At 34.7% G+C, this 113,258-nt stretch overlaps 1 protein-coding gene and 2 long non-coding RNA genes across 3 annotated transcripts; all 3 read left to right on the forward strand.

Moving 5' to 3' along the window:
• Positions 1–6,007: 6,007 nt before the first annotated feature.
• On the forward strand, positions 6,008–75,014 carry LOC131803009 (pinin-like). The gene is made up of 2 exons (XM_059123879.1): positions 6,008–6,135; positions 74,211–75,014. The coding sequence occupies exons 1-2, from the start codon at positions 6,008–6,010 to the stop codon at positions 74,902–74,904; spliced, it is 822 nt and encodes a 273-aa protein (XP_058979862.1). The 3' UTR covers positions 74,905–75,014.
• A 14,622-nt stretch (positions 75,015–89,636) lies between these two features.
• LOC131803010 (uncharacterized) lies at positions 89,637–91,826 on the forward strand. The gene is made up of 3 exons (XR_009342440.1): positions 89,637–89,823; positions 89,895–91,624; positions 91,688–91,826. It is a non-coding gene; the product is annotated as an uncharacterized LOC131803010 (long non-coding RNA).
• A 3,880-nt stretch (positions 91,827–95,706) lies between these two features.
• On the forward strand, positions 95,707–96,935 carry LOC131803011 (uncharacterized). The gene is made up of 3 exons (XR_009342441.1): positions 95,707–95,799; positions 95,863–96,006; positions 96,192–96,935. It is a non-coding gene; the product is annotated as an uncharacterized LOC131803011 (long non-coding RNA).
• Positions 96,936–113,258: the final 16,323 nt, after the last annotated feature.

Here is a 113,258-nt window from a genome sequence, read left to right on the forward strand (position 1 = left end):
TCCTAAAACTTCTCTGTACCTATACGAAGAGCCGTCGATGACTTAAGCCAACCAAATAAGCGCTTTAAGTATTCCTACCTTTAGTTCTGTTAAGCTGAACTAATCATGGTAGTAAGAAAGGTGGTCACTTGACACAGTTGCTGGGAACTGTCTGAATCATTTTGAAATTAAACATTTTTAATGATGCATTTTCAAATTTTTAAAATCTGTAGAAAAATAATATATATAATGGTTTTCGATTGGATTTTGGATGGGTTGGAGTTTGAAAATGAGATGTGTCAAGGAATAATTTAAAAAAAGAGTGTAAACATATGATTTCATGAAATTACCTTCATAATTCTGTCATACGTGTACAGCACACAGGAGCGTTCAAAATTGAACGAATTGTAATGCTACTGCTACTAGGCAGAGACTAACAGTCCCTTTACGAAGATTAATGATTTTATTACTATATAAAAATTAATTATTTGAAGGAAAATGTACTAATGAAGCCCGATGATGTGAAGTTTATCCTTAGTTTTCCTAGAGTAAGGATACAAAACTTGACTATAAAGAAAAGATATTAGAACGTCCATAAAGAAATTAGTTCTGTTAAGCTGTACTAGTCATGGTAGAAGGATAAGGTATCGCATCGGCACAGCTGCTGTATATGAACTGTCGAATCAATCTTGAAATAAAATTTTGAATGATGAATTATTCAAAGTAAAAACTGAAAAAATACACCAAACACCCTCCGATTGGTATCGTATAAAAAATTATATAAATCTACTAATATTGAAAAAAAAACATTTAAAAATGTTTGACATATCAGTGTTCCCAAGCGTTGATGCTTCTACCATGAACTATGTTCAATATAAATACTTGTGTTAACTTCAGTGATGAAAAACGTCAAAGGCATTCGTCAGTAGTACGTCGCCGCCACCATCAAAGCGACCCCTCAGTAGCTGGCGACGACCGCGTTGAACACAAACTTGGAACATATTAAAGTTGTGTTCCAGTATTTTTAGTAGTAAAACTAGCAGAAGAGATAACAGTTCGAATGTCATTCTCATTTAGTGTGCTCAAAAAATAGAAAATTAGCAGAAATGCGATAAATGTTAAAATTCCAAAAGTAGCAGTAATCGGACTGGTAAAACCTTACTGAAAAAGACGCCAAAATTAAAAACGAGTATTGAAGACGATAAGTTAAAATTATGACCATAATAATAATTAATACTCTGATTCCTCATTCAGCCAGTCCTCTTCACTCTCTTTCTCTTTTTGTTTTTTGTGCACGACAATATTAGGTTTCCCTTTAGTTTTTAAGTTGATCATTTTCTTTATTTTTGTTGTGACGCGCTAACATTGAAATGTATCAATACATTTTCCCGATATTCGGCATTTTGATGATTTCAGCGCCTTATTAACCGAATAGTTTAAAATTTGTATCTGAAGTTCGTAATGGATACTACAGCCTATGACAAAAATTGTCAGTGCAGGTCCACGTCTCGTATAGCCCCCATATAACGGTTACCTCCCAATATTCGGTATTTTGATGATTTTAGCAACATTATTCAACGGAATTGTTTCAAATTTGATATTTGAGGTTCCAAAAGGATAGTACAGCCCAAGACAGAAAAATTACTGTGCAGTCCACGTCTTCGTATAGCCCCCATATACGGTACCTACCTCCCGATATTCGGTATTTGATGATTTTAGCGACATTATTCACTGGACTTGTTTCAAATTTGGTAGTTGAAGTTCGTATTGGATACTACATCCTAAAACAAAAATTGTCTGTGCAGTCCCGTCTTTGTATAGCCCCCATATATCATACCCCCTATATTCGCTATTTTGATGATGACTTTAGCGACATTATTCACCGGAAATGATTTAAATTTGATATTTGAAGTTGCAAAGGGATAGTACAGCCTGAGACCGAAATATTACTGTGCAGGTCCACGTCCTCGTATTGCCCCCATATCAGTACCTCCCTAATTCTGTATTTCGATGTTTTAGCGACATTATTCACCGGAATTGTTTTCAATTTCGCATAAAAATTCGTGTGGATACTACAGCCTATGACAGAAAATTTATCTGTGCAGGTCCCGTCTTCGTATAGGCCTCATATATCAATTTTCTTATATTCGGTATTTGTGACGATTTAGGTACAATGCTCACCGAAATTGTTTGAGATGTTCGTATTTGAAGTTATAATTGAAGCTACACCTGTGACAGGTCCCGTCGTACAGCCCTACTTAAACCGGCTATATTCGGTATTTTTAAAATGTTAACAGATTTTTGGCGAAAATTTTTCAAATTCGTTCTAAAATGGTGGAGTATTCAAGTTCGGCCCGTCGAACATACTGCTTTTTTACTTGTTTTTAAAGTAAATTAAGAGGCATTGGTCAAAGAATGCGGCGACTACCAGTTGCTTTACGAAAAGCTTGCCATATATCTGTAAAAACATCATATATTTAACGGAAAGATGTAATAATGAAAACCCGATAATGTGAACTTTATCTTTATTTTTCCTAAAGTAAGGGATACAAAAGTGGACTGTAAAGGAATGATATAACGGGTAAATGTGTTTTAACATTAAGACTACTACAAGAAAAACTGTATTCAGGAGAATACGGAGTCTTATAGAGTCAACTAGACTTTTATAGACTTGTTATTCTTATATTGTGAAAACCCCGCGTAACTACTAGAATTTTGGGATTATTCTACAGGATTGAATGCAAAATAGTAGGACAAGACCGTTTTATAAAAATCCCAACATACAAGTTTTGCCCATTAACGTAGGAAATATACATTTATTTTGCAACCGAATTTGATAATCTCAATTATTGTATTTTTTTTCAAAACAATACACACACATACACAAAATGTTTCTATGTCTTGAAAGAATAAGGGCACCAAAAAAAACACCTTGTTTTTAAGGGGTAGCTTCGTTTCCACCTTCTGTAATTGTGCCATGATATGCCCTACCTTGGAAATTATTGTACTATGTTAGCATGGCTCAAAAAAAAGGTTGCTTAACCTCAAATAAACTAGAAAACATGCAACTCTGTACTGGAATCTTATTGTGTCAAATAGGCAATGAAATAACAAATCTCATTTCAAATAAGATTCCCAGCTCTGCATTTTCTGTAATTTACCTTGTCAAATTTCACTGCATAAAAAACACGACTGAAATATTAGGATTTTTAAAAAAAAATGGATCCAAGGTACGGGCACAATACTGTTTTACCCCAAAGACTTGAGTACATAAGCAGCTCCTCTTCATGGCTAGTTATATTAATGTCAGTTTATAAGAACGGCAGGCTCGAGTACGTCTCTGGCGTCCTCTTATAATATGTCACAAAACATGCCATTTGAAAACTTTAAGCTGTCTATGTACTCTCACCTTAAATTGTACATCTCTCACATGTTAAAGTAGAAATTATGCAATTAATTTTATAATTTAAAAATTCTTTCTAGTTTATTTAAAACAATACGCACACACATACACCAACAGTGTATGTTTTGACAGAATGGGGCACCAAAGGAAAAACTGTGGTTATGAGGTAACTTTGTTCTACCTTCAGTAATTGTGCATTGCCTGTCAGTATGTAGATTCCACACCGGGCTTAAAATAAATCCGGTCGTGGTATATCTGGTTGAATAAATATACTAGGTTTTTTATAATATACATTTTGACAATAAGATGTTGTCAAAGGAAATTTAAAGAAGAGTGTAAACATATGATTTCATGAAATTAACTTCTCATTTCGTTCGAAATTTCAAATTGGACGAATTCTGTAATGCTACTGTAAAAAAGCGCAGTGACTAACAGTTACATTTAGAAATTATTAATCTATTTATTAATTAATTAATCTATTTATTTATTACTATGTCTCCGAAAAAAAAAAATTATTTTAGGGGAAAGATGTAAAAATGAAAACTTGATGATTGTTATTTTATCCTTTAGTTTCCCTAAATTAATATCAGAACGTCCATAGAGAAATTAAGGTACAAGTACATAAAAAGCTTGAAGTCATGGCTAGGGATATTATGTCTAATTATAATGGAAGACGACGGCAGGATTTAGTGCGGCTCTGTAATCCCTTTATGAAATGTCACAAATTATGCCTAGCCATGATTTCAAGCTTCCTATGTATTTGCACCCTTAAGTTACAAGTACATAACAATTAAAAAACATAAGTTCGGCCGGGCCAAACTTTTAATACCCTCCACCTTAGGGTAAAAGAAACATTAGAAGAAATGTGGCAAAAACCATTAAAATGCCGATTATGGGAGGTACCGTTATATGGGGGCTATACCAAAACGTGGACCTATAATTACAATGTTTCGCCACCGGAGCTGGAACCCATTATGACCCACAAATACCAATTTTTAGACAAATCAGTGAAAAAATGTAAAAAAACTAAAATACTAAATATCGGGAGTTACCTTTATATGGGGCTATACCACAACGTGGACCTATACATGCAATGTTTTGCCACACGCTCAGGACCCGCTATGACTACAAATACCAATTTTAAGACAAATCCGTGAAAAAATGTGGCATAAATCAAAATACCGAATATCGGGAGGTACTGTTATGGGGACTATACCAAATTATGGACCCATACAGCAATGTTCCGCCACCGGAGCTGGAAACCATTATGACCCACAAATACCAATTTTTAGACAAATCGGTGAAAAAATGTGGTAAAAAAAACTAAACTATTAAATATCGGGAGGTACCTTTATATGGGGGCTATACCACAACGTGGACCTATACATGCAATGTTTTGCCACACGCTCAGGGACCCGCTATGACCTACAAATACCAATTTTAAGACAAATCCGTGAAAAAATGTGGCATAAATCATCAAAATACCGAATATCGGGAGGTACCGTTATATGGGGACTATACCAGAACGTGGACCGATATATCATTTTCAATACCAACCATCCTAGACACAATGCAAATAGCTCTGCTAAATTTTGGAGCTCTACGTCAAATAATGTGGGCTGTATCGTGGATTTCAACAGACAGGCAGACAGACGGACAGACAGACAGGCGGACATCGTTAAATCGACTTAGAATTTTTATGCTGATTATGAATATATATACTTTATTGGGGTCTAAAACGAATATTTAGGGAGTTACAAACCGGAATGACAAAGTTAATATACCCTCCGTTCCAAGGTAGAGGGTATAAAAAAGCTTGAAATAATGGCTGCGCATATTAATGTCAATTATAATGGAAAACGACGGCAGGATTTTAGTGCGGCTCTGTAATCCTTTTATGAAATGTCACAAAATATGCCTAGCCATGACTTTAAGCTTCTTATGTACTTACACACTTAAGGTGGGAATACATAAAGCGCTTATTCATCGGTCATCGGCTGGCTTCTTCGGAAATAAACAAAGGAGCCTAGACAAATATCGAAGTAAGTCAACCTAAAACTTCTTTGTTCCTATACGAAGAAGCCAGTCGATGACTTAAGCCAACCAAATAAGCGCTTTAAGTATTCCTACCTTTAGTTCTGTTAAGCTGAACTAGTCATGGTAGAAAAATAAAAAAAAATCAATTTTGAAATTGAAAATTTGAATGTTGCATTATTCAAATTTATAAAATCTGTAGAAAAATACATATCGTAAAAAGTGATTGGTGTCTTCTAAGAATACTTATAAAAATCTACTTATTTTGAAAGAAAAAAGGGAACATTTTAAAATTTTTGATATATCAATGTTCCCAAGCGTTGATGCATCTACCTGTATTCTTCTACTATGGAACTAGTGTTCAATATAAATACATGTGTTAACTTTAGTGGTGAAAACGTCAAAGGCATACGTCGGGTATTAGGTAGACCAGTCATCATCAAAGCGACCCCTTAGTAGCTGGCAACGACGGCGTTGAATGCCAACTTAATTTAACGCCCGACTCTAACTTTAGTATGATTGGAACGTATTAAATATTAGTTTTGTTGATTAAAAAAGGTTTTACAAAAATTCGCTTTTATGGTAAACAATATGGATACTAATTACAATCTCAGTTATGAATTACAACGAGATTTAGACGATGCAAGGAGTACGTTAGTTGTATTAAATGATAGCATAAAACGTATTGTGGGGCGATCCAAAAGTGGAAAGGATTTTAGGTAAGTCATTTGAACAGAATTCAATATAATTGTGAACAAAATTTTGAAAGTGTAAATAAGAAATTGTTGCGAATTTACTTTCAAGAAAATAAAAACTTAACAACTGTAGTTTAGTAAAAACTCTTTGATTTTCGATGTGATTCCTAAAATGCTAAATGTGGGGTATTCTCTTTCTGCAATTCAGAGATATGGGTCTTTGAGCCCTATTTTTTAATTTATGATTGAGCTGGAAGACATAATTAAACAGGTCTTTTTGGAAACGGATATCATAGAAAACTTACTTGACAAAAAACTGAAAAAGAATGTCCTGGATATAAAGCCGCGATGGTCGATTAACACTTCATTTAGCCGGAAACACAGAAGGGGGTTTAAAATTAAAACTTATTGATATAGCAATCCCAAAAGAAAAGGAAAATTATTCCTATTCCCAAAGCTAAAGAAATCACACAATTGAAAACATGAGACCTAAGTAGTTTCCTAACAGCGCTTTCTAAAGTTGCGAATACCTGATACGGCTGCATTTTCAATCATGTATAGATGATCATATATTTTTCTAAAATTATCAATACAGATTTGGATGTGGACTCAGCACTACTTTCCTTTTTGGTAAAAACTAACCGACCTGATTAGAGAACAATGAGGTGATAGTGGTGTTCTTGTAGCACTGGATTATTATACGGGTTAATAGTTTTTTATTTATTTGTTTTCAATTTGGAATTTTGATTTTTCTGTGGATATTGATGCGTTATACCCCAAAGTTATAAATATGCTCCGAGAATTGTAATCAACTGATCTTTACTTGCGTTTCTTTGTGAAAAGAAATATTGCCTTTTCTATGCTATTTTCGGTATTTGCTACTGCATTGAAGTGATTTCTGGTACAACACATAAGTATTTTATGAGAATAGTAAAACTTGAAATTTTGCACGAGGGTTATTCTTGGTGCGTAGACTCGATAAGGCCGAGTTTTTGGTATTTCGTACTAAAAGGGTACTAAAACGGATAGAGCTAAAAACTTGAAATTCGACAAGAGAATCAAGGTTGGAAAATAAGTTAAATATATTAGGGAAGTTTTGGAAATGTGTACTGGTACCGCTTGGTTTAGGGTGAACAGATTAGCTGGAATTTGAAAATTTTATATTGGGTGGTGTTTTGGAAATGTGTACTACAATTACACGAAAAGTACTAAATAGTACCATATTTGGTACAATTCGTTTTAAACATATAGTGCTTGAAATCTGCATTAGGGTCGCTGTTCATGTGGAGACTGGACATATGTAGGTGGTTAGGAAGGAGGTTTTAGACATTACTTTTTGTTGGGGAAATCTTATAAACGAGATTCAGAATTGGAGGTTTTCGGATGATCACTCTTTTTCGGATCGTCGGTATATAAGGTTTGAACTAACACGGCCGCCGCCGAACCCAATACGTTTCCGGAACAAATCCAAGATTGACTGAATGGAGACTTGTAAAAGAAAGGCTAGGGCAAGAAAACATTGAATGGCTAAGCATAGATGACAATGCGTGCCTAAAGTTCCGGTATACCCCTAACGCACAGAGTGGTAAAAACTAAAAACGCGGACATTAATTGAAAATATAAAACTTGTCTTTTGTAATAAATGTTTTTAAACTATTATAGTACACTAAATTCTACTTCAGTACCGAAAATTTCAAAGTCATACGTTGTTTAGTTTTCTAATTTTACAGTGGCAAAATTGAGGAATATTTCACTTTTTCGCAAGAAGAAGAAAAAAATTATCTTTGGTTTTTTGAAGTGCAATAATTTAGTTTTTTACTCATTAAAAGTGATAATTTGAAAATTGAAACATCGAATACAGGTAGTTATCAGTATTTTAGAATAAAAAAGTTTTAAAAATAATAATATAAAAATATTTTAAAAATTAATTCAAATATGACCATATTTTCGCCATATCCGAAAAGTGTATGGAGTTTTAAAAAAATAATATCGAGAAATTCTTAAAATTTTAATTTTGTATTTAGTATGGAATGTCATTCTTCATAATCAACAAAAATCTCGTGCATTTTTTGCCGTTTTTGTTTAATTTAAAAAATTGTGAATAGTCAACAGAATAATATTTTGGGTTGAATGTACTTGATCTAGATCAATGATTGTTTGTTTTTTTCTTTTTGTAGTTCTTCTTAAACCACTTTCTCTTGCGGTTTTATCCTATTCTTAAATATAAAAATAATCCAGTCTCTTTAAATATCAGCGGTGAGGTTACATTCCTCATCTTTAACTTTAACTGATGATCCAATTTAAGACAATGAGAGAGATTTAAAGGAGAAACACCATAGTCATGATTTTTTAAAAATCTGTTACATATTTTTTTAATGCATTGATAAGTTTTTGACCTACTTCAGATTATTGTTATTTCTTTTTTATAAGAATATGTAGTCTTTTTGTCTTCAGATTTAAGAAGAGTTTTAAGAGAATGAATTATTTTTCTAGGCTTAACTCAATTCGAGAGCACTTTCGATATAAAGATGTATACACTAGCAGTATGCATTGATATCAAAGGTGCTTTCAATAATCCCACCACGGTTACACTCATCCAATCCCTAGACAATTTTCTGGTTCATCGGGCTCTCAGGGACACACTGGATATTCAAAAGCTTGAATCTTCTAACATACGCATCAGTAGTCTGGTAGACAGCAATGGATAAAAAAGTAATACCAAAATATTACAGAAAGACACAGTAACTATTGCTTTAGAGACAATTCTATATGTACACCCAATATATATTCAGATACGGTACGAGGCGGCCGTCGCGGTCATAAGGCTCAGATTGAAAATATTGCCGTAATCAGGTTAAAAAGACCTACACATGATAAACTTAACTAAAGCCATATTAACTAATACTAATTTAAGTGTGGCTACATTAAACCAACCATATTTTGATATCTTCTTCCGATTTCTCTTCCCTGGTCTTTGGACTAATGCTCAAAAATAAATTTACGATACAGTGGAGAAGTTATGGGATTCACACCTATTATTAAAATAATTTCCCATACATTTGGTTCCCACTTCCCATTGTTGTTATTATGAATTTTGCTTTCCCCAAATGGCAATGTTCGAATGAAACGATATAGGAATGAAATTTCACATTTGGTAACATTTATTCTCTTTGAAATTGCATGGGATTTTTTGAAAATATGAAAAATGTCTGAAATGACATACGAAAACAATTTCACAGTTATCAGCAAATATAATTATTTGTTCGAAAATGTCAGCTGATTTTATTTGTTCCCATAATTTGGTAATAGTAATAATAGTAAGTAATAATTTCCACGAAATTTTATTTTGTGAATGGGAATTCGTATTCCCTTTGTGAATGGGAACTCCCATTTATTCTGTAATAGAAGTCATTGTAACCGACCATATTGAACTTTTAAGGATGACATGTACATACTTCAGAGACTTGGTAATATCTTTAGTTTTTGGATCTTGATTTAATTCTATTCCAAAATTCAAATTCAAGCGACCTAAGTTTTTCATATCATCTGCAATAAAATTTAAATAAATTTCAATCGAATATCCTATGACGCTTTGATATTTCTAGAATATAAAAAATATTTTTTATGTATTTATTATTTACTAGCTGGCCCGGTCCGCGTTGCCGGCCCGTAGTTTTTGTCTATTATGTATATTTGTCAAAGCATAGTTATTCACAGATATGACTGATATAAGTGATCACGTACTGGTCGATTAAAAGTGTTTTAAAATATCTGTACCCATATTTATGCCGTGGTCTTTATTATTTAAACCGTGGGCTTCAAATGTGTGCATGTGCTATACAAATCTATTAAAAAGTATATATCAATCTTATCCCCATGTAAGGGAACAAATTAATTTTTAGTATAGTAAAAATCGTAGCAAAATTTTCCAGTCAAATGAGCAGTAATTTGGAATTTACTGTATTTTGTACACTTCATAATTGAGTCCTCATAAGTTCCCCTAATCATGTCGGTCTGTTTTCCACACGGACAAATTCTAAAATTTGTAGATATGTTGAAATTTTTGTGTAAGATTTTAACCCCCAAATTTACATTTTTAGCCACATCCTTTGAAATATGGTAAAATCAGGAGGTACCTTTATATAGGCACTACTCCGAAACATCGACCTACATTGAAAACTTTCTTCTACCCTTATAATCCAAGATGACAAATCAAAAATATAGCAGAACAACATAGCATGGCAAACTGAAAAAAATTTCGCGTGATTTAAATAAGTAAAAATAGTTTTTTATTTTTTTTCAATTGATTTGGCTCAATTGATAAATGTGGTCCTACTCTGAAAATTTCAAATTTTATGCGAAGAGGTTCTCTACCCCCTTAGAAACAAAGATGCCAAAAAAGGGCCAAAAAATGAAAAAGTGGTCAAGACCCCAAAAATAGCTTAAATCATACGATGGTTATATAAATATGAAATCGGGTAGTACCCTTATCCGTGAGTTATGATCGATATCATGACCTGCAAAAGCGATTTACTAAAAGTCCCATTCGCTCTACTATTTTGCACCCTTTATATTTGGTATTTTACTGATTGTACTCTCAAAGAATTTTGCATTTTGAGCTCTCATTGGACGGATTATTGTCACATGAAAGAAGTAGGTCCACACTTTGAAATGAGCCCCATTAGGCATTTTCGATCATTTTTGTTTGTTTTAATGTGTTCGCATCTTCCGGCTGAACCACGATGTCGGCCCTGGAGTTGAAAGTGAAAAAATTTGGTGAAAATTTGTATATAGTGAAAAATTATTCTTTATTTTGTTTACAAAAAATCCACTGAATTAAATATGATAATACAAATGGAAAAAAATTGACAAAAGAAGAATAACAAATTGAAAAAAATCTCTACAGTAAATGTTTAAAGATACTTACAAAGTTTGTCAATAGAATGTACTATTATTTTAAAAATCGATTCCATTGACAATTTTTTTTCCAATTTTTTCCCGATTTGAGATTTTCTGCTATGAGATCTCTTTTTCGTGATTTTTTAGCGATTTTGAAGAAGGAAATATCTTTTAACTTTTGTTTGACCTCGTTAAATTATTTTGATATCACCTATTCCGTTTCGCCACCACATAATTCGGTACTACACTTCCATGTAACCCGACATCAATTTCAGTTCTCAAGAAATCAAGTCAATTAAATAAATTGGTATTAATATTCGAATTAAAAATTAAAAATGTAAAAAACACTACAAATATACATTAGAAAAAAGTAATTCAAAATGGAACAAAATCATGCAAAATAAACATTACTATTGTACATTTCAAAAGTCAAAATGAAAATGTTAATATATCACATTTTTACGCGATTTTTTTGGATATTATCTTTTTGGACAGGAGACAATTTTGTATGAATCGTTAAAATCAGTTCAGCGGTTCTTAAGTTATAGGCGTAGTAACTAACACAACTTTCTTTTATATATATAAATTATACCATCCACCATACTACGAAGGGTATATTAACTTTGTCATTCCGTTTGTAACTCCTCGAAATACTCCTGTCAGACCCAACAAAGTATGTATATTCTTGATCACCGTAAAATTCTAAGTCGATTAAGCGATGTCCGTCTGTGTGTCTGTCTGTTGTAATCACGCTATCTTTCGAACGAATTGAGATAGATGGCTACAATTTTCCACACATGTTTATTTTGATAGTAGGCAGGTTAAGTTCGTAAATGGGCTATGTAGGTCCACGTTTTCATATAGCCCCCATATAACGGTACCTCCCGATATTCGGTACTTTGTTGATTTTAGCGACATTATTCACCGGAATTGTTTCAGATTTGGTATTTGAAGTTCCAAATGGAGGCTACAGCCTAAGACAGAAAATTGTTTATGCAGGTCCACGTCTTCGTATAGCCCCCATATAACGGTACCTCCTTACAATGGGTATTTTGATGATTTTAACGACATTATTTCCCGGAATTGTTTCAAATTTGGCATTTGAAATTGGTAATGGATACTACAACCTATGTCAGAAAATTTTATGTGCAGGACCACGTCTTCGTATGGCCTACCTATAACGGTACCTCCCAATATTCGGTATTTTGATGACTTTAGGTACAATACTCACCGAAATTGTTTGAGATGTTGTATTTGAAGTTCGTAATGGATGCTATAGCCTGTGATAGAGAGTTGTCTGTGCAGGTCCAGGTCTTTGTATTGCTCCGATATAATGGCACCTCCCGATATAACGGCTACATTATTCACCGTTTATTTCACGTTTCGAATTTGAATATGGTAATGGCTTATGACAAACAAAGGTCCACGTCGTATAGACCCCAGTATAACGGCTATATTCGGTATGTTTAAGATTTTAACAGAAGTTTTAGCGGATGTTATTTTTTGAAAATTTCCAAATTCGTTCCAAATGGTAGGTGGAGGGTATTCTAAGTTCGGCCCGGCCAAACTTACTGCTTTATAACTTGTTTTTAGAGTATATATAATATATTTTTAGAGTATAAATATAAGTTTTTGGAACCGCCCATGGCCCCATGGCTAGGTTACTGTACAAATTGAAAATAAATAAATATAAATAAAATATAAACAGTTGCCTAGCCCATAGGGCAATGGACTCAAAGACCTAAAATGGTAAAGACTAGACAAAATGCATTCAGACCAAATGGTCAAGGGACAATGTTAACATAAAAAACACATTTATAGAAAAAAATGACAAACAAAAGTTTGAAAAATTCAAAAATCGGGTTTCAAAATTATATTCTATAGACTTTCCCAATTATTGCATATTGCCTAAGCGGTTTTAATCGCTTAACATTGCTAACTATGTTGTTACGATATCATAACAACAGAAGTATTTTTACAGGGTTGCCATATCTTGACTCTGGCTTGTCCCATCTTTATACTTCTATGTCATTGATGGACTGTTCTAAAAACTTCTATACATGACTACTCTAAAATTATTTATAACATTCTTAATCTAGGTTAGGTTAAAGGATGCGCACTTGCTACTCCACTTGGCGAAGGGAAAAGGAAGTATAGAAGTAAAGAGATAGTGATATAAAATAGATTGTGTTGTCATTTTAGTCGTCTGGATAACTGGAGAATTACTGTTGGGTCAATATGGGAAAGTAAAGATATTTCATACAGAATTTGCTTACCCTTGATCATCTGACTAAAAAAGAATTGGACAGTGGCAGAATAAGTGTTCCGCAATTTTTATCTCCTCCTCGTCTTGACAAATCTTGCTATAGACTCAGCTCTCTGAGATGACGTTATGGCGGTGCCGTCTAGTTCCTCATGGGAGAGAGGTGAGTCATTCCCAAAGCCAGATGGAACACTCCTGGCTGAGCCTTAGGGTTTTAATTTTCTCGAGAACAGCGGAGAACTGTTCGCTCTGTCTTTGGATACTTTCCCAAACTACGTATCTGATCCTAAGCTGAGGCTCGTCCCCACCCGCATTAAAAATCGAAGCTTGGAAAATGGACTGGGGGGTGCCGCTACTAAAGCCAGGCAAGAATGCCAGCAATGGCGAATCGTGCAGGCCGATTTCGCTTTTGTCGGCAGTATCTAAGACTCTCAAGGCTTTACTCCTCCAAAAAAAAAAAATAATAATAATATAGAGGAAGCTATCCAGTTGCCAACCATCAGCCGTCAACAACATAGTACCACAACAGCATTACACACCATTTCCACACATATTAGTAGAGGATTGAACCAAAACAAGCCGTGTGATAGAACAGTGTTGGTATACCTTTACATGTCAAAGGTATTTGATATGGTCAATCATTCCATACTGTTTGAGGACGTACAGAGAACTACCCTCCAGCCAAGTTTAAAACGTTGGACATTATATGTGTGGACGCCAGTCGTACGTAGAATTTCGGAACAAGAAGTCCCAAGCCCGTAGAGTGAAACAGGGAGTTCCCCAAGGTGGGATGATATCTTCGGAACTGTTTTACCTCTACCTTTCCGGAATTCCACCCCCTCCAGGCGTAATAGAGATCGTAACATATGTGGATGATTGTACACGATTGATCATGGCGTCGGGCCCAGTGGTCGATGACATATGTGAAAGGTTGAATCCCTATCTCGCGTAGCTTGTCGCATACTTCCACCCGAGGGATATGAAAATATCCGCCACGAAATCAATGGCCACCACATTGTTTGCGGAGATGAGAATACAGCTGAATGAGCAGGTCGATTGAAATTTAATACCGACCACGAACTACCCCAAGATTATAGGGGTCACATTCGACAGCATGTTCGAGTCTTCCGCGTGAGCCACAGCTATCTGCGACAAGATGAAAAGTAGGAACAAGGTCCTCCAGGCGCTAGCTGGCAGTACTTATGGTGCGGACAAGGAAACCTTGTTGACCTCTTATAGCGCGATAGGTCGGTCTATGGTCAGTTGTGCGGCTCCAGCGAATACTAATGCTACGCAGTGGAAGCAGATCCGACAGGGGCCTCCTCATGACACCAGTGGACCATCTACATGAGGAGGCTAAAGTCCTTCCCTTACGTCAGCATAAGCATATGCTTTCGTTGCAGTAGTTGCTTGGGTGTTCATGGGAGAATCATCCAAACCATCGATCTTGAGAGGGAGGTCCAACGCTAGAGAGAACCTCTGGATCAAGAAGCCTATCAGGCACGTCTGAGAGGCATTCATACCGATGCAGTCGTAGATGCTATCAGCAATTACAGGATGAATGCCGTCCTCAAAGATTACGATTCATAAAACAGTGAGAAAGAATTCTCTGACCTGTATGGTACAAAGCAATTCTTTGTATCGCTTGTTTGTCCTATATTAATATATGGTCAGTGGTATGGGACCATAATTATGCTATATATTCTCCTAATTGCATTACCGTCCCATACTAGCAGACTAAAATTATTTCGATTACCCCCATAACGTATTATGTTTAATACCATAATAAAATTTAAAATCTTAAAAGGTAATGTGCTTTTGGACTATTTTCTTCTTTTAGAATTTGTTGCCAGAATCCCAAACTTGCAAGAATCCACTAGTTTTGCAATTTTTTCCGATATCATAAAGGGAAAAAATTAAAAAAAAATTATCGTAGTAAAAACTTATCGTATCGTAGTAAAAACTTTTACATCCTTGCAGTTCTGGAACATAGCTTATATCACATATAGATTAAGCAGGTAATATCAGTTTTTAAACACTGAACTGAACTAGGGACGTTCGAACAAAACATTTCGGGTCAAATCAAACGTGTTATTATTATTAATGCCTCCCTTAATGGTGACCTCGGAATACCTTACCACTAGGTCATACATTTCATCTTCCATTGTATCACATTGAGGCTAATTAACAACACAAATTAAAAATCACAAAAAAAACAAAAACAGTTTATGTCCTCTGCTACACATAAAACACCACTAACCTCCTGTGCTATAGCTTCCGTAAGAAATGTAATCTTGTATTTGTATGGCTTAATTTGAAATTTCAGGTTTTAGACACGATTCTGTCACACCAAAAATATATTAAGATTTTCCCCTCTAAAATGTTTCCCAATTCATGGCTTTTAAATGAATATTGGAATATTTACATGTCCAACATTAAAATTTTCCCTAAAATTACATAGCTGATTCAACAAAAAATTATTATCATTAAAAATTTAATCAAAGTTCCACATTAAGTGCATTTATTTGTAAATTGCACACTTCTGAACATTTTTACAGAAATTCGTGAAAATGTCCACATCCCAAAATTTTGACTGTCCATAGAAAAAAATAGAACCAATGATTTTATAGCAGAATGGATGATGTAAAATCGCATACGCCATTGTCAGAACGACACTAAATGCATTTATTTGTTAATTGCGCACTTCTGAACATTTTTACAGAAATTCGTGAAAATGTCGATATCCCAATATTTTGACTGTCTATATCAAAAATTGAACCAATAAGTTTATAGCAGAATGGATGATGCAGAATCGCATACGCCATTGTCAGAACGACATTAAGTGCATTTATTCGTAAATTGCACACTTCTGAACATTTTTACAGAAATTCGTGAATATGTCCACATCCCAAAATTTTGACTGTCCATTGAAAAAATAGAACCAATGATTTTATAGCAGAATGGATGATGCAGAATCGCATACGCCATTGTCAGAACGACATTAGGTGCATTTATTCGTAAATTGCACACTTCTGAACATTTTTACAGAAATTCGTGAATATGTCCACATCCCAAAATTTTGACTGTCCATAGAAAAAATAGAACCAATGATTTTATAGCAGAATGGATAATGCAGAATCGCATACGCCATTGTCAGAACGACATTAAGTACATTTATTTGTTAATTGCACACTTCTGAAATTTTTTTTCAGAAATTCGTAAAAATGTCGATGTCCCAGAATTTTGACTGTCCATAGAAAAAATAGAACCAATGAGTTTATAGCAGAATGGATGATGCAGAATCGCATACTCCATTGTCAGATATTTAATGCATTTATTTGCTAATTGCACACTTCTGAACATTTTTACAGAAATTCGTGAAAATGTCGATATCCCAAAATTTTGACTGTAGATAGAAAAAATAGAAGCAAAAGAGATTATAGCAGAATGGATGATGCAGAATCGCATACGCCATTGTCAGAATCAGACTAAATGCATTTATTTGTTAATTGCACACTTCTGAACATTTTTACAGAAATTCTTAAAAATGTCGATATCCCAGAATTTTGACTGTCCATAGAAAAAATAGAACCAATGAGTTTATAGCAGAATGGATGATGCAGAATCGCATACGCCATTGTCAGAACGATATTTAATGCATTTATTTGCTAATTGCACACTTCTGAACATCTTTCGGAAATTCGTGAAAATGTCGATATCCCTAAATTTTGACTGTCCATAGAAAAAATAGATGCAAAGAGATTATAGCAGAATGGATGATGCAGAATGGCATACGCCATTGTCAGAACGACACTAAATGCATTTATTTGTTAATTGCACACTTCTGAACAGTTTTACAGAAATTCTTAAAAATGTCGATATCCCAAAATTTTGACTGTCCATAGAATAAATAGAACCAATGAGTTTATAGCAGAATGGATGATGCAGAATCGCATACGCCATTGTCAGAACGACATTAAGTGCATTTATTGGTAAATTGCACACTTCTGAACATTTTTACAAAAATTCGTGAAAATGTCCGCATCCCAAAATTAGGCTGTCCATAGCAAAAATAGAACCAATTAGTTTATAGCAGAATGGATGATGCAGAATCGCATACGCCATTGTCAGAACGACATTAAGTACATTTATTTGTTAATTGCACACTTCTGAAATTTTTTTTCAGAAATTCGTAAAAATGTCGATGTCCCAGAATTTTGACTGTCCATAGAAAAAATAGAACCAATGAGTTTATAGCAGAATGGATGATGCAGAATCGCATACTCCATTGTCAGATATTTAATGCATTTATTTGCTAATTGCACACTTCTGAACATTTTTACAGAAATTCGTGAAAATGTCGATATCCCAAAATTTTGACTGTAGATAGAAAAAATAGAAGCAAAAGAGATTATAGCAGAATGGATGATGCAGAATCGCATACGCCATTGTCAGAACGAGACTAAATGCATTTATTTGTTAATTGCACACTTCTGAACATTTTTACAGAAATTCTTAAAAATGTCGATATCCCAGAATTTTGACTGTCCATAGAAAAAATAGAACCAATGAGTTTATAGCAGAATGGATGATGCAGAATCGCATACGCCATTGTCAGAACGATATTTAATGCATTTATTTGCTAATTGCACACTTCTGAACATTTTTACAGAAATTCTTAAAAATGTCGTTATCGCTAAATTTGGACTGTCCATAGAAAAAATAGAACCAATGAGTTTATAGCAGAATGGATGATGCAGAATCGCATACGCCATTGTCAGAACGATATTTAATGCATTTATTTGCTAATTGCACACTTCTGAACATTTTTACAGAAATTCGTGAAAATGTCGATATCCCAAAATTTTGACTGTCCATAGAAAAAATAGAACCAATGATTTTTTAGCAGAATGGATGATGCAGAATCGCATACGCCATTGTCAGAACGACATTAAATGCATTTATTTGTTAATTGCACACTTCTGAACATTTTTACAGAAATTCGTGAAAATGTCGTTATCCCTAAATTTTGACTGCCCATAGAATAAATAGAACCAATGAGTTTATAGCAGAATGGATTATGCAGAATCGCATACGCCATTGTCAGAACGACATTAAGTGCATTTATTTGTTAATTGCACACTTCTGAATTTTTTTTTCAGAAATTCGTAAAAATGTCGATGTCCCAGAATTTTGACTGTCCATAGAAAAAATAGAAGCAAAAGAGATTATAGCAGAATGGATGATGCAGAATCGCATACGCCATTGTCAGAACGACATTAAGTGATTTATTTGTTAATAGTACACTTCTGAACATTTTTACAGAAATTCGTGAAAATGTCGATATCCCAAAATTTAGACTGTCCATAGCAAAAATAGAACCAATGAGTTTATAGCAGAATGGATGATGCAGAATCGCATACGCCATTGTCAGAACGACATTAAGTGCATTTATTGGTAAATTGCACACTTCTGAACATTTTTACAAAAATTCGTGAAAATGTCCACATCCCAAAATTTTGATTGTCCATAGAAAAAATAGAACCAATGATTTTATAGCAGAATGGATGATGCAGAATCGCATACGCCATTGTCAGAACGATATTTAATGCATTTATTTGTTAATTGCACACTTCTGAACATCTTTACAGAAATTCGTGTAAATGTCGATATCCCTAAATTTTGACTGTCCATAGAAAAAATAGAAGCAAAGAGATTATAGCAGAATGGATGATGCAGAATGGCATACGCCATTGTCAGAACGACACTAAATGCATTTATTTGTTAATTGCACACTTCTGAACAGTTTTACAGAAACTCTTAAAAATGTCGATATCCCAAAATTTTGACTGTCCATAGAATAAATAGAACCAATGAGTTTATAGCAGAATGGATGATGCAGAATCGCATACGCCATTGTCAGAACGACATTAAGTGCATTTATTGGTAAATTGCACACTTCTGAACATTTTTACAAAAATTCGTGAAAATGTCCACATCCCAAAATTTTGATTGTCCATAGAAAAAATAGAACCAATGATTTTATAGCAGAATGGATGATGCAGAATCGCATACGCCATTGTCAGAACGATATTTAATGCATTTATTTGTTAATTGCACACTTCTGAACATTTTTACAGAAATTCGTGAAAATGTCGATATCCCAAAATTTAGACTGTCCATAGCAAAAATAGAACCAATTAGTTTATAGCAGAATGGATGATGCAGAATCGCATACGCCATTGCCAGAACGACATTAAGTACATTTATTTGTTAATTGCACACTTCTGAAATTTTTTTTCAGAAATTCGTAAAAATGTCGATGTCTCAGAATTTTCACTGTCCATAGAAAAAATAGAACCAATGAGTTTATAGCAGAATGGATGATGCAGAATCGCATACTCCATTGTCAGATATTTAATGCATTTATTTGCTAATTGCACACTTCTGAACATTTTTACAGAAATTCGTGAAAATGTCGATATCCCAAAATTTTGACTGTCCATAGAAAAAATAGAAGCAAAAGAGATTATAACAGAATGGATGATGCAGAATCGCATACGCCATTGTCAGAACGAGACTAAACGCATTTATTTGTTAATTGCACACTTCTGAACATTTTTACAGAAATTCTTAAAAATGTCGATATCCCAGAATTTTGACTGTCCATAGAAAAAATAGAACCAATGAGTTTATAGCAGAATGGATGATGCAGAATCGCATACGCCATTGTCAGAACGGCCTTAAGTGCATTTATTTGCTAATTGCACACTTCTGAACATCTTTACAGAAATTCGTGAAAATGTCGATATCCCTAAATTTTGACTGTCCATAGAAAAAATAGAAGCAAAGAGATTATAGCAGAATGGATGATGCAGAATGGCATACGCCATTGTCAGAACGACACTAAATGCATTTATTTGTTAATTGCACACTTCTGAACAGTTTTACAGAAATTCTTAAAAATATCGATATCCCAAAATTTTGACTGTCCATAGAATAAATAGAACCAATGAGTTTATAGCAGAATGGATGATGCAGAATCGCATACGCCATTGTCAGAACGACACTAAATGCATTTATTTGTTAATTGCACACTTCTGAACATTTTTACAGAAATTCGTAAAAATGTCGATGTCCCAGAATTTTGACTGTTCATAGAAAAAATAGAACCAATTAGTTTATAGCAGAATGGATGATGCAGAATCGCATACGCCATTGTCAGAACGACATTAAGTACATTTATTTGTTAATCGCACACTTCTGAATTTTTGTTTCAGAAATTCGTAAAAATGTCGATGTCCCAGAATTTTGACTGTCCATAGAAAAAATAGAACCAATGAGTTTATAGCAGAATGGATGATGCAGAATCCCATACGCCATTGTCAGAACGATATTTAATGCATTTATTTGCTATTTGCACACTTCTGAACAGTTTTACAGAAATTCTTAAAAATGTCGATATCCCAAAATGTTGACTGTCCATAGAAAAAATAGAAGCAAAAGAGATTATAGCAGAATGGATGATGCAGAATCGCATACGCCATTGTCAGAGCGAGACTAAATGCATTTATTTGTTAATTGCACGCTTCTGAACATTTTTACAGAAATTCTTAAAAATGTCGATATCCCAGAATTTTGACTGTCCATAGAAAAAATAGAACCAATGAGTTTATAGCAGAATGGATGATGCAGAATCGCATACGCCATTGTCAGAACGATATTTAATGCATTTATTTGTTAATTGCACACTTCTGAACATTTTTACAGAAATTCTTAAAAATGTCGATATCCCAGAATTTTGATTGTCCATAGAAAAAATAGAACCAATGAGTTTATAGCAGAATGGATGATGCAGAATCGCATACGCCATTGTCAGAACGAGACTAAATGCATTTATTTGCTAATTGCACACTTCTGAACATCTTTACAGAAATTCGTGAAAATGTCGATATCCCTAAATTTTGACTGTCCATAGAAAAAATAGAAGCAAAAGAGATTATAGCAGAATGGATGATGCAGAATCGCATACTCCATTGTCAGATATATAATGCATTTATTTGCTAATTGCACACTTCTGAACATTTTTACAGAAATTCCATAGAAAAAATAGAAGCAAAAGAGATTATAGCAGAATGGATGATGCAGAATCGCATACGCCATCGTCAGAACGAGACTAAATGCATTTATTTGTTAATTGCACACTTCTGAACATTTTTACAGAAATTCTTAAAAATGTCGATATCCCAGAATTTTGACTGTCCATAGAAAAAATAGAACCAATGAGTTTATAGCAGAATGGATGATGCAGAATCGCATACGCCATTGTCAGAACGACATTAAGTGCATTTATTTGTTAATTGCACACTTCTGAACATTTTTACAGAAATTCTTAAAAATGTCGATATCCCAGAATTTTGACTGTCCATAGAAAAAATAGAAGCAAAAGAGATTATAGCAGAATGGATGATGCAGAATCGCATACTCCATTGTTAGATATTTAATGCATTTATTTGCTAATTGCACACTTCTGAACATCTTTACAGAAATTCGTGAAAATGTCGATATCCCAAAATTTTGACTTTCCATAGAATAAATAGAACCAATTTGTTTATAGCAGAACGGATGATGCAGAATGGCATACGCCATTGTCAGAACGACATTTAGTGTATTTATTCGTAAATTGCACACTTCTGAACATTTTTACAAACATTCGTGAAAATGTCCACATCCCAAAATTTTGACTGTCCATAGAAAAAAATAGAACCAATGATTTTATAGCAGAATGGATGATGCAGAATCGCATACACCATTGTCAGAACGACATTAACTGCATTTATTTGTTAATTGCACACTTCTGAACATTTTTACAGAAATTCGTGAAAATGTCGATATCCCAAAATGTAGACTGTCCATAGCAAAAATAGAACCAATTAGTTTATAGCAGAATGGATGATGCAGAATCGCATACGCTATTGTCAGAACGACATTAAGTACATTTATTTGTTAATTGCACACTTCTGATTTTTTTTTTTCAGAAATTCGTAAAAATGTCGATGTCCCTAAATTTTGACTGTAAATAGAAAAAATAGAACCAATTAGTTTATAGCAGAATGGATGATGCAGAATCGCATACGCAATTGTCAGAACGATATTTAATGCATTTATTTGCTAATTACACACTTCTGAACATTTTTACAGAAATTCTTAAAAATGTCGTTATCCCTAAATTTTGACTGTCCACAGAATAAATAGAACCAATGAGTTTATAGCAGAATGGATGATACAGAATCGCATACGCCATTGTCAGAACGACATTAAGTGATTTATTTGTTAATTGTACACTTCTGAACATTTTTACAGAAATTCGTGAAAATGTCGATATCCCAAAATTTAGACTGTCCATAGCAAAAATAGAACCAATGAGTTTATAGCAGAATGGATGATGCAGAATCGCATACGCCATTGTCAGAACGACGTTAAGTACATTTATTTGTTAATTGCACACTTCTGAAATTTTTTTCAGAAATTCGTAAAAATGTCGATGTCCCAGAATTTTGACTGTCCATAGAAAAAATAGAACCAATGAGTTTATAGCAGAATGGATGATGCAGAATCGCATACGCCATTGTCAGAACGACATTAAGTACATTTATTTGTTAATTGCACACTTCTGAAATTTTTTTCAGAAATTCGTAAAAATGTCCACATCCCAAAATTTTGACTGTCCATAGAAAAAATAGAACCAATGATTTTATAGCAGAATGGATGATGCAGAATCGCATACACCATTGTCAGAACGACATTAACTGCATTTATTTGTTAATTGCACACTTCTGAACATTTTTACAGAAATTCGTGAAAATGTCGATATCCCAAAATTTAGACTGTCCATAGCAAAAATAGAACCAATTAGTTTATAGCAGAATGGATGATGCAGAATCGCATACGCTATTGTCAGAACGATATTAAGTACATTTATTTGTTAATTGCACACTTCTGATTTTTTTTTTTTCAGAAATTCGTAAAAATGTCGATGTCCCAGAATTTTGACTGTCCATAGAAAAAATAGAACCAATGAGTTTATAGCAGAATGGATGATGCAGAATCGCATACGCCATTGTCAGAACGATATTTAATGCATTTATTTGCTAATTACACACTTCTGAACATTTTTACAGAAATTCTTAAAAATGTCGTTATCCCTAAATTTTGACTGTCCATAGAATAAATAGAACCAATGAGTTTATAGCAGAATGGATGATGCAGAATCGCATACGCCATTGTCAGAACGAGACTAAATCATTTATTTGTTAATTGCACACTTCTGAACATTTTTACAGAAATTCTTAAAAATGTCGACATCCCAGAATTTTGACTGTCCATAGAAAAAATAGAACCAATGAGTTTATAGCAGAATGGATGATGCAGAATCGCATACGCCATTGTCAGAACGATATTTAATGCATTTATTTGTTAATTGCACACTTCTGAACATTTTTACAGAAATTCTTAAAAATGTCGATATCCCAGAATTTTGACTGTCCATAGAAAAAATAGAACCAATGAGTTTATAGCAGAATGGATGATGCAGAATCGCATACGCCATTGTCAGAACGATATTTAATGCATTTATTTGCTAATTGCACACTTCTGAACAGTTTTACAGAAATTCTTAAAAATATCGATATCCCAAAATTTTGACTGTCCATAGAAAAAATAGAACCAATGAGTTTATAGCAGAATGGATGATGCAGAATCGCATACGCCATTGTCAGAACGATATTTAATGCATTTATTTGCTAATTGCACACTTCTGAACATCTTTACAGAAATTCGTGAAAATGTCGATATCCCTAAATTTTGACTGTCCATAGAAAAAATAGAAGCAAAGAGATTATAGCAGAATGGATGATGCAGAATGGCATACGCCATTGTCAGAACGACATTAAGTACATTTATTTGTTAATTGCACACTTCTGAACATCTTTACAGAAATTCGTGAAAATGTCGATATCCCTAAATTTTGACTGTCCATAGAAAAAATAGAACCAATGAGTTTATAGCAGAATGGATGATGCAGAATCGCATACGCCATTGTCAGAACGATGTTTAATGCATTTAATTGCTAATTGCACACATTTAAACAGTTTTACAGAAATTCGTGAAAATGTCAATATCCCAAAATTTAGACTGTCCATAGCAAAAATAGAACCAATTAGTTTATAGCAGAATGGATGATGCAGAATCGCATACGCCATTGCCAGAACGATATTTAATGCATTTATTTGCTAATTGCACACTTCTGAACAGTTTTACAGAAATTCGTGAAAATGTCAAAATCCCAAAATTTAGACTGTCCATAGCAAAAATAGAACCAATTAGTTTATAGCAGAATGGATGATGCAGAATCGCATACGCCATTGTCAGAACGACATTAAGTGATTTATTTGTTAATTGTACACTTCTGAACATTTTTACAGAAATTCGTGAAAATGTCGATATCCCAAAATTTAGACTGTCCATAGCAAAAATAGAACCAATGAGTTTATAGCAGAATGGATGATGCAGAATCGCATACGCCATTGTCAGAACGACATTAAGTGATTTATTTGTTAATTGTACACTTCTGAACATTTTTACAGAAATTCTTAAAAATGTCGTTATCCCTAAATTTTGACTGTCCATAGAATAAATAGAACCAATGAGTTTATAGCAGAATGGATGATGCAGAACCGCATACGCCATTGCGAATGACATCAAGTGATTTATTTGTTAATTGTACACTTCTGAACATTTTTACAGAAATTCGTGAAAATGTCGATATCCCAAAATTTAGACTGTCCATAGCAAAAATAGAACCAATGAGTTTATAGCAGAATGGATGATGCAGAATCGCATACGCCATTGTCAGAACGACATTAAGTACATTTATTTGTTAATTGCACACTTCTGAATTTTTTTTCAGAAATTCGTAAAAATGTCGATGTCCCAGAATTTTGACTGTCCATAGAAAAAATAGAACCAATGAGTTTATAGCAGAATGGATGATGCAGAATCGCATACGCCATTGTCAGAACGATATTTAATGCATTTATTTGCTAATTGCACACTTCTGAACATTTTTACAAAAATTCGTGAAAATGTCCACATCCCAAAATTTTGACTGTCCATAGAAAAAATAGAACCAATGATTTTATAGCAGAATGGATGATGCAGAATCGCATACGCCATTGTCAGAACGACATTAAATGCATTTATTTGTTAATTGCACACTTCTGAACATTTTTACAGAAATTCGTGAAAATGTCGATATCCCAAAATTTAGACTGTCCATAGCAAAAATAGAACCAATTAGTTTATAGCAGAATGGATGATGCAGAATCGCATACGCCATTGTCAGAACGACATTAAGTACATTTATTTGTTAATTGCACACTTCTGAAATTTCTTTTCAGAAATTCGTAAAAATGTCGATGTCCCAGAATTTTGACTGTCCATAGAAAAAATAGAACCAATGAGTTTATAGCAGAATGGATGATGCAGAATCGCATACTCCATTGTCAGAATCTCATACTCCATTGTCAAATATTTAATGCATTTATTTGCTAATTGCACACTTCTGAACATTTTTACAGAAATTCGTGAAAATGTCGATATCCCAAAATTTTGACTGTCCATAGAAAAAATAGAAGCAAAAGAGATTATAGCAGAATGGATGATGCAGAATCGCATACGCCATTGTCAGAACGAGACTAAATGCATTTATTTGTTAATTGCACACTTCTGAACATTTTTACAGAAATTCTTAAAAATGTCGATATCCCAGAATTTTGACTGTCCATAGAAAAAATAGAACCAATGAGTTTATAGCAGAATGGATGATGCAGAATCGCATACGCCATTGTCAGAACGATATTTAATGCATTTATTTGTTAATTGCACACTTCTGAACATTTTTACAGAAATTCTTAAAAATGTCGATATCCCAGAATTTTGACTGTCCATAGAAAAAATAGAACCAATGAGTTTATAGCAGAATGGATGATGCAGAATCGCATACGCCATTGTCAGAACGACATTAAGTACATTTATTTGTTAATTGCACACTTCTGAACATCTTTACAGAAATTCGTGAAAATGTCGATATCCCTAAATTTTGACTGTCCATAGAAAAAATAGAAGCAAAGAGATTATAGCAGAATGGATGATGCAGAATGGCATACGCCATTGTCAGAACGACATTAAGTACATTTATTTGTTAATTGCACACTTCTGAACATTTTTACAGAAATTCGTGAAAATGTCGATATCCCTAAATTTTGACTGTCCATAGAAAAAAATAGAACCAATGAGTTTATAGCAGAATGGATGATGCAGAATCGCATACGCCATTGTCAGAACGATATTTAATGCATTTATTTGCTAATTGCACACTTCTGAACAGTTTTACAGAAATTCGTGAAAATGTCAATATCCCAAAATTTAGACTGTCCACAGCAAAAATAGAACCAATTAGTTTATAGCAGAATGGATGATGCAGAATCGCATACGCCATTGTCAGAACGACATTAAATGTATTTATTTGTTAATTGCACACTTCTGAACATTTTTACAGAAATTCGTGAAAATGTCGATATCCCAAAAGTTAGACTGTCCATAGCAAAAATAGAACCAATTAGTTTATAGCAGAATGGATGATGCAGAATCGCATACGCCATTGTCAGAACGACATTAAGTACATTTATTTGTTAATTGCACACTTCTGAATTTTTTTTCAGAAATTCGTAAAAATGTCGATGTCCCAGAATTTTGACTGTCCATAGAAAAAATAGAACCAATGAGTTTATAGCAGAATGGATGATGCAGAATCAGAAATTCGTAAAAATGTCGATGTCCCAGAATTTTGACTGTCCATAGAAAAAATAGAACCAATGAGTTTATAGCAGAATGGATGATGCAGAATCGCATACGCCATTGTCAGAACGATATTTAATGCATTTATTTGCTAATTACACACTTCTGAACATTTTTACAGAAATTCTTAAAAATGTCGTTATCCCTAAATTTTGACTGTCCATAGAATAAATAGAACCAATGAGTTTATAGCAGAATGGATGATGCAGAATCGCATACGCCATTGTCAGAACGGGACTAAATGCATTTATTTGTTAATTGCACACTTCTGAACATTTTTACAAAAATTCTTAAAAATGTCGATATCCCAGAATTTTGACTGTCCATAGAAAAAATAGAACCAATGAGTTTATAGCAGAATGGATGATGCAGAATCGCATACGCCATTGTCAGAACGATATTTAATGCATTTATTTGTTAATTGCACACTTCTGAACATTTTTACAGAAATTCGTAAAAATGTCGATATCCCAGAATTTTGACTGTCCATAGAAAAAATAGAACCAATGAGTTTATAGCAGAATGGATGATGCAGAATGGCATACGCCATTGTCAGAACGACATTAAGTACATTTATTTGTTAATTGCACACTTCTGAACATCTTTACAGAAATTCGTGAAAATGTCGATATCCCTAAATTTTGACTGTCCATAGAAAAAATAGAACCAATGAGTTTATAGCAGAATGGATGATGCAGAATCGCATACGCCATTGTCAGAACGATATTTAATGCATTTAATTGCTAATTGCACACTTTTGAACAGTTTTACAGAAATTCGTGAAAATGTCAATATCCCAAAATTTAGACTGTCCATAGCAAAAATAGAACCAATTAGTTTATAGCAGAATGGATGATGCAGAATCGCATACGCCATTGTCAGAACGATATTTAATGCATTTATTTGCTAATTGCACACTTCTGAACAGTTTTACAGAAATTCGTGAAAATGTCAATATCCCAAAATTTAGACTGTCCATAGCAAAAATAGAACCAATTAGTTTATAGCAGAATGGATGATGCAGAATCGCATACGCCATTGTCAGAACGACATTAAGTGATTTATTTGTTAATTGTACACTTCTGAACATTTTTACAGAAATTCGTGAAAATGTCGATATCCCAAAATTTAGACTGTCCATAGCAAAAATAGAACCAATGAGTTTATAGCAGAATGGATGATGCAGAATCGCATACGCCATTGTCAGAACGACATTAAGTGATTTATTTGTTAATTGTACACTTCTGAACATTTTTACAGAAATTCTTAAAAATGTCGTTATCCCTAAATTTTGACTGTCCATAGAATAAATAGAACCAATGAGTTTATAGCAGAATGGATGATGCAGAATCGCATACGCCATTGTCAGAACGACATTAAGTGATTTATTTGTTAATTGTACACTTCTGAACATTTTTACAGAAATTCGTGAAAATGTCGATATCCCAAAATTTAGACTGTCCATAGCAAAAATAGAACCAATGAGTTTATAGCAGAATGGATGATGCAGAATCGCATACGCCATTGTCAGAACGACATTAAGTACATTTATTTGTTAATTGCACACTTCTGAATTTTTTTTCAGAAATTCGTAAAAATGTCGATGTCCCAGAATTTTGACTGTCCATAGAAAAAATAGAACCAATGAGTTTATAGCAGAATGGATGATGCAGAATCAGAAATTCGTAAAAATGTCGATGTCCCAGAATTTTGACTGTCCATAGAAAAAATAGAACCAATGAGTTTATAGCAGAATGGATGATGCAGAATCGCATACGCCATTGTCAGAACGATATTTAATGCATTTATTTGCTAATTGCACTCTTCTGAACATTTTTACAAAAATTCGTGAAAATGTCCACATCCCAAAATTTTGACTGTCCATAGAAAAAATAGAACCAATGATTTTATAGCAGAATGGATGATGCAGAATCGCATACGCCATTGTCAGAACGACATTAAATGCATTTATTTGTTAATTGCACACTTCTGAAAATTTTTACAGAAATTCGTGAAAATGTCGATATCCCAAAATTTTGACTGTCCATAGCAAAAATAGAACCAATTAGTTTATAGCAGAATGGATGATGCAGAATCGCATACGCCATTGTCAGAACGACATTAAGTACATTTATTTGTTAATTGCACACTTCTGAAATTTCTTTTCAGAAATTCGTAAAAATGTCGATGTCCCAGAATTTTGACTGTCCATAGAAAAAATAGAACCAATGAGTTTATAGCAGAATGGATGATGCAGAATCGCATACTCCATTGTCAGAATCGCATACTCCATTGTCAAATATTTAATGCATTTATTTGTTAATTGCACACTTCTGAACATTTTTACAGAAATTCGTGAAAATGTCGATATCCCAAAATTTTGACTGTCCATAGAAAAAATAGAAGCAAAAGAGATTATAGCAGAATGGATGATGCAGAATCGCATACACCATTGTCAGAACGAGACTAAATGCATTTATTTGTTAATTGCACACTTCTGAACATTTTTACAGAAATTCGTGAAAATGTCGATATCCCTAAATTTTGACTGTACATAGAAAAAATAGAATCAAAGAGATTATAGCAGAATGGATGATGCAGAATGGCATACGCCATTGTCAGAACGACATTAAGTACATTTATTTGTTAATTGCACACTTCTGAACATTTTTACAGAAATTCGTGAAAATGTCGATATCCCAAAATTTTGACTGTCCATAGAAAAAAATAGAACCAATGAGTTTATAGCAGAATGGATGATGCAGAATCGCATACGCCATTGTCAGAACGATATTTAATGCATTTATTTGCTAATTGCACACTTCTGAACAGTTTTACAGAAATTCGTGAAAATGTCAATATCCCAAAATAGAACCAATTAGTTTATAGCAGAATGGATGATGCAGAATCGCATACGCCATTGTCAGAACGACATTAAATGTATTTATTTGTTAATTGCACACTTCTGAACATTTTTACAGAAATTCGTGAAAATGTCGATATCCCAAAAGTTAGACTGTCCATAGCAAAAATAGAACCAATTAGTTTATAGCAGAATGGATGATGCAGAATCGCATACGCCATTGTCAGAACGACATTAAGTACATTTATTTGTTAATTGCACACTTCTGATTTTTTTTTCAGAAATTCGTAAAAATGTCGATGTCCCAGAATTTTGACTGTCCATAGAAAAAATAGAACCAATGAGTTTATAGCAGAATGGATGATGCAGAATCAGAAATTCGTAAAAATGTCGATGTCCCAGAATTTTGACTGTCCATAGAAAAAATAGAACCAATGAGTTTATAGCAGAATGGATGATGCAGAATCGCATACGCCATTGTCAGAACGATATTTAATGCATTTATTTGCTAATTACACACTTCTGAACATTTTTACAGAAATTCTTAAAAATGTCGTTATCCCTAAATTTTGACTGTCCATAGAATAAATAGAACCAATGAGTTTATAGCAGAATGGATGATGCAGAATCGCATACGCCATTGTCAGAACGAGACTAAATACATTTATTTGTTAATTGCACACTTCTGAACATTTTTACAAAAATTCTTAAAAATGTCGATATCCCAGAATTTTGACTGTCCATAGAAAAAATAGAACCAATGAGTTTATAGCAGAATGGATGATGCAGAATCGCATACGCCATTGTCAGAACGATATTTAATGCATTTATTAGTTAATTGCACACTTCTGAACATTTTTACAGAAATTCTTAAAAATGTCGATATCCCAGAATTTTGACTGTCCATAGAAAAAATAGAACCAATGAGTTTATAGCAGAATGGATGATGCAGAATGGCATACGCCATTGTCAGAACGACATTAAGTACATTTATTTGTTAATTGTACACTTCTGAACATTTTTACAGAAATTCGTGAAAATGTCGATATCCCAAAAGTTAGACTGTTCATAGCAAAAATAGAACCAATTAGTTTATAGCAGAATGGATGATGCAGAATCGCATACGCCATTGTCAGAACGACATTAAGTACATTTATTTGTTAATTGCACACTTCTGAATTTTTTTTCAGAAATTCGTAAAAATGTCGATGTCCCAGAATTTTGACTGTCCATAGAAAAAATAGAACCAATGAGTTTATAGCAGAATGGATGATGCAGAATCAGAAATTCGTAAAAATGTCGATGTCCCAGAATTTTGACTGTCCATAGAAAAAATAGAACCAATGAGTTTATAGCAGAATGGATGATGCAGAATCGCATACGCCATTGTCAGAACGATATTTAATGCATTTATTTGCTAATTGCACACTTCTGAACATTTTTACAAAAATTCGTGAAAATGTCCACATCCCAAAATTTTGACTGTCCATAGAAAAAATAGAACCAATGATTTTATAGCAGAATGGATGATGCAGAATCGCATACGCCATTGTCAGAACGACATTAAATGCATTTATTTGTTAATTGCACACTTCTGAAAATTTTTACAGAAATTCGTGAAAATGTCGATATCCCAAAATTTTGACTGTCCATAGCAAAAATAGAACCAATTAGTTTATAGCAGAATGGATGATGCAGAATCGCATACGCCATTGTCAGAACGACATTAAGTACATTTATTTGTTAATTGCACACTTCTGAAATTTCTTTTCAGAAATTCGTAAAAATGTCGATGTCCCAGAATTTTGACTGTCCATAGAAAAAATAGAACCAATGAGTTTATAGCAGAATGGATGATGCAGAATCGCATACTCCATTGTCAGAATCGCATACTCCATTGTCAAATATTTAATGCATTTATTTGCTAATTGCACACTTCTGAACATTTTTACAGAAATTCGTGAAAATGTCGATATCCCAAAATTTTGACTGTCCATAGAAAAAATAGAAGCAAAAGAGATTATAGCAGAATGGATGATGCAGAATCGCATACACCATTGTCAGAACGAGACTAAATGCATTTATTTGTTAATTGCACACTTCTGAACATTTTTACAGAAATTCGTGAAAATGTCGATATCCCTAAATTTTGACTGTACATAGAAAAAATAGAATCAAAGAGATTATAGCATTGTCAGAACGACATTAAGTACATTTATTTGTTAATTGCACACTTCTGAACATTTTTACAGAAATTCGTGAAAATGTCGATATCCCAAAATTTTGACTGTCCATAGAAAAAAATAGAACCAATGAGTTTATAGCAGAATGGATGATGCAGAATCGCATACGCCATTGTCAGAACGATATTTAATGCATTTATTTGCTAATTGCACACTTCTGAACAGTTTTACAGAAATTCGTGAAAATGTCAATATCCCAAAATTTAGACTGTCCACAGCAAAAATAGAACCAATTAGTTTATAGCAGAATGGATGATGCAGAATCGCATACGCCATTGTCAGAACGACATTAAATGTATTTATTTGTTAATTGCACACTTCTGAACATTTTTACAGAAATTCGTGAAAATGTCGATATCCCAAAAGTTAGACTGTCCATAGCAAAAATAGAACCAATTAGTTTATAGCAGAATGGATGATGCAGAATCGCATACGCCATTGTCAGAACGACATTAAGTACATTTATTTGTTAATTGCACACTTCTGATTTTTTTTTCAGAAATTCGTAAAAATGTCGATGTCCCAGAATTTTGACTGTCCATAGAAAAAATAGAACCAATGAGTTTATAGCAGAATGGATGATGCAGAATCAGAAATTCGTAAAAATGTCGATGTCCCAGAATTTTGACTGTCCATAGAAAAAATAGAACCAATGAGTTTATAGCAGAATGGATGATGCAGAATCGCATACGCCATTGTCAGAACGATATTTAATGCATTTATTTGCTAATTACACACTTCTGAACATTTTTACAGAAATTCTTAAAAATGTCGTTATCCCTAAATTTTGACTGTCCATAGAATAAATAGAACCAATGAGTTTATAGCAGAATGGATGATGCAGAATCGCATACGCCATTGTCAGAACGAGACTAAATACATTTATTTGTTAATTGCACACTTCTGAACATTTTTACAAAAATTCTTAAAAATGTCGATATCCCAGAATTTTGACTGTCCATAGAAAAAATAGAACCAATGAGTTTATAGCAGAATGGATGATGCAGAATCGCATACGCCATTGTCAGAACGATATTTAATGCATTTATTAGTTAATTGCACACTTCTGAACATTTTTACAGAAATTCTTAAAAATGTCGATATCCCAGAATTTTGACTGTCCATAGAAAAAATAGAACCAATGAGTTTATAGCAGAATGGATGATGCAGAATGGCATACGCCATTGTCAGAACGACATTAAGTACATTTATTTGTTAATTGTACACTTCTGAACATTTTTACAGAAATTCGTGAAAATGTCGATATCCCAAAAGTTAGACTGTTCATAGCAAAAATAGAACCAATTAGTTTATAGCAGAGTGGATGATGCAGAATCGCATACGCCATTGTCAGAACGACATTAAGTACATTTATTTGTTAATTGCACACTTCTGAATTTTTTTTTCAGAAATTCGTAAAAATGTCGATGTCCCAGAATTTTGACTGTCCATAGAAAAAATAGAACCAATGAGTTTATAGCAGAATGGATGATGCAGAATCAGAAATTCGTAAAAATGTCGATGTCCCAGAATTTTGACTGTCCATAGAAAAAATAGAACCAATGAGTTTATAGCAGAATGGATGATGCAGAATCGCATACGCCATTGTCAGAACGATATTTAATGCATTTATTTGCTAATTACACACTTCTGAACATTTTTACAGAAATTCTTAAAAATGTCGTTATCCCTAAATTTTGACTGTCCATAGAATAAATAGAACCAATGAGTTTATAGCAGAATGGATGATGCAGAATCGCATACGCCATTGTCAGAACGAGACTAAATACATTTATTTGTTAATTGCACACTTCTGAACATTTTTACAAAAATTCTTAAAAATGTCGATATCCCAGAATTTTGACTGTCCATAGAAAAAATAGAACCAATGAGTTTATAGCAGAATGGATGATGCAGAATCGCATACGCCATTGTCAGAACGATATTTAATGCATTTATTTGTTAATTGCACACTTCTGAACATTTTTACAGAAATTCGTGAAAATGTTGATATCCCAGAATTTTGACTGTCCATAGAAAAAATAGAACCAATGAGTTTATAGCAGAATGGATGATGCAGAATCAGAAATTCGTAAAAATGTCGATGTCCCAGAATTTTGACTGTCCATAGAAAAAATAGAACCAATGAGTTTATAGCAGAATGGATGATGCAGAATCGCATACGCCATTGTCAGAACGATATTTAATGCATTTATTTGCTAATTACACACTTCTGAACATTTTTACAGAAATTCTTAAAAATGTCGTTATCCCTAAATTTTGACTGTCCATAGAATAAATAGAACCAATGAGTTTATAGCAGAATGGATGATGCAGAATCGCATACGCCATTGTCAGAACGAGACTAAATGCATTTATTTGCTAATTGCACACTTCTGAACATTTTTACAAAAATTCTTAAAAATGTCGATATCCCAGAATTTTGACTGTCCATAGAAAAAATAGAACCAATGAGTTTATAGCAGAATGGATGATGCAGAATCGCATACGCCATTGTCAGAACGATATTTAATGCATTTATTTGTTAATTGCACACTTCTGAACATTTTTACAGAAATTCTTAAAAATGTCGATATCCCAGAATTTTGACTGTCCATAGAAAAAATAGAACCAATGAGTTTATAGCAGAATGGATGATGCAGAATGGCATACGCCATTGTCAGAACGACATTAAGTACATTTATTTGTTAATTGCACACTTCTGAACATCTTTACAGAAATTCGTGAAAATGTCGATATCCCTAAATTTTGACTGTCCATAGAAAAAATAGAACCAATGAGTTTATAGCAGAATGGATGATGCAGAATCGCATACGCCATTGTCAGAACGATATTTAATGCATTTAATTGCTAATTGCACACTTTTGAACAGTTTTACAGAAATTCGTGAAAATGTCAATATCCCAAAATTTAGACTGTCCATAGCAAAAATAGAACCAATTAGTTTATAGCAGAATGGATGATGCAGAATCGCATACGCCATTGTCAGAACGATATTTAATGCATTTATTTGCTAATTGCACACTTCTGAACAGTTTTACAGAAATTCGTGAAAATGTCAATATCCCAAAATTTAGACTGTCCATAGCAAAAATAGAACCAATTAGTTTATAGCAGAATGGATGATGCAGAATCGCATACGCCATTGTCAGAACGACATTAAGTGATTTATTTGTTAATTGTACACTTCTGAACATTTTTACAGAAATTCGTGAAAATGTCGATATCCCAAAATTTAGACTGTCCATAGCAAAAATAGAACCAATGAGTTTATAGCAGAATGGATGATGCAGAATCGCATACGCCATTGTCAGAACGACATTAAGTGATTTATTTGTTAATTGTACACTTCTGAACATTTTTACAGAAATTCTTAAAAATGTCGTTATCCCTAAATTTTGACTGTCCATAGAATAAATAGAACCAATGAGTTTATAGCAGAATGGATGATGCAGAATCGCATACGCCATTGTCAGAACGACATTAAGTGATTTATTTGTTAATTGTACACTTCTGAACATTTTTACAGAAATTCGTGAAAATGTCGATATCCCAAAATTTAGACTGTCCATAGCAAAAATAGAACCAATGAGTTTATAGCAGAATGGATGATGCAGAATCGCATACGCCATTGTCAGAACGACATTAAGTACATTTATTTGTTAATTGCACACTTCTGAATTTTTTTTTCAGAAATTCGTAAAAATGTCGATGTCCCAGAATTTTGACTGTCCATAGAAAAAATAGAACCAATGAGTTTATAGCAGAATGGATGATGCAGAATCGCATACGCCATTGTCAGAACGATATTTAATGCATTTATTTGCTAATTGCACACTTCTGAACATTTTTACAAAAATTCGTGAAAATGTCCACATCCCAAAATTTTGACTGTCCATAGAAAAAATAGAACCAATGATTTTATAGCAGAATGGATGATGCAGAATCGCATACGCCATTGTCAGAACGACATTAAATGCATTTATTTGTTAATTTCACACTTCTGAAAATTTTTACAGAAATTCGTGAAAATGTCGATATCCCAAAATTTAGACTGTCCATAGCAAAAATAGAACCAATTAGTTTATAGCAGAATGGATGATGCAGAATCGCATACGCCATTGTCAGAACGACATTAAGTACATTTATTTGTTAATTGCACACTTCTGGAATTTCTTTTCAGAAATTCGTAAAAATGTCGATGTCCCAGAATTTTGACTGTCCATAGAAAAAATAGAACCAATGAGTTTATAGCAGAATGGATGATGCAGAATCGCATACTCCATTGTCAGAATCGCATACTCCATTGTCAAATATTTAATGCATTTATTTGCTAATTGCACACTTCTGAACATTTTTACAGAAATTCGTGAAAATGTCGATATCCCAAAATTTTGACTGTCCATAGAAAAAATAGAAGCAAAAGAGATTATAGCAGAATGGATGATGCAGAATCGCATACACCATTGTCAGAACGAGACTAAATGCATTTATTTGTTAATTGCACACTTCTGAACATTTTTACAGAAATTCGTGAAAATGTCGATATCCCTAAATTTTGACTGTCCATAGAAAAAATAGAAGCAAAGAGATTATAGCAGAATGGATGATGCAGAATGGCATACGCCATTGTCAGAACGACATTAAGTACATTTATTTGTTAATTGCACACTTCTGAACATTTTTACAGAAATTCGTGAAAATGTCGATATCCCTAAATTTTGACTGTCCATAGAAAAAAATAGAACCAATGAGTTTATAGCAGAATGGATGATGCAGAATCGCATACGCCATTGTCAGAACGATATTTAATGCATTTATTTGCTAATTGCACACTTCTGAACAGTTTTACAGAAATTCGTGAAAATGTCAATATCCCAAAATTTAGACTGTCCACAGCAAAAATAGAACCAATTAGTTTATAGCAGAATGGATGATGCAGAATCGCATACGCCATTGTCAGAACGACATTAAATGTATTTATTTGTTAATTGCACACTTCTGAACATTTTTACAGAAATTCGTGAAAATGTCGATATCCCAAAAGTTAGACTGTCCATAGCAAAAATAGAACCAATTAGTTTATAGCAGAATGGATGATGCAGAATCGCATACGCCATTGTCAGAACGACATTAAGTACATTTATTTGTTAATTGCACACTTCTGAATTTTTTTTCAGAAATTCGTAAAAATGTCGATGTCCCAGAATTTTGACTGTCCATAGAAAAAATAGAACCAATGAGTTTATAGCAGAATGGATGATGCAGAATCAGAAATTCGTAAAAATGTCGATGTCCCAGAATTTTGACTGTCCATAGAAAAAATAGAACCAATGAGTTTATAGCAGAATGGATGATGCAGAATCGCATACGCCATTGTCAGAACGATATTTAATGCATTTATTTGCTAATTACACACTTCTGAACATTTTTACAGAAATTCTTAAAAATGTCGTTATCCCTAAATTTTTACTGTCCATAGAATAAATAGAACCAATGAGTTTATAGCAGAATGGATGATGCAGAATCGCATACGCCATTGTCAGAACGAGACTAAATACATTTATTTGTTAATTGCACACTTCTGAACATTTTTACAGAAATTCTTAAAAATGTCGATATCCCAGAATTTTGACTGTCCATAGAAAAAATAGAACCAATGAGTTTATAGCAGAATGGATGATGCAGAATGGCATACGCCATTGTCAGAACGACATTAAGTACATTTATTTGTTAATTGCACACTTCTGAACATCTTTACAGAAATTCGTGAAAATGTCGATATCCCTAAATTTTGACTGTCCATAGAAAAAATAGAACCAATGAGTTTATAGCAGAATGGATGATGCAGAATCGCATACGCCATTGTCAGAACGATATTTAATGCATTTAATTGCTAATTGCACACTTTTGAACAGTTTTACAGAAATTCGTGAAAATGTCAATATCCCAAAATTTAGACTGTCCATAGCAAAAATAGAACCAATTAGTTTATAGCAGAATGGATGATGCAGAATCGCATACGCCATTGTCAGAACGATATTTAATGCATTTATTTGCTAATTGCACACTTCTGAACAGTTTTACAGAAATTCGTGAAAATGTCAATATCCCAAAATTTAGACTGTCCATAGCAAAAATAGAACCAATTAGTTTATAGCAGAATGGATGATGCAGAATCGCATACGCCATTGTCAGAACGACATTAAGTGATTTATTTGTTAATTGTACACTTCTGAACATTTTTACAGAAATTCGTGAAAATGTCGATATCCCAAAATTTAGACTGTCCATAGCAAAAATAGAACCAATGAGTTTATAGCAGAATGGATGATGCAGAATCGCATACGCCATTGTCAGAACGACATTAAGTACATTTATTTGTTAATTGCACACTTCTGAATTTTTTTTTCAGAAATTCGTAAAAATGTCGATGTCCCAGAATTTTGACTGTCCATAGAAAAAATAGAACCAATGAGTTTATAGCAGAATGGATGATGCAGAATCGCATACGCCATTGTCAGAACGATATTTAATGCATTTATTTGCTAATTGCACACTTCTGAACATTTTTACAAAAATTCGTGAAAATGTCCACATCCCAAAATTTTGACTGTCCATAGAAAAAATAGAACCAATGATTTTATAGCAGAATGGATGATGCAGAATCGCATACGCCATTGTCAGAACGACATTAAATGCATTTATTTGTTAATTGCTCACTTCTGAAAATTTTTACAGAAATTCGTTAAAATGTCGATATCCCAAAATTTAGACTGTCCATAGCAAAAATAGAACCAATTAGTTTATAGCAGAATGGATGATGCAGAATCGCATACGCCATTGTCAGAACGACATTAAGTACATTTATTTGTTAATTGCACACTTCTGAAATTTCTTTTCAGAAATTCGTAAAAATGTCGATGTCCCAGAATTTTGACTGTCCATAGAAAAAATAGAACCAATGAGTTTATAGCAGAATGGATGATGCAGAATCGCATACTCCATTGTCAGAATCGCATACTCCATTGTCAAATATTTAATGCATTTATTTGCTAATTGCACACTTCTGAACATTTTTACAGAAATTCGTGAAAATGTCGATATCCCAAAATTTTGACTGTCCATAGAAAAAATAGAAGCAAAAGAGATTATAGCAGAATGGATGATGCAGAATCGCATACGCCATTGTCAGAACGAGACTAAATGCATTTATTTGTTAATTGCACACTTCTGAACAGTTTTACAGAAATTCGTGAAAATGTCAATATCCCAAAATTTAGACTGTCCATAGCAAAAATAGAACCAATTAGTTTATAGCAGAATGGATGATGCAGAATCGCATGCGCCATTGTCAGAACGACATTAAATGTATTTATTTGTTAATTGCACACTTCTGAACATTTTTACAGAAATTCGTGAAAATGTCGATATCCCAAAAGTTAGACTGTCCATAGCAAAAATAGAACCAATTAGTTTATAGCAGAATGGATGATGCAGAATCGCATACGCCATTGTCAGAACGACATTAAGTACATTTATTTGTTAATTGCACACTTCTGAAATTTTTTTTCAGAAATTCGTAAAAATGTCGATGTCCCAGAATTTTGATTGTCCATAGAAAAAATAGAACCAATGAGTTTATAGCAGAATGGATGATGCAGAATCGCATACGCCCTTGTCAGAACGATATTTAATGCATTTATTTGCTAATTGCACACTTCTGAACATCTTTCCAGAAATACGTGAAAATGTCGATATCCCTAAATTTTGACTGTCCATAGAAAAAATAGAAGCAAAGATATTATAGCGGAATGGATGATGCAGAATGGCATACGCCATTGTCAGAACGACATTAAGTACATTTATTTGTTAATTGCACACTTCTGAACATCTTTACAGAAATTCGTGAAAATGTCGATATCCCTAAATTTTGACTGTCCATAGAAAAAATAGAACCAATGAGTTTATAGCAGAATGGATGATGCAGAATCGCATACGCCATTGTCAGAACGATATTTAATGCATTTATTTGCTAATTGCACACTTCTGAACAGTTTTACAGAAATTCGTGAAAATGTCAATATCCCAAAATTTAGACTGTCCATAGCAAAAATAGAACCAATTAGTTTATAGCAGAATGGATGATGCAGAATCGCATACGCCATTGTCAGAACGACATTAAATGTATTTATTTGTTAATTGCACACTTCTGAACATTTTTACAGAAATTCGTGAAAATGTCGATATCCCAAAAGTTAGACTGTCCATAGCAAAAATAGAACCAATTAGTTTATAGCAGAATGGATGATGCAGAATCGCATACGCCATTGTCAGAACGACATTAAGTACATTTATTTGTTAATTGCACACTTCTGAAATTTTTTTTCAGAAATTCGTAAAAATGTCGATGTCCCAGAATTTTGACTGTCCATAGAAAAAATAGAACCAATGAGTTTATAGCAGAATGGATGATGCAGAATCGCATACGCCATTGTCAGAACGACATTAAGTACATTTATTTGTTAATTGCACACTTCTGAAATTTTTTTACAGAAATTCGTGAAAATGTCAATATCCCAAAATTTAGACTGTCCATAGCAAAAATAGAACCAATTAGTTTATAGCAGAATGGATGATGCAGAATCGCATACGCCATTGTCAGAACGACATTAAATGTATTTATTTGTTAATTGCACACTTCTGAACATTTTTACAGAAATTCGTGAAAATGTCGATATCCCAAAAGTTAGACTGTCCATAGCAAAAATAGAACCAATTAGTTTATAGCAGAATGGATGATGCAGAATCGCATACGCCATTGTCAGAACGATATTTAATGCATTTATTTGTTAATTGCACACTTCTGAACATTTTTACAGAAATTCTTAAAAATGTCGATATCCCAGAATTTTGACTGTCCATAGAAAAAATAGAAACAAAGAGTTTATAGAAGAATGGATGATGCAGAATCGCATACGCCATTGTCAGAACGATATTTAATGCATTTATTTGCTAATTACACACTTCTGAACAGTTTTACAGAAATTCTTAAAAATTTCGATATCCCAAAATTTTGACTGTCCATAGAATAAATAGAACCAATGAGTTTATAGCAGAATGGATGATGCAGAATCGCATACGCCATTGTCAGAACGGCATTAAGTGCATTTGTTGGTGAATTGCACACTTCTGAACATTTTTACAAAAATTCGTGAAAATGTCCACATCCCAAAATTTTGACTGTCCATAGAAAAAATAGAACCAATGATTTTATAGCAGAATGGATGATGCAGAATCGCATACGCCATTGTCAGAACGACATTAAATGCATTTATTTGTTAATTGCACACTTCTGAACATTTTTACAGAAATTCGTGAAAATGTCGATATCCCAAAATTTAGACTGTCCATAGCAAAAATAGAACCAATTAGTTTATAGCAGAATGGATGATGCAGAATCGCATACGCCATTGTCAGAACGACATTAAGTACATTTATTTGTTAATTGCACACTTCTGAAATTTCTTTTCAGAAATTCGTAAAAATGTCGATGTCCCAGAATTTTGACTGTCCATAGAAAAAATAGAACCAATGAGTTTAAAGCAGAATGGATGATGCAGAATCGCATACTCCATTGTCAGAATCGCATACTCCATTGTCAGATATTTAATGCATTTATTTGCTAATTGCACACTTCTGAACATTTTTACAGAAATTCGTGAAAATGTCGATATCCCAAAATTTTGACTGTCCATAGAAAAAATAGAAGCAAAAGAGATTATAGCAGAATGGATGATGCAGAATCGCATACGCCATTGTCAGAACGAGACTAAATGCATTTATTTGTTAATTGCACACTTCTGAACATTTTTACAGAAATTCTTAAAAATGTCAATATCCCAGAATTTTGACTGTCCATAGAAAAAATAGAACCAATGAGTTTATAGCAGAATGGATGATGCAGAATCGCATACGCCATTGTCAGAACGATATTTAATGCATTTATTTGCTAATTGCACACTTCTGAACATCTTTACAGAAATTCGTGAAAATGTCGATATCCCTAAATTTTGACTGTCCATAGAAAAAATAGAAGCAAAGAGATTATAGCAGAATGGATGATGCAGAATGGCATACGCCATTGTCAGAACGACACTAAATGCATTTATTTGTTAATTGCACACTTCTGAACAGTTTTACAGAAATTCTTAAAAATGTCGATATCCCAAAATTTTGACTGTCCATAGAATAAATAGAACCAATGAGTTTATAGCAGAATGGATGATGCAGAATCGCATACGCCATTGTCAGAACGACATTAAGTGCATTTATTCGTAAATTGCACACTTCTGAACATTTTTACAAAAATTCGTGAAAATGTCCACATCCCAAAATTTTGACTGTCCATAGAAAAAATAGAACCAATGATTTTATAGCAGAATGGATGATGCAGAATCGCATACGCCATTGTCAGAACGACATTAAATGAATTTATTTGTTAATTGCACACTTCTGAACATTTTTACAGAAATTCGTGAAAATGTCGATATCCCAAAATTTAGACTGTCCATAGCAAAAATAGAACCAATTAGTTTATAGCAGAATGGATGATGCAGAATCGCATACGCCATTGTCAGAACGACATTAAGTACATTTATTTGTTAATTGCACACTTCTCAATTTTTTTTTTTTCAGAAATTCGTAATAATGTCGATGTCCCAGAATTTTGACTGTCCATAGAAAAAATAGAACCAATGAGTTTATAGCAGAATGGATGATGCAGAATCGCATACGCCATTGTCAGAACGACACTAAATGCATTTATTTGTTAATTGCACACTTCTGAACATTTTTACAGAAATTCGTGAAAATGTCGATATCCCAAAATTTAGACTGTCCATAGAAAAAATAGAACCAATGAGTTTATAGCAGAATGGATGATGCAGAATGGCATACGCCATTGTCAGAACGATATTTAATGCATTTATTTGCTAATTGCACACTTCTGAACATTTTTACAGAAATTCTTAAAAATGTCGTTATCCCTAAATTTTGACTGTCCATAGAAAAAATAGAACCAATGAGTTTATAGCAGAATGGATGATGCAGAATCGCATACGCCATTGTCAGAACGATATTTAATGCATTTATTTGCTAATTGCACACTTCTGAACATTTTTACAGAAATTCCTAAATATGTCGTTATCCCTAAATTTTGACTGTCCATAGAAAAAATAGAACCAATGAGTTTATAGCAGAATGGATGATGCAGAATCGCATATGCCATTGTCAGAACGACATTAAATGCATTTATTTGTTAATTGCACACTTCTGAACATTTTTACAGAAATTCGTGAAAATGTCCACATCCCAAAATTTTGACTGTCCATAGAAAAAGTAGAACCAATGATTTTATAGCAGAATGGATGATGCAGAATCGCATACGCCATTGTCAGAACGACATTAAATGCATTTATTTGTTAATTGCACACTTCTGAACATTTTTACAGAAATTCGTGAAAATGTCGATATCCCAAAATTTAGACTGTCCATAGCAAAAATAGAACCAATTAGTTTATAGCAGAATGGATGATGCAGAATCGCATACGCCAGTGTCAGAACGACATTAAGTACATTTATTTGTTAATTGCACACTTTTGAAATTTTTTTTCCAGAAATTCGAAAAAATAAATTTTGACTGTCCATAGAAAAAATAGAACCAATGAGTTTATAGCAGAATGGATGATGCAGAATCGCATATGCCATTGTCAAAACGACATTAAATGCATTTATTTGTTAATTGCACACTTCTGAACAGTTTTACAGAAATTCGTGAAAATGTCGATATCCCAAAATTTAGACTGTCATAGCAAAAATAGAACCAATTAGTTTATAGCAGAATGGATGATGCAGAATCGCATACGCCACTGTCAGAACGGCTTAAGTACATTTATTTGTTTATTGCACACTTCTGAAATTTTTTTTCAGAAATTCGTAAAAATGTCGTTGTCCCAGAATTTTGACTGTCCATAGAAAAAATAGAACCAATGAGTTTATAGCAGAATGGATGATGCAGAATCGCATACGCCATTGTCAGAACGATATTTAATGCATTTATTTGCTAATTGCATACTTCTGAAAATTTTTACAGAAATTCTTAAAAATGTCGTTATCCCAAAATTTTGACTGTCCATATAAAAAAAATAGAACCAATGAGTTTATAGCAGAATGGATGATGCAGAATCGCATATGCCATTGTCAGAACGATATTTAATGCATTTATTTGCTAATTGCACACTTCTGAACATTTTTACAGAAATTCGTGAAAATGTCGATATCACAAAATTTTGACTGTCCATAGAATAAATAGAACCAATGAGTTTATAGCAGAATGGATGATGCAGTATCGCATACGCCATTGTCAGAACGACACTAAATGCATTTATTTGTTAATTGCACACTTCTGAACATTTTTACAGAAATTCTTAAAAATGTCGATATCCCAAAATTTTGACTGTTCATAGAAAAAATAGAACCAATTAGTTTATAGCAGAATGGATGATGCAGAATCGTATACGCCATTGTCAGAACGACATTAAGTACATTTATTTGTTAATTGCACACTTCTGAACATTTTTACAGAAATTCTTAAAAATGTCGATATCCCAAAATTTTGACTGTCCATAGAAAAAATAGAACCAATGAGTTTATAGCAGAATGGATGATGCAGAATCGCATACGCCATTGTCAGAACGATATTTAATGCATTTATTTGCTAATTGCACACTTCTGAACATTTTTACAGAAATTCGTGAAAATGTCGATATCCCAAAATTTGTGGGAATTAGCGGCTAAAATTTGCCAATCATTTTGAAAAAAAAAACTAACTAAACTATTTAAATAAAACTCATTTGTCTTGCAAGACATAATATATTTATTAAGTGTATGAAACATTAAATTAACTTAGGGAACACTGACGCTCCATAAATCAATCGATCGTTTTGTTTTTTAATACTTCTGCAAACAATTTACGGACAGGCGACTTGTTTGTTTTGATATTAGGGTCGTGCTCATTACGATCGCCGGTTACCAACTACCCGTATATAAGTTAACAGGAAATACTTTATTATTAATAATACCATACTACAAATAAATACTCATATTGTAAAAATATGGTTACGACACATTTGGTGATGGCTAGATATAGTTTTAGTTTTAAATTTAATTACATTTATACAGTTAGAGAGAGCACTTGGCTCGAGACAATAAATGAATTCAATTCAAAAAAGTAATACCGTGAAAGTTATTTACTCATTGAGCCAAAAGGCTAATGTAAAGGGAAACCCCGATAACTGACGATAGGATCCACTGGACCTGCAAGCTACAAGGAGTGTATCACCAATTAACAATCAATCAACCCAATCAACTTTTAAGTTAACATAGCAGCCGGACAATTTTCTACAAAAAATTAAGAATACCATGGAAGTGAATTTTTCAATAAAAAAAAACTTCGTATGTGTATGTAAGTAGTTAAAAGTTTTAAAGTATAGTTTGACAATTAACATTGAATTTGTACGTGAAGCTTTTTTATTACAAAGGTAGCTCTGCCGTTTATATAAAATTTTGGATTAAATAAGAAATACGGTTTAAAAACCATCAGAGAATTTAGAGAAATAAAACAAAAGTACGATAATAAAGACAATGTCACTTTAGGATATGGTCAAAGAAATTAATCTAAATTACAAGTCATGTACGCTACGCAATTACAAGCTTTGGTGCAAGGTGTTGCTAACAATGCCCTGCAAGGAGAATTTCAAATCGATCGAATTTGATGCGCTAAGTCAAGAACTTTCTAACCTGAGGGTAGATGTTCCAAATGTCAAGACGTATGAAAAAAATAAAATCAATCCAGCCATAAAATGTGATGTAGGTTTACATAAAATCTGTTCCAGAGTTCGATAGAACTCAGGACGAATATGTGTCGTGGAGGCAATCAGCTGTAGACGCATATGAAATTTGTAAGTCATATAATGGCAGCAAGGCTCACTATCAAGCGGTGTCAATTATTAGGAAAAAAATTAGGCGAAAGGCTAAAGCGTTACTCGTATCACATAACATGGTGCTCAACTTTCAAGCTATAAAAGCTAGGTTAGACTGCATATATGCCGATAAGACTTCTTTGCGAACACTAAGACAGAGACTGGAAATGATTAGACAAGGAAATTTAAGCTTGATGGAGTACTATGACGAGATCGAAATAAAACTTACACTTGTCACAAACAAGATCATTATGACCCATTAAACAGAAGGGGCCGTCTTACTCAACTCAGAAGTAAAAAATGACGCCTTACATGAATTTATTTCAGGTCTAAAAACCCACTGAGATCCGTTGTACTCCCTGCACAACCCAGGGATTTATCAACAGCATTAGCCCTAGCCCAAGAAGCCGAGGCAAGTATCGAAAGAAGCAAATTTGCTGCTTCATACGCCAAAGCTCTTGAAGATAAAAATCAGCCCTCCGAAAGTAACTGACGGCATACAAGACAGGGAAAAGAAGAAGAAAAAAATCCTCACTTTGTTAGAAAAACTCAACAATGTATGCCCTGTCAAAATTATCAGTTTGGAAAGGAATTTCAAAACCAAAACTTGGACCCCATGGATGTCGATCCATCTTCATCTAAATTTAGACAACCAACAAACTTCAGTAAACTTCAACTTTCTGGAATTTTTCCTCCCCATAAAAGACAGAATATCTCAGAACGTATGACAGGACAAAGACGGGTAAACAATATTAGTCTGGAAGTTAGTCAAACAACAAGAAACTTATGAAGATTTGGCTACATCAACGGTTGAAAATATTGATGATGTTAGGGAATGTTCCCAACTGCCGTTCATCAAGCGACAGTTGGCTGATAGAATACAAAAAATATTAATTAATACTGAGGCGGCAGAAAATTACATGAGACCCATAAATAGGCTTAAAAACGTAGCACCTGTCAATACCCCTTTTACTGTGAAATCAATACAGGGTTCAAATAAAATAAAAGAGAAATGTCTTATTAAGATGTTTGGAAAAATTGCTCCATTTTTTTTTTTTTTTGGATTCACTAAATACATTTGATGCTATCATATGCTTTGATCTGCTATCGCAGGCGGGTGCAACATTAAATTTAAGTGATAACAACATCACATACTCTGGAGTGTCTGAACCATTGCGATACCACCTCCGTAACAATGTAGGTTTCACACATATAGACGACATACATTCCCCGAAATAATACGGGATCAGTTTAAGAAGATGATACTGAAGAGACTTTAGGCGTTTTCGACCTCTGACGAGGCGCTACCTTTTAATACTTCAGTCACTGCTACAGTACGTACAACAAGCAATAACCCCATATATTCCATGGGGGGTAGCAGATTGAACAAATGCTGAAAAATAAAATAATAAGGCCTTCAAAATCCCCATACAATAGCCCGGCATGGGTCGTTGACAAAAAAGGCATCGATAAAGATGGCAATAAAAATAAGCGCCTGGTCATTGATTTTAGGAAACTAAATGAACATAAAAAACCCGATCGCTATCTAATGGTAAGCATTGGGATCCTTGCTAATTTAGGGAAGGCAAAATATTTCACAACTCTTGATTTATAGTCTGGAAATCACCGAAACAGGATCGTGAAAAACATCATTCTCTGTAAATGGTCGGAATACGAATTTTGTAGATTGCCTTTCGGCTTGAAAAATGCAAGAAGTATATTCCAAAGAGCAATGTATTGCGCGAAGAAATTGGGAAAATTGTCTACGTTGACGATGTAATAATATTCTCGGACAATGAAACAGACTATGTCCGACATATCGACACGGAACTTCGAAAATTGTTAGACGCTAATATGAGAGTCGCGCGGGAGAAAACCAAATTCTTTAAAAAGAGTATATATTTTTTAGGATTCATTGTAGCCAGAGGAGGAGCAAAACCAGACCCAGAAAAGGTAAAGTCAATACAAGAGTTTCTCGAACCAAATACATTGTATGCTCAAAGGTCCTTTCTTGGCCTGGCCAACTACAACAGAATATTTATGAAAGATTACGCTTCGATAGCAAAATCTTTGACAAATATATTAAAAATCAGTAAATATATTTCAAAGAAAATATTAATTCATTTCAATGATGAACAACGAAGTGTATTCGAACATTTAAGGAATATCTTGGCATCTGAAGATGTCATCCTTATGTATCCGGACTTCAAAAGACCGTTCCATTTAACCACAGACGCGTCCGATAGTGGAATAGGAGCGGTTTCAAAAAGGTAGACCAATAACTATGATCTCGCGGACATTGAAAGACAACGAGTTGCACTATGCCACCAATGAAAGGGAAATGTTAGCTATAGTTTGGGCCCTACGTAAACTTCAACGATACTTGTAAGGCAGTAAAGACTTTTTTTAATTGTTTAATTTTTCCGTCCGTCTGTGGAAATCACTCTAGCTTCCGAACGAAATGAAGTAGGTTGATAAAATTTTACTCAAATGTCTGCAGGACGTCTTTGTATAGCCCCGATATAACGGTACCTCCCGATATTCGGCTTTTGATTTGATTGGTATTGAAGTTTGTAATAGATACTACAGCATAAAACAGAAAATGAGCCACGTCTTAGTATAGCCCTGATTTAACAGTACCCCCCGATATTCGGTATTTTGATGATTTTAGCGACATTATTTACCCAAATTTTTTCAATTTCGCATTTGAAGTTCGTAACGGATACTACATCCCAAGACAGAAAATGAGTCATGTAGGTCCACGTCTTCCTATAGCCCCCATATAACGGTACCCCCCGATATTCGGTATTTTGACGATTTTAGCTACATTATTTACCGGAACTATTTCAAATTTGGAATTTGAAGTTCGTAATGAATACTATAGCGACATTATTTACCGGAACTATTTCAAATTTGGCATTTGAAGTTCGTAATGAATACTATAGCCTATGACATAAAATTGTCTGTGCAGGTCCACGTCTTCATATAGCCCCCATATAACAGTACCTCCCTATATTCGGTATTTTGATGATTTTAGCGACATTATTTTCCGGAATTGTTTCAAATTTTGTATTTGAAGTTCGTAATGGATGCTACATCCTATGACAGAAAATTGTCTGTGCAGGTCCACGCCTTCGTATAGCTCCCATATAACGGTATCGCCCGATATTCGGTATTTTGATGATTTTAGCGACATTGTTCGCCGGAATTGTATCAAATTTCGCATTTGAAGTTCGTAATGGATGCTACAGCTTATGACAGAAAATTGTTTGTGCAGGTCCACGCCTGTGCAGATCCACGTTTTATAACCACCGTGGTACCTCCCTACATTCGGTATTTTGATGATGTTAGATATACTATAAACAGATTTATTTTCAAATTTCGCATTTGATTATTGTAATAGCTTGTGACAAAAGTTGCCTATGCAGGTCCACGTCGTCGTATAGACTCTAATATACGGCTACATTGGGTATTTTCAAGATTTTTTTTTTTTTTTTTTTGAAAATTGTACCAAATGGTGGAGGGTATTCAGCTTTTACTTTTTACAGCTTTTTTATTTGTTTATAGGGAGGTTGTCAATACAATCACCCTATATTTTTTCATGCTTTAAATATTAATTATTGTTAATTTTATTTTTTGTTTTAAGATATAGATGCCTGATTTTTGTGGGCTTGTGGATACAGTTATATCCGTGAATTAATTGATTAGGTAATTCAGATTAGTTTAGATACAGTTATATCTAAGTGAATCGCAGACTACAGGAGTAGTCTTACGGATATAATGTTGCTTTGTTTAGATACAGTTATATCTAATCATCCCGCGGACTACAGTAATAGTCTTATCGATTTCTTCACTAATCATCCCGCGGACTACTGTAATAGTCTTATCGATTTATTCACAGAAGCAGCTTCTACTACCTGTAGAAGTATAACAGTGGGCGATGGAAAAAAAAAACGTTCAATTGGCCAGACAAGAGCTGAAAATAATGAGAGAGTAAGACGAAACATAAATTATCTGATACAAAGAGTGTCATGTCTACGCAGTCTATCGTGTCCTCCGAAAAATAGGATAGTTTGCTTAAGTACTTTCGGCATTTCTTCTTCAACGGTAAGTATATTTACGTCCTTGTGGATGTTTTTGTTCCTTATGTACCATGGTGCACCTGTAATAGATCGAAGAATATTCGATTGTCGTCTTTGTAGCTTATTTACGTTAGAGGCACTAGCTGTGCCCCAGAGCTGTATGCCATAAGTCCAAATTGGCTTATTACAGTCTTATATAATAGGACTAATTTAATAGAAGAACGTATACCAATTAACCACTCAAGATTGGCCTTTTTTAGTTTAATTTGCGTGATTTTTGCATCGATGTGTTGCTTCCATGTAAGTTTTCGGTCCATGTGCATTCCGAGATATTTTACGGTATCTTTCTGTGGAACTTGAGTATTAAAGATTTTTATCGTGGGTCAAAGTTCACGTCTTAGAGCAAAAGTAACGTGTATGCCCTTGCTTGCATTTATCGATATTCTCCATTTTGTCAGCCAATTTTCGAGAAGATCTACATGGTTTTGTAGTTTTTCCGACACTATCATAGGATCCTTGTGTATGCTAATTAAAGCAGTATCATCAGAAAACGTTGAGGTGAGAGTTTCATTGGTTGTGTGCATATCGGCAGCAAAGAACACATACAGAATTGGTCGTAAGATACTACCCTGTGAGATGCCAGCCAATATTTTTCTCGATTTTGAAAAATGTACGATTTGAAAAATAACTACAAAAAAGTTTATGAGTGTTTTTTGGTAGAGTTTCACAAATTTTGTATAGAATTCCAAGATGCCAGATTCTGTCAAACGCTTGGGAAATGTCTATAAATAACGCGGGACAGTATCCCTTTCTTTCGAATGCCATTCTAATGTTTGTGACCATGCGGTGCACTTGGTAATTTCTTGGTGTTGGTAATTTCTTGAGCATGTTTGGAGTAATTCTATCTTTACCCGGGGACTTTTTTTTAGTTTCGTCGAGGCTATAGAACTTTTGATTTCTTTTAGAGAAAATCGTATTGGATTCGGAACAATGTCGTCAATTAGAGCTTGAACAACTGTCGATTATCTGGGATTTAGGGTAATACAGATTTAAGGTGTTGCCCAAGTCCCATTTTCTAGGCGAATTGGAGTTTAGTGGGCGATATGTCTATTCAAATTTTTTGTGGCTTTCCATAAGGTTATTTAGGAATATTTTTAAGTTTCGCACTTCGTTTAATCTGAGTGCTTGTTTTAAGAGTTTTTCACATTCTTTTAGTTTTCCCGAAACCTAGGTGAGCGGTGCTTCTGCCATTCTCTTCTGGCCTTCCTTTTATCAGACACGAGTTTTCGAATGGTCGATGGATCGTAGGAATTATTTTCTGGTTTAGAAAATTTAGTGGGAGTGGCAACATTGATAGCGGTGTTGACTATCGAAGTAAATATTTTAACTGCATTGTCAATTTCTTCCCCGGACTTTAGGAAAGTGTTAGAATTCACATGTGTACTGACATATTTTTTGTATCATAGATTGATTTCTCACCATTTCTTGCATCATACTTTGCGTACTTGTCATTAAAGAATTCATGGTGACGATTAATTTTTCGATAGATTCTATATTTGAATTTTTATGGTTGGGTGAGTCAGTTTGTACATTGAGGTTGGCCTTTTATTTTTTGAGGTTCTTCTATTTTCACACCGCGATTACAAAGAAGCCTAAGGCTATAAATTGGATGAAATTGTCCCTTTTTCTTTAGTTGCGAATATTCGTATGTTAGTTCTACTTAAAACATAGGTTGCGGAACTTCATCTTTTTTGAAAATGTTGATGATATACTTTGTTTCGAATCCTTCTGCTGCGAGAGCATCTTTTATGTCCTCTATGGGGTGTAGAACTATGAAGCCCATTAATCACGGCGACTAGTCCTTTTGAGCTCTTGATATGATAGGTGTAATAATTTTTCTTTTCAGAATCTAGAGCACGAACTAGGTCCTTATAATGCGACTCAGTATAAGTTTGTATTTTCGTCTATTGTTTGATTCTCTCTTAAGAGATACCATGTGAAAATTAGGTTTACCCAACATTTGGGAGATTGTTTGTAGTTTCTTCGAAAAGATATTTTGGGGGGGGGGGGGGGGGTTTTGGTATCTAACCGGTTGTATTATTTCATCAGTCTCGTTATTCAAGCCGAGAATTGAGAATCTGTTATTGCGGTCATTCTCATTAATATTTAAAATGAATTGAAAGCTTTTCAGAAACGAAGATCTGGTATTGTAAAAGTTTTGTTACAGACATATTAGACAAATCTGAACAGGTGGAAATAGTCAATACTGAGCACAAACTTGCACATAGAACGGCACAAGTGAGTGTAAAGCAAATAAGCACCCTAAGAAACAGGAATTGAGTGAAACGTCAATGCCAGGTTACTCGGGTGATATTTAACATATTGACATCTTTTCTACGGATAAAAAACAGTTCCTCAAATTGTCACCCTTACATTCTGAAGAAATTATACAGGCTGACCTCGGTACTTCAGTACTTATTAAAGGGAGGGTGGTCCACAAAGACAATTTGAAATGACGGATATTTGTCTAAATTTTTAATTTAACAGATCTGATTATAAATCGAGATACAATGCTTTAACATTATCTTATTCATTATTTTCCTTCTACATATATTCATCATCTTAATCATAGCAAATGCTCGCGTCGCTGACTATTTACACTCAAGGTACATTCCTGTGTTAGGTGGTAGAGTTATAGTATGGGAACAATAAAGTTAGATTTTCTAGGAACAGCATTAAAAGTTGTGGCAAGAACTCCGGACGCAGCAGAATTTGAAAGACTTAAGATGTCGGAGTCATAACTTATAAAATCAAACAATAGGCAATTCTTGATTAATACAGAAACTCAAAAACAAATAAATCGGCTTACAGACGCGGTTAACAAAATCATAAAAGAAACTAATATAACACGCCGTACACGTCTCATCTATACGATGTACTCTTGGCTAGAAATAGAATTGTTATAACAGAAATTCAGAATTTAATGTTAACCTGTAACATTGGCTAAAACTAGTATTAAAAATCCGTCAATTTTTGATAATAATGATTTGAAGTCTATTTTTGTTGAAAAGCTCACAGAAGTATCTATTGTTAACATAATGCAAATTTCTAATGTAAAGGTTTTACAGTCAAATAGAAAAGATTTAACAGATCATAGAATATCCTAGAGTAGAGACCAGTTGCCAAGAGGTAATAATATTTCCTGTAAGTTACAACAACACTATATTGCAGTTGGAAGATAACACCATTGCCGATTGTGACGATAGGGTCATAGCTGTCAACAATTGTGCAAAGGCCATCCAAACAACATTTTGTAGAGTAATGAAGCATAATACTTGTGCGCGTGCGATTCATTCAGGAGGTTCTGCCGAATGTCACACCCGACATATTCTTTTGAAACCTTTAACATTTGTGGACGAGGGTGATTATAATCAATGAACAATCAATCTGTGCGGGTTAAAACACATAACAGTCCTGAAATAAGTATAAGGGGTACTTATCTCATCACCTTTGAAAATACAGCTACCATAAATGACAACAACAACAACCAGAAGGTAATGCTTATGAAAACACGAGGAATATCATCTTCACCTTTACTGGATATCAAATATCAAAACCTGCGAATCATTAAAGAGCTTAGAGATGACGTAACATCAAATGGTTCTCCAAAGATGTTTTTTTGCCATTGAAATGACCGCCGGTCTATCGTTCAGCGGCGCTATCATCCTTTAAAGATATGTGCTTCTAAAAAATGAAACGAGTTGTTGAAAGCTACGACGTGGCTGGGACACCCACTTCTTAAAGGGAGATTAGTTAACAGATAAATACAAATAAAGATTAATAGTTGCAATAAGGTGTTGACACTGATGTCAATGCCCTAATTGTAACAACAAGAATATTTAATACGGCAATAATCTGCTGACTTAGATGTCAATACTCATATTGTAAAAATATGCTTACGATACAATTGGTGATGACTAGCCATAGTCATCATGGCTCATGACAGTAAATGATTTCAATTCAAAAAAAAGTAATACCGTGAAAGTTATTTACTCATTGAGCCAAAGGCCAATGTAAAGGGATAACACGATATCTGATGATATTAAATGATTTATACTGAAAGCAATAGTTCGAGTTAGTGAAGACGTAACGATACGTACAAAACGAAACGTAATATAAACGTAGCTGATCGTAACAGCACGTAGTTAGTAGCGTATTACATTTCATAAAATTCCATTTCATTAAAACAAATACAATTATAAAGAAATATGAAAAATTGAAATTGTGTCAACACTGTGGGAACAATCCATTGAATCCCACTGTGATTTACCGGAATTGTCGAAAATGGAAGATTTCTTAATTAATGGACATCAAGTACTGGAAAGAATTGATTGTACTGGAAAGATTGAAGCATCGTACTAAGTTTCATTTAACAAACAACTCCCAACAACAATCGAATGATAATGCGGTAGACCGTAGAAGTGCGGGCATTCTCATCCACGACCTAGTCGACGTACAGAAACACACGTAGCAATTGATGAGAAGCAAAATGAACTGTCATGCTCCTCCAGTTCGATTTTAGGAACAAATACCTAGACAGTCATTACTTTGAGTAATGATGATGTTATGTTGCCAACAGCGGTAGTACATATCAAACAATTTTAACTGTAAGAGCTCTTTAGACTCTGGTTCAAAACGATCATTTGTAACGAGTAATACAGTTAATAGCCTCAACATAAAAACAAAAAAAGGCTGAGTTCCAAATAAGTGGTTTATGTGGTACAGTAGTTGCAAACGCTTACGAAACATGTAAGGTAACTCTATGTGCCGACAAACAAGACTTTGAAATCAATGCAAATGTTCTAGTAGTTCAAAATCTGACAAGTATGACACCAACAAGATCGCTTACAAATTCAGATTTATATGATGTGAACGATATAAACCTTGCTTATCCAGGATTCGTGGTATCAGCGCAAGTAGGCATGCTGATTGGAAGTGACATACTCCCATCTATTGTACAACGGTACAAGAAAATAATTATGATAGCACAAAATTCAATTTATGATTGGTATATTTACGGACCAATAACAAACGACAGTACCGACTTGGCTCCAGTTAATATGTGTTCTAAAACAAAACACGATAGTAAAAGTATTGTTGTGGAAATGTGGCGAGCGGGCTTCTGTACGACCAGAATTTCAAGAAATCAGTAAACAGTTTTCAAATGAGACATCGTACCATCGAACGGATGGACGGCAAAGAATTAAATTTTCCTTTTCTATCGAATATTATGGAAATTTAATAAGTGGTGTTGGCTGTGAGTCTTTCCTGGCAATAAAAACATAATTGCAGGTGACCACAGGATGGCAAATTGATCGGCCGCTAGCAGCAAATATAAATGGGAAAGGAATATATGTTAATGACATGCTAGCGGACAGTCAAACAATACGTCTATTACTTAAAGAGCAAACATTTATAATATACACGAGGAAATCAAACGGATTTCCGTTCAAGAGAAAAATGTATAAATTTCCTGTACTCCTTGCAAAAGAAACTGGCTTATAAGGTATTTACAGGGAAATCGTTCGGATTTCCGTTGAAGAAATATATGATCAATTTCGTATTTACGGGAAAATCGTACGGATTTCCGTTGAAGAAATATATGGTCAACTTCGTCAACATATATCTTTAATTTTACAATCTTAAAGTAGTATTTACGAGCCCGGTTGGGTCAGTGACTTCCAAACAATAAGAGAATTTTTCGGACAAGAAGATGGTCTGGTTGCCATACATATGGGCACAAAAAACTTTAACCTGTGGTTAAATGTAATAATGACTATTTGGTCAAGTTGGATTATACTCAAAAAACATGCCTGGTCTATAACAAAATGGGTTAGATGGTATTTATATGAGTTGGTAATAACCAAGAAACTTTTAACACTTTATGTAAATATGCTTTTTTGCTTTGTAGTTGTTTTTTATGTAGCTATTTTTACAGAAATATAAATGGTCCTAACCCGCAGTTTTCAGTTCGGAAAAAATAACACTCTACAATGTTTCAATAAAATGGGTCAAATTAACGGCAATATTCGAGAATATAATCATCGATCAATTAAGCTTAGAATGGTTATCATAGGCAAGATAACAACATACTTAAATCGGCAACAACAATTAAATCAGTATGCCGGACCCACATGACCTTTTAAGACAAGCCGAACTGTTACAACACCAGCAGAAGTTGCAATAACAAAACCACCCAACAATTTATGAAGATTGCACTCGTGCAAGGGGGGAGCATGTCGATTGTGGGAATCTGTACAGTGGGAAACGGTTTAGTCGCGTTGAAGTGACAGATTTGCCGTTTTATTTCAACTGCAATTTATAGAGCACACTTGGAGTGACAGGGCTAAGAGAGGGATCCTACGCCATATATGATCTCTCACAGACGAGGAGGTACCACCACAATTTTTGATACAGCCAATCATGTCATACGGTTTGAGGAAATTGAGCGCACCACTCTCTGCCAAGTTTGAAACTTTGGATAGTTAACTATACGTGTGGACACCAGTCGTACGTGGAAATCAGAAACAAGGAGTCGAAGTCCGTAGAGTAAAACAGGGAGTTCCCCAAGGTGGGGTGATATCTCCGGATCTGTCTAACCTGTACCTTTTCGAAATTCCACGTCCTCCAGGCGGCATAAATATAATAACGTACGCAGATGATTGTACGCGTGGCATCCGGACCCATCATTGGTGATATTTGCGATCGGTTAAAATCTTACATAGTTGATCTAGCCGCCTTCTTCACTGCGAGGAATATGAAAATATCCATCACAAAATCGACGGAAACATTTTTCAACACATGGACTGCGGAGATCATGCTATATTTGAATGTGCAGGTCGATGTTTTACTTTAAACTTCGTATACCACTAAGACCGTTTGGATAATGGAGTTAAACTTGTCAAAAAACCATAAAGTGAATGAGGCCGTAATATGGGGCTATACCAATATGGGAACCTCTATGGACAAAATTTTATGTGCGTAAAAGTGACTAGGATTATTAAAATACCGAATATGTGCGCTATACAAAACGTGGAACTAAATATTCAATGTTCTGCCACCGGTCTAGAATCCATTATGAACTACAAATACAATTTTTTTAGACAAATCCGTGAAAAAAAATTACAAAAATTATCAACATATCGAATATCGGCAGGTACCGTTATATGAGGGCTATACCAAAACTTGAACCTATACATTCTTTGAAGTACGAAACGAAATAAAACCGATATTAAGATAACGGGACTCGTTTCTTATTTTGTACTGATTTTGTAGATGATTGGAAACAAAAACATAACTGAAATATACTCTTAATGTACCAGTCATCATTTCGCACTGCAAACGTTTACCGGCGATTCTTTCGTAAACGATGCAGCTCGGCAACTCGCAGCCGAAGTACATTAAGGCAATCATATTGTTTGTGTACTTCTGACATTGAAATGTTTGTGGTTTGTTTTATTTGGAGTGCAAAATGATTGAAAAAATTTAATAGTATGTGTCTTCGTAAGATGGGTGCGTTAATCGTTTCGTTTGTTTTTGTCCGCTGCTATACATACAATTTTTCGCCACCGGGGCTAGAACCCATTATGACCAACAAAATTTTGCAAAAATCATAAAAATACCGAACGTGGACCTATACATACAATATTTTGTCACATGAGCTAGAAATCAGTATGACCTACAAATACCACTTTTTAGACAAATCCGTGAAAAAAGTTGGCAAAAATCATCAAAATACCGAATATCGCGAGGTACCGTTATATGGTGGGCTATAGCAAAACGTTGACCTATACATATAATGTATCGTCACACGAGCTAGAATAGAAACCATTATGACCTACAAATACCAATTTTTAGAAAAATATGTGAAAGAAATTGGCAAAAATTATCAAAATACCGAATATCGCGAGGTACCGTTATATGGGGGCTATACCAAAACGTTGACCTATGTTTCGTCACACGAGCTAGAAACCATTATGACCCACAAACACTATGGGGACTATACCAAAACGTGGACCGATATATCTTATTTTCAATGCCAACCATCTTAGACACAATGCAAATTTTGACGCTCTACGTCAATTAATGTGGGCTGTATCGTGATTTCAACAGACACACTGACAGACAGACGGACATCATTAAATCGAATTAGGTCAACGGGAATATTTAGGGATGTTACAAACGGAATGACAAAGTTAATATACCCTCCTTTCCAAAGTGAAGGGTATAATAAAAAATGGTGAGACTTAATCCCATTATTGTTGTTTTTATAAAAACTGTTGGGGCAACCCACATTAACAGTATGGCATCTCATGTTGCAACATCCTATACGGCAACGCTCATATAATAGGACGCCGTGCTACCGCCATTTCAGCTTGCGCAGTCTTGTTCTGTCTGTCACTCGAGTCTGACTCAATACATTGTAACTTCTTCATTCCTTTTAAATTAGTAGCTGTGAACGCTCATCATCCAATAAATCTTTACACCTTTAGTATTAACAAACATTGGCTTTTATTTCAAACCATAAAAGCACAACAAAAGTGGCGACGAGGATAGTGGAAATTGATCAATAATTGCACACACAACAATCCGCAAAAATGTCTCAAGACATAATTCTACAATTGTTAACAGAGCAACAAAAAGCAATGTCGCAACAAACGCAACTGCTAAAGCATATGGCTGATCTTCTTCAATCACAAGGAGCACCAAATTCACCACAAACATCAAATTCATCCAAAGCAGCCCCAATGGAATCACTAGCACAGTCAATGACAGCATTCGTGTACGAGCCAGAGAGCGGTCTGATATTTCAAGCGTGGTACAACAGGTTTGTGCATGTTTTCGAAAAAGAAGCAAGCTCACTCGAAGAACATGACAAAGTGGCCTTGTTATGGAGAAAAATGTCGAACCAAGTACATGAAAGGTTTGCCAACTACGTATTACCAGCAAAACCTGAAGATATGACTCTAAAGGATACAGTAGAGAAACTCAAGAAACTCTTTGGTAAAACAGAAACACAAGTCTCACAAAGATACAAATGCCTTCAGCTAGCAAAAGGCGACAGCGAAGATTTCAGAGAGTACGCAAGCAGAGTAAACCTACAATGCGAACTATTCAAAATGAAAGAACTGAAAATCGACCAATTCAAACGTCTCATTTTCGTCAAGGACTCAAGTCAGCAAAAGACCACGACATAAGACTTCGCTTACTAAAGGTACTGGATGATGAAAACACTACAATGAACCTAGATCAACTAGTAGACGAAACACAACGAATTCTAGATCTCAAATCGGACAACATTCTCATTGAACATCAATCAAAAATCTTCTGTTCACTCAACAAGCACGCAAAAGACTTTAAGAAGCACAAAACACCCAATTCACCCTGTTGGTATTGCGGAGACCTTCACTACGTCAAATTTTGTCCTTTCCAGAAACATAAATACACAACATGCAATCAAGTGGGTCATAAAAATAACTTTTGCAACATCGCTAAGACTGGTAAGAATTTCAAATCATCATCTGAAAACAACCAGAACGAATTCAAGAAATACAGCAATTCAAGGAAATCATTCAAAACTAAGGCAGTTTTCAAAACACAACATTAATTTCCGCGACTTAAGGAAATACACAACTGTCCTATTTAACAACAATCCTGTAAAACTTCAAATTGATACTGCGTCAGACATATCAATTGTATCTATCAACACATGGAAAGCTATAGGTAAGCCTGAAGCCTACGAAACTTTTGACAACGCTAGCGACGCAAACTCAATCAAGTTTCTAGGAGAATTTCAATGTGACGTCACAATCGACAAAACATCAAAAACATTAAAATGTTATATAACAGATATAGAAAAACTCAATATCATGGGAATCGATTGGATTCAATCATTCAATCTATGGCAGAAACCAATAACCTCATGGTGTCATAAAATAACCTATGTTGATGAAATAGCAGAATCGAAAACGAATTATCAAACAGTTTTTGATAACAGTACCCCAGGTCTGTGCAAAACAAAAGTCAACAATCACGAAAAACCCCCAGATGACTTTATAGTGGCTTCAATATCATTCGAAGAAGACATACGTAACGAGGTAAATGAAACTATGTCAGTTCTCCCAGTATCATTTAAAATGATCGTCGATGCAACAACAAAAGACACGGATTTACAAATGGTCCTCAAATACATTCAAACAGAATTTTACAATTATTCAATTTTTCAACCGCAAGGAAAATCTTTCGACGTTCGATGGTTGCATTCTTTTCAATAATCGTATAGTAATTCCTAAATCATATCAGAGACAAATCTTACAACAACTTCACAGAGGACACTTATCAACAGAACGCAGCAAAGCCATCGCCAGAAGTTATGTTTATTTGCCAAACATCGACAAACAAATTGAAGACTTTGTTCGGAAATGCAAAAATTGTCAACATGCGGCAAAAAGTCCAGTGAAAACAAATCTTTGCCCATGGCCATTAACTTCACACCCTCTTGAAAGGATACATATAGACTATGCTGGTCCAGAAAAAGGTAAATATTATCTTCTTATCATCGACTCGTATTCAAAATACCCTGTTATCTACGAGACAACAACGACAACCACATATGCAACATTAAAAATGTTAAACGGATACTGTGCACTCTTCGGAAATCCTGAACAATTAGTCTCGGACAACGGAACACAGTTCTGTTCAGAACAATTTGAGAAGTGGTGCAGCAAAAAAGGCATTAAACACACAAGGACTGTTCGTTTTCATCCAAGTTCAAATGGACAAGCCGAGCGTTTCGTTGATACACTTAAACGGGCATTAAAAAAAACTCGAAGGGGAAGAAACGCCTACGGAATCTCTCCAAACCTTCCTAGAAGTCTACAGATCCACACCAAATCCCAACGCACCAGAAGGTAAGTCTCCAGCAGAATCCTTCATCGGAAGAAAAATGAGAACGGTCTTCGACGTTCTAAGGAAACAACAATCGCCTGAGTATAACGTCAATCACAAAATGGAACAGCAGTACAATACCAAACACGGTACCAAAACAGAGAGTTTAGCAACGGAGAATTGGTCTATGCAAGAAACTTCAAAGGAAACAAAAGTTACTGGACAACAGGCGAAATAGTCGAGCGTAAAGGAAAAGTCATTTATAACACTCTAATCGAGGTTGGGGACAGAAAAATTCTAGTACGAGCTCATACTGATCAACTTCGACATAGAGAATCGGTAGAGTCAAGCAGTCAAGATCGACAAAAACTACCATTGGACGTACTACTTGAAGAATTCGAAATCGCTTTGCCTAAACATCAAGAACATTTTGCAACTCAAACAGGTTCACCAAACTGGACCTCAAAGAATAACAAGTCGCAGACAACCAGTCAAACCTATTTCAAGATCACCTTCTCATCTTAAGGAGGGAGATGTTGGGGCAACCCACATTAACAGTATGGCATCTCATGTTGCAACATCCTATACGGCAACGCTCATATAATAGGACGCCGTGCTACCGCCATTTCAGCTTGTGCAGTCTTGTTCTGTCTGTCACTCGAGTCTGACTCACTACATTGTAACTTCTTCATTACTTTTAAATTAGTAGCTGTGAACGCTCATCATCCAATAAATCTTTACACCTTTAGTATTAACAAACATTGGCTTTTATTTCAAACCATAAAAGCACAACAAAAACAGCGTTTGTTGTTTATAGTGGAGAATGATGGTAATTTTACCAGGGAGTAAGGCAAGGAATACCTAAATTTCGGAAAGAGCCACCAATCCTCATCAGTTCTTTGTATGGGATATTCTCCCCAGGAGTTATTTTAAAAGTAACTCCTATTACAAAAAATCTTTTTTACCCAAATGACGAGATTGTGAGCTCAATAGAAGAGGAACCAAACAATTACCTAAATCTAAAATTCTATTGGAAAAACTTCTAAATCTTACAATCGCACTTATAAAGATTTTCATCTCTCTCCACTTGTTATGCTTTCGTTTTACATGAACGTTACAAAAAAAAAATAACAATAATGTTTTGTTTTTATAAAAACAATAATAATAGGATTAAGCCTGACCATTTTCCAACAATAAAATACCAACAGTTCTGATCGGTGCGATGTAATGGATGCTGAGAATGAGTTCGGTGCACATCATAAATTGTTCTGGATTAAGTCGGTTGCGAGACTACAACGAATGAGGGTATATTGCGTCGTGCTGCAGCAACGAAGTTCCCAGCGAGTCCACATGCCCGTCGTCCTCACCTGAGTCTTCGTCGGAGTACGAACTCCACCGTGGGTGAATGTAACTTAAAGTACTTTACGGGAACGCTTTACCAAATGTGATGGGCCATACTAATTTATAAAAGGCTTATATCACATTACATAACATAAACTAATTAAATTTCTTAAACTACATATCTTAAGTTTTTGTAAAGGCTTTGTGAGTGTATTTGCTATCATGTTGGACAATGTTCAAATATAACAGCTTCCGATTGACATTAGTCTCGTAGAAAATAATATTTCACGTCGATATGTTTATTTCTTGGATTTACTTTCAGATCTTGCATTAATTTCAGTCAGTTTTAATTATCTTCAAAAATCGCAGGCGTAGTCATACTTAATTTGAATTCCTTCATAAGTTGAATGGACCACAAAAGTTCTTGAGATGCTTCAGCAAGAGCGACATACTCAGGCTCCGTTCAAGAAAACGTAACATTTGGTTGCTTTCTGCATCGCGAAGCTTAATAAAATATTCGATTTACGACCGTTGATGTCTCCGGCCCAATCGGCATCCGTATTACACACACTTTTTATATTTTTAGTGCCCTTTAAGTATCGTAGAACCCTATAATTCTATATAGTGCACATCCGTAGGACTACTTACATTCCTGGATAGCCAAGAAAATATCAGGACCAGTATTATTTGAAATATACAGCAATGATCCAATAGCTTTTCAATATACGTTATTATTTTCAAATAAAACTCAAAACATAAGTTATTGAATCTGCATCACCTTTAACTACATACAAACAGGGCTGTTTTTTTCTTTGTTGAAACGAAGATTCCAATAACGTGCCGACTTAGTTGGTCCATATGGGCTACGTATTAATTTACATACTAGATGTTCATTTCCAGGTAAAATAAATCCTTCAGGTTAATCTACATAAATCTCGGCACTCAACCCACCATATAAAAATTCCGTCTTGATATGTATATGATATATTCATGATGACCTGCAGTAATCAATAAGCTCCTAATTGGTGATTGTTTCACGAATAGTACTAAGATCTCGCCATACTTCTGTGAAAACCTCCTTGCAACAAACCTCGTTTTATAATTTTTCTCACCATCAGCTGCCTCTTTAACCTTAAAGATCCACTTACTGACAACTGTTTTCATGTCTGTTGGTAGTTTCACCAAATGTCATGTTTTATTTTTATTCAGCGCTTTCATTTCCGATTTCATGGCTTTGAACACTGCTCTTTATCTGGTCTAGACACAGCCTCCAGATTATACTTTCCGCAACATCATCTAATATTTTACGTTTTTGTTTACTTACGTGCACATACGCCGCACATGCATACATCCGGATATGACTCAAATTGGGAGAGATTCAAAAGGTGTAACGTCTACAGATGCTGACAGCATGCGGTTCTGAATATAATTGGCGCTATTCACAGCCTCTGCACAATATTTCAATAAAAAATGTAAGTCAAATAACGTACATCTGCCCATTTCTACCAGGCTTCCGGTTTTCCGTCACTTTATGCATTGTATCTTTTCTTTTGAAATATTTTTTCATTTTCTTATTACAAACTCTCCACCTTGATCAGTTCGTAGAACCTGCAAACGTTTGATTCTCACACATTTCAACTAATTCCTTTATTTTCTCAAATGCTTGATCCTTCGATGATAAAAAATAAAAAGTGCAATGCCGGCTAAAATCGTCGGTCAGTGCCATAAAATATTTATTTCCCGAGTGTGTTACATTTTGCATAGGGGCACATAAATTGCAATGCACTAAATCCAATAATATACTCTGCGATTTTGTTTCTGACTTCTTTGTAAACACTTGTCTTGTTTGCTTTGCCGATACAGAATTGCATTTGTTGGACTTAATTCCTTCTACTTTATTTTAGTTCACTACAGTTTTAATTATTTGCAAATTTCTATGACCATGCCGTCTATGCCACGTATGCAAATACTACTATTAGAAACTGCTACTAGAAACTTTCATGACAATCCCTTTATGCTCCAACACATACAAATTTCATTTCAGTGTTGCCTTTGTTTACACACGATCATTCTGAGTTATCGAGCAACCACCGGACTTGAATATCACATCAAAACCTTGACTAGTTAAATTGCAAACTGACAACAAACATCTATCTAATTTAGGAACCAACGAAATGTTCCTTATTGTTATGGTTCTGCCTTAAATCAATTTCATCGGACATATATATAACGTTTCTAATATTCTTGTTGATTTTTATAAAATATTCATCTTGCGGCTCACATGACATGTTGCGGCAGAATCAACATACTATTTACGTTATTAATACTATTCATTGACCTTGGGGGCTTTAGTATAATGGTATAGAATGAATAAATAATATTTCCAATCACCGTTCAGTCTGATATCATATATGTCAAAACAAAAATGCTCATCACTATTACTAGCAACATAAACTCTGTCGTCGTTCTGTCTCAAACTTGGACAATTTCTCTTCACCACCGCACTTTCGCTTTTATCCCTGCAACAATTTCTCCTTCACTAAATCCAGTGTAAGACCTGCTTCTGGTCTCATTTTTAATGATGATATTAAATTGGTATATTCCTGATCCTGAAAAGTTTCGCCCAAGTCTCGCAAACGATCCTCAATCGATAAATATTCACTTATGTGATCTTCTATTGCACGACTTCAAGTAAACATCATCGATGACATTTGCGGATTAGGCTAACTTTGTTGGTTATACTCGCCTTGTCGTGATGTTTTTTCAAAGCGTCCCAGAATTCTTTGAAGTCTTATGTTGTTTGATTATTACCTTCTGTGACCCTTCCACAGCCAAACCAATAGCAGCTCTCGCTTTACCATCACGCAACATCCCTCTCAAGCAGCAATAGCTCCATATAGATAATTGCTCTTTCCCAGGTGTGGAAATTGTGCGTAGTTCATGGCCATCGATGTATAATTCTCTTTACTTTTCACCATAAGTGATTTAATATTGGCCCGTAACCTCTCAAGCAGCAGCTGTTCCACATTAAACTTCTATATATTATTGCTGTTTCCAGTTTTGGAAATAGTGCGTAGTTCATCTCTATCGATGTAGAATTTTCATTACTTTTCACTATAATCGATTTAAAATTGCGCGTATCTGGGCCCGTAACCTGTTTGTTGTGATGGACTATACTAATTCATACGAGGCTTACATCACATTATTTTTGTATCCTCCATATAACGGTACCTCCCTTTATTCGGTATTTTGATGATTTAGATACATTATCCACCGGATTTAATTTAAATTTCGTATTTGAAGTTTTCTTAATGGGTTATACAATCTATGAAGAAAATTGTCTATGCAGGTCCAGATCTTCGTATAGACCCTAAGTATCGGTATCACCATATATTCGGTATATTTTAGATTTTAACAGATTTTTTAAGGGATTCTATTTTCATTTTTATTTTTAATTGTGGGAAATAATATCATAATATCATCAGTATCACCATATATTCGGTATATTTTAGATTTTAACAGAATTTTTAAGGGATTCTATTTTCATTTTTATTTTTTAATTGTGGGAAATAATACCTATAAAAACTTGAAAATTCTGACAACCCTGTCGTGAGATAGTTGATATTTTTTGGTAATTTTTATTGAAAACTAATAAAAGTCTATTTTTCAAGACTTTTAACTAACGTGTGCGACAAAATTAGTACAAAATCATAGATAAGTATATTTCTTACAAGCATACTTGTTAGTGATTTAGAGTAGTGTGTTTTATGCATATTAGTGTAATTGGAATTATTCTTGTTTCAATTGTTCAAGTTAGAATTGTCTTCATCTTTTTCTAACCTCTCTAATTGTTGTTATAATAAATTTTTGTTATTCCTTTTTCCTACATTCTGTCTTGTCATAAAGGAGAGTTGCCATATATTTATTTATTAATCTATTTCTGTCCTTCTTAAAAGTTTCTCGGTTCAATTCCCGCTACAGTAAATTTTGTCATCTGAGTAATTGTAAGAATCCTACTGTATCTGTTGGAACAATTGAGTGTTAGCTTTGCTTCAACCGGTCACATGCTCATTGTGCTGGAATTGAGGTAAATGTTGCTGATGCCCTCAATTTAGATTTTAATGGATTAAGGTGGGGGTTGTATTAAATACCGAAATATTATCGTAGAGTTTTATAACTTTTCGAAAGAAATATCTGCGGAAATTCGAGAAATTAATAAGAATATTGGAATATTTACCTCCGAATGTTGTGATTTAATGCAATTTTCGTGGCGTGGCTAATTTAGATGAATTAGTTTCCTTACTAGTCGTATTTGGCCTGAAGCGTAAAAGGACTGCTAAGAAGTATTTAACTAATGTTGATGCTTCTGGCGTACAAGACGCTTCAGATTGTATGTTAGCTCCTCAGCCGGCTCCTGGTGCTTCTTCCAACTCAGTTTCAAAATCTCAACAAGTTAAAGATAAACCATTATCTATGGCTCCTGCCATGAAAATGGTTTTTGTATCGAGATTCGCACCAGATATATCTGCTGAGGATATAAGTTCTTATATGAAGTCGAAAATCGAAGGAGATTACTTCCTGAGATGTTACAAACTACATTCGTCATTCTCAGAAAGTAGATCTTCTTTTAAATTTGTTTTACCCTAAAATCATTTCGATGCGGTAATTACGAATGAATTTTGGCCTGCTAGGGCATGTGTAAAAGAATTTGTAGAAAAATCAGAAAATTTAGCTCACATACCTCACTTACCAGTTTCTGCTTCAAAAAACTAAAAAATGATTTATCAATTTGCTATCAGAATGTAAGGGGTTAAAATCTAAATTATCTCGATAATACACTGATTGTTTTGCCTTTGAATACAACATTTTATAATTTTCCGAAACTTGGTTAAATCCGTCTATATTGAATACTGAAATTTTATGACAAAATATCAAATATATCGCAAATATTTTTGATTGATGTACGCTGATGATGTAAAATTATTCATGACTCATAAATCTCAAATAAATGCTGACTTACTGCAGAGGCTATTTAAGTCTTTTTAATTGGTGTCATCTCAATGGCATGGAGTTGAATTTAAAAAATTTAAGCATATGTTTTTTTTAGATCTAAAGCTATATCAAATCATTATAGTATAAATGGATATGTGTTATCAACTGTAGATTCCTTCACTGATCTGGAGTATCGATGGACCCCAAATTAAATTTTAATAACCATATTACTTAAGTGTAGGCAATCTAATTAATTTTAGCCTGCTAGCATAAGAAGGCAAAACAAAATCACTATTCCAATGTAAACCTCGTAAGGCAAATAGCAGAAATTGTTTTTGCACGGATTCTATTTTATCTGAATATATTGCATATTGAGGATCCCATACAACAGAACCATATTCCAATATAGGTCTAACAAGAGACGTAAATAACTGTTTTGTTATATATGGATCAGAAAATTCTTTTATATTGTAATATCAGAGAAGAAGATCTGGAGAAGCACATATGCTTACATTTGCTTAAATTTAACTCCATACAATTTAACCTGCACCATTTAAAAAGGCTATCTAAATCGTTTTGAAGTAAACTAGCTCGTTTATCACAATTATGAGAAATGAATAATTTAACATCATCTGCGTACATTAGCAATTTCGAGTAATTTATGGAATTAGGTAAATCGTTGATAAATAAAAGAAAGAGGACCGGTTAATTATATATTAGGAGTTCATGGTTAACCCTATCAAAAGCTTTACTAAAATCAGTATAAATTGTATCAGTTTGTTTACGCTGAACAAATCCTTTTATTACTGTTGACGTAAATTGTATAAGATTTGTTGTAGTTGAAAGACCACTACGAAAACCATGCTGGACAAACCATATGGACTCAATATAGATTGAATTTTCTGTGAAATTACTGTAGTAATTACTTTTTCAAACAATTTTGGTATGGCACTTAATTTTGCAATTCCTCTATAATTTGACACATTAGTAAGACTACCAGACTTATGTAAAGGTATAATATAAGATTTTTTCCAGAAAGTAGGAAAGTGACCAAATTTAAGTGAATAATTAAACAATATAGTTAACGGAAGTGCTAATGTTTCTGAACAATATTTAAGAATTATATTAGGTATGCCATCCGGTCCTGGACATTTAATCGATTTTAAACTACGCAGACTATTGGACACATCCTGGCGTTGTAGAAAAGGCATACAAATTTGATCAGCCTGTGACAACTTATAAGGATACAAATCTTTAATTTGGCAAGATGTACTGGAATAGGTTGTGGCAAAAAAATCTGCGAAAGATTCAGCAATATCTGTGCCTGTGACAAATTCTTCATTGTTGTATTTCAATACTGAGGGCTTTGAGGAAACTTTTCGTTTTAGATTAACAAAATCATAAAAAGATTTAGGATTGGATTTAAAATTATTTTTAATCTTGTCTAGGTAAAGATTATACAATCTACGAGACTCTAAAGTATATTTAGATCTACCAACAGAGTAATTAGTGTAGTCTATTGTTAAGCCTGATTTTTTATATTTACGAAAAAGCTTATTTTTAGAGTTTTTTAAACTTGATAACTCAGAGGTTATCCACGGATATTTATTTGAATTTTTAACTCTAGTGGTTGGAACACATTCCATTTTAAATCTATTTAAAATATCATAAAATTTATCTATTATATATTCTAAATCTTTATGGCTGTTACACAGGCACACAGAAGCCCAATTTACGGAGGAAATGAGGGTATTAAATTTTCGAAAATTAGTTTTTTGTAATTAAGGACAGTTTTAAATAAGTCGGACTGACTTTCTTCAATTACATAACTGTGAGTCATGGAGATATATAAAGTTGGATGGTATATATCTTCAGGAGTGCATATTGGAAGAATTCTGAATATATCAAAATGCTGTGTTACAAACGCCAAATCAAGAGGGAATTTTCACACTGTTTATTTGATAAAGATTTAAGTCACACAAACTGTTCATTTCGGATGGCAAAGGAATCAAAGCTTCAGAATCTGGCATTGGAAGCCACCTAATGGAGGGCATATTAAAATCACCAAGGATAAGAATGTGATCGGAATCTTTCCTTTTTTCAGTGATTAAATTTATTGCTGATAAATGCTGATTATAAATGTCAAATGAAGATGAAGGGGGAATATAAGAGCAAGTTACAAACAATTTAGATATGCCCAATTCAATGGAAACACCAACAAATTCTATATCAAGAAAATCATTTAGATCAATTAAATTAGTGGTATATTTGGTATCAACTGCAATAAGGACGCCACCACCTTTTTTACAAACACGATCTTTTCTAAATATTTGATATTTTGAACATAAAATTTCACTATTTAATATAGATGTTTTTAACCAAGTTTCGGAGAAAACCAATACATTATAATTGAAACCAATGCTATCAGTATATAAACTGGTTAATTTTGTATTAAGCCCCCTTACATTATGATAGCAAATAGAAAATGAGTCATTTAGTTTTTTGGCACCGAATCTGGTCTAAGAGGCAAATGAGCTAAATTATCGGATCTCTCCACAAATTCTTTAATAAATGCCCTAGCAGGCCAAAATTCTTTTAAAATCAACTGTACAAAAATATTTTCAGGCACAACGATTTTGAAAGAAGATCTACTTTCAGAAAATGCAGATCGGAGCTTATAACATCTCAAAAGGTAATCTCCTTCAATTTTTGATTTTATATAATAGATTATGTCATCGGCCGTTGTTTCTGGCGCAAACCTTGTTGCAAATATCATTTTCATGGCGGGAGCCATAGATAATGATCTTTGGACAGGTTGAGTTTTGCCAGTAGCAGTCTCGGGACGATCACTAGTGATAAGTGAAGGAAGTGATAATTCCTGTATGTTACGAGTAGATTGTGAGGTTTTCTTAGAAACCTCACTATCAATACTCATAACTTCAGGATTATTTACCCCTTTACCTATACCGCTGTTATCTACCGGAACTGGGTGTGTAACAACACTGGCATACGACTGTTCACGTCCAGTCTCAGTTGTTTCAGTGATATTAACTGAAACCGGTTGTGGATCAGTGTTCTCCACAGAAACTATTGCTTTGCGACTAGGCATTCCCTTAGTTGGTGCCTTTTTCGCAGCCCATTTGCGTTTCTGGCCAGAAACTGACGGTGACGACACAAACTCATCTAATTCTTGGTATTTCTCAAACAATGTAGAGAAATTCTCGAATCGGAGTGATAGGGAGGAAAAATGTTTTTTCATCGATGTCAATTCCGACTGCAAATCCTTTACAAAATTATAAAAGTCTGCAGATAGTTTCCTACATTGCACACAACACCAACATTATTTCTAATTGTGTCTACAACTTTGCATTAATCCTAGCACATTTTGCATGCCATTGATTAAGACAAAACCAACAGGTAACACACAATTCATCCTCTGCAACAATATTACACAATTCAAAAGGGCACGACATTTTTTTATTTAATTATTATTATTTTAATTATAATTATTTCTTTTTTAATACACAAGTTACAACTATATTTTCAAGATTAGATCTGTAGCTGGAATTTTTTATTTGTTTATTTTATTCTTTTTTAAATGTTGGCAACTCTTATGAGATGACAAACAAAACAAGACGATATGTTACAACAACTAATTAGCTAATGTAACAAAAGAAAGAGGATAAAAGGAGAATGTACAACTACAAAATTTGAAAATTGATATTACTTTAAAAGACAAAACAAGATTTTAAAACACTACACCAATTATCACTTTGAGTTACAAAATCACTATTGAACACTTTAATACACTTTTTTACCAGATTAATTAATTTAATAAAACATATAACTAATAATTTTTTCAAAAGCACGGAGCACCACAATTTTTTGACACAACAGGATTGCCTTTTATTTTGATAAAATCGAGTCCGTACAGAAGCAATTCTTGCTTTTTGCTTTAAGAGGTTTAAATTTGTTTTGTTATGCCCTCTTATACTAGCAGGTTAAAATTAATTCGATTACCTTCATTAAAAAGTAGACGCATTATGTTTAATTGTATAATGATGTTAAAAATTTTAAGCGGTACTGTACCATCTGATTTTCTTATTTCGTCTATTTGAATAAATGTTCCTTTTAGAACTAGTAGATATCAATTTTTATATACTGACTTACATCGCTCAAACTATGCGATGGTGACCCTGTCAGTGTTGATTTTAATTATTTACTGGTAACCCATCATGGTGCGGATCATAATGTGTACGCGATCCCTACGTATGGGGATGGTCTCCCCCTCGGTCGGTAGGGGTGGGAAATTTGTGGCATATTTATCGATTGTGGATCATTTGCGAGACTTGGGCGAAGCATTTATGTAAATATTTCGCTCTTTTAAAGATGTCAAACTTTTGCCAATCTAAGGCCGATCAGGACCTCAATCCTATATTTGCCACATCTGCAAATATAGTTTTAAGAACTCCAAAATAATCGGCCCTATTATGGTTGTCGTCGGCGTCGCAAAATGAAGTCGAGGCAATAATAATGATAATAGGGTTGTCGCTTTTGTCAATAGCGACAAATGATTGACGTGAAGTCGATTTTAAGAAAATCTGTCACCGTAAAATATTGTGACGACATTGTATTTTTTAGTCGACGTTGATATTGTAACTTTTTTGTATTTGATATTTGACCATGAAAATAAGAACAGCAAAACAATTCGAAATGTTGGTTTCCGAATTGAAAAAAAAAAAAAAAACATTTTTGGCAAAAGGGTAAGTAAAGGTCATTTTCCAGCTAATTTTAAATCAGGTTGGAATCCATTGCCTCAAAATTAAATGTAAATGGGTCACCGATTAGAGACTGGCAAAAAGTATGTTAAAATTAAAATTATTTTTGTATGTTTTTATTAGTTAGTTTTCTAAAGTTCTTCTAGGTTTGGAAAGATTTAAAATTTAAAACTAAAAAACAATTGTGCACAATAAGTGTGAAGCCAGCAGCACTGGAGGTGGTATTTTTAAGCAAATGACTTTGTCGCTTTGGGAAGTGTCCTTCACGAATGTAATGCAGTTTCAAAAGTAACTGAATCTACCAGGTCGTGCACTTGGAGTAAAAAGTACGGAAAACATAATTTTAACAGACGATATTGATCTGGAAAATGAGCCAGTGGACAATGCTGATGACGAGTCTGATGTAACTTCTATCCAAGCTTCTCGATGATAAAAAGTCATCAAGGAAAGAAAAAACTATTGAACTCTTGAAAGAGCAGTATAAACTTTTGGAACAACACAATCAAGAGTCAGGCAATGCAAATATGTTTGTTTGCTGCACTCGCCGCTGCACTACTAATACATTTTCCACTTAATCCTCACTTGAACTTAAGATATGTAACGCATTTATAATATCCATTTTTCACTATATTTTTTATTTTTCCGAAAGAGACGAAATTAGAATTCAAAATACAAACAAATTTTTATCTTATTTTGTCAATTACAAAGGAGTGTTGCCAACGCTTTTTTAATTGTTGCCAACTTTTATTTTAAACTGTCGATGTCGCTTCAATGCCTTACCGTAATACCATTTTGAATCGAAGCGATGGTGAGAGCGACTTGCACATAAAGTCGACGACGACTATAGAAACGACAACCGTAATTGGGCCGTTAAAAAATATACATCCGAAAATTCAAGTCATTCACCGGTACAAGTGTCGATACGGTGTATCTTCCATCTTTTTGACATTAAAATGCACCTCTTGGTATATGATGTCAATGGGTTTTTAGGTGTAATGAAAAATGCCCAGTCTAGCTTCAATTTTTATTCAGTGTCATATTTTTATGAAAATTGCAGCATCTTCATTAAAAGTAAAACCTGAAATGGAATTAAATCTATATTGTTATTTTTATTGCAATACCTTTTTTGTTAACTTTTTTCACCAAGATATTACAAAATTAGTTTTAGTTTTTACTATATACCTGCCCGTCATTGTTTATCTTTTGCGTCTGCACTCGCGTGTACTAACTTAGTCGATTACTGATGCGATCGATTATTCATTACAAGGTAACGATTAGAAATCATGCTGCAAGCTGTATAGTTCTTTCCCCATCACGATTGAGCGCATAAAAGGACAGCCCAACTTAAGTTTTCTTTTATGACCACAACCTTTTGTTGTGGGTAAATTATTTTCTATTAGTTTATCATGCCACAAAATATTTTTTGGGCACACCCGTAAGGTATAGCTCTCATATAGTTCTACCACCTCTGACTCGTCACACACACAATTTGAGACCAAATGAGATCTAATATCCAATTTTATGATATCTTTTTCGGCAATAATTTTTATAGGTTCACCAACGTAGCCAGAGATGCCCTTCGCGGGTTGGCTTAAAGACAAAGAATTTTATTTCAATCACAAAATAAATGTGACACTCTCTGCCTTGATCTGCATTACAATATTTATTCATAACTGTTTGTTAATTACTCCTTTTTATTTGTCTTTTTCAGGCCCGAAAACAATAGAAATGGCGTAGGCATTCTCAAAAAGTGTGTATTAAGCATGAGTAAACGATCCAATGACTCCAAGTCAGTGTTTAATAGATTATCTTCGCCTCCGTTAATGCAAACAAGAAAAATTAGGCCACATTTAAACTCAAGAGTTATTCGAGAACTACCTACACGTCAAGAAATTCTTAAAGCGCAATGTTCTGATTCTGAGTCAATAGCCCGAAATCGCAGAATGTTTGGAGCATTGCTAGGAACATTAAATAAATTTTGTCAAGAGGAATCACGTTTAAAACAAAAGGAAGAAAGGAAAGCACAAATAGAAAAGAAACTTGAAGAGCAAGAAGTACACGAACGTGAGTCTCTTAAGAAGGAAAGGCAGTCACTGTTCCACTACAGAAAGTGCAAACAGATTGAAATAAAAAGTTTGGAGGAAAGGATTTGTCGTGTTAAAGATTACGAAATGTGGGAAACATCAACCTTATATTTGAAATCATACATAAAAACTAAGACCATTCCTAGCATATATTTCAGACCAAAACATTTAAATTCGGAAACAGAAAAACTACTTGAGAACTGTAATACTGCCTTATCGACCGTAATGTGCGACAGAAGAAGTGCTCTTGATGATGAATTAAATGTCATGAAAGACAGTCATCACACGGAGTTAGTTATGGACGATTATAATAGTTTATAAAAACGTTAAATTTACTATTTCTCATTAATTCGCTTCCTGCAGCTAATTAAGGTTGTCGAAATTAAAATGTAAATACATATTGTAAAATGACTAAATGGCATATATTTGGATTCACCTTTCGTTTTTTTTTTCTAACGTTCTTTAGAAGTAAGGAGAATTGGCACATAAGGTTTGTATACTGGTTATTAACTGAGATCAAATGATTAACTTAAATATAAATTTATTAATATAAATTACAAATCATGCTTACTAGCGAAACTCAACAAAGCGTGAGTATTAGGTTACGTACTGAAGATATAACCACTAAATAATGATACATACAAAATATATGACAATGTGTGCCTAAGCAAGAATATAATGTTATATACTGTGGGAGTGATAACTAAATAATGGAAGGTATTTTGTCTTACGCTAGTTAAACACAATACATCTTTCCTTTTAAAGAAGAAAAGTCATTGACATTGGTTATTGTTAGTTTTATTTTTATTTAATTTTATTAAACTAAACATTATTAATTAATTTAAATAGTTCTATTAATTGTAATTTTTACACACACTTATGATATTAATTTCATTATATATTTTTAGTTACAAACAATCATTTCTATATATTTTATATTTGATTCCCTAAAGCATCATAATCATCAAACATAATTATTCCAAATAGTAGTAAACTATTGCTCTGTTTCAAACACTGCAGGAATCTACTAGTTTTGCCATTTTGTCCGATATCGTAAAGGAAGAATCGGTTATTGTGGTAAAAACTAGCAGCTCTGGAACAGAGACTATATCGGATAATTGTGTATAAATATTTGCAAATATATTTATACCCTCCAAAAAGTTTTGGTGAGTGGAGGGTATATTAAGTTTGTCATTCCTTTTGTAACATCTCGAAATATACATTTTATTAGACCCCACAAAGTATATATATATTCTTGATCAGCATAAAATTATATGTCGATTTAGCGATGTCCTTTCGTATGTCTGTCTGTGGAAATCACTCTAGCTTCCGAACGAATCGAAGTAGATTGATAAAGTTTTACTCAAATGTATATTATGTCTGCAGGACTTTTGGTATTGAAAATGGGCCATGTAGGTCTACGTTTTGGTATATACGGTACCTCCCGATATTTGGTATTCTGATGATTTTAGCGACAATATTCATCGGGATTGTTTCAAATTTGGTTGAAGTTCAAAATGGATACTACAGCCTAAGACAGACAATTGTCTGTGCATTTTAATGATTTTAGCGACATTATTCATCGGAAATTATTTAAATTTGGTATTTGAAGTTTGTAATGGATACTACAGCCTATGACAGCCTGTGCTGGTTCATGTCTTCGTATATCCCAAACATAACGGTACCTTCTTATATTCGGTACTTTGTGATTTTAGCTATATTATTCCCCGATTTTTTTTTCAAGTTTAGCATTTGAATATTGTAATGGCTTATGACAAAAGTTACCTATGCAGGTGCATGTCGTCGTATAGACCCTAATATAACGGCTACACTCGGTAGTTGTAAGATTTGAAAAGAATTTTTAACGGATCTTATGTTTTTGAAAATTGCCAAACTCGTTCCATATTCTAGAGGGTATTCAAAGTTCGGCATGGCCGAATTTACAGCTTTTATACTTGTTTATACTAACATTGTATTAAAAATTGTACAAAAACCTATTTAGAAATTTTAGTCAATTTGCAACAATAAACAATAAATGCTAAATATGCATTTCTGTTCGGCGCCTATTCACCTTAAAGGGGTTTCTATTTCCGTCTTAAATTACTGTTATTGTCAATACAAACAACTTTATATGGTCCTTTATAAAACGGATCAAATTTGTGCCTACTTTAAATTGTGACTAATACAAAATCATTTATTGTAATTTTTGCTGAATCGGATTTCCCACGGAGATTTTTAGTGTCTCATAATGGTGTGGAGTATAATTTAATTTTTCAATTTTCGTTAGTTGGCATAGATCTATGGATGTCTGGTTCATATATTCAGTACATATCCGCCTTTACAGTATTCATTGGGCCTATATATCAAAATAAAATATTTCATGTTGGTTTTCGCTATGTTCATAGCAGACTTTCTTGACATTAGTACCATCACTAAATATTTCGTTAAATCGCACATGATTATTACAGAATATTAATTCTGTGAATTAGACTTTGTCCCATTGTGTCGATCATAGCACTTTCAAAAAATTCTTTGGTGGAGTTGGTGTTATTATTTAACGACTCCTTGTTTCTAATATTACTCTAATAATACTCTTGCACACTCTAAAAATTCATATTTTTATATTTGTTTCTTAAGTTTTAACAATTTAATGTATGAAAATGTTTGATTTTTGACATTTTTTAATTCTAGATATTGTTAGCTAAAATATAATGCGACAGAGTTTTCAAATTTATATAAGTTAGACTCAAAATTACAATAAAAATAAAACTATTGCCTTAGATAAGAAAATAAAACTCTGGTGTGGAGCTTATGCTTAAAGCATAAAAAATAAATAGGAAAAATCCGGGAAAACATAAGAAAAGAGGGAAAATCAGCTTTGGTTTTGTCCCTATAAAAGGTGAGATTAGTCCTGATTTTGTTGTGTGTAACAGGCATTCTTCCGTAAAAAGTGTAACTGATTTCTTTCAAGATAATGCCAAAAGCATTGTTTTGTTTTATTGTGTTTGGTGTGGCTCGTTTTATTTATTTTATTGTGCAACAAAAACAGAAGTCTCGTCAAAGACAGCCACCAAACAAAAAAACTCTGGCCAAACAACTGTGAAACTAGAGCCGAAACATCTTTATGGCGCTATAAACTGAAATTGTGAAGAAAAAATAAATTTTGATTAATATACCATTTTGTCAATTTGTCATTTAAGACAAATAAAAAACACAATATTAGGATTTTTAACGCCAGGGAACCATTGAAATAGGTTAGGTTAAGGGTTGCCCGGTTGGTCCAATGTGTTCATCCTAATTTAAGAAGATAGGAAAATAGAATAAAGGGAATATGGTGAAGAAGCGAGAATCTGTATAAAGAGTAGAGAAGTTAGAGGTTTGCATCCACGGTGTATCAGCGTGTCGTCCTTAGCCTCTGTCTCACTCCTATAAGATTTGGGCAGTGGTAGAGTAAATGCTTCACCGTCTCAGTTTCCTCCTCCTGTCAAAGCCTGCAGTATTCAGTGTCGTCACCCCCCCCCCCCCCCCCCCCCATTTGGATGTCAAGGCCTTTATGTTGCAATGTCCAGTAATTAAACCCACTACAAGCTCCAAGTCCAGCTTCGTCATGTATATGAATGACCTTGATCTCCTTTCGGAGTCCATCGACCAAATCTTTTTGTAGAAGTTTCCCAAGATAATGCTTATGCAGTACTTGGAAGAAGTGAAATAAAGGTGGCTTCACTGAGCTCTCAATCTCTAGATCCACTGACTCAGATCCGCGTCTGGCTAATTTAGAGCCTTCAGGGCCTCTTGACTATCGACATATATAGTCACCGGTCCGCCATTATTCCAGTTCATTGAGTCGCAGGGCACACCTAGCAGCTTGTTCCTCTACAAATAAACCTAACGGTTTTAAATTGAGTAGGGTGTCTAGTGCGGATTGGGGTGTGCTCCTAAACGCGCATGTAATTTGTAGCGATGCAACTCTTTAGACTTTATCATTGCTTTTACTGAAGGTGGTTTTTCCTAAGGAGTACCACCAAACAAGCCCCCATAGGTTAGAATTGGTCGGACGACTGACTCATATAATCATTTGATTATGTAAGGCTTGAGTCCCCAGCTTTTTCCTATGGAGTTTTTGTTGGAATAAAGTGCAATTAAGCCCTTCTTCGCTCGCTCCTCGATGCTCCTCTTCCAGCTTAGTTTCTGGTCTAGGATGGTACCGAGATATTTGGCTTCCAACGAAAGGCTTAGCATAACACCAGCAATCATTGGTAGCGAAAAGTCTGGGATTTTCCGCTTCCTTGTGAAGAGTGCGAGCTCAGTTTTTAATGGGTTCACGCCAAGCTCCCTGCATAAGATCTGACATAGTTTGCGGGAATTTCCTAGCAATCAGCATGACCACATCGGCGTAAGCCACGACCTTTCCAGTTCCAGTTCGATTAGAATGTCATTTATCACCAAAAGCCAGAGTAGTGGCGACAGAACCACTCCTTGCGGGGTGCCCCTAGTGACTTGAAAGGTTTAAACGAGTTTATAGCCCTCAAAATCATGGGAGCGCTTACAATCCTCTCAGTCAGACTTACATCCTCCGCCCATGATGTTGACTAAACCGATCTAACAATCGGTCATTTACCTCATCGAAGAAGTCCAAAAAGTGAGTACTGGCTAACAGATTGAGTGTCTCTAGACCAGAGTGAGTCCAGCTTCCGTCATTCCGCTTTATGCATCCAATGGATTTGGGGTCTACGGAATCTGGAGGCTGCGTTGACATCTTCTATGGACTCAGTAAATCAAACCCAAGACCGTCGTTTGACCTTTTTGATCTCACTGTTGTACCTGTTGAAGGCAAACTTATAAGCCTCCCAGTCCGTACCCAGCCCTATTATAAAAGCGCCTGCTTGTCTTTCTGAGCTGGGCTAGGTCTTTCGACCACCAGACAGGTTGGCACCTTTTGCCGGGGAAGGTAAGCGGAGTTTACTGGGAGTTTACCAGTAGATCTCAGCTTCCATACAGTGTGCTCCGCAAATTTGTCCTATCTAGCCTTTCTCGAGTTCCTATGCGGTTTTTGATGCAATCTCTCTAATGATAACTGGAATGTTGTCTTCCGGTGATCCGAATCGGTGGATACTTTCCAACTATGAGTATGAGTGTGAGTGACTCATCCATGCTAGTAAGGGTGAGATCAATGACCTCCCCATTCTTAATTTGGAAAGTAGCCTCATTTCCCCTATTACATATTTTGAGATTATGTGTTAAAATAAGAAATAAAATGGACTCACCTCTTGCGTTCGTATCCTTACTGCCCCATTGAAATTTGTGAACGTTAGCATCACATCCAACGGCGAGATTGCCTCTGCTTCCCAGCTCAATGAACAGCTTCTCTACTGTTTAGCCAGGGCTATGTTTACTTCAAACTTGTGAGGGACAGGAGAAGCTCAGCCGCGGCTGCCTTGTAATGGTGCAGATTAATCTGCACGACGTTGAGCAACTGCGGCTTCCTTCTTCCTACTGCGACGGCGGCGTTAGACGGAACCGAATCTATCCTGTGCCTTCATTGACCCGGAGGTTGGTAGCATCGATATGCTCCGATGAAACTCCTTCATCGAGGTTTGGCCCTACCTGAGCGCCAGTTTGAGCATCCTCTTCAGCTTTCTGGACTGATTTATCTCTCTTAGATGAGGGTATGACGGTGACGTCGAGCTCCTCATCAGAAAGAGGTGAACCATTCCCAAAACCAGATGGTACACTCTACTGGCTAAGCCTTAGGGTTTTGGTCTTCTCGAGAAGGGCGGACAGCTGTTCACTCCGTCTCTGTATGCTTTCGCTTACTACGTCTCGGTACGTCTGCAGCGTCTCGTCCCCACCCGCAATTAAAATCTTGTCCGTGTTCTGTGTCTGTGCATCCGAAGAGTCGGTTGAGGTGTTGTCGGCATTTGTTTTTGTTAAATTCTTCTCCATACGAATTTTGGGCATTGGAGGTGACGAGGTCCACCATGACATAGCCTCCATATCATGGTAAGGACTTGGCACCTAAGCCTATTACTCGTCGAGGCGACGGTCGGTACCCTGACTGCAAACCATAGAACACTGTTGGGCACCGTTTACGTAACACCCCAGCGTTAGGGTAGGCCAATCCGTTAACTGGATTGTTGCCGTAGACCAGTCCGTTAACTGGATTGTTGCGGTAGACCAGTCCGTTGACTGGATAGTTGCGCGTAGACCAGTCCGTTGACACTCGGCACTCGGGTATTTAGTCTGAGACTCTCCTCCTAGAAACCCCTGAGCTGCCTGCGACTGCTTATTTAATTCGCAGCTGCTCGAAATATCTATCGGGCGTCCCACTATCCGCGAACTGTGGACGCGTCCGGTAGCACTCAGCCATGCTATTGCGAACGGCGGAAACCATAACAATGGAACTGAGTAAAAATAAAATGTTTATATTCGTCTTAATCCTAACAACAACTAACTTTTGATTTAAGTCGCACGTCGATTTCCTCGCCATTGCCAAAAGTCAACAAAAAGACAGCTATGTCAAACAACAATGATAATGCTAATCCATAATTTGGTAATCTATTTGGGACCATAAATAATGCCAATCCCAGTACTAGTGTCGGGGCCATATTGAGACAAAACTATCTAGAACCAAATATTTAGCCGAATCCACCAACTCATCCAGTAGAGGTGAATAATTTAGTAAGAAAATTGGTTCGACATCTTAAACGAGTTCCATATTTTATTGTCAGGACCTGCTAACAAGTGATTCTGGTTACAACAGAGAAGCAATTATATTTTACATTCTACAAGAGAGAAGCAATAATGTTTTAAAACATGACCTTCTATAACTTTGCAAAATCAGACGTACATTATTCAAAGAAATTAGAAACAATTGCCTTATGAAAGCGTTTGTGAAATTTTCCACGATATTAATTCAAAACGGTCAATGTTGGAAAGACCTGTCTCAGAATTAGAGATGATACTTTTGTTCAAGAAGAATTTAAGAAAAAAACTCTCAAGTATAGTGTACTCGATGCCTGTTTCATCCCTTGAACAGCTTAGAGTGAAATGCTTAGAGTTTGCAATAAAATAATCTCCAAATTTCAATAAACCCCTACGGGTAAATGGTTCCCAAGAAAAGAAATAGGAATAGATTTGATGAATGTGAAGAAACAATCGAGGTTTCTGCCATTACTACCCATTTGGTAGTTCATAAAAATAGATATTGCCAGATCCCAAGAGGTGAGTACTGCCTCAGGACAAAGGCACAGGATTTTACGAAAATAATAATAAAACTAGAATATGACATAAGTATAAAGAAAATCACTTTGTTTCTGTGTCCTGTTGTGAAACAAGAATTTAAACTTGGACCAGCTTTTTGGCGACTGTACGAAATAGAGCCACAAATGTTTCCAATAGAAGAAATCAGTATGTAATTTCGTAGGAAAAAATATGGTGATTCTGATAATGCAAATCGCACTACGCACGTTCTGTCAGAGGATCACCAAAATATGTTGGACAATGTTTTAAAACTGTTTCTCGCTGTTGTACAAATTTGTGGAAGCACGCGATAAAATTGGTACAAGGAGCTAATCCAGTTAAGGATATTTATTTTCCACTGTCGTCTGCAGTGCAAGAAATAGTGTGCAAGGAAATTGATGTGCGTGAAGATAAAACGATTTCAACTAGCGAAGACAACGCTCAGTCTGGACACACTTTCTGTTATATAACAGATGTTATAACATGTATAACATATATGCGGAAAATAAAAACGATTTTGTAGATGCGAAATAAAAACAATTCTTGAAAATGCGAAACAAAAATAATTTTTTTTTTTAAATTTGTATTTATTTTTGTTTGTACCCGATAAGGAACATAATTATAAGCATAAAAAAATAAAATAAGTACTTTAAAGGTGCTTCAAAAAAAAAAAAAAAAAAAAACTCCTTCATCGAGGTTTGGCCCTACCTGAGCGCCAGTTTGAGCATCCTCTTCAGCTTTCTGGACTGATTTATCTCTCTTAGATGAGGGTATGACGGTGACGTCGAGCTCCTCATCAGAAAGAGGTGAACCATTCCCAAAACCAGATGGTACACTCTACTGGCTAAGCCTTAGGGTTTTGGTCTTCTCGAGAAGGGCGGACAGCTGTTCACTCTGTCTCTGTATGCTTTCGCTTACTACGTCTCGGTACGTCTGCAGCGTCTCGTCCCCACCCGCAATTAAAATCTTGTCCGTGTTCTGTGTCTGTGCATCCGAAGAGTCGGTTGAGGTGTTGTCGGCATTTGTTTTTGTTAAATTCTTCTCCATACGAATTTTGGGCATTGGAGGTGACGAGGTCCACCATGACATAGCCTCCATATCATGGTAAGGACTTGGCACCTAAGCCTATTACTCGTCGAGGCGACGGTCGGTACCCTGACTGCAAACCATAGAACACTGTTGGGCACCGTTTACGTAACACCCCAGCGTTAGGGTAGGCCAATCCGTTAACTGGATTGTTGCCGTAGACCAGTCCGTTAACTGGATTGTTGCGGTAGACCAGTCCGTTGACTGGATAGTTGCGCGTAGACCAGTCCGTTGACACTCGGCACTCGGGTATTTAGTCTGAGACTCTCCTCCTAGAAACCCCTGAGCTGCCTGCGACTGCTTATTTAATTCGCAGCTGCTCGAAATATCTATCGGGCGTCCCACTATCCGCGAACTGTGGACGCGTCCGGTAGCACTCAGCCATGCTATTGCGAGCGGCGGAAACCATAACAATGGAACTGAGTAAAAATAAAATGTTTATATTCGTCTTAATCCTAACAACAACTAACTTTTGATTTAAGTCGCACGTCAATTTCCTCGCCATTGCCAAAAGTCAACAAAAAGACAGCTATGTCAAACAACAATGATAATGCTAATCCATAATTTGGTAATCTATTTGGGACCATAAATAATGCCAATCCCAGTACTAGTGTCGGGGCCATATTGAGACAAAACTATCTAGAACCAAATATTTAGCCGAATCCACCAACTCATCCAGTAGAGGTGAATAATTTAGTAAGAAAATTGGTTCGACATCTTAAACGAGTTCCATATTTTATTGTCAGGACCTGCTAACAAGTGATTCTGGTTACAACAGAGAAGCAATTATATTTTACATTCTACAAGAGAGAAGCAATAATGTTTTAAAACATGACCTTCTATAACTTTGCAAAATCAGACGTACATTATTCAAAGAAATTAGAAACAATTGCCTTATGAAAGCGTTTGTGAAATTTTCCACGATATTAATTCAAAACGGTCAATGTTGGAAAGACCTGTCTCAGAATTAGAGATGATACTTTTGTTCAAGAAGAATTTAAGAAACAATCTCTCAAGTATAGTGTACTCGATGCCTGTTTCATCCCTTGAACAGCTTAGAGTGAAATGCTTAGAGTTTGCAATAAAATAATCTCCAAATTTCAATAAACCCCTACGGGTAAATGGTTCCCAAGAAAAGAAATAGGAATAGATTTGATGAATGTGAAGAAACAATCGAGGTTTCTGCCATTACTACCCATTTGGTAGTTCATAAAAATAGATATTGCCAGATCCCAAGAGGTGAGTACTGCCTCAGGACAAAGGCACAGGATTTTACGAAAAATAATAATAAAACTAGAATATGACATAAGTATAAAGAAAATCACTTTGTTTCTGTGTCCTGTTGTGAAACAAGAATTTAAACTTGGACCAGCTTTTTGGCGACTGTACGAAATAGAGCCACAAATGTTTCCAATAGAAGAAATCAGTATGTAATTTCGTAGGAAAAAATATGGTGATTCTGATAATGCAAATCGCACTACGCACGTTCTGTCAGAGGATCACCAAAATATGTTGGACAATGTTTTAAAACTGTTTCTCGCTGTTGTACAAATTTGTGGAAGCACGCGATAAAATTGGTACAAGGAGCTAATCCAGTTAAGGATATTTATTTTCCACTGTCGTCTGCAGTGCAAGAAATAGTGTGCAAGGAAATTGATGTGCGTGAAGATAAAACGATTTCAACTAGCGAAGACAACGCTCAGTCTGGACACACTTTCTGTTATATAACAGATGTTATAACATGTATAACATATATGCGGAAAATAAAAACGATTTTTGTAGATGCGAAATAAAAACAATTCTTGAAAATGCGAAACAAAAATGATTTTTTTTTTAAATTTGTATTTATTTTTGTTTGTACCCGATAAGGAACATAATTATAAGCATAAAAAAATAAAATAAGTACTTTAAAGGTGCTTCAAAAAAAAAAAAAAAACTTTCGTCATCATATCGATTATTTTTTAATGGACGAAAATTACATAGCCCACTGTTCCAAGAGATTTCCGAAACGATATTACTTTGTCAAATCGATCGTGGAAAATTAGTGAAAAATTGACTTTTCCGATTTCGGAATTTCGGATTTCATCGAGCCCCACTGTGCAAAAACTAAAAATAGTGCAAGCGTTATGTTCCTTATGGGGTACAAACAAAAGTAACTACAAATTTAAAAAAGATGACATTTTTGTTTCGCATCTTCAAAAATCGTTATTTCGGAACTACAAAATCGTTTTTATTTCCCGCATATCTGTTATACACTGTTATACAACAGAAAGTGTGTCCAGACTGAGCGTTATCTTTGCTAGTAAAAACCCCTGCTGCGAGCAAAGAATCGAGTGTACCTTATGTTACAACTTTATTTCTATAGACAATTGTACTAGTTCAGATATCAACAATTTGCGAGTAGAGTTTGGTTAGGGACATTGATTCAGTGTATTTCTAATGACAGTGTCGACAGTTTTTTCATTGTCAATGAAATCTATTGAAAATAAAAATATAAAAGTATTGAAATATAAAAATGCGTACATAACATTTTTAAGTAATTTGTTTTGTAGATCCCATCAAAATCGGCAAATAATTCGTTTTTGTGTTTTATTGTTAAACAGGTGATTATGCTTTAAATATATAAACAAAATGAGTAGAAGAAATAAAAAAAGACTAATTAAAAAACAAAAGTTATTGTATAGAAACAGAAGTTTGCAATACGATGCAATGCAGACGGTGGATATTTTGTGAATGATTTCGTGAAAATAGAATGGACGATTTTAGAGTTTCGAAATTAACATTGCGGGATAAACTAAAAAAGTGGTGCATGGAAACCAATCTTTCAAAGAAATGTTTGGAAAATCTTTTATCAATTTTAAAGGAAGAAGGTCTGGACATCCCGCTCACTAGAGGTGGGCAGAGCATATGTTAACGAGAAATGTCGCTCCTGAAATGTATTGTCATATTGGCATAGAAACACAACTACGAAAAGTTGGTCTCATTTTGGACAAGTATGAAGAAGTCGAACTTGGTATAAATATCGATGGAATGTCACTGTTCAAAAGCAAGCTCGGGTGCAATTGTGGCCAATTCTTTGCAGAATCGTCAACATTCAGGAGAAAACAAAACTGTTTGTAGATGGATTAAATTTAATTAAATATAGTTTGTAGATAACTGTGCTTTATTTCATTTTTGTGAATTATAAATACATTAAAAATGTAACGTTTTTAAATGCTTATTCTATCACAAGAATTTTCCTATGATCTCAAAAGAACTCATCGTCTTCTAGTATTTATTTGTCTACAATGTCTACATATAGCTCAGGAAACCCAATATAGTGATTATATAGTTCAAACGTCACCATATTTGACTATTTGGTTCAAACGTCGCCATATTGTCCCAAAAGAACTACTTAGTCAATATAACCATAATCTACTGGTATTTTTCCTATGACATGCCTATGTTAAATATCTATAGGAAATTACATTGGTTTAGGTATACTTATGCACTTGTACTGGTGACAATGTCACTAGTAAAATACTACAATTTTACTAAAGATGTTCGCTGCAGGGTCGTTTTTATCTTCACGCACATATATACAAATATAACTTTTATATTACACTTATACTATGAATTTATTAATACTATACTAAATTGTTATACAAATTGTGTGAAGCGCCTTAAAGTATGTTATGCAAATGCTTTACATAAATGTTGAACAAGTAGCTTTAAATGCTACTCTAACATAAAGTTTATTCTAGCTTTACATTTGTTTTTTAATATTTGGGATCTTTGGGATGTTTATTAGGATCAAAGGGTCAAGTATTTATTGTTTTTTTAGCTAGTACATTTAATATATGTAGTAGATAGAATATTAATCAAATTTTAAATTAACAATGAAAAAAATTTAAAGTCTGATTAACAAAAACACAGGAAATAAAACTTAAGAAAATCTGGGAAAGAAGAACAAAAAAAATGCGATATTTAACTTTTGATTTAAGTCGCACGTCAATTTCCTCGCCATTGTCAAAAGTCAACAAAAAGACAGCTATGTCAAACATCAATGATAATGCTAATCCATAATTTGGGAATCTATTTGGGACCATAAATAATCCAATCCCAGTACTAGTGTCGGGGCCATATTGAGACAAAACTATCTAGAACCAAATATTTAGCCGAATCCACCAACTCATCCAGTAGAGGTGGATAATTTAGTAAGAAAATTGGTTCGACATCTTAAACGAGTTCCATATTTTATTGTGATTCTGGTTACAACAGAGAAGCAATAATATTTTACATCCTACAACAGAGAAGCAATAATGTTTTAAAACATAACCTTCTATAACTTTGCAAAATCGGACGTACATTATTCAAAGAAATGAGGAACAATTGCCTTATGAAAGCGGTTGTGAAATTTTCCACGATATTAATTCAAAACGGTCAATGTTGGAAAGACTTGTCTCAGAATTGGAGATGATACTTTTGTTCAAGATGAATTTAAGAAACAATCTCTCAAGTATAGTGTACTCGATGCCTGTTTCATCCCTTGAACAGCTTAGAGTGAAATGCTTAGAGTTTGCAATAAAATAATCTCCAAATTTCAATAAACCCCTACGGGTAAATGGTTCCCAAGAAAAGAAATAGGAATAGATTTGATGAATGTGAAGAAACAATCGAGGTTTCTGCCATTACTACCCATTTGGTAGTTCATGAAAATAGATATTGCCAGATCCCAAAAGGTGAGTACTGCATTAGGACAAAGGCACAGGATTTTACGAAAAATAATAATAAAACTGGAATATGACATAAGTATAAAGAAAATCAGTTTCTTTCTGTGTCCTGTTATGAAACAAGAATTTAAACTTGGACCAGCTTTTAGGCGACTGTACGAAAAGGATATTTATTTTCCACTGTCGTCTGCAGTGCAAGAAATAGTGTGGAAGGAAATTGATGTGCGTGAAGATAAAACGATTTCAACTAGCGAAGACAACGCTCAGTCTGGACACACTTTCTGTTATATAACAGATGTTATAACATGTATAACATATATGCGGAAAATAAAAACGATTTTTGTAGATGCGAAATAAAAACCATTCTTGAAAATGCGAAACAAAAATGATTTTTTTTTAAATTTGTAGTTATTTTTGTTTGTACCCGATAAGAAACATAATTATAAGCATAAAAAAATAAAATAAGTACTTTAGAGGTGTTTCAAAAAAAAAAAAAAACTTTCGTCATCATATCGATTATTTTTAATGGACGAAAATTACATAGCCCACTGTTCCAAGAGATTTCCGAAACGATATTACTTGGTCAAATCGATCGTGGAAAATTAGTGAAACATTGACTTTTCCGATTTTTCAAAAGTTATCATCGAGCCCCACTGTGCAAAAACTAAAAATAGTGCAAGTATTATGTTCCTTATCGGGTACAAACAAAAGTAACTACAAATTTAAAAAAGATGGCATTTTTGTTTCGCATCTTCAAAAATCGTTTTTATTTCGGAACTATGTTTTTATTTTCCGCATATCTGTTATACACTGTTATACAACAGAAAGTGTGTCCAGACTGAGCGTTATCTTCGCTAGTAAAAACCCCTGCTGCGAGCAAAGAACCATGTGTACCTTATGTTACCACTTAATTTCTATAGACAATTGTACTAGTTCAGATATCAACAATTTGCGAGTAGAGTTTGGTTAGGGACATTGATTCAGTGTATTTTTAATGACAGTGTCGACAGTTTTTTCATTGTCATTGAAATCTATTGAAAATAAAAATATAAAAGTATTGAAATATAAAAATGCTTATATAACATTTTTAAGTCATTTGTTTTGTAGATCGCATCCAAACAACGCGTGTTTTAAAGGAAGAAGGAAGAAGTCGAACTTGGTATAAATATCGATGGAATGTCACTGTTCAAAAGCAAGCTCGGGTGCAATTGTGGCCAATTCTTTGCAGAATCATCAACATTCAGGAGAAAACAAAACTGTTTGTAGATGGATTAAATTTAATTAAATATAGTTTGTAGATAACTGTGCTTTATTTCATTTTTGTGAATTATAAATACATTAAAAATGTAACGTTTTTAAATGCTTATTCTATCACAAGAATTTTCCTATGATCTCAAAAGAACTCATCGTCTTCTAGTATTTATTTGTCTACAATGTCTACATATAGCTCTGGAAACCCAATATAGTGATTGTATGGTTCAAACGGCACCATATAAATTCCAAAGATCTAATCTTTTTCTAGTGACTATTTGGTTCAAATGTCGCCATATTGTCCCAAAAGAGCTACTTAGTCAATATAACCATAATCTACTGGTATTTTTCCTATGACATGCCTATGTTAAATATCTATAGGAAATTACATTGGTTTAGGTATACTTTTGCACTTGTACTGGCGACAATGTCACTAGTAAAATACTACAATTTTACATATATATACAAATATAACTTTATATTACACTTATACTATGAATTTATTAATACTATACCAAATTGTTATACAAATTGTGTGAAGCGCCTTAAAGTATGTAATGCAAATGCTTAATATAAATGTTGTAGCTTTAAATGTTACTCTAACATTAAGTTTATTCTAGCTTTACATTTGTTTTTAAATATTTGACTAGAAAAGTAACATTTACAGCCAGTTCCACGATATCGAAAAAAACACGTTCGCACAACTTTTACACGACAAACAGCTGATTTCTGTTCCACTGAAATCCATCAGAACGAAAATTTGCACGAAAATCAAAGCGAACGAAAACGTAAGCATTTCTGTGTAATTTTGCGTTCCACTATCTTTTTTCTTTCGTACGCATGCGAACACAAATGTCAAAATCAGTCACTTGTGTGTTTGCTATCGTATAATAACAATTAAGGAAAATTGTTTTAACATAAACATTGCTTGATTGAAAATGGAAACAAAAATGTAAGTAAAAATAATAAATGCAATTTAATATGTGAGCAACAAATATATATTTTTTATTTTCTCAATTCCAGCACGAAAAAATCATCAACTACACAGCTGCGGGCACTAGTATATGGAGGAGAATCCTGTGTTCGCCAGAGGAGTGCCATTTTTGGAAGCAGCAGAAGAAGTTTTAAATCGGGGCGGATTTGGGTAGTTCTGCAACCGGGCACCCACTTCTCTTCCATCATATCCAAAAGAGCCCGAAAACTTCCTTCGACACACGAAAATTGGCCACAAACCTTGAAAAAATTATTATTATTTTTTATTATTTCAAAAATGTAAAAATACAATCATACTTACTGGTTGTTAGGTACTTCAAATAAATTCGAATCATCTCTTAAATGCCTCCGTGGCACATTTTGAACCTCCTCCACATCATCCATAAAAAATAGGGCTACGGAAATATTCTTTTTTTTATTTTCTAAGAGCACAAATAGTTTGAACACAATCACTAGAGTTTTTATTTTGTTTGTTTATTTACAATTTGTTTGTTTACAACTGAAATGTCAGTTGAGACAGAGCCACTGCTGCTTTTTCGCGTTTAAATTAGACATTTGGCGCTTTTTTGCCTTATTTCGCGATTAATTTTTCCAAAAAAATATTTAGCAACACTGAATCACGTAAGGCTATGCGAAAGAAAGAACGAATATTAGTGGAACGCATTCTTATACGAAAGTGAGTGAGTAGCCTTCGTTCGCACAAATTTTCTTTCGAGATCGTGGAACAGGCTGTTATTCATAACTGGGCTACACACTTAAATTATTGAGACAATTAAAATTTTATTTTGGTACCAAACAGTTTATATAGAATTATCATAGGTGGTAGATTCAGATGGACGGAAATGTACTAAATGTTCAGACCTTCAAGCTTTTATATATTATTTTTTTCCTTTTTCGAAAAAATAATGGAAAAATGTTTACCTTTCACACCAAAAAGTCTTTAAAATCTTTAATTTTAATTTTTTTATTTTGTCACAAGGACTTTATTGTTCATTAATACATTATATAATTATATTATTTTACGAAGCCAGTAAAATGGTTGTCGTTAACAATTTTATTTGTGTATATGTATGTACAGATTTGATCTTACCCATTGCTATAGAAATTATTTAATACCACATTATTTAATTACTTTGCAAAAAATTTAAACCGCAAACGCTGATTTTCTTGCTTTTCCGTAATGCAATACATGCCAACACAGGGAAACCGCTAATTACGTCGAATTAAAAAGAAATTTATCATCTTCCAATATTTTCAGGGCTGTCAGAAGAATGTCCAACATTTTCCGAGTACTTTTGCAGCACCACAAATGAGTTTATGTACAGCAACCTGCAGAATATTATGACGTTAAGAGACGCTTTAAAAGGCAAAGCCCGAGAGACAGTTGAACTTTTATTGGGAAGCTCTGCCAAGCAGCTCATTACCTAATGACGATTTGAATGTCCTAATAAATTTCGCCATGAAATATAGCATAATTTTTAAAACAAAAACGCAGGAGGAGAACTTACTTAACACAACCTATCTTCACTGAGTGAACTCATGGCAAAATTACCAATAAACCGACAAATGGGATGGTTTCACCCCATGTCTTTATTTAAATGAATCGCCTTCTATTTTAGATTTCAGGGCATGGTTGCAAACATTACGACGAGTTGCTAACACTAATCGCCGCCAACCAACACAGCCCAGCCACAATAATGCTTGTGTCGCCATCAATAATTGTGTTATGTGCGACGGGGTCTGTAGGTCAATTACAAAATGTAAACAGTTTTAACATTAGATGTACACTAAAGGTAAAATAATTACCACATATGCCTTCATAGATGACGGTGCAAATGTAACAATGCTAGACAGGGGAATTGCCAAAGACCTGAAACTCAACGGGAACAAGACACAATTATCCCTACAGTGGTTAAATAAGCATTCAATGACGGAAGATTCTGAAGTAGTGGATCTAATAATAAGTGATATGAGAAGAGAAGACTGAAGATATGTGATGAAAAATGTATATATCACTCCGAAATTTGTCATTACCCATTCAATCATGTAATTTGGAAAAATGGGTAACAAATAATGTTGATGTGTCGAAAAAAATTTGTAACTGCACGAATGTGAAACCAATCATTAGTTTACCCCATTTCTTTTTTAACAGATCCACTGCTAAATGTGCCCGCTGCCTTTTTGGCGCTGGATCAATTTTAACCACAACAAGATTGGGCGTTGTTGTTTATGTCCCAACATCCGGAAAAAAGTAAAATGGGGCACACATTTTTATATGAGAAGCGCGGTCTTTGGTTGCAACTTTCTTCGGGTCATAAACAACAATTCCAGCAGATAGAACCGAAAATTGATTGCAACGAATGAACTGGATGATGCAGTGTGGAAAATAAAATGGACCGGTATAGGGATTATGGCAGGGCATATTGTGAGAAAATAAATGACTACATATCAAAGTGCTCTTGCAGAAAAGTTGATGTGAACGAATTACCTTTAAGTCCACAACGCGTTTTTTATCCGCCCCATTTGTTAATAATGCGAACCTAGAAGGAATTAGGATTGTTTGTTTGATGCTGCAGCCGAAGTGATGAATGTGTTGTTGAATATGTGCCTTTCAAGTGGACCAGACATAAACAATTCCTTAATTTCAACTATTTTTAAATTTCGTGGAGTTCCAATAGCCGTCTGTGGGGATATAAAAGGAATGCTCCATCAAGTCTAAATCGTCAAAGAAGATCAAGATTGCCAACGATTTCTTTTGAGAAGGAGATAAAAATAAAAGAGTGGACACTTATACTTTACAATGTAAGATATTTGGCAACTTGTTCGCCAACTATAGCCCAATATGTGAAAAATATGAATGCCAATATGTTTGTGATAGAGTCACCGCATGCTAGTGTTGGAGGTTTTGTGTTGAGAAATATTATTTCAAAATCCAATAGAGTAACTCAATATTGTGGAAAACCGTGGTGAGTTTTTTTAATAAAAATTGTGCTTAAAGGATTTTAGCATACTCTGGTTGCCAAATCCAGATGTTTTCTGCTTCCGCTTGAGTTTACATAAAGTTGATAAATCCATTTTAGGCTTTTCAAAGATTCCTACAAAACGTAAGATGCTCTCTTTGAACATTTCAATCTATGACCCATTCGGATTTGTTTGTGAATTTGTGGTTTCTTCGAAAATATTTATGCAAAAATTATTGAATTCGGCTATGGAGTGATTGAAGTTATAGTTAGCTGAATTAAACATGTTGGATGAATTTCCACGGTGTTATCTTAAGGAATTTTTAAACAGAAAAGTTGATTTACATATATTAGCAAGCGGACATTATGGCTATCCGCAATCCAGTCGATGAGACGGATGGTGGAAAAACAGGCCAGTCTTCCTGAATCTCAATGGTTTTAGAAAGTAATATTGAAAACGTTCTGGATACCAACGACTCTGAGCTGAGATCAAAACATGTCGTCCTCGTGGGTCGTCAATGTGATTCGGTGGTTCCAGATACCATGGGTACCAATAAAATTTTTGTCGCAAACGCCAAAAGGTTGATCTATTAAAGGGTAAACTTTCAGCAGAAGAAGATGTATTGGTCAAACAATATATATGCCCAAATGTACATAAATAAGTATATGCTGATGAAATTGCCGATATTGGTCTACATGGTCATGTGAGCAAGGACAGCAAATAGAAGAATTCTACATGTCTGCCGAGCTATTCCAAAAATTCGATCATCCTGCCGAATCAACCCTTTCACACGTCTACTTGTTGAATCGTATCATAGCAAATTTTGGTACATAAGTCGACAGTCAATGCTGAAGCACATGTGCAATTTTGGGTACTCAACGTACGTTTACTCCACAGCATACAGTCAAGATGTGAGTTTTGCCGAATTCGAAGAGCGAAGCCATGTCAGCCTCAGATGGGTCTTTTCCCAATATGTTGTGTATCGCCATATGTCCGTCCATCCAATTACACTGGCCTAGACTACTTCGGATCAGTGACTGTTACTATACGTCGGCTGTGAAAAAAGAAATCCTTGTTCACCTGGAGATAACCGCCGATCTTTCCAGTGATAGCTGTTTATTATGCATATGGAATTTTATCAATCGTAGAGGTGTGCCTTTGGTAATGCGAAGCGACAACGGCACTAATTTCGTTGAGATTGAGAAGGAGCAACAAATATATATTTTTTTATTTTCTCAATTCCAGCACGAAAAAATCATCAACTACACAGCTGCGGGCACTAGTATATGGAGGAGAATCCTGTGTTCGCCAGAGGAGTGCCAATTTTTGGAAGCAGCAGAAGAAGTTTTAAATCGGGGCGGATTTGGGTAGTTCTGCAACCGGGCACCCACTTCTCTTCCATCATATCCAAAAGAGCCCGAAAACTTCCTTCGACACACGAAAATTGGCCACAAACCTTGAAAAAATTATTATTATTTTTTATTATTTCAAAAATGTAAAAATACAATCATACTTACTGGTTGTTAGGTACTTCAAATAAATTCGAATCATCTCTTAAATGCCTCCGTGGCACATTTTGAACCTCCTCCACATCATCCATAAAAAATAGGGCTACGGAAATATTCTTTTTTTATTTTCTAAGAGCACAAATAGTTTGAACACAATCACTAGAGTTTTTATTTTGTTTGTTTATTTACAATTTGTTTGTTTACAACTGAAATGTCAGTTGAGACAGAGCCACTGCTGCTTTTTCGCGTTTAAATTAGACATTTGGCGCTTTTTTGCCTTATTTCGCGATTAATTTTTCCAAAAAAATATTTAGCAACACTGAATCACGTAAGGCTATGCGAAAGAAAGAACGAATATTAGTGGAACGCATTCTTATACGAAAGTGAGTGAGTAGCCTTCGTTCGCACAAATTTTCTTTCGAGATCGTGGAACAGGCTGTTATTCATAACTGGGCTACACACTTAAATTATTGAGACAATTAAAATTTTATTTTGGTACCAAACAGTTTATATAGAATTATCATAGGTGGTAGATTCAGATGGACGGAAATGTACTAAATGTTCAGACCTTCAAGCTTTTATATATTATTTTTTTCCTTTTTCGAAAAAATAATGGAAAAATGTTTACCTTTCACACCAAAAAGTCTTTAAAATCTTTAATTTTAATTTTTTTATTTTGTCACAAGGACTTTATTGTTCATTAATACATTATATAATTATATTATTTACGAAGCCAGTAAAATGGTTGTCGTTAACAATTTTATTTGTGTATATGTATGTACAGATTTGATCTTACCCATTGCTATAGAAATTATTTAATACCACATTATTTAATTACTTTGCAAAAAATTTAAACCGCAAACGCTGATTTTCTTGCTTTTCCGTAATGCAATACATGCCAACACAGGGAAACCGCTAATTACGTCGAATTAAAAAGAAATTTATCATCTTCCAATATTTTCAGGGCTGTCAGAAGAATGTCCAACATTTTCCGAGTACTTTTGCAGCACCACAAATGAGTTTATGTACAGCAACCTGCAGAATATTATGACGTTAAGAGACGCTTTAAAAGGCAAAGCCCGAGAGACAGTTGAACTTTTATTGGGAAGCTCTGCCAAGCAGCTCATTACCTAATGACGATTTGAATGTCCTAATAAATTTCGCCATGAAATATAGCATAATTTTTAAAACAAAAACGCAGGAGGAGAACTTACTTAACACAACCTATCTTCACTGAGTGAACTCATGGCAAAATTACCAATAAACCGACAAATGGGATGGTTTCACCCCATGTCTTTATTTAAATGAATCGCCTTCTATTTTAGATTTCAGGGCATGGTTGCAAACATTACGACGAGTTGCTAACACTAATCGCCGCCAACCAACACAGCCCAGCCACAATAATGCTTGTGTCGCCATCAATAATTGTGTTATGTGCGACGGGGTCTGTAGGTCAATTACAAAATGTAAACAGTTTTAACATTAGATGTACACTAAAGGTAAAATAATTACCACATATGCCTTCATAGATGACGGTGCAAATGTAACAATGCTAGACAGGGGAATTGCCAAAGACCTGAAACTCAACGGGAACAAGACACAATTATCCCTACAGTGGTTAAATAAGCATTCAATGACGGAAGATTCTGAAGTAGTGGATCTAATAATAAGTGGTATGAGAAGAGAAGACTGAAGATATGTGATGAAAAATGTATATATCACTCCGAAATTTGTCATTACCCATTCAATCATGTAATTTGGAAAAATGGGTAACAAATAATGTTGATGTGTCGAAAAAAATTTGTAACTGCACGAATGTGAAACCAATCATTAGTTTACCCCATTTCTTTTTTAACAGATCCACTGCTAAATGTGCCCGCTGCCTTTTTGGCGCTGGATCAATTTTAACCACAACAAGATTGGGCGTTGTTGTTTATGTCCCAACATCCGGAAAAAAGTAAAATGGGGCACACATTTTTATATGAGAAGCGCGGTCTTTGGTTGCAACTTTCTTCGGGTCATAAACAACAATTCCAGCAGATAGAACCGAAAATTGATTGCAACGAATGAACTGGATGATGCAGTGTGGAAAATAAAATGGACCGGTATAGGGATTATGGCAGGGCATATTGTGAGAAAATAAATGACTACATATCAAAGTGCTCTTGCAGAAAAGTTGATGTGAACGAATTACCTTTAAGTCCACAACGCGTTTTTTATCCGCCCCATTTGTTAATAATGCGAACCTAGAAGGAATTAGGATTGTTTGTTTGATGCTGCAGCCGAAGTGATGAATGTGTTGTTGAATATGTGCCTTTCAAGTGGACCAGACATAAACAATTCCTTAATTTCAACTATTTTTAAATTTCGTGGAGTTCCAATAGCCGTCTGTGGGGATATAAAAGGAATGCTCCATCAAGTCTAAATCGTCAAAGAAGATCAAGATTGCCAACGATTTCTTTTGAGAAGGAGATAAAAATAAAAGAGTGGACACTTATACTTTACAATGTAAGATATTTGGCAACTTGTTCGCCAACTATAGCCCAATATGTGAAAAATATGAATGCCAATATGTTTGTGATAGAGTCACCGCATGCTAGTGTTGGAGGTTTGTGTTGAGAAATATTATTTCAAAATCCAATAGAGTAACTCAATATTGTGGAAAACCGTGGTGAGTTTTTTTAATAAAAATTGTGCTTAAAGGATTTTAGCATACTCTGGTTGCCAAATCCAGATGTTTTCTGCTTCCGCTTGAGTTTACATAAAGTTGATAAATCCATTTTAGGCTTTTCAAAGATTCCTACAAAACGTAAGATGCTCTCTTTGAACATTTTAATCTATGACCCATTCGGATTTGTTTGTGAATTTGTGGTTTCTTCGAAAATATTTATGCAAAAATTATTGAATTCGGCTATGGAGTGATTGAAGTTATAGTTAGCTGAATTAAACATGTTGGATGAATTTCCACGGTGTTATCTTAAGGAATTTTTAAACAGAAAAGTTGATTTACATATATTAGCAAGCGGACATTATGGCTATCCGCAATCCAGTCGATGAGACGGATGGTGGAAAAACAGGCCAGTCTTCCTGAATCTCAATGGTTTTAGAAAGTAATATTGAAAACGTTCTGGATACCAACGACTCTGAGCTGAGATCAAAACATGTCGTCCTCGTGGGTCGTCAATGTGATTCGGTGGTTCCAGATACCATGGGTACCAAATAAAATTTTTGTCGCAAACGCCAAAAGGTTGATCTATTAAAGGGTAAACTTTCAGCAGAAGAAGATGTATTGGTCAAACATATATATGCCCAAATGTACATAAATAAGTATATGCTGATGAAATTGCCGATATTGGTCTACATGGTCATGTGAGCAAGGACAGCAAATAGAAGAATTCTACATGTCTGCCGAGCTATTCCAAAAATTCGATCATCCTGCCGAATCAACCCTTTCACACGTCTACTTGTTGAATCGTATCATAGCAAATTTTGGTACATAAGTCGACAGTCAATGCTGAAGCACATGTGCAATTTTGGGTACTCAACGTACGTTTACTCCACAGCATACAGTCAAGATGTGAGTTTTGCCGAATTCGAAGAGCGAAGCCATGTCAGCCTCAGATGGGTCTTTCCCAATATGTTGTGTATCGCCATATGTCCGTCCATCCAATTACACTGGCCTAGACTACTTCGGATCAGTGACTGTTACTATACGTCGGCTGTGAAAAAAGAAATCCTTGTTCACCTGGAGATAACCGCCGATCTTTCCAGTGATAGCTGTTTATTATGCATATGGAATTTTATCAATCGTAGAGGTGTGCCTTTGGTAATGCGAAGCGACAACGGCACTAATTTCGTTGAGATTGAGAAGGAGTTAAACCTTGTCCCTTTCAACATTGGAAATGCAATGGAAGTTTAATACTCCGGGAAATTCCAGTGATGGTCGTGCATGGGAAAGTCTGGTCCAATCGGTCAGGGAGCACCGAATGTGATGTTACGAGAACATTCGCCGCAGACTCATTTGGCTTTTAGCCCTGAAGATCCTGATCTGTTTACGCCAAACCACTTTTTACCTGGCTGTTCCAATTCTACGCAAACACCAGCACACTTTTAACTCCATTTGATGTATATTCGTAATCAATGGCGAATTGTAAAAAATATGAAAAATGAATAGGTCCGAGAATATTTGCCTGATTTAACTCGTGCAACGAAGCAATCTCAACCGACTCATCCTCTCAATATTGGATGCCCAGTTTTATCTGTGATGCTGACCTCCCCGATTTCAATAGAAACGTGGTAGAAATATTCCATGGGAAGATGGTGTTGCATGATATTTCAAGTTAATACTAGCTCTGGGTTTTATAGAAGGCCTATTTCCAAACATGACTTTTTGGACGTTGGTAAAGCCTCCCCATCTGGGTCAGTTCACGGGGTCGGGTATGCCGTTTGGTATTAGATGGTTTGCTCTGGTTATGAGCCTACAGCAAAAGGGTAGCATTTAGTGTCAAAGTCGACAGATATCATCTCTAATCTAAATATCAAATTTCATAATTTTATCTCTATCCTTTCACTACATATCAAATGTAGTATCATTCAGTACTTTTTGTACAATTATAGCACACATTAACGAAATCATCTCCATATACCCAGGCTACACATAATCAGCAACTCCAATACCAAAATTCAGATTTCAAGCACAATCAGTTGACCCAATACACAATTATGACCCATATACTACTATTAAGTACTTTTAGGGCACTTGTACTTAAGTACTTTTAACGCCACATCTTAATCGCCGTTTAGTACAGTTCGCACACTTATTTTTTTTACATAACAAACATACCATACAACTATGATTCTCATGGAAAAAAAAAAAACGAAATTTCGAAAACTCATTGGTACATCTATCTATCTATCTATCTATCTATCTATCTATCTATTTTATTTTTTTTATTTTATTTTTATTATTATTATTATTATTATTTTGTCCCGTGGGACTTCCTTTATTTATAATAATTTCATTACATTGTCCTACGAAGCCAAAAAATAGGCTTGTCTGTAGGATATAAATATAATTTCATTAATACTAAAACACAGCTGTAGTCTTCATTATCATTGAGATCCATTACTTATTTCTAATAATTTTTTTTACATTTTTCATTCTAACATTTTTATTTCTTAGTTTAATAACATCAGATGGTAGTTCATTAAGGACCTTCGGGAGAGTCACGGCTAGTGAGAATTTTCCATATTCATTTGAAAATTTTGGTACTTTGTAACATCCATCCGCTCTTCTTCTTGTGTTTTGTTGATGGTCTAGTTTCTTGGCTACGCTAGGATCATCTGCAAATTCATTGGCGACAGATATTGAGTACAGTTCATTTATGTTAAATATGTTTTGGGTTTTGTAAATTTGTTTTATTGCGTTTGTATGAGTGAGAGAGTGTCTTTGAGTCTGTGTTGGATTTATTTTGTTTATCGATTTGACGATTCTATCTTGGCTGTCCTGTAGTGCTTTACAGCATCGCGCGTTTCCCCATGCTGTTATACCATGTCTTAGGTGAGATTCAACTAAGAGTAATAAGCTACCTTCAGAACATGGTATGGTGCGCAATTACCAAGGTGATATAGTGCGAACGCTGATTTACGAAGTTTCTTTTGTAGTTTTCTACATGTATCTTCCATTTAAAGTTATGATCCAAATGTACTCCTAAGTATTTATATTCATCAACAAGTTTTAATTGCGTTGTGCATTTTTCCAAGTTTTCGTGGATTCTTTCGCAGCATTTGTATGTAGGCAATTATTGTCATGAAATGTAATTCGAATATCGCATTTTGGCATGCTTCTTGACCTTATATGCATGATTTCGTTTTGTTGGGGTTGATAATTAATCCACTATCGTGGCACCATTTTGTTATTGTATTAAATTCCCTTTGCAAAGTGTGTGTTGCTTGTTGTATATCTTTATTTGATACAATGATGGCTGTGTCATCTGCATAGGCGAATGATATGCTGTTCTTTAAGATATGTGTCATTCATTTGTGTATATGACATAAAGAAGTGGCCCTAATTTCGAACCTTGCGGTACTCCATAATGTAAAGGTAATTTATCGCTAGTTTTGTTATCGATTCGGACTTTAAATGATCTGCAGGTAAGATAGTCCTTAAGCCATTTCAGACAGATCCCTCTTATTCCACACTTTTCTAAAACTTGTATTATCTTTTATGGGGTAGGGTGTCAAACGCTTTGCTGAAATCAATAAAAAGCGCAATACAACTACTTTGTTGATCAAGTTGGTTGTTTATGTAGTTGGAAAAATGTCCAAGCAGTTGGTTTATGTTTTTGTTTTTTGGAAACCATACTGGCTTTTGCTTATTATTTTGTACTTGGTTAAAAAACCATTAAGTCTTCTGACGATAATCTCTTCCATGACTTTTCTAGCATTGGCAGTATTGATATTGGTCTGTAGTTTGTGTAATCAGATTTATCACCAGCTTTATAGATCGGTCTAATTATGGACTCTTTTAATATTTGAGGTATAGAACTTTCATTGATTGTTGAATTAACGAATTGTGTGATAATTGGTGTCATAATATTTGCGTTGTTTTTAATGTCAATTGATCTAATATTGTCTATTCCAGTGCATTTTCGCACATTTAATGTTTTGAGTATGGAGTTTATTTCGATTTCTGTTGCATATTCCAAATACATAGAATTGGGAATAATTCTTTCAATACTTGTTTCTGTAGTTGTTATATCACAGAATGTATGATATACATCACATTTGGTTAAAGTTTATAGCAAATTTATCAGCAATTTCCTTTATATTTTCCCAGAAAAATTTAGTTTTATTTGATCGTCTACATTATTTGTTTTTTACCAGTTACTTGATTTATTAATTTCCATGTTCCCCTTATATTATTTTTATTTTGTACAAACTGATTGTATATGAAATCATTTTTGGCTTTGGATATTTGCTTATTTAGTTTATTATTAAAATGTTTGTATATAAGTTCGTTTGTCTTGCTATTTTATTTTTATGCCATTTCTTATACAATTTGTCTCTTATGTCACACGATTGCAGTAACTGTTCAGAAAGCCATGGGTATGGTCTCCGTTTCTTGATTTTATTTTCTGCGCCATTCGAGTTTTTGTATATTTTGTTAAAAATATTACATATGTTGTCATAAAGTTCTGATGAGTTGTTAGACGTTGTAATAATATCATGCCAATTTATATTTTTTATTTGGGTATTCACTTTTTTGTTTATGATTTTATATTTCGGGGTATCCTGTATGTGTTTTGCTCTTTCGGAGTTATTTTCGTCTATACATCCATAAATTGCATGATGATCGTAAATTACAGTAGTAATTATGTTTGAACGAGCCTCCCTTCTTCATTGTGTTTATATTTATATCGCCTAGCAATATTATTTGTTTTTGCAGCTTATTTTCATTTAGCATTTGATCCATTTCGTTGATAAATATAGAGATGTTCTGGTTAGGGGGACGATACATTGGTACAACTGTACAACATTGTCGTTGTGGAATTGTATCTCAAGTTTCATAATTTCCGCCGATTTCATGTTTACGTTTATGTTTTTAAACCGTAGGTTTTCTCTCACATACAAAGCTATACCACCCCCTTTACCATTTCTATTTAGAAATATTGAATTAAAGCCTTCTATAGCGTATAACGAATTTTCATCGTCGGTTATGTTGGTTTCGCATAATATAATTAAGTGTATTTTATTAATTATTTTCGATATATTGGTTAGAAATGTAAGGAAATTTTTCCTGATTGATCTGATATTCAATAGTATTAAAGATATGGAATAGTTTAAGTAGTTCGCGTTGATTTCATTGAAATTATTCTTTATTTCCTTTATGTATTTCATTTTTTTTGTTTGATAATTGTGGTTTTAATATTTATTATTGTTTTGTTTAATATACCAATTATTATACAATTTATTTATGTAGAAAATGAATTCTTAAGATAAAAAAAAAACAACAACTTTTCTTTTAGTATAGGTGCTGTAGGAGAGCCGCTTTCAATTACACCAAGGTAGAAAGTAAAGAATAAATCACCAAGCCATCGATTCCAGTAGGAGGATGGTTGCTGGCTCCATTTGAGAGAATCGTGTGGTTTATTATATTTCTATTGTTCTTTGCGGCCAATGTTATGCTCTTTTTGGTGGCCCGCATGAAAATGAAAAGTAATGCCCCTTTTTGCTCTCGGTTGGATATTTTTCCTGGATCACGATTTTTGTCATATGTTGGACTTTTGGTTTCCTCATTATAGTCCGCTCACACAAAACGTTAAAAACTTACATTAGACGTTTTTTCAGGCTATTTGATCAGGGCACTTCATATTCCACCATCACAAATTATCTACACCAATTTCCGGAAAATCATAGCCAGTTTCTATGGCAGCTTCTGGCTATACTGACAATTCATAATTTCTAAAAGTTCATCAGTTACATGATCAGTTCGAAATAATACGCCATATCGTCGTCCTGAACCCACTCAGCGCCTGCATGAGACCAAGTTCCATAATAATCGAGCCGTTTAAATCGAATTTTGTATGTTTTGTATCTACCCGAAGATATCAGATATTAATTTTGAAAAATGGAATGAGGCGACGATAATCAAAACTAGAACCCGAAACACTTTGTGTGACAAAAATGCAGATTATATTCTATGGGCTGTTGGTTGGTTTAACTTCGTTGTTGATATTTTTGATAGAAATTATTTATAATAAATAATTGTTGTATCAACGACAACAAAGTACTATGGTATCCCGAACAAACAAGCCTACACCGTTCAAATAAATAATTTTAATCTTAGCTGGCTCGAGACAGAACATTTGTTCCATAAGCCGAGTTTAGAAGAGATTTCCAGGCGCGTCGGTCCATTTGAAAGACCATGTTCCGATATATTGTCTTCTACTTCGTCTTTCCATCTAATTCTTGGCCTTCCCCTTCTGCGTGGACCATCAGTAGGCTCGCTCTTATATACCTTAGCTGGGGCATCCTCATCCATTCGCACTACATGACCTAGCCACCGTAGTCGCTGCAGCTCGATACGTCTGACTATGTCGATGTCCGAGTATAGATGGTATAGTTCGTGGTTCATTCGACGTCGATATTCAACGTCGATGCAGATCGGTCCGTAGATCTTTCGGAGAATTTTTCTCTCAAACACTCCAAGCGCTGCCCCATATGCTTGCGCAAGTACCCATGCTTCAGATCCATACAACAGCACGGGTAGTATCAGTGTCTTGTAGAGTGTGAGTTTGGTCTGGCGAGATGTGGCCTTGCTTCTGAACTGCTTACATAGACCATAGTAGCAACACTATCCTTCTCCGAATCTCAAAACTGGTGTCATTTGTTTTGTTTGTGGCGGTACCGAGGTAGATAAAGTCACTGACTTCCTCAAAGCTGTAGTTTTCGAGTTCCACAGTTGGTCCGAGTCTACTGGACGTCTTGCGCGTTGATACCATCAGCTTGGTCTTCTCGCCATTTACTGCCAGGCCCACTTTGGCAGACTCCTTCTCAATTTGTTCAAAGGTGGCTGTTACCGCTCTCAATGTTCGACCCATTATGTCGATGTCATCGGCGTAGGCGAGCAACATGTGTTGTTTGGTGAACAGAGTGCCATTTCTGTTCACCTTTGCATCTCGTATGACCTTTTCCAGCAGGATGTTAAATAGGTCACACGAGAGGCTGTCACCTTGTCTGAACCCTCGTTCAATATTGAAGGGCTCCGAGAGATCCTTTCCGACTCTAACTGCTGACCTTGTGCCAGTTAAAGTTATCCTGCATAGCCTTATTAATTTTGCAGGAATGCCGTACGCAGACATGGCTTTAAGCACCTCTGAGCGGATAGGGCTGTCAAATGCAGCTTTATAGTCGACGAAGAGGTGGAATATGTCGATATGTTTTTCTTGGGTCTTTTTTAGGATTTGGCGCAGAGTGAAAATCTGGTCTATGGTGGATTTGCCAGATCTGAAGCCGCATTGGTATGGTCCAATAATGTCATTGACCATTGGCTTCAGTCGTTCACACAACACGCTGGAAAGCACTTTATACGCGATGGGAAGGAGACTGATTCCTCTATAGTTGCCGCATATCGTCTTGTCTCCTTTTTGTGAACAGGATGCCGAGGTTCCAATCGTTGGGCATACATTCCTCTAGCCAAATTGTTCTAATCAGCTGATGCATGCTCCTAATCAGCTTTTGACCACCGCACTGTGGGTTTTTTTACGTTTATTTTGGCATAAACTCTAATTTCAAAGCTATTGAATTGAATTTGGTTTGTATGCATTTTTTATGCTTCCAAGATGACCTACCATTTTCATATGATTTGGGGCACTATTTCATATAGCTGCTATATAGCCGATCTGGCCGATTTGACCCAACTTTTTGTTTATGAAGCTATTGAAGTGAAATTTGGTTTGTATTAATTTTTACACCCCAAAGATGACTTACGAATTTCATATGATTTGGGGTACTATTTCATATAGCTGCTATATAGCCGATTTGGCCGATTTGACCCAACTTTTTTGTTTATGAAGCTATTGAGTGAAATTTAGTTTGTATTCATTTTTTATGCCCCCAAGATGACCTACGAATTTTCATATGATTTGGGGAACTATTTCATATAGCTGTTATATAGCCGATTTGACCCAACTTTTTTGTTTATGAAGCTATTGAAAGTGAAATTTGGTTTGTATTCATTTTTTAAGCCCCCCCAAGATGACTTACGAATTTTCATATGATTTGGGGCACTATTTCTTATGTAGCTGCTATATAGCCGATCTGGCCGATCGGCTATGATGATTTGGAGAAACATACTGCTCATACATTACAATAATTATACTTTTGCTAAGCCATTTTGAATGTTTAGTTTTAAATCGCTCTAGTTTACGGATGCACTTTGGCAAATGCTTTTTATATAATTACAAAATCTTTCACTTGTTTGATATCAACGGATTTGGGGTCTTCATTTAAACTGATATTATTGATATTCTGTAACTCATATTTCACAAGTGCATCTTCTGAGCGATTGTTGCTTCTCCAAATTTCAATAAGCGCTGCATGGACAACACATGTTTATCTGCAAAACACGTGTTGGCACAAAATAGAACAAAAAAGGCTAGTTACTCATTAATTACCACACTTTTGTTAATAACTTGGCATTTATACCTTTTTGCAATGCTTTGCCATTCACAAGTTACACTCCGCGGAACACAACTACAATTTATAGATTTTATATAAGCTATACATAAACGAAACAATTCACAGTATTACAACAACAGACAATTATGACAAAAAGGGCACCTCGTCTTAATTTTACATACCTGCACTAACGTTTTCCATAATTACACATTTTATTTTTTCAATTTTGTCAAATCAGAAGCACTTGAACTTAGCTGATCTTTACCGCCAGTTGTACCAAAACAAAGTGACTTTCAAACAGCTGACTTTAAAAGCTCGCCAGCAAAAAAAGGTTTGCCACCCGTATTGATATTAAACATTTTTTTTCTAATATGGGTATCTACATTTAGGAAATCAGTTAAATTTCAAAATATGAAACCAAAAAAAAATGACTTTATGCCAAAAAATCATGCTTTTTACCCATAGTGCACCGGTCTTGAATAGTTCGGCTGGCAAACCATCGGCACCTGCTGCTTTGATAGTCTTCAGCCCATTGATTGCTATACTGACCTCATCTTGGCTAGGTGTATACACTCTATAACCGTCATCTCTTATTGGTTCTGGGTATCTTCTTCACCGCCATTATTTGATTACCAGAAGCTTTGCAAAATGCTCCTTACAGATTCTCAGCACGCTATCTGTATCTGTCACCAGATTTCCTTCTTCATCTCTACAGGAGGATGTGCCTGCACCAAAGCCTTCGGTTTGGTGTTTTACTCTTTGTAAAATTTCCGGACTTCATTCTGACTCCTTTAGGGTTGCCCTATACGCTGTGTTTTTCCTCCTCAGTAGCATTACGACACTCCTGATCGTACCATGGTTTCTTGCTGGTGGTCTTTGGTACCCAAGTGTTGCTTTTGCTGCAGTTTGTAGGGAGTGGGCAATTCTTTGCCATTGTGCTTCTATATTATCAGGACAGGAGTGCTTCCTTCAAGCAGGTGGGTAAGTTGAGCGGAGTAGGCTTCTGCTATCTGTTGTGTTTGCAGCTTTTCGACGTCGAGTTTCCGTGTTGTGTTAGATTGCACCTTTGCTGCTACATTAAGACGAGTGCGAACCTTGGCTGCTACAAGGTAGTGGTCCGAATTGATATTCGCTCCTCGGATCGATCGAACGTCTAAAACACTGGATGAATGCCTTTCGTCTGGTGCTGCTAATCACCATGTTTTTTGCTGCCCCGAAGTCAATCAGCCTCATACCGTTGTCGGATGTTTCTTCATGGAGGCTGAATCTTCCGACGGTGGGCCCAAAGATATTCTCCCTTCCTATTTTTGCATTAAAATCTCCTAGTAGAATTTAATGTCATGGCCAGGGCAGCAGTCATATGCTGTTTCTAGGCGCTTGCAGATATGTCTTTGGTCTGCTCATCTTTGTCTTCGGTCGGAGCATGGGCGCAAATGAGACTGATGTAGAAGAACTTGGCTTTTATACGAATTATAGCAATTCGCTCATCTACCGGAGTGAATCTGGAGACGAGGTCTTTTATTCCTCCTGTCGACCATAAATCCGCAGCCAAATTCATGTCTCGTTTCATGGCAGCTATAATACAGTGCGTAATCATTGAATTTACTTACGCTGTCCCTTTCCATCGCATTTCCTGTAAGGCAATAATATCGGCTTTGTACTTCTTGAGTACATCCGCCAAAGCGAATACTGCGCCTGTTCTGTTATTATTGACCAAATAATAAACAAAATTGAAAGAAAAAAACGTCAACAGTGTTCTCTGCTCTCTTTCTGTAAAAAGCAAGTAGCTCCAATCGTTTATTACAAGATAATAATGGTTTTCGTCAGTGAGTATCTTCCAACGTGTGCGAGAGTGCTTGTTTGTAAAGAAAAAATAGTGGGGCGTCAACTTAATAATCGATTTGAGTAAATTAAATTAAATACATTTGAATCAGAATATTTTATAATAATAATAACAGTCTAAAGATCATTGTTATAACTTAAAAACATACAATCAGCATTTTTCTGTTATTTTATTAATGCCGACATTAGGAACAGAAAAAAGAGATTTGCCAGGAGTCGGCAGGGGGTGCCGATTACTAGAAAAATATAATTTTGGCCAAAACTTGAGAAAAGGATTAAAAATAATCCAAAAACTACTACAAATAAACAAGTAAAAAAACATTAAGTTCGGCCGGCCAAACTTTAATACCCTCCACCTTAGGGTAAAAGAAACATTAGAAGAAATGTGGCAAAAACCATTAAAATGCGATATGGGGAGGTACCGTTATAGGGGGCTATACCAAAACGTGGACCTATAATTACAATGTTTCGCCACCGGAGCTGGAACCCATTATGACCCACAAATACATTTTTTAGACAAATCAGTGAAAAAATGTGGCAAAAACCATCAAAATACCGAATATCGGGAGGTACCGTTATATGGGGGCTATATCAAATCACGGACCCATGCATGCAATGTTTCGCCACCGAAGCTGAACCAATTATGACCAACAATACTAATTTCGAACAAATCCCTGAAAAAAATGTGGCAAAAATCCATCAAATTACCGAATATCGGGAGGTACCGTTATATGGGGCTATACCAAAACGTGGACCTATATTGCAATGTTCGCCACCGGAGCTGGAACCCATTATGACCAACAAATACCGATTTTCAGACAAATCCGTGAAAAAATGTGGTAAAAAAAACTAAAATACTAAATATCGGGAGGTACCTTTATATGGGGGCTATACCACAACGTGGACCTATACATGCAATGTTTTGCCACACGCTCAGGGACCCGCTATGACCTACAAATACCAATTTAAGACAAATCCGTGAAAAATGTGCATAAATCATCAAAATACCGAATATCGGGAGGTACCGTTATATGGGGACTATACTAAATTATGGACCCATACATGCAATGTTCCGCCACCGGAGCTGGAAACCATTATGACCCACAAATACCAATTTTTAGACAAATCGGTGAAAAAATGTGGTAAAAAAAACTAAATACTAAATATCGGAGGTACCTTTATATGGGGGCTATACCACAACGTGGACCTATACATGCAATGATTTGCCACACGCTCAGGGACCCGCTATGACCAACAAATACAATTTTAAGACAAATCCGTGAAAAAATGTGGCATAAATCATCAAAATACCGAATATCGGGAGGTACCGTTATATGGGACTATACCAGAACGTGGACCGATATATCTCATTTTCAATACCAACCATCCTAGACACAATGCAAATAGCTCTGCTAAATTTTGGAGCTCTACGTCAAATAATGTGGGCTGTATCGTGATTTCAACAGACAGACAGACGGATAGACAGACAGACAGACGGACAGACTGACAGACGGACATCGTTAAATCGACTAAGAATTTATGCTGATTATGAATATATATACTTTATGGTCTAAAACGAATATTTAGGGATGTTACAAACGGAATGACAAAGTTAATATACCCTCCTTTCCAAGGTGGAGGGTATAAAAATAATTTTGAGTCGGCAGTTGCTTTTATATGTGCTTTTTAACCAACTTTTCTAAATTAAGTAGGTTTTTTACATCAGCTATTTGACGCATTAGATAGCGGTGGCATTTTTGAAAAAAATGTTGGCTATTTAAAGGAAAAAGATCAATTCGCAAATTTCAAATATAAAGGTACTTTTTTCTTGTTTATTTAATCTCATTTTTATTTTAATTTAAAATCCATACGTTACTGAAGGAGCCATACTATTCTTGATTTTCTACCTATATTTGTTTAGAATGATAATGAAATAAAACACTATTTAAAAACGAAATTAATTTCAAATTCTGTATTAAAGTGTGAATTAGTAATATAACATTGCTTTATACTATTTGAAAAAAAAATATACAGAATAATATTTTTTATTGAAATACCATATGCCGACTACTGGCAAATAGACATGCCGAGCATTGGAAATGGTGCCGATTACTGGCAAAAAACAACTATTTTTAGTAAAATTGCCAATTTAATAAAACAGATTCAATTTTTGTTTATTATTTCGAAAATAAAACAAAATTTGGAATCTGAATAATTTTATTTATCTGCAATTGTAAGATTTCACTCAGAATGTTGGAAGATTGAAAATCGAAAATCCTAAAAGTGCCGACTACTGGTACACTTACCCTATTAAAAGGAAACAAAAAATATTTTTGGGATGTTTTTTTTAATAATATTGCCTTTGGGGTAAGTTTTTGTAACCGGCAACACAAAAAATAGAAACCTCGACGACAATAAGTATCCAGTACGAGGACGGTTCGAAAACTTCTTAGCATTACCTGCTTGCGCCAATTCTACGCAAATACTAGAACACTTTTAACCCGTTTGATGTCTCTTCGTAAACAATGTAAAAAATATGAAAATGAAATGTGACACCAATGGGTCCGAGAATATATGCCTGATTTCACTCGTCCAACGAAGCAGTGTCTACCGCCAGTCTCGGTGCGTAGGTGTATGATGAGGGAGGGTTTTTGGAAATTCGTACTAAAAGGGTAGGAAAGGACATATGGAGACAGACAAAAGGACATATGGAGATAGTTTCGGAAATATGTACTATAATTGTATACAATATTTGGTACTAGGTTAATATATATTTCTGAAATTTGATGGATTACTGATGGTAGCTGTGTTTGAGTTTTTACGGTGTTTTGGAAATACGTCTTACATTTATACTAAAAGTAGTAATTGGTACTAAATTTGATATTGGTTGAAGAGATATAGCTGGAAATTTGATATTGAGGTCTCTCTTGGTATCGTGAATTGAGATATGGAGGTGATTTTGTTGTTGTCAAACTGAACAAATTGTATATTTGGGTATTAACAAGTAAAAAAAACATTAAGTTCGGCTGAGCCGACCTTTCAATGCCCTCCACCTTAGGGAAGGGAAACATGTTTCACTTTGAACTTCATATACTAGTAAGACCGTTTGGATAATGTAGTTAAACTTACCAAACACCATAAAGTGAGTTCGGCCGTTATATGGGGCCATACAAAAACGGGAAACTCTATAGACAATTTTATACTTCTAGAATTGTCATCATCAAATCTTCTAAAATACCAAATTTGAAACAATTATGTGGGTAAATGTGACTAGGATTATCAAAATACCGAATATATATGGTTATCGTTATATGTGCGCTATAGGAGACGTGTAACTAATATTCAATGTTCTGCCACGGGCAAAAACCATTATTAACAACAAGTACCCATTTTTAGGAAAATCCGCGGAAAAAAGTGGGGGCTATACCAAAACGTGGTTCGATATATCTTACATCATATATCATTTTCAATAACAACAATCCTAGACACACTACAAATTGTCTGCTAAATTTTGAAGCTCTACGTCAATAATGTAGGCCCTATCGTGATTTCAATCGACAGACGGACATCGTTAAATCGACTTATAATGTAAGTACTAAAATGTACTACATGAGGATGGGAATTATGGTTAAGGAGTAGAGTCGATTTAATTTAGAGGAACGGATGGAGCTGGAACCCTGAAATTAGAAATGAACAGCACTGGCGGATTGTAGGATTGGGATATGGAGAATGTTTTCGAAATTTGTAGTTATGCCACAAAGAACTAAATGGTACTAAATTTGGTACAATTTCGATTTGGGTGAAAATAAAGCTGGAATTTTGCAATTAGAATAAGATTATTATTGCATTCTAGAACTAAGGAATATAGGTAGTTTTGGACCGGTAGTGTTGGAAATAAGATTTCTGTTGAACTGTATGATGTAGGTAGTTATGAAAATTTGTACTTAAGTGTACTAAATTTGGTACAATTTGGGTTAACGAATAAAGCTCGTATCCTGGTAATTGGAATACAATTACTTTCCGAGCGTAGGATTGGGCTACATAGGATTGGTTTTTTTATGTACTAATATGTACTAAATTTGGATTTTGAGTTTAGAAACGCATTCAGCAACATACGAAAGGTACTTAATGGTACTACTGCTTGAAATGGGATCATTGTTAGTATATAGTTCTAAGATATGGACGTGGTTTTGAAAATAAGCACTAAATGGTGTTAAATTTGGTATTTAGGTAAGTGATTGAGTTTGGAGTCTAAACTTTGGCATTTGGATCACCTTTTGTTCGGTTTGGCGGATACATGGCGATGGGTTTGGAAATACGTACTGAATAGTGCCAAAAGTACTAAATAGTATTAACTTTGGTATTTGGGGAAGGAATAAAGCTGTAAGTCTGAAATATGATGTTGTGTAAGTTAGAAAAACTAAGGGCTTCTTCGAAATTCTAACAAAACGTGCACCAAACTAAATTTGGATGGTGTGGTAAAATCTTAAAATTTGGTATAAAAACAATTCTTTGAAATGGGGTTGATATGAGGGGGTGAATTTGGAAATGTTTTCTGTTTTGAATAAACAGAAGAAGCTGGTAATTTGAAATATTGGTATTGGGTATTGTGGGTCCATTGCGTACAATGGTTTGTCCTCGGTATGTTTCCAATATAAAGACTTTTTGGTGTAAAGGTAAACATTTTCCTATTGCTCTTTTGAAAAACTTTGAAAGTCGGATAGTTTAGTACGATGTAGAGGTTTGGAATAAAGAGTTTTGTGAAACTAAACAAATTGTGTATCCTAAGAAGACCTTACACGAATTATTGGAGCAAATCTTAATTCTAATGGCTTGGCCAAATATTTTACTTTTTTTTTGAGTTTTGCCTTGTTAAGTCAAAGATCATATTTTTTGATTTATGAGTTTGTTTCTCTTTTGAGACGAGCTTAATGGTTTGACATTTGCAGTGAAAAGGAAAGCCAGATAGACACTATCACACACATCACCACTATGTGACACGTATCGCCGTTGGTTAAGCGGCTCATCAGGCATATTTGGTGTGGATGATGGTTTACAAGGACCGTCTCTGGAAAGTAGTATTTATTTCAAACATATTGCGATTTAGCATAAGCGAATTAAACAATAGAAACTCTCGAAGTTCGACTCAAGTTCTATTAGCAGATCTTAGCTGGGCTTATTCACATTTAATGTAATAAGGGCTGGATGAGATTAAAAAGTGTTTGGCCAAAACTATGTTATTCAGTTATTTTTCAAAAATGTTATATAAGAAGCTGTCCCTAATTAGTTGCACCATATCAAATTTTCATAATTTTCTTTCTATAGGCATTTGATTGCCTCCTAAGTATGACTAAACGCTTCTCAGATGTTTTACCTGCCATCTTAAAACATTCTTGAAACTTATCCCCATGTCGTACATTTGCTATACCTCTTAGAAGGTCCCTGCGTTTGCAGTTATATATACTTAATTCAATATTCTTTTCTGTATTGCCTGTGTCTATCATTTTTTCTTATTTTTGTTGGATGCTTGTCCATATTTGAAAATGTTGAGAGATAATGACAAAGGAAAAAATCCAGATCTTGCTCCAATCTGAATTTTACCATTCGTTTGTGCATCAGTGATGCAAGAAATAGCATTTATCGATTTCATGAAATGCTTTTCTCAAATTTGGTTTTTATAAATTCTGAACAAGCCTTACACAAGAGCATCAAATCAGCTTTTAAATGTGTAACAGATTGTTTTGTTTTTTTACTAAATGCGAACAAAACATTTATATTGGGGAAAGCCACATAACATAATGAAATGTTATAGAGTTTTTTCCACAAATTGAATCTAAAATAGTAAGACAATACAGTTTTATACTAATTTTACACTTTACATTTCTGTTTTTGTCATAGGTTG

Source organism: Musca domestica, unplaced genomic scaffold (genome assembly GCF_030504385.1).
Source record: "Musca domestica strain aabys unplaced genomic scaffold, Musca_domestica.polishedcontigs.V.1.1 259, whole genome shotgun sequence".
Lineage (NCBI taxonomy): Eukaryota > Metazoa > Arthropoda > Insecta > Diptera > Muscidae > Musca > Musca domestica.

Coding starts and splice junctions, on each gene's coding strand:
- LOC131803009 (XM_059123879.1), top strand. CDS start 6,008: ATGGATACTAATTACAATCTCAGTTATGAATTACAACGAGATTTAGAC. Junction 6,136..74,210: donor AAAAGTGGAAAGGATTTTAG/GTAAGTCATTTG, acceptor TGTCTTTTTCAG/GCCCGAAAACAATAGAAATG.